The following is a 129,424-nucleotide window of genomic DNA, read 5'->3' on the forward strand; positions in this document are numbered from 1 at the left end:
ATCTTTGGAAGCTGCTGTGGCATGTGAGGAGAAATCCACCAACCCATCGGCTGGGCCCTCAATCAAAATTCTGTGTATTACTGGAAGGGGCATCTCAGGCACACCTTCTGTTAGAGCTGCACTTTATGACAGTAACTACCATGCTGGTTTCTACTGAAGCAGTTGATTCTATCGTTTGAAGTGATTCTCTCCTGCCACCTTTTGGGCAAAGAAGACACTGCCCCTGCAACAACACAGGCAGAAAAGCTCAAACTGGGTTTCTTGGTTAGGTGGGCGGAGCATATTGGCAATGGTGCCTCCTCGTGACTTGCAATTTACATGAAGAAGACAGAGAGGCAGCTGGGAGTAGGCAGTACCCATGAACCCCTGAACACTGTCTTGCGACTTGCACACAATTCTGAAATGAGGCGGGGGAAAGGAGGTGATTTCCCCATCAAGGGCCATTCCGGGAAATCAGCCACCCCGTGTCTCCCAGGTGAGTGTTTCAGGCCTATGAGCCACTACTATAAATCTCGCCTGATCGAGGGCTGTGCGAGCAAGTGTGCTTGAATCCAAGAGGCATGCTTCTCTGGCTCAAGAGCTAGCAGGCCCTTCAGTGCTTCTGGTCTGGAAGTCTAAGGTGCAAGGGTCCAGGACTTGCAGAGGGTTACAACTACCAGAAAGGGTCTGCTTTTCACATCAGTGCCCTAGTTCAGCTCACTGGCACAGGGCATCTTGACTACCTCTTTCCTTGCTAGAGACAAACAAAAAATCCTTGACAGAAAACATCAATTGCTATGGCACGCTTAGAGAGAGAGCCTCCAAATTGCCCTGCTTTCCTGAAAGACGCTTCAGAAGATGTTTCAAATGCCTCTGCAGCAGCAGTCTAGTTGGTGTAGGGGTATGATTCTCACTTCGGGTGTGAGAGGACCTTGGTTCAAATCCCAGACAAACCCTTACCTTTATAGGTTCAGTCTGTGTTTTAAACAGGAGTATTTCTGCTTTTCACTCTTGTAAGATGTCATGTTGCAATGCAATACATGCTTTATACCTGCGTTGAGACGGTTCAGCATCATGAAGGTATGCGAGATTTCTTTGCAACTGCTTTTCTGTGCTGGAGCAGCAGTGCTCATAGGAACATTAAATGCACAGTGCTTCTCCATGGTAATTTCGGGTCCAGTTCTGAAATCACCTCTTGGAATGAAAGTGATGCCAGTTCCTTTCTTCCAAGGCAAGAGATCGTGTTCCGGAAGGCTCAGCTTTGAGCGTCATGAATATTGGCCCTCAGTCCTTGCATCCCAGTCCAATGCAGAGCCACATAAAGCAAGCAGGTGTGTCTGTTTCCATAGTGTGGTGGTTCCAGTACAATGCATAGCCACATGAAGCAAACCGGCAAGTGTGTTTGTGTAGTGTAGTGGTTATCATGTACCCCTCACATGCAAAAGGTCCCTGGTTTGAAGCCAAGCAAAAACAGCAAGTCGCTGGGCTTTTTCCAAGTATTTGCATTTCCTGACTCAGCTGACAGGCAAGCTGAGATAAAAGAGACTGTGTCTATCCCTCACCATCGTGAGGTACTACGCTCCTGGGGCATCTGTCACAGCTCACCAAGAGGAGTTGCGCCAGCTTACGTCAGTCAGTTGCTCACTGTTTGACCTTTGCATTGAAGCCTGAGCCTACCGCATTCAAGCCAGCCAAGGAAGGAAGGTATGAGAGCGAAAATAGCTTTCCTGCCCTCACCAAGAACACACACCTTGAGCAAATAAGGTGCCAGACTTACAAGGCCCAATCGCCAACGGAGCATCACTTTTAGTGACGCCCCAGTGGCACTATGCTCTGCGCGGTATTTACAAGATGGCGTTCAGCCACTTTTTGTGGCTTAACACCACCTTGTAAATACGGCACCTTAGCATTCAGCGCTTTCCCTGGAAGGGGCGTGCAATGGGTGTTGCTGTGAGTGTGCCACAGCAACACCATAGCATTTTGATGCTGCTCCAGATTTAGGAGTTGTCGTAAATCTGCGTCAGCGCCAAAATCCAATGCCATCCCAGGGGTAATGTTTTAATTTCACCTTGTTTTTTCTCTTTCTATGTGTGCTGCATTATGCAGCACACATAGAAGTAAGAGCAAATCACCATTGAAGATTTTTCTTTTGGCCAGGAAGGAGTCCCTTCCTGCACAAAAACAATTTCCCCCTCAACGCAGTCATCCTTGTACCATGGTGCAAGAACGGCTGCGTTGGCGCTCAGCAGCTAATTTAGAGCTGGTGCAGGGGGAAGCACAGGGGTGCGCTGTATTCTACTAAATACGGCGCTTCCCTGCATTTTGAAAATGACGGAGCGTGGGGCTTGCAAATTTTGCACAGCGTCACGCTCAGTGATTTTCTTGTAAATCTGGGACAAAATGTCTAAAGGATAGAGGCTTTTTATGTCATGTTCGATGACGACCATGCAAATGACTCTAGTCATACTGCAGAAGAGAGCACCATGTGGCGTTTCTTGCTTTGGGATGTAGTCTCCCACTCTCTGCCACCAACCCTCGGAGCAGGGTGGGAGCCGTAGCACTTCTGTGCCCAGGCTTGTTGGTCTAGGGGTATGATTCTCACTTTGGGTGCCAGAGGTCCCGGGTTCAAATCCCGGACAAGCCCATTTTAGCGGAAAACAATCAAATCCTGCTCAAAATACACAACCCCTCAACATTTCTCATTCCACTCGAAGCATTGTTGCGCAAAACATATTTTTTGCCTCAGGCGAAAAATGGATTACAATGCCTTGGCTTCCTTCCTGCTTGCTCTCAGTGCGCCCTGTGTGATGATTTCACAGGCTTGCGTTCCTGGCATTTAGGCATCAGATATTTGTCTGTCTCTGCCCGCAGCTGTGACTTTTCAGGACGTCTGAGTGTATGCATGCTGGCTGACACCGCTGCAATTTTCACACTTACCCCTCGCATTCTGAGCAACTGCTGATCAAGTATAGAGGAAATCGGGCAAACATATGAGGGGAACTGTGCTCCATCAGTCAAGCTAGCAAGCTTGTTTCTGTAGTGTAGTGGTTATCACATTTGCCTCACACGCAAAAGGTTCCCGGTTCGACACTGGGCAGCAGTAGCTTTTGTGTTTGCTCACTAAAACCTCAGTCTCTCTCAATGCACACTTAGACAGAAATGACCTTTAAAAACTTGTGACCTGTGTAAAATGTGCTTTACTATTGCAGGACGATAAAAAGTTATCTGCATCCCTCGGTGGTCGTGCATGTGCCTTGTTTCTTGTTCTGTTTTTTTTTCTTTTTCTTGGCCATGTTATATTGTGGGGCCTTTAAAGCTGCGACTTTGATAGGAACATTGCAAGCGGCAGCATCAACAAGTGCAGACTGAAGAGTCAGACCTGCACAATGTTTTGGCTGTCAGGATGGCCGAGTGGTCTAAGGTGCCAAACTCAAGAGAGCTTGATCTTCAGTGAAGCTAAGTCTTCTGGTCTCTTCATGGAGGCGTGGGTTCAAATCCCACTCCTAACAGGTGTGTTTTCTTACCTTAAATCTTGCTCTGCTTGCACAGCCAGCTCCTCACACCACTATCTTTGGAAGCTGCTGTGGCATGTGAGGAGAAATCCACCAACCCATCGGCTGGGCCCTCAATCAAAATTCTGTGTATTACTGGAAGGGGCATCTCAGGCACACCTTCTGTTAGAGCTGCACTTTATGACAGTAACTACCATGCTGGTTTCTACTTAAGCAGTTGATTCTATCGTTTGAAGTGAGTCTCTCCTGCCACCTTTTGGGCAAAGAAGACACTGCCCCTGCAACAACACAGGCAGACAAGCTCAAACTGGGTTTCTTGGTTAGGTGGGCGGAGCATATTGGCAATGGTGCCTCCTCGTGACTTGCAATTTACATGAAGAAGACAGAGGGGCAGCTGGGAGTAGGCAGTACCCATGAACCCCTGAACACTGTCTTGCGACTTGCACACAATTCTGAAATGAGGCGGGGGAAAGGAGGTGATTTCCCCATCAAGGGCCATTCCGGGAAATCAGCCACCCCGCGTCTCCCAGGTGAGTGTTTCAGGCCTATGAGCCACTACTATAAATCTCGCCTGATCGAGCGCTGAGTGAGCAAGTGTGCTTGAATCCAAGAGGCATGCTTCTCTGGCTCAAGAGCTAGCAGGCCCTTCAGTGCTTCTGGTCTGGAAGTCTAAGGTGCAAGGGTCCAGGACTTGCAGAGGGTTACAACTACCAGAAAGGGTCTGCTTTTCACATCAGTGCCCTAGTTCAGCTCACTGGCACAGGGCATCTTGACTACCTCTTTCCTTGCTAGAGACAAACAAAAAATCCTTGACAGAAAACATCAATTGCTATGGCACGCTTAGAGAGAGAGCCTCTGTGGGAAAACAGGGCTGATTGCAGAGGCCCCCTAACTTTTTGCCCCCATTTTCCACTTTATGCTGGTGTTTTCCTGACTTTGATGGTGCCCTGGGTACTGCTAACCAGTCCCAGGGCCTGTGCTCTGAGTAAAATGGATATACAAATTAGGCTAATTATAATTGGCTAAGTTAACCTACCTATAAGTCCCTAGTATATGGTAGGGCATGTAGGTTTAGGGACCACAGCATAGGTGGTGCACACCTAGGTGCATTGCTGAGGTGCCCAGTGTCATTTTAAAAGCAAGCCTGCCTTGCTGGCTGCTTTTAAATTAAAGTTATATGCAAATTCGACTTTGGAATTAAAGGTACTTCCAAAGTCTTAAACTACCTTATTTTTACATATAAGTCACCCCTAAGGTGTGCCCTATGTGCCCCTAGGGCTGGGTGCCATGTAACTATAAGCAGGGACTTTATAAAAATAGATTTATAAGCCCTGGTGAGGTAAAAACAGCCACATTCGTTTTTCCCTCATTGAAGTAAATGGCCTTCATAGGCTAGAATGGGCAGACTTTATTTTAAATTTTAAAGTCTCCTTAAATGTTACATACCAAGAATTTGGTATCAAATTGATTGTTGTAATAAATCCCACAACTTCCAGTTGTTGGATTTAATATAACTTGTCCAGGTAAAAAGTTTAGACTTTACCTAAAAAGTTGCCAATTTCAGCTCTGCATTGTTTTTGCTGCTGTGCTCTGATTGGCCAGCCTGCAGCAGCTTCTGCCAGGCTGCCTTGATGAGGTGTGAAGTGGCCAGGCTTCACACAAAGGAATGTGCTTGGGGGAGAGAATCTCCCCTCAGCAGATGGTGAGGCAGGAAGGGGGAGGGCTGCCAAACTGGTCTTCAAAGGCAGAGAAGGACATTTGCAGCACCCAGCAACATCCCCACATCCTGCAACCCCAGACAACTAGGTGCCCCCTTGATTAGATTAGGAGAGGGCAGGAGAGGGGTGTGGTTATGATTTTTAGCCACACCAGTGGGTGGGCTCAGCCAGATGTAACCTCCAAAAATCAGATTCATCCATGTTGGATTTTTAGAGACTGTTGCCTTCTGGGATGGATTTTTGCCACACTTCCCAGGAAGTGGTCATCACAGGGGGACGACCCTGTCCCTGATTGGAGAACCAGGGCCCCCCTGCTTTTCACCCAGGAGCAAGGATAAAACTGGCAGACCTGCACCCACGCCTCAGATCCCCTCCAGAATTCAACAAGAAAGGAACTAAAGAAGAAGAAGGACTGCCCTGCTGGACCCCTGGCCTGCACCTGGACCCTGCACTCAGAAGGACTGCACCAGCTGCACACTTGGGCTTCACCACAAGAAGGACTTTGCCTGGCTTCAACTGGTTCAAGGAGGGACTCCCTGTTTGCTACAGGTGAAAAATTGCTAAACCAGAGTCCCCTGCACCAACTCCTGAAGAAAGCGACCAGCTGACCACTGTCCAGTGGCCAAAAAGGAGTTTGCGCCAGGTGCATTCTGGGAGTTGAAGTCCGCACCCCCCAAGGACCATCACAGAACTTCTGGACCCTTGGGGTGAGCTGTGGACCCCAAAAGAACCTTAAAAGAACATCTGGGTGAAGCCCCAGAAGTTTGGAAAAGATTTGAGAATTTTTGGAAAAAAGCTCCAGAGAGGGACCGACCCGCCGCGGAAATTCTAGCCGGCTTGCCTCAACCGCGACCCGGCCTGACTTCGTGGTTCGTCCCGGTAAAGAAAAACATCCAAAAAAGAGACTAAGTCCGAACGTAAAAAGTTGACCGGGACCTCCCAGCCATCGTATCCGAGAAGGGCTCCATGGACGTCGGATCAAGATCCAGGTTTACCCCGGTCGAAGGATTTTCATCTCGAAAAAACGACTAAGTCCGAAGGTAAAAGTCTCCACCGAGGAAACCCACATCGCGTATCCGGACAAGGGCTCCAGGAGGTCGGATTCAACTGGCAGGTTCGTCCCGGTGAAGAAAAACTTCAAAATAAAGACTAAGTCAGAAGGTAACTTTTTAACCGAGGCCTTCCGCGACCTGTAGCCGAGCAGGGCTCCGTCGCGGTCGGCCTGAAAGTTTGACTTTGCCCCGGTCGAGGTGCAACCAGATGACCCGATTGGCGCTTTTTGTTTCTAAGTGCTAGAAAAGTAATAATTCTTTAAAAATTCATATCTCCGGTTCCCCTGAACCGATTTTAATCGTTTTTGTGTCATTTTAAAGATAAAAATATAAACTATTTTTATAAATTGGTTTTGGATTTTTAAACTGTTTCCTGTGTTTTATTTAATTACTGTTTTGTGATATTTGAATGCTTTACACTTTGTCTCCTAAGTTAAGCCTTGACGCTCGTTGCCAAGCTACCAAGGGTTGAGCTGGGATTAATTTACTGAGACCTAACTGTACCTTTGTGGAGGTTAGTGGCTTGTTGCTAGGTGTAGGTACCTACCTGCCCTACCAATAACCCATTTTCCAACAAATGGCCCTGCTTTTCTGAAAGACGCTTCAGAAGATGTTTCAAATGCCTCTGCAGCAGCAGTCTAGTTGGTATAGGGGTTTGATTCTCGCTTCGGGTGTGAGAGGACCTTGGTTCAAATCCCAGACAAACCCTTCCCTTTATAGGTTCAGTCTGTGCTTTAAACCGGAGTATTTCTGCTTTTCACTCTTGTAAGATGTCATGTTGCAATGCAATACATGCTTTATACCTGCGTTGAGACGGTTCAGCATCATGAAGGTATGCGAGATTTCTTTGCAACTGCTTTTCTGTGCTGGAGCAGCAGTGCTCATAGGAACATTAAATGCACAGTGCTTCTCCATGGTAATTTCGGGTCCAGTTCTGAAATCACCTCTTGGAATGAAAGTGATGCCAGTTCCTTTCTTCCAAGGCAAGAGATCGTGTTCCGGAAGGCTCAGCTTTGAGCGTCATGAACATTGGCCCTCAGTCCTTGCATCCCAGTCCAATGCAGAGCCACATAAAGCAAGCAGGTGTGTCTGTTTCCATAGTGTGGTGGTTCCAGTACAATGCATAGCCACATGAAGCAAACCAACAAGTGTGTCTGTTTGTGTAGTGTAGTGGTTATCATGCGCACCTCACATGCAAAAGGTCCCTGGTTCGAAGCCAAGCAAAAACAGCAAGTCGCTGGGCTTTTTCCCAGTATTTGCATTTCCTGACTCAGCTGACAGGCAAGCTGAGATAAAAGAGACTGTGTCTATCCCTCACCATCGTGAGGTACTACGCTCCTGGGGCATCTGTCACAGCTCACCAAGAGGAGTTGCCCCAGCTTACGTCAGTCAGTTGCTCACTGTTTGACCTTTGCATTGAAGCCTGAGCCTACCGCATTCAAGCCAGCCAAGGAAGGAAGGTATGAGAGCGAAAATAGCTTTCCTGCCCTCACCAAGAACACACACCTTGAGCAAATAAGGTGCCAGACTTACAAGGCCCAATCGCCAACGGAGCATCACTTTTAGTGACGCCCCGGTGGCACTATGCACTGCGCGGTATTTACAAGATGGCGTTCAGCCACTTTTTGTGGCTTAACACCACCTTGTAAATACGGCACCGTAGCATTCAGCGCTTTCCCTGGAAGGGGCGTGCAATGGGTGTTGCTGTGAGTGTGCCACAGCAACACCATAGCATTTTGATGCTGCTCCAGATTTAGGAGTTGTCGTAAATCTGCGTCAGCGCCAAAATCCAACGCCATCCCAGGGGTATCTTTAGAGTGGCGCACTGAGGAGAAATGTTTTCATTTCTCCTCGTTTTTTCTCTTTCTATGTGTGCTGCATTCTGCAGCACACATAGAAGTAAGAGCAAATCACCATTGAAGATTTTTCTTTTGGCCAGGAAGGTGTCCCTTCTTGCACAAAAACAATTTCCACCTCAACGCAGTCATCCTTGTACCATGGTGCAAGAACGGCTGCGTTGGCGCTCAGCAGCTAATTTAGAGCTGGCGCAGGGGGAAGCACAGGGGTGCGCTGTATTCTACTAAATACGGCGCTTCCCTGCATTTTGAAAATGACGGAGCGTGGGGCTTGCAAATTTGGCACAGCGTCGCGCTCACTCATTTTCTTGTAAATCTGGGACAAAATGTCTAAAGGATAGAGGCTTTTTATGTCATGCTCGATGACGACCATGCAAATGACTCTAGTCATACTGCAGAAGAGAGCACCATGTGGCGTTTCTTGCTTTGGGATGTAGTCTCCCACTCTCTGCCACCAACCCTCGGAGCAGGGTGAGAGTCGTAGTGCTTCTGTGCCCAGGCTCGTTGGTCTAGGGGTGTGATTTTCACTTCGGGTGCGAGAGGTCCCGGTGTTCAAATCCCGGACGAGCCCATTTTAGTGGAAAACAATCAAATCCTGCTCAAAATACACAACCCCTCAACATTTCTCATTCCACTCGAAGCATTGTTGCGCAAAACATATTTTTTGCCTCAGGCGAAAAATGGATTACAATGCCTTGGCTTCCTTCCTGCTTGCTCTCAGTGCGCCCTGTGTGATGATTTCACAGGCTTGCGTTCCTGGCATTTAGGCATCAGATATTTGTCTGTCTCTGCCCGCAGCTGTGACTTTTCAGGACGTCTGAGTGTATGCATGCTGGCTGACACCGCTGCAATTTTCACACTTACCCCTCGCATTCTGAGCAACTGCTGATCAAGTATAGAGGAAATCGGGCAAACATATGAGGGGAACTGTGCTCCTTCAGTCAAGCCAGCAAGCTTGTTTCTGTAGCGTAGTGGTTATCACATTTGCCTCACACGCAAAAGGTCCCCGGTTCGACACTGGGCAGCAGTAGCTTTTGTGTTTGCTCACTAAAACCTCAGTCTCTCTCAATGCACACTTAGACAGAAATTACCTTTAAAAACTTGTGACCTGTGTAAAATGTGCTTTACTATTGCAGGACGATAAAAAGTTATCTGCATCCCTCGGTGGTCGTGCATGTGCCTTGTTTCTTGTTCTGTTTTTTTTTTTTACTTGGCCATGTTATATTGTGGGGCCTTTAAAGCTGTGACTTTGATAGGAACATTGCAAGCGGCAGCATCAACAAGTGCAGACTGAAGAGTCAGACCTGCACAATGTTTTGGCTGTCAGGATGGCCGAGTGGTCTAAGGTGCCAGACTCAAGAGAGCTTGATCTTCAGTGAAGCTGAGCCTTCTGGTCTCTTCATGGAGGCGTGGGTTCAAATCCCACTCCTAACAGGTGTGTTTTCTTACCTTAAAGCTTGTGCTGCTTGCACAGCCAGCTCCTCACACCACTATCTTTGGAAGCTGCTGTGGCATGTGAGGAGAAATCCACCAACCCATCGGTTGGGCTCTCAATCAAAATTCTGTGTATTACTGGAAGGGTCATCTCAGGCACACCTTCTGTTAGAGCTGCACTTTATGACAGTAACTACCATGCTGGTTTCTACTTAAGCAGTTGATTCTATCGTTTGAAGTGAGTCTCTCCTGCCACCTTTTGGGCAAAGAAGACACTGCCCCTGCAACAACACAGGCAGACAAGCTCAAACTGGGTTTCTTGGTTAGGTGGGCGGAGCAAATTGGCAATGGTGCCTCCTCGTGACTTGCAATTTACATGAAGAAGACAGAGAGGCAGCTGGGAGTAGGCAGTACCCATGAACCCCTGAACACTGTCTTGCGACTTGCACACAATTCTGAAATGAGGCGGGGGAAAGGAGGTGATTTCCCCATCAAGGGCCATTCCGGGAAATCAGCCACCCCGCGTCTCCCAGGTGAGTGTTTCAGGCCTATGAGCCACTACTATAAATCTCGCCTGATCGAGCCTGATCGAGTGCTGAGTGAGCAAGTGTGCTTGAATCCAAGAGGCATGCTTCTCTGGCTCAAGAGCTAGCAGGCCCTTCAGTGCTTCTGGTCTGGAAGTCTAAGGTGCAAGTGTCCAGGACTTGCAGAGGGTTACAACTACCAGAAAGGGTCTGCTTTTCACATCAGTGCCCTAGTTCAGCTCACTGGCACAGGGCATCTTGACTACCTCTTTCCTTGCTAGAGACAAACAAAAAATCCTTGACAGAAAACATCAATTGCTATGGCACGCTTAGAGAGAGAGCCTCCGAATGGCCCTGCTTTTCTGAAAGACGCTTCAGAAGATGTTTCAAATGCCTCTGCAGCAGCAGTCTAGTTGGTATAGAGGTATGATTCTCGCTTCGGGTGTGAGAGGACCTTGGTTCAAATCCCAGACAAACCCTTACCTTTATAGGTTCAGTCTGTGTTTTAAACAGGAGTATTTCTGCTTTTCACTCTTGTAAGATGTCATGTTGCAATGCAATACATGCTTTATACCTGCGTTGAGACGGTTCAGCATCATGAAGGTATGCGAGATTTCTTTGCAACTGCTTTTCTGTGCTGGAGCAGCAGTGCTCATAGGAACATTAAATGCACAGTGCTTCTCCATGGTAATTTCGGGTCCAGTTCTGAAATCACCTCTTGGAATGAAAGTGATACCAGTTCCTTTCTTCCAAGGCAAGAGATCGTGTTCCGGAAGGCTCAGCTTTGAGCGTCATGAACATTGGCCCTCAGTCCTTGCATCCCAGTCCAATGCAGAGCCACATAAAGCAAGCAGGTGTGTCTGTTTCCATAGTGTGGTGGTTCCAGTACAATGCATAGCCACATGAAGCAAACCGGCAAGTGTGTCTGTTTGTGTAGTGTAGTGGTTATCATGCGCACCTCACATGCAAAAGGTCCCTGGTTCGAAGCCAAGCAAAAACAGCAAGTCGCTGGACTTTTTCCCAGTATTTGCATTTCCTGACTCAGCTGACAGGCAAGCTGAGATAAAAGAGACTGTGTCTATCCCTCACCATTGTGAGGTACTACGCTCCTGGGGCATCTGTCACAGCTCACCAAGAGGAGTTGCGCCAGCTTACGTCAGTCAGTTGCTCACTGTTTGACCTTTGCATTGAATCCTGAGCCTACCGCATTCAAGCCAGCCAAGAAAGGAAGGTATGAGAGCGAAAATAGCTTTCCTGCCCTCACCAAGAACACACACCTTGAGCAAATAAGGTGCCAGACTTACAAGGCCCAATTGCCAACGGAGCATCACTTTTAGTGATGCCCCGGTGGCACTATGCACTGCGCGGTATTTACAAGATGGCGTTCAGCCACTTTGTGTGGCTTAACACCACCTTGTAAATACGGCACCGTAGCATTCAGCGCTTTCCCTGGAAGGGGCGTGCAATGGGTGTTGCTGTGAGTGTGCCACAGCAACACCATAGCATTTTGATGCTGCTCCAGATTTAGGAGTTGTCGTAAATCTGCGTCAGCGCCAAAATCCAACGCCATCCCAGGGGTATCGTTAGAGTGGCGCACTGAGGAGAAATGTTTTCATTTCTCCTCGTTTTTTCTCTTTCTATGTGTGCTGCATTCTGCAGCACAAATAGAAGTAAGAGCAAATCACCATTGAAGATTTTTCTTTTGGCCAGGAAGGTGTCCCTTCCTGCACAAAAACAATTTCCCCCTCAACGCAGTCATCCTTGTACCATGGTGCAAGAACGGCTGCGTTGGCGCTCAGCAGCTAATTTAGAGCTGGCGCAGGGGGAAGCACAGGGGTGCGCTGTATTCTACTAAATACGGCGCTTCCCTGCATTTTGAAAATGACGGAGCGTGGGGCTTGCAAATTTGGCACAGCGTCGCGCTCAGTCATTTTCTTGTAAATCTGGGACAAAATGTCTAAAGGATAGAGGCTTTTTATGTCATGTTCGATGACGACCATGCAAATGACTCTAGTCATACTGCAGAAGAGAGCACCATGTGGTGTTTCTTGCTTTGGGATGTAGTCTCCCACTCTCTTCCACCAACCCTCGGAGCAGGGTGGGAGCCGTAGCGCTTCTGTGCCCAGGCTCGTTGGTCTAGGGGTATGATTCTCGCTTCGGGTGCGAGAGGTCCCGGGTTCAAATCCCGGACGAGCCCATTTTAGCGGAAAACAATCAAATCCTGCTCAAAATACACAACCCCTCAACATTTCTCATTCCACTCGAAGCATTGTTGCGCAAAACATATTTTTTGCCTCAGGCGAAAAATGGATTACAATGCCTTAGCTTCCTTCCTGCTTGCTCTCAGTGCGCCCTGTGTGATGATTTCACAGGCTTGCGTTCCTGGCATTTAGGCATCAGATATTTGTCTGTCTCTGCCCGCAGCTGTGACTTTTCAGGACGTCTGAGTGTATGCATGCTGGCTGACACCGCTGCAATTTTCACACTTACCCCTCGCATTCTGAGCAACTGCTGATCAAGTATAGAGGAAATCGGGCAAACATATGAGGGGAACTGTGCTCCTTCAGTCAGGCCAGCAAGCTTGTTTCTGTAGAGTAGTGGTTATCACATTTGCCTCACACGCAAAAGGTCCCCGGTTTGACACTGGGCAGCAGTAGCTTTTGTGTTTGCTCACTAAAACCTCAGTCTCTCTCAATGCACACTTAGACAGAAATGACCTTTAAAAACTTGTGACCTGTGTAAAATGTGCTTTACTATTGCAGGACGATAAAAAGTTATCTGCATCCCTCGGTGGTCGTGCATGTGCCTTGTTTCTTGTTCTGTTTTTTTTTTTTCTTGGCCATGTTATATTGTGGGGCCTTTAAAGCTGTGACTTTGATAGGAACATTGCAAGCGGCAGCATCAACAAGTGCAGACTGAAGAGTCAGACCTGCACAATGTTTTGGCTGTCAGGATGGCCGAGTGGTGTAAGGTGCCAGACTCAAGAGAGCTTGATCTTCAGTGAAGTTGAGCCTTCTGGTCTCTTCATGGAGGCGTGGGTTCAAATCCCACTCCTAACAGGTGTGTTTTCTTACCTTAAATCTTGCTCTGCTTGCACAGCCAGCTCCTCACACCACTATCTTTGGAAGCTGCTGTGGCATGTGAGGAGAAATCCACCAACCCATCGGCTGGGCCCTCAATCAAAATTCTGGTAATTACTGGAAGGGGCATCTCAGGCACACCTTCTGTTAGAGCTGCACTTTATGACAGTAACTACCATGCTGGTTTCTACTTAAGCAGTTGATTCTATCGTTTGAAGTGAGTCTCTCCTGCCACCTTTTGGGCAAAGAAGACACTGCCCCTGCAACAACACAGGCAGACAAGCTCAAACTGGGTTTCTTGGTTAGGTGGGCGGAGCATATTGGCAATGGTGCCTCCTCGTGACTTGCAATTTACATGAAGAAGACAGAGAGGCAGCTGGGAGTAGGCAGTACCCATGAACCCCTGAACACTGTCTTGCGACTTGCACACAATTCTGAAATGAGGCGGGGGAAAGGAGGTGATTTCCCCATCAAGGGCCATTCCGGGAAATCAGCCACCCCGCGTCTCCCAGGTGAGTGTTTCAGGCCTCTGAGCCACTACTATAAATCGAGCCTGATCAAGCGCTGAGTGAGCAAGTGTGCTTGAATCCAAGAGGCATGCTTCTCTGGCTCAAGAGCTAGCAGGCCCTTCAGTGCTTCTGGTCTGGAAGTCTAAGGTGCAAGGGTCCAGGACTTGCAGAGGGTTACAACTACCAGAAAGGGTCTGCTTTTCACATCAGTGCCCTAGTTCAGCTCACTGGCACAGGGCATCTTGACTACCTCTTTCCTTGCTAGAGACAAACAAAAAATCCTTGACAGAAAACATCAATTGCTATGGCACGCTTAGAGAGAGAGCCTCCGAATGGCCCTGCTTTTCTGAAAGACGCTTCAGAAGATGTTTCAAATGCCTCTGCAGCAGCAGTCTAGTTGGTATAGAGGTATGATTCTCGCTTCGGGTGTGAGAGGACCTTGGTTCAAATCCCAGACAAACCCTTACCTTTATAGGTTCAGTCTGTTTTTTAAACAGGAGTATTTCTGCTTTTCACTCTTGTAAGATGTCATGTTGCAATGCAATACATGCTTTATACCTGCGTTGAGACGGTTCAGCATCATGAAGGTATGCGAGATTTCTTTGCAACTGCTTTTCTGTGCTGGAGCAGCAGTGCTCATAGGAACATTAAATGCACAGTGCTTCTCCATGGTAATTTCGGGTCCAGTTCTGAAATCACCTCTTGGAATGAAAGTGATGCCAGTTCCTTTCTTCCAAGGCAAGAGATCGTGTTCCGGAAGGCTCAGCTTTGAGCGTCATGAACATTGGCCCTCAGTCCTTGCATCCCAGTCCAATGCAGAGCCACATAAAGCAAGCAGGTGTGTCTGTTTCCATAGTGTGGTGGTTCCAGTACAATGCATAGCCACATGAAGCAAACCGGCAAGTGTGTCTGTTTGTGTAGTGTAGTGGTTATCATGCGCACCTCACATGCAAAAGGTCCCTGGTTCGAAGCCAAGCAAAAACAGCAAGTCGCTGGGATTTTTCCCAGTATTTGCATTTCCTGACTCAGCTGACAGGCAAGCTGAGATAAAAGAGACTGTGTCTATCCCTCACCATCGTGAGGTACTACGCTCCTGGGGCATCTGTCACAGCTCACCAAGAGGAGTTGCGCCAGCTTACGTCAGTCAGTTGCTCACTGTTTGACCTTTGCATTGAATCCTGAGCCTACCGCATTCAAGCCAGCCAAGAAAGGAAGGTATGAGAGCGAAAATAGCTTTCCTGCCCTCACCAAGAACACACACCTTGAGCAAATAAGGTGCCAGACTTACAAGGCCCAATTGCCAACGGAGCATCACTTTTAGTGATGCCCCGTTGGCACTATGCACTGCGCGGTATTTACAAGATGGCGTTCAGCCACTTTGTGTGGCTTAACACCACCTTGTAAATACGGCACCGTAGCATTCAGCGCTTTCCCTGGAAGGGGCGTGCAATGGGTGTTGCTGTGAGTGTGCCACAGCAACACCATAGCATTTTGATGCTGCTCCAGATTTAGGAGTTGTCGTAAATCTGCGTCAGCGCCAAAATCCAACGCCATCCCAGGGGTATCGTTAGAGTGGCGCACTGAGGAGAAATGTTTTCATTTCTCCTCGTTTTTTCTCTTTCTATGTGTGCTGCATTCTGCAGCACACATAGAAGTAAGAGCAAATCACCATTGAAGATTTTTCTTTTGGCCAGGAAGGTGTCCCTTCATGCACAAAAACAATTTCCCCCTCAACGCAGTCATCCTTGTACCATGGTGCAAGAACGGCTGCGTTGGCGCTCAGCAGCTAATTTAGAGCTGGCGCAGGGGGAAGCACAGGGGTGCGCTGTATTCTACTAAATACGGCGCTTCCCTGCATTTTGAAAATGACGGAGCGTGGGGCTTGCAAATTTGGCACAGCGTCGCGCTCAGTCATTTTCTTGTAAATCTGGGACAAAATGTCTAAAGGATAGAGGCTTTTTATGTCATGTTCGATGACGACCATGCAAATGACTCTAGTCATACTGCAGAAGAGAGCACCATGTGGCGTTTCTTGCTTTGGGATGTAGTCTCCCACTCTCTTCCACCAACCCTCGGAGCAGGGTGGGAGCCGTAGCGCTTCTGTGCCCAGGCTCGTTGGTCTAGGGGTATGATTCTCGCTTCGGGTGCAAGAGGTCCCAGGTTCAAATCCCGGACGAGCCCATTTTAGCGGAAAACAATCAAATCCTGCTCAAAATACACAACCCCTCAACATTTCTCATTCCACTCGAAGCATTGTTGCGCAAAACATATTTTTTGCCTCAGGCGAAAAATGGATTACAATGCCTTAGCTTCCTTCCTGCTTGCTCTCAGTGCGCCCTGTGTGATGATTTCACAGGCTTGCGTTCCTGGCATTTAGGCATCAGATATTTGTCTGTCTCTGCCCGCAGCTGTGACTTTTCAGGACGTCTGAGTGTATGCATGCTGGCTGACACCGCTGCAATTTTCACACTTACCCCTCGCATTCTGAGCAACTGCTGATCAAGTATAGAGGAAATCGGGCAAACATATGAGGGGAACTGTGCTCCTTCAGTCAAGCCCGCAAGCTTGTTTCTGTAGTGTAGTGGTTATCACATTTGCCTCACACGCAAAAGGTCCCCGGGTCGACACTGGGCAGCAGTAGCTTTTGTGTTTGCTCACTAAAACCTCAGTCTCTCTCAATGCACACTTAGACAGAAATGACCTTTAAAAACTTGTGACCTGTGTAAAATGTGCTTTACTATTGCAGGACGATAAAAAGTTATCTGCATCCCTCGGTGGTCGTGCATGTGCCTTGTTTCTTGTTCTGTTTTTTTTTTTTTCTTGGCCATGTTATATTGTGGGGCCTTTAAAGCTGTGACTTTGATAGGAACATTGCAAGCGGCAGCATCAACAAGTGCAGACTGAAGAGTCAGACCTGCACAATGTTTTGGCTGTCAGGATGGCCGAGTGGTCTAAGGTGCCAGACTCAAGAGAGCTTGATCTTCAGTGAAGCTGAGCCTTCTGGTCTCTTCATGGAGGCGTGGGTTCAAATCCCACTCCTAACAGGTGTGTTTTCTTACCTTAAATCTTGCTCTGCTTGCACAGCCAGCTCCTCACACCACTATCTTTGGAAGCTGCTGTGGCATGTGAGGAGAAATGCACCAACCCATCGGCTGGGCCCTCAATCAAAATTCTGGTAATTACTGGAAGGGGCATCTCAGGCACACCTTCTGTTAGAGCTGCACTTTATGACAGTAACTACCATGCTGGTTTCTACTTAAGCAGTTGATTCTATCGTTTGAAGTGAGTCTCTCCTGCCACCTTTTGGGCAAAGAAGACACTGCCCCTGCAACAACACAGGCAGACAAGCTCAAACTGGGTTTCTTGGTTAGGTGGGCGGAGCATATTGGCAATGGTGCCTCCTCGTGACTTGCAATTTACATGAAGAAGACAGAGAGGCAGCTGGGAGTAGGCAGTACCCATGAACCCCTGAACACTGTCTTGCGACTTGCACACAATTCTGAAATGAGGCGGGGGAAAGGAGGTGATTTCCCCATCAAGGGCCATTCCGGGAAATCAGCCACCCCGCGTCTCCCAGGTGAGTGTTTCAGGCCTCTGAGCCACTACTATAAATCGAGCCTGATCAAGCGCTGAGTGAGCAAGTGTGCTTGAATCCAAGAGGCATGCTTCTCTGGCTCAAGAGCTAGCAGGCCCTTCAGTGCTTCTGGTCTGGAAGTCTAAGGTGCAAGGGTCCAGGACTTGCAGAGGGTTACAACTACCAGAAAGGGTCTGCTTTTCACATCAGTGTCCTAGTTCAGCTCACTGGCACAGGGCATCTTGACTACCTCTTTCCTTGCTAGAGACAAACAAAAAATCCTTGACAGAAAACATCAATTCCTATGGCACGCTTAGAGAGAGAGCCTCCGAATGGCCCTGCTTTTCTGAAAGACGCTTCAGAAGATGTTTCAAATGCCTCTGCAGCAGCAGTCTAGTTGGTATAGGGGTATGATTCTCGCTTCGGGTGTGAGAGGACCTTGGTTCAAATCCCAGACAAACCCTTACCTGTATAGGTTCAGTCTGTGTTTTAAACAGGAGTATTTCTGCTTTTCACTCTTGTAAGATGTCATGTTGCAATGCAATACATGCTTTATACCTGCGTTGAGACGGTTCAGCATCATGAAGGTATGCGAGATTTCTTTGCAACTGCTTTTCTGTGCTGGAGCAGCAGTGCTCATAGGAACATTAAATGCACAGTGCTTCTCCATGGTAATTTCGGGTCCAGTTCTGAAATCACCTCTTGGAATGAAAGTGATGCCAGTTCCTTTCTTCCAAGGCAAGAGATCGTGTTCCGGAAGGCTCAGCTTTGAGCGTCATGAACATTGGCCCTCAGTCCTTGCATCCCAGTCCAATGCAGAGCCACATAAAGCAAGCAGGTGTGTCTGTTTCCATAGTGTGGTGGTTCCAGTACAATGCATAGACACATGAAGCAAACCGGCAAGTGTGTCTGTTTGTGTAGTGTAGTGGTTATCATGCGCACCTCACATGCAAAAGGTCCCTGGTTCGAAGCCAAGCAAAAACAGCAAGTCGCTGTGCTTTTTCCCAGTATTTGCATTTCCTGACTCAGCTGACAGGCAAGCTGAGATAAAAGAGACTGTGTCTATCCCTCACCATCGTGAGGTACTACGCTCCTGGGGCATCTGTCACAGCTCACCAAGAGGAGTTGCGCCAGCTTACGTCAGTCAGTTGCTCACTGTTTGACCTTTGCATTGAAGCCTGAGCCTACCGCATTCAAGCCAGCCAAGGAAGGAAGGTATGAGAGGGAAAATAGCTTTCCTGCCCTCACCAAGAACACACACCTTGAGCAAATAAGGTGCCAGACTTACAAGGCCCAATCGCCAACGGAGCATCACTTTTAGTGACGCCCCGGTGGCACTATGCACTGCGCGGTATTTACAAGATGGCGTTCAGCCACTTTTTGTGGCTCAACACCACCTTTTAAATACGGCACCTTAGCATTCAGCGCTTTCCCTGGAAGGGGCGTGCAATGGGTGTTGCTGTGAGTGTGCCACAGCAACACCATAGCATTTTGATGCTGCTCCAGATTTAGGAGTTGTCGTAAATCTGCGTCAGCGCCAAAATCCAACGCCATCCCAGGGGTATCGTTAGAGTGGCGCACTGAGGAGAAATGTTTTCATTTCTCCTCGTTTTTTCTCTTTCTATGTGTGCTGCATTCTGCAGCACACATAGAAGTAAGAGCAAATCACCATTGAAGATTTTTCTTTTGGCCAGGAAGGTGTCCCTTCCTGCACAAAAACAATTTCCCCCTCAACGCAGTCATCCTTGTACCATGGTGCAAGAACGGCTCTGTTGGCGCTCAGCAGCTAATTTAGAGCTGGCGCAGGGGGAAGCACAGGGGTGCGCTGTATTCTACTAAATACGGCGCTTCCCTGCATTTTGAAAATGACGGAGCGTGGGGCTTGCAAATTGGGCACAGCGTCGCGCTCAGTCATTTTCTTGTAAATCTGGGACAAAATGTCTAAAGGATAGAGGCTTTTTATGTCATGTTCGATGACGACCATGCAAATGACTCTAGTCACACTGCAGAAGAGAGCACCATGTGGCGTTTCTTGCTTTGGGATGTAGTCTCCCACTCTCTGCCACCAACCCTCGGAGCAGGGTGGGAGCTGTAGCGCTTCTGTGCCCAGGCTCGTTGGTCTAGGGGTATGATTCTCGCTTCGGGTGCGAGAGTTCCCGGGTTCAAATCCCGAACGAGCCCATTTTAGCGGAAAACAATCAAATCCTGCTCAAAATACACAACCCCTCAACATTTCTCATTCCACTCGAAGCATTGTTGAGCAAAACATATTTTTTGCCTCAGGCGAAAAATGGATTACAATGCCTTGGCTTCCTTCCTGCTTGCTCTCAGTGCGCCCTGTGTGATGATTTCACAGGCTTGCGTTCCTGGCATTTAGGCATCAGATATTTGTCTGTCTCTGCCCGCAGCTGTGACTTTTCAGGACGTCTGAGTGTATGCATGCTGGCTGACACCGCTGCAATTTTCACACTTACCCCTCGCATTCTGAGCAACTGCTGATCAAGTATAGAGGAAATCGGGCAAACATATGAGGGGAACTGTGCTACTTCAGTCAAGCCAGCAAGCTTGTTTCTGTAGTGTAGTGGTTATCACATTTGCCTCACACGCAAAAGGTCCCCGGTTCGACACTGGTCAGCAGTAGCTTTTGTGTTTGCTCACTAAAACCTCAGTCTCTCTCAATGCACACTTAGACAGAAATGACCTTTAAAAACTTGTGACCTGTGTAAAATGTGCTTTACTATTGCAGGACGATAAAAAGTTATCTGCATCCCTCGGTGGTCGTGCATGTGCCTTGTTTCTTGTTCTGTTTTTTTTTCTTTTTCTTGGCCATGTTATATTGTGGGGCCTTTAAAGCTGTGACTTTGATAGGAACATTGCAAGCGGCAGCATCAACAAGTGCAGACTGAAGAGTCAGACCTGCACAATGTTTTGGCTGTCAGGATGGCCGAGTGGTCTAAGGTGCCAGACTCAAGAGAGCTTGATCTTCAGTGAAGCTGAGCCTTCTGGTCTCTTCATGGAGGCGTGGGTTCAAATCCCACTCCTAACAGGTGTTTTTTCTTACCTTAAATCTTGTTCTGCTTGCACAGCCAGCTCCTCACACCACTATCTTTGGAAGCTGCTGTGGCATGTGAGGAGAAATCCACCAACCCATCGGCTGGGCCCTAAATCAAAATTCTGTGTATTACTGGAAGGGGCATCTCAGGCACACCTTCTGTTAGAGCTGCACTTTATGACAGTAACTACCATGCTGGTTTCTACTTAAGCAGTTGATTCTATTGTTTGAAGTGAGTCTCTCCTGCCACCTTTTGGGCAAAGAAGACACTGCCCCTGCAACAACACAGGCAGACAAGCTCAAACTGGGTTTCTTGGTTAGGTGGGCTGAGCATATTGGCAATGGTGCCTCCTCGTGACGTGCAATTTACATGAAGAAGACAGAGAGGCAGCTGGGAGTAGGCAGTACCCATGAACCCCTGAACACTGTCTTGCGACTTGCACACAATTCTGAAATGAGGCGGGGGAAAGGAGGTGATTTCCCCATCAAGGGCCATTCCGGGAAATCAGCCACCCCGCGTCTCCCAGGTGAGTGTTTCAGGCCTATGAGCCACTACTATCAATCTCACCTGATCGAGCGCTGAGTGAGCAAGTGTGCTTGAATCCAAGAGGCATGCTTCTCTGGCTCAAGAGCTAGCAGGCCCTTCAGTGCTTCTGGTCTGGAAGTCTAAGGTGCAAGGGTCCAGGACTTGCAGAGGGTTACAACTACCAGAAAGGGTCTGCTTTTCACATCAGTGCCCTAGTTCAGCTCACTGGCACAGGGCATCCTGACTACCTCTTTCCTTGCTAGAGACAAACAAAAAATCCTTGACAGAAAACATCAATTGCTATGGCACGCTTAGAGAGAGAGCCTCCGAATGGCCCTGCTTTTCTGAAAGACGCTTCAGAAGATGTTTCAAATGCCTCTGCAGCAGCAGTCTAGTTGGTATAGGGGTATGATTCTCGCTTCGGGTGTGAGAGGCCCTTGGTTCAAATCCCAGACAAACCCTTACCTTTATAGGTTCAGTCTGTGTTTTAAACAGGAGTATTTCTGCTTTTCACTCTTGTAAGATGTCATGTTGCAATGCAATACATGCTTTATACCTGCGTTGAGACGGTTCAGCATCATGAAGGTATGCAAGATTTCTTTGCAACTGCTTTTCTGTGCTGGAGCAGCAGTGCTCATAGGAACATTAAATGCACAGTGCTTCTCCATGGTAATTTCGGGTCCAGTTCTGAAATCACCTCTTGGAATGAAAGTGATGCCAGTTCCTTTCTTCCAAGGCAAGAGATCGTGTTCCGGAAGGCTCAGCTTTGAGCATCATGAACATTGGCCCTCAGTCCTTGCATCCCAGTCCAATGCAGAGCCACATAAAGCAAGCAGGTGTGTCTGTTTCCATAGTGTGGTGGTTCCAGTACAATGCATAGCCACATGAAGCAAACCGGCAAGTGTGTCTGTTTGTGTAGTGTAGTGGTTATCATGCGCACCTCACATGCAAAAGGTCCCTGGTTCGAAGCCAAGCAAATACAGCAAGTCGCTGGGCTTTTTCCCAGTATTTGCATTTCCTGACTCAGCTGACAGGCAAGCTGAGATAAAAGAGACTGTGTCTATCCCTCACCATCGTGAGGTACTACGCTCCTGGGGCATCTGTCACAGCTCACCAAGAGGAGTTGCGCCAGCTTACGTCAGTCAGTTGCTCACTGTTTGACTTTTGCATTGAAGCCTGAGCCTACTGCATTCAAGCCAGCCAAGGAAGGAAGGTATGAGAGCGAAAATAGCTTTCCTGCCCTCACCAAGAACACACACCTTGAGCAAATAAGGTGCCAGACTTACAAGGCCCAATCGCCAATGGAGCATCACTTTTAGTGACGCCCCGGTGGCACTATGCACTGCGCGGTATTTACAAGATGGCGTTCAGCCACATTTTGTGGCTTAACACCACCTTGTAAATACAGCACCTTAGCATTCAGCGCTTTCCCTGGAAGGGGCGTGCAATGGGTGTTGCTGCGAGTGTGCCACAGCAACACCATCGCATTTTGATGCTGCTCCAGATTTAGGAGTTGTCGTAAATCTGCGTCAGCGACAAAATCCAACGCCATCCCAGGGGTATCGTTAGAGTGGCGCACTGAGGAGAAATGTTTTCATTTCTCCTTGTTTTTTCTCTTTCTATGTGTGCTGCATTCTGCAGCACACATAGAAGTAAGAGCAAATCACCATTGAAGATTTTTCTTTTGGCCAGGAAGGTGTCCCTTCCTGCACAAAAACAATTTCCCCCTCAACGCAGTCATCCTTGTACCATGGTGCAAGAACGGCTGCGTTGGCGCTCAGCAGCTAATTTACAGCTGGCGCAGGGGGAAGCACAGGGGTGCGCTGTATTCTACTAAATACGGCGCTTCCCTGCATTTTGAAAATGACGGAGCGTGGGGCTTGCAAATTTGGCACAGCGTCGCGCTCAGTCATTTTCTTGTAAATCTGGGACAAAATGTCTAAAGGATAAAGGCTTTTTATGTCATGTTCGATGACGACCATGCAAATGACTCTAGTCATACTGCAGAAGAGAGCACCATGTGGCGTTTCTTGCTTTGGGATGTAGTCTCCCACTCTCTGCCACCAACCCTCGGAGCAAGGTGGGAGCCGTAGCGCTTCTGTGCCCAGGCTCGTTGGTCTAGGGGTATGATTCTCGATTCGGGTGCGAGAGGTCCCGGGTTCAAATCCCGGACGAGCCCATTTTAGCGGAAAACAATCAAATCCTGCTCAAAATACACAACCCCTCAACATTTCTCATTCCACTCGAAGCATTGTTGCGCAAAACATATTTTTTGCCTCAGGCGAAAAATGGATTACAATGCCTTGGCTTCCTTCCTGCTTGCTCTTAGTGCGCCCTGTGTGATGATTTCACAGGCTTGCGTTCCTGGCATTTAGGCATCAGATATTTGTCTGTCTCTGCCCGCAGCTGTGACTTTTCAGGACGTCTGAGTGTATGCATGCTGGCTGACACCGCTGCAATTTTCACACTTACCCCTCGCATTCTGAGCAACTGCTGATCAAGTATAGAGGAAATCGGGCAAACATATGAGGGGAACTGTGCTCCTTCAGTCAAGCCAGCAAGCTTGTTTCTGTAGTGTAGTGGTTATCACATTTGCCTCACACGCAAAAGGTCCCCGGTTCGACACTGGGCAGCAGTAGCTTTTGTGTTTGCTCACTAAAACCTCAGTCTCTCTCAATGCACACTTAGACAGAAATGACCTTTAAAAACTTGTGACCTGTGTAAAATGTGCTTTACTATTGCAGGACGATAAAAAGTTATCTGCATCCCTTGGTGGTCGTGCATGTGCCTTGTTTCTTGTTCTGTTTTTTTTTTTTTCTTGGCCATGTTATATTGTGGGGCCTTTAAAGCTGTGACTTTGATAGGAACATTGCAAGTGGCAGCATCAACAAGTGCAGACTGAAGAGTCAGACCTGCACAATGTTTTGGCTGTCAGGATGGCCGAGTGGTCTAAGGTGTCAGACTCAAGGGAGCTTGATCTTCAGTGAAGCTGAGCCTTCTGGTCTCTTCATGGAGGTGTGGGTTCAAATCCCACTCCTAACAGGTGTGCTTTCTTACCTTAAATCTTGCTCTGCTTGCACAGCCAGCTCCTCACACCACTATCTTTGGAAGCTGCTGTGGCATGTGAGGAGAAATCCACCAACCCATCGGCTGGGCCCTCAATCAAAATTCTGTGTATTACTGGAAGGGGCATCTCAGGCACACCTTCTGTTAGAGCTGCACTTTATGACAGTAACTACCATGCTGGTTTCTACTTAAGCAGTTGATTCTATCGTTTGAAGTGAGTCTCTCCTGCCACCTTTTGGGCAAAGAAGACACTGCCCCTGCAACAACACAGGCAGACAAGCTCAAACTGGGTTTCTTGGTTAGGTGGGCGGAGCATATTGGCAATGGTGCCTCCTCGTGACTTGCAATTTACATGAAGAAGACAGAGAGGCAGCTGGGAGTAGGCAGTACCCATGAACCCCTGAACACTGTCTTGCGACTTGCACACAATTCTGAAATGAGGCGGGGGAAAGGAGGTGATTTCCCCATCAAGGGCCATTCTGGGAAATCAGCCACCCCGCGTCTCCCAGGTGAGTGTTTCAGGCCTATGAGCCACTACTATAAATCTCGCCTGATCGAACCTGATCGAGCGCTGAGCGAGCAAGTGTGCTTGAATCCAAGAGGCATGCTTCTCTGGCTCAAGAGCTAGCAGGCCCTTCAGTGCTTCTGGTCTGGAAGTCTAAGGTGCAAGGGTCCAGGACTTGCAGAGGGTTACAGCTACCAGAAAGGGTCTGCTTTTCACATCAGTGCCCTAGTTCAGCTCACTGGCACAGGGCATCTTGACTACCTCTTTCCTTGCTAGAGACAAACAAAAAATCCTTGACAGAAAACATCAATTGCTATGGCACGCTTAGAGAGAGAGCCTCCAAATGGCCCTGCTTTCCTGAAAGACGCTTCAGAAGATGTTTCAAATGCCTCTGCAGCAGCAGTCTAGTTGGTGTAGGGGTATGATTCTCGCTTCGGGTGTGAGAGGACCTTGGTTCAAATCCCAGACAAACCCTTACCTTTATAGGTTCAGTCTGTGTTTTAAACAGGAGTATTTCTGCTTTTCACTCTTGTAAGATGTCATGTTGCAATGCAATACATGCTTTATACCTGCGTTGAGACGGTTCAGCATCATGAAGGTATGCGAGATTTCTTTGCAACTGCTTTTCTGTGCTGGAGCAGCAGTGCTCATAGGAACATTAAATGCACAGTGCTTCTCCATGGTAATTTCGGGTCCAGTTCTGAAATCACCTCTTGGAATGAAAGTGATGCCAGTTCCTTTCTTCCAAGGCAAGAGATCGTGTTCCGGAAGGCTCAGCTTTGAGCGTCATGAACATTGGCCCTCAGTCCTTGCATCCCAGTCCAATGCAGAGCCACATAAAGCAAGCAGGTGTGTCTGTTTCCATAGTGTGGTGGTTCCAGTACAATGCATAGCCACATGAAGCAAACCGGCAAGTGTGTCTGTTTGTGTAGTGTAGTGGTTTTCATGCGCACCTCACATGCAAAAGGTCCCTGATTCGAAGCCAAGCAAAAACAGCAAGTCGCTGGGCTTTTTCCCAGTATTTGCATTTCCTGACTCAGCTGACAGGCAAGCTGAGATAAAAGAGACTGTGTCTATCCCTTACCATCGTGAGGTACTACGCTCCTGGGGCATCTGTCACAGCTCACCAAGAGGAGTTGCGCCAGCTTACGTCAGTCAGTTGTGATAGAGCGTTCCGTACTAATAAATTACCTGTATTTGGACGCTCTTGGGTCGATGAATCTTTTGACCAAGTGGGGCTCTCTTCACCCAAGATTAGTCAATTTAATCTAATCAATAATCAATAACGAACATAAGCAATGCCCTGATCAACATAACACTTCACAATTAATCCAGAAAACATTTCGGCGAACCATGACCTTTCGGCCATGAATAACCACACCAGTTCATTCAAAGTTAATGAATTTATTTCCCTATATTAACAAAGCTAGCACAATATAAATGTGTCTCAACACCAAATGATATGTAAATGAACATTAATAGCTGTCCATAACGGCGGAAAAGATGCAATCTATGCAGCATTTGAATAACAATGCATTCGATAATAGCAATGCAAACCACTAAAACTATAATCTGTAATGAGCTAATTGCATACATTAGTCAGCATAACAAGGTCTCAAATTGCATCGTGCAACAAATGAATCCTCATCTAACCTCAAATTAGCATCTGCATGTGGGACTTCATGCAAAAACAATTTAGCAACATTGATTTGGAAAACTCCTAACTAGGGCTCTTATCAAAAATCAGCAGTTGGTTACCTAAAAAGAAACACAATGCAATTGTACATTTTCCTTTCATATTTACCAAATTCAATCAGCATTCAAGGAAGTCTTCGTCTCACAGGTACCGGTTTCGATCTGCATGGGAAGGGGCAAAGGGGGCAGGGTGGACGGGGCAATTGCCTCACAGCGGCAGGATAAAAGGACAAAACTACTACTTTATGCAAAGGGGCAGATCAAAGTTAAAGTCTCTAGGGCGAGAATTACTTAAAGTCTCTTTCTCTCGATTAGAGAAAGCATCAAAGTCTCATTCAAAATGGCGTCGAACATCAATTGGCATCGTAGAAGATGGCAAAATGACGAGGTCGGCAAGATGGGCCATAATGGCTGCAATTGAATGGCTAATTTCCGATGGCTAATGGCTGCTTTCTTCTTGTGCACCGGGTTTAAATAAACAACAGTTCAAGTCCAGTAGGGTCTTCCATTGGAGGGTTCATAGGTTGGCTTCAAATTGTCCAATCAAAAACAACAATTCACAAGCTTCTACCTAGGCATACATTATCCTTGGAGTCGGGAACGTAAGTTGCAACATATTATACCAATTAACTCACTTTCAGAGCTTCCATTGTCTGCACCTGCAGATTGACCTTGGAGCAAAGAAGAAGATGCCAGGCTGGCACGAAACCTTAAAGATAAGCATGTGAACCGATCTCACTGGAAAAGTACAGCTTCAAGCAGGAATATACGTTTTATTAGCACATTAGAAAAACACGAGCATCTAAACCGTGAGACAAGGCAACTAGGCCGAAGCCTCCACTAAAGTTATGCTAAGTTAAAACATTTCAAACAAGCAAATCATGGCACACGTTTACGGTTATGTCAGATTAGTACAATTCTAATACATCACGTTATATAAAGCACGCTTATAAATGTTGGCGAACTACTCTGAGGGTACATTTGTCCCCGTACAATCTTTATTAGTTCGGTTAAAGTCACACTTGATTATTGCGGCACTACGTTTATGCGCTAATAAATGTAAAACCTTCATTTCTGCGTCATCAATCCCTCCTCTGATGACTATTTGTCATCACACAAAACTATTCCCACACATTTTATTCCATTAAAATTCTGTCATTTCTCTTTGCCTTTTAGTTCCCCTTGTTCTTGCCTTGTATTCTTCTGCCATTCTTTTAATCATTTTCTCTTCCTTCCTTCTCTTAATTCTTGCCATGATCATTAGTATTCCCTTCTTTATTCCCCAAATCCCAAAGAAGCAAATTAGTACTATTAGTATTCCCTGTATTATTTTTAGTAATATTCCATTCCAAATGCCACCAAGCCAATTTCCCACTGAAGCAACTCCCTTTCCAACCTTCTCCCAAACTCCTGGTTCTTTCAATTCCTTCAAGTCTGCACTCTCTTTTGTTAGATTTGCAAGCATTGTTTTAATCTTCACACTGTTGTCTGGTATATACGTGCAACAGTGACGCGCACCAAGCATTTTGCAAACGCCGCCATCCTTTGCTAAAAGAATGTGTAGGGCAAGCCTGTTTTGAAGAGTCATAGCTCTTTCTGCTGCAAGTTCAGCATCCATCAGGATTATAGCACCTGAAAACTTTGTCAACATGTTATCCACTATAGTAGACAACTTTCTTATTTTGATGGAATTCAACACAACTCCCAATGAAGGAATCATGGCTCCAAATATATCTCCTACCACAGCAGCTGCGGTCTCTCTTTTCTGGATACGATGAGATCCAGTCGTCTTTGGAATCACCGATAGGTCATCCAGTTGATAAACCTTTGGGAACACTGTACCCAAATAACATCTCCCCCACCATCCCTTTGGAAGACGATAATAGGCATTATGCCCACAAATGTAATATACACCAGGTATGACAGGGTCAAGTCCGTTCAGCATGAATGTCCATTTGGCCTTAAAGATAAACGTATGTTTACATTCACTCGCTCCCACGAAAATGTTATCATAATAAGATTCACCACGATATATACAAAATTTCCCTACATGCCAAGCGTCTAAAGCTATTTTTCCTTGTGTTTTTATTTCGGCAAAAGCATAATTATCTACTGAAGTCCTCTTACTTAGCTCTTTTTCTAATTTCGCATTCATTTGTGCCCTTCTATCATCTGTGCGATCTAAAAAGCTTATTTCTACTGCAGAGAGCGAGCAGGTAAGGTTTTCCCTATGAGCGTGAGCTGTTTCAAAAGGTTGCATTGGCTCGAAAAATTCCCTCATTATTTTAGCATCCCAATCTTTAGCAATCTGGCTTAGTTGCGTTATTATAGGAACATATGCAAAGGTAACATCATAATTTGAATAAAAATACTGTATGTTAGTTTGACCATAAAATCTAGAAGTTACTAAACTACATGTAATCCCATATGTAAGAGGCATGTGGTGATAAGTCACCCCTTCCGTTACCGATGTCGGTATCTGTGTACACACATAACAATCTTTCGCATCCATAGTCTCAACATATTCTGTTAGTAGGCGATAGAAAACATTATACGAAAGTTCCTTCTTATCATGCAAGTGTCTCTCATCTAATTCTAGTCTTTTCAATGCGGTTAGTTCAGTGACAATAACAGGAGCAGAAGTAGAAGCATCAATTTTCTCATTCTCACCCTTACCACGCGTTGCAAGCACTATTGCCATTATTATTAGTACACATGCAGTTATCAAGCCTATACACGCATATTTACAATATTTCACTCTACTGTTTTGTGTAGCGTACTTAGTCATGATCTGTATAGAATCAGAGAGCTAGAAGCACTTATAAAGAAACGATTTAGCAATTAGTTACAAAGCTGAACGAGCGCAATGTTCACACAGTTTTCTTCAGGAGCCCAGTCACTTATCGGTTAGCAGCATTTGTCTCAATTCGGCAATAACTCAGTCTTTTATCAGTAAGCAACGTTGTCTCAAATCGGGTTTAAGAGTCAATCAGGTTATCAAAGTCTTATCAAGTTAGCAAATGTCTCATCCGGTTTAGCAATGTCTCAGCTGGTTGTATCACGTTAGATTATAGCAAGCAATGTCATTTATCACCCTTTCAATCAATAGTGTCCATAAAACTTTTCTTTTCTATTGGTATCTCTTCTTCTTCGTTCTCGAGGCTAAGAGATACAAATTCGTCGGTCCAATCGTCATTGACTACATATGCCCATTCTGGACCGGAATATCTCCTGTTTGGTATCCTTTTCCTTTTCAATTTTGCATCTCTCTTCGATTCTGCCTCACTGGTACTTTCCTCTTTGGCCAAGTCTTTTTCTTCACTTGATGTTGGTACCACGACAGACACTTCCTTTCTTTTCTCTTTCACTCTTGGCCCTTCACTGTCATTCAACGTTTCTCTAGTTCTTAGTTTTACTGGTGATATATTTGGTCTTCTCTTTGCACTGTGTCCACTTGATGGACCTGCGATCTCTTCTGAGGAAGTTTGAACAGTTTCGTTCTGTTCTGCCTTGTCCCCTCCTTCTGGGGAGTCAATCAGGTTTTTCTTTTCTTTTTCTGTACCGTCTGCTTCTGGGAAAGCCCTCCTCTGATCAGGCTCTCCTGCTTCTTCACCTCTTTCGAGCCCTTTGTCACCGTTACTTTCTTCAGGCTCTTTGTTACCTTCAGCTGCTTCAGGCTCTTTGTTACCTTCAGCTGCTTCAGGCTCTTTGCTACCTTCAGCTGCTTCGTCGCTGTCTGAGGTTTCTCCTTGGTCTTCCCCAAGTGAATCGGTTGTTTCGTCCTCACAGAATATTTCTCTCTCTTCTATTTCTGCCTGTTCGCTTCTAGTTCTGTTTTGCTCTGTCTCAGCGCTTGGCACTTTGTTATCAGGTACTGGCAGTTTCAGCGCTTCAACTTCCTCATCTGTGGGACACAACACCTTCTTTGTATGACTGGCGTGAATCCAGTTGGGAACTCCCGCACACTTCACAGCGGTAGTGGTCGTCAGGATCACTTGGAAAGGGCCTTTCCAACGGGGTTCCAGACACGACTTCCTCACGTGCTTCTTTATCACGACCCAGTCACCTGCTTTCAGTGTGTGTCCTGGACCTTGGATCGGTGACAAGGTGGTTGCTTCCACCTGGTGAGAGAAAGAGCGAACCACGTCAGCCAGACCTTTGCAGTAGTCTAACACCATATCATCTGTAATATTCAAAAGCGCGTTTGCGGGAACTGCAGGAAGTCTCATGGCCCTGCCCATGAGAATTTCGTGCGGGGACAATCCAGTCTTTCTGTCAGGGGTGTTTCTCATTGACATTAACACCAAAGGCAATGCGTCAGGCCATTTCAAATTTGTCGATGCACATATTTTCGCCATTCTTGATTTCAGTGTACCATTCATCTGTTCCACCAGTCCTGAGGCTTCAGGGCGATAGCTACAATGCAGTTTTTGCTCAATGTTCAGCGCTGCGCAAAGTAACTTTATCACCTCGTTATTGAAGTGACTTCCTCTATCTGATTCTAAAGAGATCGGGAATCCGAAACGTGGTATCAACTCCCTCAACAATAGTTTTGCAACTGTAAGGCTGTCATTTCTACGTGTGGGGTATGCTTCAATCCAGTGACTAAAAATGCACACAATCACCAACACATACTTCAGACCCCCATGCACAGGCATCTCAATAAAGTCCATCTGCATTCTGCTGAACGGGCCACCCGCCCTGCCAATGTGGCTCACGTTCACAACCGTTCCCTTGCCTGGGTTCATCTGCTGACAAATGACACAACGATGGCAAACTGCTTCTGCAACTTGACGGAATCTGGGGTTAAACCAATCAGTTTTGAACAATCTTATCATGGCATCTCTCCCTAGGTGAGCCTGCCCATGATAGAACCGCGCTAGCTGCGATAAGAGACTATTTGGTAAAACAAATTTTCCCTCATTTGAAACCCATAACTCATCTGGTCTCCTTGTACATTGTGACTTAATCCAGGAAGCTCTTTCATCCTCCCTGACGCTATTCTGTAATGCTTTTAGTTCATCCATTGTATCCACGACCTTCAAGGCAAATGCTTCAGCTGGTTCGAGTTCTGGTTCACTTATCAAATTCCATTCATCCCTGAGCAATATAAAGTTCAAGGCACAAAATCTTGCGACTTGATCCGCATATGCATTTCCCAGAGAAACATAGTCCTGTCCTTTTGTATGAGCACTACACTTTACCACTGCAATTTCGGCTGGCATCTGAATGGCATGTAACAATTCCCTTATTCTCTCCCCGTTTTTCACTGGGGACCCTGAAGAGGTCAGGAAACCTCTCTGTGACCATAGTTGCCCAAAGTCGTGCACAATTCCAAACCCGTACTGACTGTCAGTGTAAATGGTAACCTTCATCAATGTAGACAGTTGGCATGCTCTTGTAAGGGCTACAAGCTCTGCTACTTGTGCGGAATAGACTCCTTGAAGCCAGGATGCTTCCAAGACACCTGTTACAGTACATACAGCATATCCTGCTTTCAAAATTCCCAACCCATCTCTTAGACATGAACCATCAACAAAAATAATATGGTCATTTTCATCAAGCTTAGTATCCCTAATATCAGGTCGGGGTTTTGTGCAAAATTCAGTCACCTGAAGGCAGTCGTGCTCGACGTCTTCAGCGTTCTCAATTTCAGCATTTTCACCGGGAAGCAAGGTTGCTGGATTCAACGTAGTGCACCTTTTTAGCTGCACATTCGGTGAGCCCAGAATTATTGTTTCATACCTTGTGAGTCTTGCTCCAGTCATGTGTTGCGTTCGGGAGCGGGTCAAAAGTATCTCAACTGAGTGAGGGACCATGACTGTTAATGGGTGTCCCATCACTATTCCTTCACTCTGAGTGAGGCTGATACCAACTGCTGCTACGGCGCGCAAACACCCTGGCAGTGCTGCTGCGACCGGATCCAAAGTAGCTGAAAAATACGCTACTGGTCTGTTTATGCCACCATGGGCTTGGGTCAAGACAGACAAAGAACATGCATCACGTTCATGACAAAACAATGTGAAAGGCTTTGTGTAATCAGGCATACCTAAAGCTGGAGCCCTGCACATGCATTCTTTCAATTCAATAAAAGCATCCATCTCATCTCCTTTCAGCTCAATTTCATCCAAGTCATCCTTCTGGGTCAGTTTCAGTAAAGGCTTTGCTAGAGTTGAAAAGTTGGGAATCCACTGGCGACAGTAGCTCACCATCCCCAAAAACTTCCTCACCTCCCTCCTCGTCTTTGTTGGACTCATTTGAAGTACACTTGTTATTCTTTCCTTCATTATTCTCTGTGACCCTTTCTCTATTTGATGACCCAAGTATTTTACTTTCTTCTGACAGAACTGCAACTTTGAAGGAGACACCTTGTGTCCATTCCTTCCCAAATGGTTCAGTAGAGCAATGGTGTCGGCTTTGCAGCCACTTTCTGTCTTAGATGCAATCAGTAAGTCATCGATATACTGTACTAGGGTTGACTCGAATGGCAATTCTAACGCTTCCAAGTCTTTCTTTAGAATCTGATTGAAAATTGACGGTGACTCCGAAAACCCTTGAGGAATTCGACACCAACTGTAAACTCTGTCTAAGAATTTGAAACAAAAGAGAAATTGGCTGTCCTCATGAAGAGGCACCGAAAAGAATGCTTGTGACAAGTCAATGACTGAGAACCACTCGGCATCGCAAGGGACTTGAAACATTATCACAGCTGGATTCGGTACTACAGGGCAGCATTTAATTATGATGTCATTTATTTTCCTCAAGTCCTGCACGATTCGGACCTTTCCACTCGGCTTTATTAGTCCCATGATTGGTGAATTACATGGACTGCTTAACACTTCTTTCAGTACTCCCTGTTTTACAAACTCGTCAATGAGTTGGGCGACTTTCATGAGGGTGTCTTGTGCCATGTGGTATTGTGGGGTCTGGGGAAAGGTTACATTGGGTTTTACGGTCACTTTCACTGGTTCCACTCCTTTCACCAATCCCACCTCTTTTCCTGTCACATCCCACACTTCCTTTCCGACTGTTTCCCGTAATTCAGCTGGAATATCTTCTTCAGTTATCATCGGAAAAAGGTTAATCAGAGGATATTCTTCATCGACAGTTTCCATCTCATCCCCTTCTACACTGTCCTCTTCTTCCCCATCACTGCTCATCTGAATTCTAATTCCATCGTTCGAACACATAATCGAACATCCCAATTTGCACAATAGGTCTCTCCCTAACAGTGCTATCGGGCTTGAGTCACATACCACAAATTTATGTAACCCTTGATAGTTACCAATTCTGACTTGTACTGGATCTGTGATTGAGTTCGTCAGGTGCCTGTTTGCTACTCCCACTACTTGAACTGTTCTCCCTGAGAGTGGCAAATTTGGTACTTCAATGCTCCTAACAGTTGAACGTGTGGCTCCTGTGTCAACCAAGAATGAAACACGATGACCCATAACTCTTCCCTCCACATATGGACCCTTTTGATCAACTTCCAAGGATGCTGCAAGCACACAATTTCCCTCCTCATCTGAACTTTCACTCTCCCATACATTGTTTATTCCATTCTCACTGTTTAATGGGAACTGTTGTACGGTGCCATTTGTATTCATCACCTGACCCGAGACCTGTGGAGGAACCATCACTTGCTGCTGACTCACTGGTGCCAAAGGTATTTGCATTTGCTGATTAGGTACCATGGGAAACTGCTGTTGCATTGGCTGCATTTGCGTCATCTGCATACGGGGCATCTGCATCTGCTGCGGCTGCATGGGCTGTAATCCCTGCAGCTGATTTATGGTCTGAAAATTTGGGTTTGGACCTCTCATTTTCGGTCCCCTCATTGTCTGGAATGCATTGACATCATTGTTTTGCTGACCAACACCTGCACCTTCCTGCATCACCATCGGGCACTCGCGTTTCCAATGCCCGACGATTCCGCACACGTGACACGGCATCACCCTTTTCATTGCCTGCACACCATTCGGAATTGCAACAGTGTTCAAATCCGGACCATTACTCCCAAAGCCTCCTCTGCCTCTGCCTCTTGCCTGTGGCTGAAACACCATATTTCCCTGCGGCTGCGGTATCTGCTGTTGGAACCCTTGCAACCCTTGCAGACCTGTCTGAGCTGCTTCAAGTTGCATCACCATCACTTTCTCTTTCAACCTTTTCTGTTTCACTTCAATTTCGTCGCTACAGTAATTCGCATAATTCAACACCTCATCAATAGGTTTCGACTGCCAACAAATCAAATGCGTCTTTATCATCTGACTTATCTCTGGTCTCAGCCCTTCCACAAATCTAAACACAAAATGAAGCATGTCCTTCGCCTCTATTGTTTCCGTGCCACTGTAGTTCTTGAACGCCTTCAACAACCTCTCATAGTAACCATGAATCGACTCTTTAGCCTCTTGGGCAGTTCGATCAATCTTCTGCCAATCCACATTTTTCGCGGCAACCTTCGTCTTCAAATGCTCAATCACCTTATAGTACAAGCTCATTACCATAGGTGACGGTGCACCCGTATCCCTGTCTCTCTCTGGTTCACTTGTCGGCCAACCTACAGCCCTTTTGCAGTCTTCCCACAAATCTACCGGAACCACAATCTCAAAGAGGGTGTTCAGGTCTTCCCAAAGACATTTTGCAAGCTTCACAAACCTATCAGTCTGTTGATACCGTTCAATCGGTTTCTCTCTCAGTTTGGGAAAATAATCCGTAAAAGACTGAATGTCGCTTCTGTGCCACGGTACATGTATTAATTTTCCCCCTGCTGTCTCCCTCATTGGTAACATGGTTATTGCATCACTACTCTGCGGTCTTTTCTCCTTATGCTCTGGGACACTGTCTTTCCTCTTTTCCTTTTTCTTTGCCCATCTGCTTTCCCATTTGTCTAAGCACCTCCACACTTGTGCACTCTGCAGCAATTCTCTAAGGTGCGTTTTCATGCCTGCTGACCTCATGTGTTCAAAGTCTGTGGTCCCGAAATCCAATCTATAGCTCCTGCTCAAGTGTTTTGTCTTGTCTATCTCAACCCCGTTTTTGTCAGCTATTTCTTGCAACCTTCTATGTACCTTGTTCACTTCTCTCGTAATCCTAGGACATAGATACCTCAGCTCTTCTTCCGAGTAGGACTCTAACCTATTCAAACCAATAGTCCCTTCCACCAATTCTTCTGCTTCCATGTTCAACCTGACCTTATTCAGATAGTCTTCTCCCTTCCCACTGGCTGAGCTTTGTGTGGAATTCAGACTGTTGAACCACTGTGTCAGCTGTTGCGCATTCAACCCCATCAGTGTAGCATTCACATCGACTGCCATTGATGGTTGCGGCAACCTTTCAGTGTTCGATGATAGCGGTATCATCAGTGGGGGACTCGACCTCACCACTGTTGACTGAGCACATATGGGACTAAACTCCATCAAGGACCCAGATCCAGTTGGCAGAGCTGCTATCGGAGTTGTCTCTGGAGTGTTTTCTATGCACCTCCTTTCCGTCCCACTCTGCACCATTGATCCTTGACCGCTCATACCTGAGTTAGGCTGAATGTACAAAGGTACCGGTGGACCTACAGTAATGGGTAGGGATATCGCATCTGGGTTCTGTCCATTCCCCATGTTCTGAGGCATGTTCATTCCCACACTATGGGTCATCATTGCCGGCATGCCCATCTGACTCCCCGTCATCTGAGCATGTGCGGTTCCCCCCTGCATCTGCTTTTGAGGCATCAAAAACTGGGTTGATTCAGCTTGTGCCAATGTTGGGTTGCGACCATTCTGTACTCCCATTACGGTTGGATCTAGAATCATTCCCGTACTGTTGTCACTGCTGTAGTACCTTGAGACCTGCGGCTGATAATTTTCTGCTGTTTTCAATATAGGCACATCTGGATATATTCTCCTAACCTGCGGTATCTGCGGGGTGAACAGTAAACTCGGGTCCTTAGATCCCGATGGCGTTTCTGAACTCGGAGTTTCATTATTCTGTACCGGTGCCGGAGGGGCAGAACTGGTACTTGGACCTTGTCCACTCTCTGCATAAGGTGGTGGACGGTCGTTCAGCAATTGCATGATGAACTCCTCATCCTCTGACTCTTCTTCTCTCCTTAACTTTTCCTCGTCCTCTCTATCTTTGAAACACCTCCTGTTTGTCTTACAGGTAGCTTTCTTGCCTGTCGCCTCTTCTTCCTTAGCAATTGCGGGAAACAATTTTATCCCCTGCAATATATCTGACCTCCACACCTTCTGTGCATTATCCCACCTAGCGTCCGCTAGTGCCTTTTCTACCTTTCTTATCCTGGTCTCGAACTTCTTTTGCTGTTGCTGTCTAGCCATTAGTTCCCAAATCACTAGAGCCTCAAACTGTGCTGGCCTTGGAGGTACCTTCATGTCATACATCGCAAATCTCAAATTCTCTAGGATCCTTATATTGAATGTCCCATGGATCGGGAACGCTACGCTCCCATGTTTCTCTGTCAGCTTGTGCCATTGCTTTAGCCAAAGGCACGGAGCTACCCCCTTTTCCTCCATTACAATGTAAGCTGGTGTACCTTCGGGTGGCGTCTCCTCTCCTACGCTTGCTTTAATGTAAGACCCCCCCTTCATCGCACTCTTTAATGCTTTAAAAAATTTCATTTTCTCGTCTTTTATTTCACAAAGTTTGTAATCAATAAGTGACTTTAATTCCCGGAATACTCTTCGCTTGCCTTTCCCCTTCCAATCGAGCCCCACGGACTGCGTCCAATCCGTGCGCGGCCCTTCTTTGCAACCAACCTATCCCAGCGTGGCTCCTAGTGACGTCACACTCACACACACTGCGGCTGACAAAGCCTCGAGGCTTGTCCTCCTTCACTCCGCTCCTCTCGTAACAACTTCTGGCATGTATCGCGAGCAACCAAATAATAATAAAACAGATCTGTCGGTTTACTACAGGAAGGGTAACACAATCGCTTCAGGACCTTAGGGATTTTTCACTAGCCTCTGCAGTTATTCCATCTTTCTCGGTCCCCACTTTCGCAAGCAAATCCTGACCCGCAGACTCTGCTCTCAACTTGTCAATGATCTATTCTAGTGCACTTAGAATTTGTCAAAGCCCGAAGTCGAAGTTTTCTTTCACTCCCTTAACACACGTACCGACTCGTTGACCACGCCCGGTCAACCTATTAAACCGACCAGACCACAACATAAAACAAGTGTCTCATACACTTTTCAACATACTCCGGAGTCTCTTGACCTCGCAGGGCCCGTCTCAACAACAACAACCACGTGGACCTTTTTCTGCACAAAGCGCCACATGCACATGAAGTTCGACGACTTCCCTACTCTCACACTCGGAGTCGCACCTCCGCTATTCTCTAAAATCCTCGCAACCTTTTCAAACAATCTGCGGCAATAAGCTGTGCAAGCGCAAAACCCTGACTTCACTCATACCGTCACTAGTACCGCCAACGCCGATTTCACACCTCCATTCTCTCCATTCGCAAGCTCCGAGATCCCGGGAAAGTCGCGGGGGGCTTAGGGCATCATCATTCTCTCAATCTGTTTTACCCAAGAAAAATCTAATTCAACACCATATACCTCTCGAGTGGGGTCTCAAAGAGCGCAACCGTTACCTCTCGAGCGGGGTCCCAAAGGGCGAAACCGTTACCTCTCGAGTGGGGTCCCAAAGGGCGAAACCATTACCTCTCGAGTGGGGTCCCAAAAGTCGAAACCATTACCTCTCGAGTGGGGTCCCAAAGGGCGAAACCGTCCTCTGCTACCATCTACTGATAGAGCGTTCCGTACTAATAAATTACCTGTATTTGGACGCTCTTGGGTCAATGAATCTTTTTACCAAGTGGGGCTCTCTTCACCCGAGATTAGTCAATTTAATCTAATCAATAATCAATAACGAACATAAGCAATGCCCTGATCAACATAACACTTCACAATTAATCCAGAAAACATTTCGGCGAACCATGACCTTTCGGCCATGAATAACCACACCAGTTCATTCAAAGTTAATGAATTTATTTCCCTATATTAACAAAGCTAGCACAATATAAATGTGTCTCAACACCAAATGATATATGTAAATGAACATTAATAGCTGTCCATAACGGCGGAAAAGATGCAATCTATGCAGCATTTGAATAACAATGCATTCGATAATAGCAACGCAAACCGCTAAAACTAAAATCTGTAATGAGCTAATTGCATACATTAGTCAGCATAACAAGGTCTCAAATTGCATCGTGCAACAAATGAATCCTCATCTAACCTCAAATTAGCATCTGCATGTGGGACTTCATGCAAAAACAATTTAGCAACATTGATTTGGAAAACTCCTAACTAGGGCTCTTATCAAAAATCAGCAGTTGGTTACCTAAAAAAAAACACAATGCAATTGTACATTTTCCTTTCATATTTACCAAATTCAATCAGCATTCAAGGAAGTCTTCGTCTCACAGGTACCGGTTTCGATCTGCATGGGACGGGGCAAAGGGGGCAGGGTGTACGGGGCAATTGCCTCACAGCGGCAAGATAAAAGGACAAAACTACTACTTTATGCAAAGGGGCAGATCAAAGTTAAAGTCTCTAGGGCGAGAATTACTTAAAGTCTCTTTCTCTCGATTAGAGAAAGCATCAAAGTCTCATTCAAAATGGCGTCGAACATCAATTGGCATCGAAGAAGATGGCAAAATGACGAGGTCGGCAAGATGGGCCATAATGGCTGAAATGGAATGGCTAATGTCCGATGGCTAATGGCTAATGGCTGCTTTCTTCTTGTGCACCGGGTTTAAATAAACAACAGTTCAAGTCCAGTAGGGTCTTCCATTGGAGGGTTCATAGGTTGGCTTCAAATTGTCCAATCAAAAACAACAATTCACAAGCTTCTACCTAGGCATACATTATCCTTGGAGTCGGGAACGTAAGTTGCAACATATTTTACCAATTAACTCACTTTCAGAGCTTCCATTGTCTGCACCTGCAGATTGACCTTGGAGCAAAGAAGAAGATGCCAGGCTGGCACGAAACCTTAAAGATAAGCATGTGAACCGATCTCACTGGAAAAGTACAGCTTCAAGCAGGAATACACGTTTTATTAGCACATTAGAAAAACACGAGCATCTAAACCGTGAGACAAGGCAACTAGGCCGAAGCCTCCACTAAAGTTATGCTAAGTTAAAACATTTCAAACAAGCAAATCATGGCACACGTTTACGGTTATGTCAGATTAGTACAATTCTAATACATCACGTTATATAAAGCACGCTTATAAATGTTGGCGAACTACTCTGAGGGCACATTTGTCCCCGTACAATCTTTATTAGTTCGGTTAAAGTCACACTTGATTATTGCGGCACTACGTTTATGCGCTAATAAATGTAAAACCTTCATTTCTGCGTCATCAGTTGCTCACTGTTTGACCTTTGCATTGAAGCCTGAGCCTACCGCATTCAAGCCAGCCAAGGAAGGAAGGTATGAGAGCGAAAATAGCTTTCCTGCCCTCACCAAGAACACACACCTTGAGCAAATAAGGTGCCAGACTTACAAGGCCCAATCGCCAACGGAGCATCACTTTTAGTGATGCCCCGGTGGCACTATGCACTGCGCGGTATTTACAAGATGGCGTTCAGCCACTTTTTGTGGCTTAACACCACCTTGTAAATACGGCACCTTAGCATTCAGCGCTTTCCCTGGAAGGGGCGTGCAATGGGTGTTGCTGTGAGTGTGCCACAGCAACACCATAGCATTTTGATGCTGCTCCAGATTTAGGAGTTGTCGTAAATCTGCGTCAGCACCAAAATCCAACGCCATCCCAGGGGTATCGTTAGAGTGGCGCACTGAGGAGAAATGTTTTCATTTCTCCTCGTTTTTTCTCTTTCTATGTGTGCTGCATTCTGCAGCACACATAGAAGTAAGAGCAAATCACCATTGAAGATTTTTCTTTGGGCCAGGAAGGTATCCCTTCCTGCACAAAAACAATTTCCCCCTCAACGCAGTCATCCTTGTACCATGGTGCAAGAACGGCTGCGTTGGCGCTCAGCAGCTAATTTTGAGCTGGCGCAGGGGGAAGCACAGGGGTGCGCTGTATTCTACTAAATACGGCGCTTCCCTGCATTTTGAAAATGACGGAGCGTGGGGCTTGCAAATTTGGCACAGCGTCGCGCTCAGTCATTTTCTTGTAAATCTGGGACAAAATGTCTAAAGGATAGAGGCTTTTTATGTCATGTTTGATGACGACCATGCAAATGACTCTAGTCATACTGCAGAAGAGAGCACCATGTGGTGTTTCTTGCTTTGGGATGTAGTCTCCCACTCTCTGCCACCAACGCTCGGAGCAGGGTGGGAGCCGTAGTACTTCTGTGCCCAGGCTCGTTGGTCTAGGGGTATGATTCTCGCTTCGGGTGTGAGAGGTCCCGGGTTCAAATCCCGGACGAGCCCATTTTAGCGGAAAACAATCAAATCCTGCTCAAAATACACAACCCCTCAACATTTCTCATTCCACTCGAAGCATTGTTGCGCAAAACATATTTTTTGCCTCAGGCGAAAAATGGATTACAATGCCTTGGCTTCCTTCCTGCTTGCTCTCAGTGCGCCCTGTGTGATGATTTCACAGGCTTGCGTTCCTGGCATTTAGGCATCAGATATTTGTCTGTCTCTGCCCGCAGCTGTGACTTTTCAAGACGTCTGAGTGTATGCATGCTGGCTGACACCGCTGCAATTTTCACACTTACCCCTCGCATTCTGAGCAACTGCTGATCAAGTATAGAGGAAATCGGGCAAACATATGAGGGGAACTGTGCTCCTTCAGTCAAGCCAGCAAGCTTGTTTCTGTAGTGTAGTGGTTATCACATTTGCCTCACACGCAAAAGGTCCCCGGTTCGACACTGGGCAGCAGTAGCTTTTGTGTTTGCTCACTAAAACCTCAGTCTCTCTCAATGCACACTTAGACAGAAATGACCTTTAAAAACTTGTGACCTGTGTAAAATGTGCTTTACTATTGCAGGACGATAAAAAGTTATCTGCATCCCTCGGTGGTCGTGCATGTGCCTTGTTTCTTGTTCTGTTTTTTTCTTCTTTTTTTGGCCATGTTATATTGTGGGGCCTTTAAAGCTGTGACTTTGATAGGAACATTGCAAGCGGCAGCATCAACAAGTGCAGACTGAAGAGTCAGACCTGCACAAAGTTTTGGCTGTCAGGATGGCCGAGTGGTCTAAGGTGCCAGACTCAAGAGAGCTTGATCTTCAGTGAAGCTGAGCCTTCTGGTCTCTTCATGGAGCCGTGGGTTCAAATCCCACTCCTAACAGGTGTGTTTTTTTACCTTAAATCTTGCTCTGCTTGCACAGCCAGCTCCTCACACCACTATCTTTGGAAGCTGCTGTGGCATGTGAGGAGAAATCCACCAACCCATCGGCTGGGCCCTCAATCAAAATTCTGTGTATTACTGGAAGGGGCATCTCAGGCACACCTTCTGTTAGAGCTGCACTTTATGACAGTAACTACCATGCTGGTTTCTACTTAAGCAGTTGATTCTATCGTTTGAAGTGAGTCTCTCCTGCCACCTTTTGGGCAAAGAAGACACTGCCCCTGCAACAACACAGGCAGACAAGCTCAAACTGGGTTTCTTGGTTAGGTGGGCGGAGCATATTGGCAATGGTGCCTCCTCGTGACTTGCAATTTACATGAAGAAGACAGAGAGGCAGCTGGGAGTAGGCAGTACCCATGAACCCCTGAACACTGTCTTGCGACTTGCACACATTTCTGAAATGAGGCGGGGAAAGGAGGTGATTTCCCCATCAAGGGCCATTCCGGGAAATCAGCCACCCGCGTCTCCCAGGTGAGTGTTTCAGGCCTATGAGCCACTACTATAAATCTCGCCTGATCGAGCCCTGAGCAAGCAAGTGTGCTTGAATCCAAGAGGCATGCTTCTCTGGCTCAAGAGCTAGCAGGCCCTTCAGTGCTTCTGGTCTGGAAGTCTAAGATGCAAGGGTCCAGGACTTGCAGAGGGTTACAACTACCAGAAAGGGTCTGCTTTTCACATCAGTGCCCTAGTTCAGCTCACTGGCACAGGGCATCTTGACTGCCTCTTTCCTTGCTAGAGACAAACAAAAAATCCTTGACAGAAAACATCAATTGCTATGGCACGCTTAGAGAGAGAGCCTCCAAATGGCCCTGCTTTTCTGAAAGACGCTTCAGAAGATGTTTCAAATGCCTCTGCAGCAGCAGTCTAGTTGGTATAGGGGTATGATTCTCGCTTCGGGTGTGAGAGGACCTTGGTTCAAATCCCAGACAAACCCTTACCTTTATAGGTTCAGTCTGTGTTTTAAACAGGAGTATTTCTGCTTTTCACTCTTGTAAGATGTCATGTTGCAATGCAATACATGCTTTATACCTGCGTTGAGACGGTTCAGCATCATGAAGGTATGCGAGATTTCTTTGCAACTGCTTTTCTGTGCTGGAGCAGCAGTGCTCATAGGAACATTAAATGCACAGTGCTTCTCCATGGTAATTTCGGGTCCAGTTCTGAAATCACCTCTTGGAATGAAAGTGATGCCAGTTCCTTTCTTCCAAGGCAAGAGATCGTGTTCCGGAAGGCTCAGCTTTGAGCGTCATGAACATTGGCACTCAGTCCTTGCATCCCAGTCCAATGCAGAGCCACATAAAGCAAGCAGGTGTGTCTGTTTCCATAGTGTGGTGGTTCCAGTACAATGCATAGCCACATGAAGCAAGCTGGCAAGTTTGTCTGTTTGTGTAGTGTAGTGGTTATCATGCGCACCTCACATGCAAAAGGTCCCTGGTTCGAAGCCAAGCAAATACAGCAAGTCGCTGGGCTTTTTCCCAGTATTTGCATTTCCTGACTCAGCTGACAGGCAGGCTGAGATAAAAGAGACTGTGTCTATCCCTCACCATCGTGAGGTACTACGCTCCTGGGGCATCTGTCACAGCTCACCAAGAGGAGTTGCGCCAGCTTACGTCAGTCAGTTGCTCACTGTTTGACCTTTGCATTGAAGCCTGAGCCTACCGCATTCAAGCCAGCCAAGGAAGGAAGGTATGAGAGCGAAAATAGCTTTCCTGCCCTCACCAAGAACACACATCTTGAGCAAATAAGGTGCCAGACTTACAAGGCCCAATCGCCAACGGAGCTTCACTTTTAGTGACGCCCCGGTGGCACTATGCACTGCGCGGTATTTACAAGATGGCGTTCAGCCACTTTTTGTGGCTTAACACCATCCTGTAAATACGGCACCTTAGCATTCAGCGCTTTCCCTGGAAGGGGCGTGCAATGGGTGTTGCTGTGAGTGTGCCACAGCAACACCATAGCATTTTGATGCTGCTCCAGATTTAGGAGTTGTCGTAAATCTGCGTCAGCGCCAAAATCCAACGCCATCCCAGGGGTATCGTTAGAGTGGCGCACTGAGGAGAAATGTTTTCATTTCTCATCGTTTTTTCTCTTTCTATGTGTGCTGCATTCTGCAGCACACATAGAAGTAAGAACAAATCACCATTGAAGATTTTTCTTTTGGCCAGGAAGGTGTCCCTTCCTGCACAAAAACAATTTCCCCCTCAACGCAGTCATCCTTGTACCATGGTGCAAGAACGGCTGCGTTGGCGCTCAGCAGCTAATTTAGAGCTGGCGCAGGGGGAAGCACAGGGGTGCGCTGTATTCTACTAAATACGGCGCTTCCCTGCATTTTGAAAATGACGGAGCGAGGGGCTTGCAAATTTGGCACAGCGTCGCGCTCAGTCATTTTCTTGTAAATCTGGGACAAAATGTCTAAAGGATAGAGGCTTTTTATGTCATGTTCGATGACGACCATGCAAATGACTCTAGTCATACTGCAGATGAGAGCACCATGTGGCGTTTCTTGCTTTGGGATGTAGTCTCCCACTCTCTGCCACCAACCCTCGTAGCAGGGTGGGAGCCGTAGCGCTTCTGTGCCCCGGCTCGTTGGTCTAGGGGTATGATTCTCGCTTTGGGTGCGAGAGGTCCCGGGTTCAAATCCCGGACGAGCCAATTTTAGCGGAAAACAATCAAATCCTGCTCAAAATACACAACCCCGCAACATTTCTCATTCCACTCGAAGCATTGTTGCGCAAAACATATTTTTTGCCTCAGGCGAAAAATGGATTACAATGTCTTGGCTTCCTTCCTGCTTGCTCTCAGTGCGCCCTGTGTAATAATTTCACAGGCTTGCGTTCCTGGCATTTAGGCATCAGATATTTGTCTGTCTCTGCCCGCAGCTGTGACTTTTCAGGACGTCTGAGTGTATGCATGCTGGCTGACACCGCTGCAATTTTCACACTTACCCCTCGCATTCTGAGAAACTGCTGATCAAGTATAGAGGAAATCAGGCAAACATATGAGGGGAACTGTGCTCCTTCAGTCAAGCCAGCAAGCTTGTTTCTGTAGTGTAGTGGTTATCACATTTGCCTCACAAGCAAAAGGTCCCTTGTTCGACACTGGGCAGCAGTAGCTTTTGTGTTTGCTCACTAAAACCTCAGTCTCTCTCAATGCACACTTAGACAGAAATGACCTTTAAAAACTTGTGACCTGTGTAAAATGTGCTTTACTATTGCAGGACGATAAAAAGTTATCTGTATCCCTCGGTGGTCGTGCATGTGCCTTGTTTCTTGTTCTGTTTTTTTTTTTTTCTTGGCCATGTTATATTGTGGGGCCTTTAAAGCTGTGACTTTGATAGGAACATTGCAAGCGGCAGCATCAACAAGTGCAGACTGAAGAGTCAGACCTGCATACTGTTTTGGCTGTCAGGATGGCCGAGTGGTCGAAGGTGCCAGACTCAAGAGAGCTTGATCTTCAGTGAAGCTGAGCCTTCTGGTCTCTTCATGGATGCGTGGGTTCAAATCCCACTCCTAACAGGTGTGTTTTCTTCCCTTAAATCTTGCTCTGCTTGCAGAGCCAGCTCCTCACACCACTATCTTTGGAAGCTGCTGTGGCATGTGAGGAAAAATCCACCAACCCATCGGCTGGGCCCTCAATCAAAATTCTGTGTATTACGGGAAGGGGCATCTCAGGCACACCTTCTGTTAGAGCTGCACTTTATGACAGTAACTACCATGCTGGTTTCTACTTAAGCAGTTGATTCTATCGTTTGAAGTGAGTCTCTCCTGCCACCTTTTGGGCAAAGAAGACACTGACCTTGCAACAACACAGGGAGACAAGCTCAAACTGGGTTTCTTGGTTAGGTGGGCGGAGCATATTGGCAATGGTGCTTCCTCGTGACTTGCAATTTACATGAAGAAGACAGAGAGGCAGCTGGGAGTAGGCAGTACCCATGAACCCCTGAACACTGTCTTGCGACTTGCACACAATTCTGAAATGAGGCGGGGGAAAGGAGGTGATTTCCCCATCAAGGGCCATTCCGGGAAATCAGCCACCCCGCGTCTCCCAGGTGAGTGTTTCAGGCCTATGAGCCACTACTATAAATCTTGCCTGATCGAGCGCTGAGCGAGCAAGTGTGCTTGAATCCAAGAGGCATGCTTCTTTGGCTCAAGAGCTAGCAGGCCCTTCAGTGCTTCTGGTCTGGAAGTCTAAGGTGCAAGGGTCCCGGACTTGCAGAGGGTTACAACTACAAGAAAGGGTCTGCTTTTCACATCAGTGCCCTAGTTCAGCTCACTGGCACAGGGCATCTTGACTACCTCTTTCCTTGCTAGAGACAAACTAAAAATCCTTGACAGAAAACATCAATTGCTATGGCACGCTTAGAGAGAGAGCCTCCGAATGGCCCTGCTTTTCTGAAAGACGCTTCAGAAGATGTTTCAAATGCCTCTGCAGCAGCAGTCTAGTTGGTATAGGGGTATGATTCTCGCTTCGGGTGTGAGAGGACCTTGGTTCAAATCTCAGACAAACCCTTACCTTTATAGGTTCAGTCTGTGTTTTAAACAGGAGTATTTCTGCTTTTCACTCTTGTAAGTTGTCATGTTGCAATGCAATACATGCTTTATACCTGCGTTGAGACGGTTCAGCATCATGAAGGTATGCGATATTTCTTTGCAACTGCTTTTCTGTGCTGGAGCAGCAGTGCTCATAGGAACATTAAATGCACAGTGCTTCTCCATGGTAATTTCGGGTCCAGTTCTGAAATCACCTCTTGGAATGAAAGTGATGCCAGTTCCTTTCTTTCAAGGCAAGAGATCGTGTTCCGGAAGGCTCAGCTTTGAGCGTCATGAACATTGGCCCTCAGTCCTTGCATCCCAGTCCAATGCAGAGCCACATAAAGCAAGCAGGTGTGTCTGTTTCCATAGTGTGGTGGTTCCAGTACAATGCATAGCCACATGAAGCAAGCCGGCAAATGTGTCTGTTTGTGTAGTGTAGTGGTTATCATGTGCACCTCACATGCGAAAGGTCCCTGGTTCGAAACCAAGCAAAAACAGCAAGTCGCTGGGCTTTTTCCCAGTATTTGCATTTCCTGACTCAGCTGACAGGCAAGCTGAGATAAAAGAGACTGTGTCTATCCCTCACCATCGTGAGGTACTACGCTCCTGGGGCATCTGTCACATCTCACCAAGAGGAGTTGCGCCAGCTCACGTCAGTCAGTTGCTCACTGTTTGACCTTTGCATTGAAGCCTGAGCCTACTGCATTCAAGCCAGCCAAGGAAGGAAGGTATGAGAGCGAAAATAGCTTTCCTGCCCTCACCAAGAACACACACCTTGAGCAAATAAGGTGCCAGACTTACAAGGCCCAATCGCCAACGGAGCATCACTTTTAGTGACGCCCCGGTGGCACTATGCACTGCGCGGTATTTACAAGATGGCGTTCAGCCACTTTTTGTGGCTTAACACCACCTTGTAAATACGGCACATTAGCATTCAGCGCTTTCCCTGGAAGGGGCGTGCAATGGGTGTTGCTGTGAGTGTGCCACAGCAACACCATAGCATTTTGATGCTGCTCCAGATTTAGGAGTTGTCGTAAATCTGCGTCAGCGCCAAAATCCAACGCCATCCCAGGGGTATCGTTAGAGTGGCGCACTGAGGAGAAAGGTTTTCATTTCTCCTCGTTTTTTCTCTTTCTATGTGTGCTGCATTCTGCAGCACACATAGAAGTAAGAGCAAATCACCATTGAAGATTTTTCTTTTGGCCAGGAAGGTGTCCCTTCCTGCACAAAAACAATTTCCCCCTCAACGCAGTCATCCTTGTACCCTGGTGCAAGAACGGCTGCGTTGGCGCTCAGCAACTAATTTAGAGCTGGCACAGGGGGAAGCAAAGGGGTGCGCTGTATTCTACTAAATACGGCGCTTCCCTGCATTTTGAAAATGACGGAGCGTGGGGCTTGCAAATTTGGCACAGCGTCGCGCTCAGTCATTTTCTTGTACATCTGGGACAAAATGTCTAAAGGATAGAGGCTTTTTATGTCATGTTCGATGACGACCATGCAAATGACTCTAGTCATACTGCAGAAGAGAGCACCATGTGGCGTTTCTTGCTTTGGGATGTAGTCTCCCACTCTCTGCCACCAACCCTCGGAGCAGGGTGGGAGCCGTAGCGCTTCTGTGCACAGGCTTGTTGGTCTAGGGGTATGATTCTCGCTTCGGGTGCGAGAGGTCCCGGGTTCAAATCCCAGACGAGCCCATTTTAGCGGAAAACAATCAAATCCTGCTCAAAATACACAACCCCTCAACATTTCTCATTCCACTCGAAGCATTGTTGCGCAAAACATATTTTTTGCCTCAGGCGAAAAATGGATTACAATGCCTTGGCTTCCTTCCTGCTTGCTCTCAGTGCGCCCTGTGTGATGATTTCACAGGCTTGCGTTCCTGGCATTTAGGCATCAGATATTTGTCTGTCTCTGCCCGCAGCTGTGACTTTTCAGGACGTCTGAGTGTATGCATGCTGGCTGACACCGGTGCAATTTTCACACTTACCCCTCGCATTCTGAGCAACTGCTGATCAAGTATAGAGGAAATCGGGCAAACATATGAGGGGAACTGTGCTCCTTCAGTCATGCCAGCAAGCTTGTTTCTGTAGTGTGGTGGTTATCACATTTGCCTCACACGCAAAAGGTCCCCGGTTGGACACTGGGCAGCAGTAGCTTTTGTGTTTGCTCACTAAAACCTCAGTCTCTCTCAATGCACACTTTGACAGAAATGACCTTTAAAAACTTGTGACCTGTGTAAAATGTGCTTTACTATTGCAGGACGATAAAAAGTTATCTGCATCCCTCGGTGGTCGTGCATGTGCCTTGTTTCTTGTTCTGTTTTTTTTTTTTTTCTTGGCCATGTTATATTGTGGGGCCTTTAAAGCTGTGACTTTGATAGGAACATTGCAAGCGGCAGCATCAACAAGTGCAGACTGAAGAGTCAGACCTGCATAATGTTTCGGCTGTCAGGATGGCCGAGTGGTCTAAGGTGCCAGACTCAAGAGAGCTTGATCTTCAGTGAAGCTGAGCCTTCTGGTTTCTTCATGGAGGCGTGGGTTCAAATCCCACTCCTAACAGGTGTGTTTTCTTCCCTTAAATCTTGCTCTGCTTGCACAGCCAGCTCCTCACACCACTATCTTTGGAAGCTGCTGTGGCATGTGAGGAGAAATCCACCATCCCATCAGCTGGGCCCTCAATCAAAATTCTGTGTATTACTGGAAGGGGCATCTCAGGCACACCTTCTGTTAGAGCTGCACTTTATGACAGTAACTACCATGCTGGTTTCTACTTAAGCAGTTGATTCTATAGTTTGAAGTGAGTCTCTCCTGCCACCTTTTGGGCAAAGAAGACACTGCCCCTGCAACAACACAGGCAGACAAGCTCAAACTGGGTTTCTTGGTTAGGTGGGCGGAGCATATTGGCAATGGTGCCTCCTCGTGACTTGCAATTTACATGAAGAAGACAGAGAGGCAGCTGGGAGTAGGCAGTACCCATGAACCCCTGAACACTGTCTTGCGACTTGCACACAATTCTGAAATGAGGCGGGGGAAAGGAGGTGATTTCCCCATCAAGGGCCATTCCGGGAAATCAGCCACCCCGCGTCTCCCAGGTGAGTGTTTCAGGCCTATGAGCCACTACTATAAATCTCGCCTGATCAAGCCTGATCGAGCGCTGAGCGAGCAAGTGTGCTTGAATCCAAGAGGCATGCTTCTCTGGCTCAAGAGCTAGCAGGCCCTTCAGTGCTTCTGGTCTGGAAGTCTAAGGTGCAAGGGTCCAGGACTTGCAGAGGGTTACAACTACCAGAAAGGGTCTGCTTTTCACATCAGTGCCCTAGTTCAGCTCACTGGCACAGGGCATCTTGACTACCTCTTTCCTTGCTAGAGACAAACAAAAAATCCTTGACAGAAAACATCAATTGCTATGGCACGCTTAGAGAGAGAGCCTCCGAATGGCCCTGCTTTTCTGAAAGACGCTTCAGAAGATGTTTCAAATGCCTCTGCAGCAGCAGTCTAGTTGGTATAGGGGTATGATTCTCGCTTCGGGTGTGAGAGGACCTTGGTTCAAATCCCAGACAAACCCTTACCTTTATAGGTTCAGTCTGTGTTTTAAACAGGAGTATTTCTGCTTTTCACTCTTGTAAGTTGTCATGTTGCAATGCAATACATGCTTTATACCTGCGTTGAGACGGTTCAGCATCATGAAGGTATGCAAGATTTCTTTGCAACTGCTTTTCTGTGCTGGAGCAGCAGTGCTCATAGGAACATTAAATGCACAGTGCTTCTCCATGGTAATTTCGAGTCCAGTTCTGAAATCACCTCTTGGAATGAAAGTGATGCCAGTTCCTTTCTTCCAAGGCAAGAGATCGTGTTCCGGAAGGCTCAACTTTGAGCGTCATGAACATTGGCCCTCAGTCCTTGCATCCCAGTCCAATGCAGAGCCACATAAAGCAAGCAGGTGTGTCTGTTTCCATAGTGTGGTGGTTCCAGTACAATGCATAGCCACATGAAGCAAGCCGGCAAGTGTGTCTGTTTGTGTAGTGGTTATCATGCGCACCTCACATGCGAAAGGTCCCTGGTTCGAAGCCAAGCAAAAACAGCAAGTTGCTGGGCTTTTTCCCAGTATTTGCATTTCCTGACTCAGCTGAAAGGCAAGCTGAGATAAAAGAGACTGTGTCTATCCCTCACCATTATGAGGTACTACGCTCCTGGGGCATCTGTCACAGCTCACCAAGAGGAGTTGCGCCAGTTTATGTCAGTCAGTTGCTCACTGTTTGACCTTTGCATTGAAGCCTGAGCCTACCGCATTCAAGCCAGCCAAGGAAGGAAGGTATGAGAGCGAAAAAAGCTTTCCTGCCCTGACCAAGAACACACACCTTGAGCAAATAAGATGCCAGACTTACAAGGCCCAATCGCCAACGGAGCATCACTTTCAGTGACGCCCCGGTGGCACTATGCACTGCGCGGTATTTACAAGATGGCGTTCAGCCACTTTTTGTGGCTTAACACCACCTTGTAAATACGGCACCTTAGCACGCAGCGCTTTCCCTGGAAGGGGCGTGCAATGGGTGTTGCTGTGAGTGTGCCACAGCAACACCATAGCATTTTGATGCTGCTCCAGATGTAGGAGTTGTCGTAAATCTGCGTCAGCGCCAAAATCCAACGCCATCCCAGGGGTATCGTTAGAGTGGCGCACTGAGGAGAAATGTTTTCATTTCTCCTCGTTTTTTCTCTTTCTATGTGTGCTGCATTCTGCAGCACACATAGAAGTAAGAGCAAATCACCATTGAAGATTTTTCTTTTGGCCAGGAAGGTGTCCCTTCCTGCACAAAAACAATTTCCCCCTCAACGCAGTCATCCTTGTACCATGGTGCAAGAACGGCTGCGTTGGCACTCAGCAGCTAATTTAGAGCTGGCGCAGGGGGAAGCACAGGGGTGCGCTGTATTCTACTAAATACGGCGCTTCCCTGCATTTTGAAAATGACGGAGCGTGGGGCTTGCAAATTTGGCACAGCGTCGCGCTCAGTCATTTTCTTGTAAATCTGGGACAAAATGTCTAAAGGATAGAGGCTTTTTATGTCATGTTCGATGACGACCATGCAAATGACTCTAGTCATACTGAAGAAGAGAGCACCATGTGGCGTTTCTTGCTTTGGGATGTAGTCTCCCACTCTCTGCCACCAACCCTCGGAGCAGGGTGGGAGCCATATCGCTGCTGTGCCCAGGCTCGTTGGTCTAGGGGTATGATTCTTGCTTCGGGTGCAAGAGGTCCCGGGTTCAAATCCCGGACGAGCCCATTTTAGCGGAAAACAATCAAATCCTGCTCAAAATACACAACCCCTCAACATTTCTCATTCCACTCGAAGCATTGTTGCGCAAAACATATTTTTTGCCTCAGGCGAAAAATGGATTACAATGCCTTGGCTTCCTTCCTGCTTGCTCTCAGTGCGCCCTGTGTGATGATTTCACAGGCTTGCGTTCCTGGCATTTAGGCATCAGATATTTGTCTGTCTCTGCCCGCAGCTGTGACTTTTCAGGACGTCTGAGTGTATGCATGCTGGCTGACACCGCTGCAATTTTCACACTTACCCCTCGCATTCTGAGCAACTGCTGATCAAGTATAGAGGAAATCGGGCAAACATATGAGGGGAACTGTGCTCCTTCAGTCAAGCCAGCAAGCTTGTTTCTGTAGTGTAGTGGTTATCACATTTGCCTCACACGCAAAAGATCCCCGGTTCGACACTGGACAGCAGTAGCTTTTGTGTTTGCTCACTAAAACCTCAGTCTCTCTCAATGCACACTTAGACAGAAATGACCTTTAAAAACTTGTGACCTGTGTAAAATGTGCTTTACTATTGCAGGACGATAAAAAGTTATCTGCATCCCTCGGTGGTCGTGCATGTGCCTTGTTTCTTGTTCTGTTTTTTTTTTTTTTCTTGGCCATGTTATATTGTGGGGCCTTTAAAGCTGTGACTTTGATAGGAACATTGCAAGCGGCAGCATCAACAAGTGCAGACTGAAGAGTCAGACCTGCATAATGTTTTGGCTGTCAGGATGGCCGAGTGGTCTAAGGTGCCAGACTCAAGAGAGCTTGATCTTCAGTGAAGCTGAGCCTTCTGGTTTCTTCATTGAGGCGTGGGTTCAAATCCCACTCCTAACAGGTGTGTTTTCTTCCCTTAAATCTTGCTCTGCTTGCACAGCCAGCTCCTCACACCACTATCTTTGGAAGCTGCTGTGGCATGTGAGGAGAAATCCACAAACCCATCGGCTGGGCCCTCAATCAAAATTCTGTGTATTACTGGAAGGGGCATCTCAGGCACACCTTCTGTTAGAGCTGCACTTTATGACAGTAACTACCATGCTGGTTTCTACTTAAGCAGTTGATTCTATTGTTTGAAGTGAGTCTCTCCTGCCACCTTTTGGGCAAAGAAGACACTGCCCCTGCAACAACACAGGCAGACAAGCTCAAACTGGGTTTCTTGGTTAGGTGGGCGGAGCATATTGGCAACGTGCCTCCTCGTGACTTGCAATTTACATGAAGAAGACAGAGAGGCAGCTGGGAGTAGGCAGTACCCATGAACCCCTGAACACTGTCTTGCGACTTGCACACAATTCTGAAATGAGGCGGGGGAAAGGAGGTGATTTCCCCATCAAGGGCCATTCCGGGAAATCAGCCACCCCGCGTCTCCCAGGTGAGTGTTTCAGGCCTATGAGCCACTACTATAAATCTCGCCTGATCTCGCCTGAGCGAGCAAGTGTGCTTGAATCCAAGAGGCATGCTTCTCTGGCTCAAGAGCTAGCAGGCCCTTCAGTGCTTCTGGTCTGGAAGTCTAAGGTGCAAGGGTCCAGGACTTGCAGAGGGTTACAACTACCAGAAAGGGTCTGCTTTTCACATCAGTGCCCTAGTTCAGCTCACTGGCACAGGGCATCTTGACTACCTCTTTCCTTGCTAGAGACAAACAAAAAATCCTTGACAGAAAACATCAATTGCTATGGCACGCTTAGAGAGAGAGCCTCCGAATGGCCCTGCTTTTCTGAAAGACGCTTCAGAAGATGCTTCAAATGCCTCTGCAGCAGCAGTCTAGTTGGTATAGGGGTATGATTCTCGCTTCGGGTGTGAGAGGACCTTGGTTCAAATCCCAGACAAACCCTTACCTTTATAGGTTCAGTTTGTGTTTTAAACAGGAGTATTTCTGCTTTTCACTCTTGTAAGTTGTCATGTTGCAATGCAATACATGCTTTATACCTGCGTTGAGACGGTTCAGCATCATGAAGGTATGCAAGATTTCTTTGCAACTGCTTTTCTGTGCTGGAGCAGCAGTGCTCATAGGAACATTAAATGCACAGTGCTTCTCCATGGTAATTTCGGGTCCAGTTCTGAAATCACCTCTTGGAATGAAAGTGATGCCAGTTCCTTTCTTCCAAGGCAAGAGATCGTGTTCCGGAAGGCTCAGCTTTGAGCGTCATGAACATTGGCCCTCAGTCCCTGCATCCCAGTCCAATGCAGAGCCACATAAAGCAAGCAGGTGTGTCTGTTTCCATAGTGTGGTGGTTCCAGTACAATGCATAGCCACATGAAGCAAGCCGGCAAGTGTGTCTGTTTGTGTAGTGTAGTGGTTATCATGCGCACCTCACATGCGAAAGGTCCCTGGTTCGAAACCAAGCAAAAACAGCAAGTCACTGGGCTTTTTCCCAGTATTTGCATTTCCTGACTCAGCTGACAGGCAAGCTGAGATAAAAGAGACTGTGTCTATCCCTCACCATCGTGAGGTACTACGCTCCTGGGGCATCTGTCACAGCTCACCAAGAGGAGTTGCGCAGCTTACGTCAGTCAGTTGCTCACTGTTTGACCTTTGCATTGAAGCCTGAGCCTACTGCATTCAAGCCAGCCAAGGAAGGAAGGTATGAGAGCGAAAAAAGCTTTCCTGCCCTCACCAAGAACACACACCTTGAGCAAATAAGGTGCCAGACTTACAAGGCCCAATCGCCAACGGAGCATCACTTTTAGTGAAGCCCCGGTGGCACTATGCACTGCGCGGTATTTACAAGATGGCGTTCAGCCACTTTTTGTGGCTTAACACCACCTTGTAAATACGGCACCTTAGCACGCAGCACTTTCCCTGGAAGGGGCGTGCAATGGGTGTTGCTGTGAGTGTGCCACAGCAACACCATAGCATTTTGATGCTGCTCCAGATTTAGGAGTTGTCGTAAATCTGCGTCAGCGCCAAAATCCAACGCCATCCCGGGGGTATCGTTAGAGTGGCGCACTGAGGAGAAATGTTTTCATTTCTCCTCGTTTTTTCTCTTTCTATGTGTGCTGCATTCTGCAGCACACATAGAAGTAAGAGCAAATCACCATTGAAGATTTTTCTTTTGGCCAGGAAGGTGTCCCTTCTTGCACAAAAACAATTTCCCCCTCAACGCAGTCATCCTTGTTCCATGGTGCAAGAACGGCTGCGTTGGCGCTCAGCAGCTAATTTAGAGCTGGCGCAGGGGGAAGCATAGGGGTGCGCTGTATTCTACTAAATACGGCGCTTCCCTGCATTTTGAAAATGACGGAGCGTGGGGCTTGCAAATTTGGCACAGCGTCGCGCTCAGTCATTTTCTTGTAAATCTGGGACAAAATGTGTAAAGGATAGAGGCTTTTTATGTCATGTTCGATGACGACCATGCAAATGACTCTAGTCATACTGCAGAAGAGAGCACCATGTGGCGTTTCGTGCTTTGGGATGTAGTGTCCCACTCTCTGCCACCAACCCTCGGAGCAGGGTGGGAGCCGTAGCGCTTCTGTGCCCAGGCTCGTTGGTCTAGGGGTATGATTCTCGCTTCGGGTGCGAGATGTCCCGGGTTCAAATCCAGGACGAGGCCATTTTAGCGGAAAACAATCAAATCCTGCTCAAAATACACAACCCCTCAACATTTCTCATTCCACTCGAAGCATTGTTGCGCAAAACATATTTTTTGCCTCAGGCGAAAAATGGATTACAATGCCTTGGCTTCCTTCCTGCTTTCTCTCAGTGCGCCCTGTGTGATGATTTCACAGGCTTGCGTTCCTGGCATTTAGGCATCAGATATTTGTCTGTCTCTGCCCGCAGCTGTGACTTTTCAGGACGTCTGAGTGTATGCATGCTGGCTGACACCGCTGCAATTTTCACACTTACCCCTCGCATTCTGAGCAACTGCTGATCAAGTATAGAGGAAATCGGGCAAACATATGAGGGGAACTGTGCTCCTTCAGTCAAGCCCGCAAGCTTGTTTCTGTAGTGTAGTGGTTATCACATTTGCCTCACACGCAAAAGGTCCCCGGGTCGACACTGGGCAGCAGTAGCTTTTGTGTTTGCTCACTAAAACCTCAGTCTCTCTCAATGCACACTTAGACAGAAATGACCTTTAAAAACTTGTGACCTGTGTAAAATGTGCTTTACTATTGCAGGATGATAAAAAGTTTTCTGCATCCCTCGGTGGTCGTGCATGTGCCTTGTTTCTTGTTCTGTTTTTTTTTTTTTCTTGGCCATGTTATATTGTGGGGCCTTTAAAGCTATGACTTTGATAGGAACATTGCAAGCGGCAGCATCAACAAGTGCAGACTGAAGAGTCAGACCTGCACAATGTTTTGGCTGTCAGGATGGCCGAGTGGTCTAAGGTGCCAGACTCAAGAGAGCTTGATCTTCAGTGAAGCTGAGCCTTCTGGTCTCTTCATGGAGGTGTGGGTTCAAATCCCACTCCTAACAGGTGTGTTTTCTTCCCTTAAATCTTGCTCTGCTTGCACAGCCAGCTCCTCACACCACTATCTTTGGAAGCTGCTGTGGCATGTGAGGAGAAATCCACCAACCCATCGGCTGGGCCCTCAATCAAAATTCTGTGTATTACTGGAAGGGGCATCTCAGGCACACCTTCTGTTAGAGCTGCACTTTATGACAGTAACTACCATGCTGGTTTCTACTTAAGCAGTTGATTCTATCGTTTGAAGTGAGTCTCTCCTGCCACCTTTTGGGCAAAGAAGACACTGCCCCTGCAACAACACAGGCAGACAAGCTCAAACTGGGTTTCTTGGTTAGGTGGGCGGAGCATATTGGCAATGGTGCCTCCTCGTGACTTGCAATTTACATGAAGAAGACAGAGAGGCAGCTGGGAGTAGGCAGTACCCATGAACCCCTGAACACTGTCTTGCGACTTGCACACAATTCTGAAATGAGGCGGGGGAAAGGAGGTGATTTCCCCATCAAGGGCCATTCCGGGAAATCAGCCACCCCGCGTCTCCCAGGTGAGTGTTTCAGGACTATGAGCCACTACTATAAATCTCGCCTGATCGAGCAAGTGTGCTTGAATCCAAGAGGCATGCTTCTCTGGCTCAAGAGCTAGCAGGCCCTTCACTGCTTCTGGTCTGAAAGTCTAAGTTGCAAGCGTCCAGGACTTGCAGAGGGTTACAACTACCAGAAAGGGTCTGCTTTTCACATCAGTGCCCTAGTTCAGCTCACTGGCACAGGGCATCTTGACTACCTCTTTCCTTGCTAGAGACAAACAAAAAATCCTTGACAGAAAACATCAATTGCTTTGGCACGTTTAGAGAGAGAGCCTCCGAATGGCCCTGCTTTTCTGAAAGACGCTTCAGAAGATGTTTCAAATGCCTCTGCAGCAGCTGTCTAGTTGGTATAGGGGTATGATTCTCGCTTCGGGTGTGAGAGGACCTTGGTTCAAATCCCAGACAAACCCTTACCTTTATAGGTTCAGTCTGTGTTTTAAACAGGAGTATTTCTGCTTTTCACTCTTGTAAGATGTCATGTTGCAATGCAATACATGCTTTATACCTGCGTTGAGACGGTTCAGCATCATGAAGGTATGCAAGATTTCTTTGCAACTGCTTTTCTGTGCTGGAGCAGCAGTGCTCATAGGAACATTAAATGCACAGTACTTCTCCATGGTAATTTCGGGTCCAGTTCTGAAATCACCTCTTGGAATGAAAGTGATGCCAGTTCCTTTCTTCCAAGGCAAGAGATCGTGTTCCGGAAGGCTCAGCTTTGAGCGTCATGAACATTAGCCCTCAGTCCTTGCATCCCAGTCCAATGCAGAGCCACATAAAGCAAGCAGGTGTGTCTGTTTCCATAGTGTGGTGGTTCCAGTACAATGCATAGCCACATGAAGCAAGCCGGCAAGTGTGTCTGTTTGTGTAGTGTAGTGGTTATCATGCGCACCTCACATGCAAAAGGTCCCTGGTTCGAAGCCAAGCAAATTCAGCAAGTCGCTGGGCTTTTTCCCAGTATTTGCATTTCCTGACTCAGCTGACAGGCAAGCTGAGATAAAAGAGACTGTGTCTATCCCTCACCATCGTGAGGTACTACGCTCCTGGGGCATCTGTCACAGCTCACCAAGAGGAGTTGCGCCAGCTTACGTCAGTCAGTTGCTCACTGTTTGACCTTTGCATTGAAGCCTCAGCCTACCGCATTCAAGCCAGCCAAGGAAGGAAGGTATGAGAGCGAAAATAGCTTTCCTGCCCTCACCAAGAACACACACCTTGAGCAAATAAGGTGCCAGACTTACAAGGCCCAATTGCCAACGGAGCATCACTTTTAGTGACGCCCCGGTGGCACTATGCACTGCGCGGTATTTACAAGATGGCGTTCAGCCACTTTTTGTGGCTTATCACCACCTTGTAAATACGGCACCTTAGCATTCAGCGCTTTTTCCTGGAAGGGGCGTGCAATGGGTGTTGCTGTGAGTGTGCCACAGCAACACCATAGCATTTTAATGCTGCTCCAGATTTAGGAGTTGTCGTAAATCTGAGTCAGCGCCAAAATCCAACGCCATCCCAGGGGTATCGTTAGAGTGGCGCACTGAGGAGAAATGTTTTCATTTCTCCTCGTTTTTTCTCTTTCTATGTGTGCTGCATTCTGCAGCACACATAGAAGTAAAAGCAAATCACCATTGAAGATTTTTCTTTTGGCCAGGAAGGTGTCCCTTCCTGCACAAAAACAATTTCCCCCTCAACGCAGTCATCCTTGTACCATGGTGCAAGAACGGCTGCGTTGGCGCTCAGCAGCTAATTTAGAGCTGGCGCAGGGGGAAGCACAGGTGTGCGCTGTATTCTACTAAATACGGCGCTTCCCTGCATTTTGAAAATGACGGAGCGTGGGGCTTGCAAATTTGGCACAGCGTCGCGCTCAGTCATTTTCTTGTAAATCTGGGACAAAATGTCTAAAGGATAGAGGCTTTTTATGTCATGTTCGATGACGACCATGCAAATGACTCTAGTCATACTGCAGAAGAGAGCACCATGTGGCGTTTCTTGCTTTGGGATGTAGTCTCCCACTCTCTGCCACCAACCCTCGGAGCAGGGTGGGAGCAGTAGCGCTTCTGTCCCCAGGCTCGTTGGTCTAGGGGTATGATTCTCGCTTCAGGTGCGAGAGGTCCCAGGTTCAAATCCCGGACGAGCCCATTTTAGCGGAAAACAATCAAATCCTGCTCAAAATACACAACCCCTCAATATCTCTCATTCCACTCGAAGCATTGTTGCGCAAAACATATTTTTTGCCTCAGGCGAAAAATGGATTACAATGCCTTGGCTTCCTTCCTGCTTGCTCTCAGTGCTCCCTGTGTGATGATTTCACAGGCTTGCGTTCCTGGCATTTAGGCATCAGATATTTGTCTGTCTCTGCCCGCAGCTGTGACTTTTCAGGACGCCTGAGTGTATGCATGCTGGCTGACACCGCTGCAATTTTCACACTTACCCCTCGCATTCTGAGCAACTGCTGATCAAGTATAGAGGAAATCGAGCAAACATATGAGAGGAACTGTGCTCCTTCAGTCAAGCCAGCAAGCTTGTTTCTGTAGTGTAGTGGTTATCACATTTGCCTCACACGCAAAAGGTCCCCGGTTCGACACTGGGCAGCAGTAGCTTTTGTGTTTGCTCACTAAAACCTCAGTCTCTCTCAATGCACACTTAGACAGAAATGACCTTTAAAAACTTGTGACCTGTGTAAAATGTGCTTTACTATTGCAGGACGATAAAAAGTTATCTGCATCCCTCGGTGGTCGTGCATGTGCCTTGTTTCTTGTTGTTTTTTTTTCTTTTTCTTGGCCATGTTATATTGTGGGGCCTTTAAAGCTGTGACTTTGATAGGAACATTGCAAGCAGCAGCATCAACAAGTGCAGACTGAAGAGTCAGACCTGGACAATGTTTTGGCTGTCAGGATGGCCGAGTGGTCTAAAGTGCCAGACTCAAGAGAGCTTGATCTTTAGTGAAACTGAGCCTTCTGGTCTCTTCATGGAGGCGTGGGTTCAAATCCCACTCCTAACAGGTGTGTTTTCTTCCCTTAAATCTTGCTCTGCTTGCACAGCCAGCTCCTCACACCACTATCTTTGGAAGCTGCTGTGGCATGTGAGGAGAAATCCACCAACCCATCAGCTGGGCCCTCAATCAAAATTCTGTGTATTACTGGAAGGGGCATCTCAGGCACACCTTCTGTTAGAGCTGCACTTTATGACAGTAACTGCCATGCTGGTTTCTACTTAAGCAGTTGATTCTATCGTTTGAAGTGAGTCTCTCTTGCCACCTTTTGGGCAAAGAAGACACTGCCCCTGCAACAACACAGGAAGACAAGCTCAAACTGGGTTTCTTGGTTAGGTGGGCGGAGCATATTGGCAATGGTGCCTCCACGTGACTTGCAATTTACATGAAGAAGACAGAGAGGCAGCTGGGAGTAGGCAGTACCCATGAACCCCTGAACACTGTCTTGCGACTTGCACACAATTCTGAAATGAGGCGGGGGAAAGGAGGTGATTTCCCCATCAAGGGCCATTCCGGGAAATCAGCCACCCCGCGTCTCCCAGGTGAGTGTTTCAGGCCTATGAGCCACTACTATAAATCTCGCCTGATCGAGCAAGTGTGCTTGAATCCAAGAGGCATGCTTCTCTGGCTCAAGAGCTAGCAGGCCCTTCAGTGCTTCTGGTCTGGAGGTCTAAGGTGCAAGGGTCCAGGACTTGCAGAGGGTTACAACTACCAGAAAGGGTCTGCTTTTCACATCAGTGCCCTAGTTCAGCTCACTGGCACAGGGCATCTTGACTACCTCTTTCCTTGTTAGAGACAAACAAAAAATCCTTGACAGAAAACATCAATTGCTATGGCACGCTTAGAGAGAGAGACTCTGAATGGCCCTGCTTTTCTGAAAGACGCTTCAGAAGATGTTTCAAATGCCTCTGCAGCAGCAGTCTAGTTGGTATAGGGGTAAGATTCTCGCTTCGGGTGTGAGAGGGCCTTGGTTCAAATCCCAGACAAACCCTTACCTTTATAGGTTCAGTCTGTGTTTTAAACAGGAGTATTTCTGCTTTTCACTCTTGTAAGATGTCATGTTGCAATGCAATACATGCTTTATACCTGCGTTGAGACGGTTCAGCATCATGAAGGTATGCGAGATTTCTTTGCAACTGCTTTTCTGTGCTGGAGTAGCAGTGCTCATAGGAACATTAAATGCACAGTGCTTCTCCATGGTAATTTCGGGTCCAGTTCTGAAATCACCTCTTGGAATGAAAGTGATGCCAGTTCCTTTCTTCCAAGGCAAGAGATCGTGTTCCGGAAGGCTCAGCTTTGAGCGTCATGAACATTAGCCCTCAGTCCTTGCATCCCAGTCCAATGCAGAGCCACATAAAGCAAGCAGGTGTGTCTGTTTCCATAGTGTGGTGGTTCCAGTACAATGCATAGCCACATGAAGCAAGCTGGCAAGTGTGTCTGTTTGTGTAGTGTAGTGGTTATCATGCGCACCTCACATGCAAAAGGTCCCTGGTTCGAAGCCAAGCAAATACAGCAAGTCGCTGGGCTTTTTCCCAGTATTTGCATTTCCTGACTCAGCTGACAGGCAAGCTGAGATAAAAGAAACTGTGTCTATCCCTCACCATCGTGAGGTACTACGCTCCTGGGGCATCTGTCACAGCTCACCAAGAGGAGTTGCGCCAGCTTACGTCAGTCAGTTGCTCACTGTTTGACCTTTGCATTGAAGCCTGAGCCTACCGCATTCAAGCCAGCCAAGGAAGGAAGGTATGAGAGCGAAAATAGCTTTCCTGCCCTCTCCAAGAACACACACCTTGAGCAAATAAGGTGCCAGACTTACAAGGCCCAATTGCCAACGGAGCATCACTTTTAGTGACGCCCCGGTGGCACTATGCACTGCGCGGTATTTACAAGATGGCGTTCAGCCACTTTTTGTGGCTTAACACCACCTTGTAAATACGGCACCTTAGCATTCAGCGCTTTCCCTGGAAGGGGCGTGCAATGGGTGTTGCTGTGAGTGTGCCACAGCAACACCATAGCATTTTAATGCTGCTCCAGATTTAGGAGTTGTCGTAAATCTGCGTCAGCGCCAAAATCCAACGCCATCCCAGGGGTATCGTTAGAGTGGCGCACTGAGGAGAAATGTTTTCATTTCTCCTTGTTTTTTCTCTTTCTATGTGTGCTGCATTCTGCAGCACACATAGAAGTAAGTGCAAATCACCATTGAAGATTTTTCTTTTGGCCAGGAAGGTGTCCCTTCCTGCACAAAAACAATTTCCCCCTCAACGCAGTCATCCTTGTACCATGGTGCAAGAACGGCTGCGTTGGCGATCAGCAGCTAATTTAGAGCTGGCGCAGGGGGAAGCACAGGGGTGCGCTGTATTCTACTAAATACGGCGCTTCCCTGCATTTTGAAAATGACGGAGCGTGGGGCTTGCAAATTTGGCACAGCGTCGCGCTCAGTCATTTTCTTGTAAATCTGATACAAAATGTCTAAAGGATAGAGGCTTTTTATGTCATGTTCGATGACGACCATGCAAATGACTCTAGTCATACTGCAGAAGAGAGCACCATGTGTCGTTTCTTGCTTTGGGATGTAGTCTCCCACTCTCTGCCACCAACCCTCGGAGCAGGGTGGGAGCCGTAGCGCTTCTGTCCCCAGGCTCGTTGGTCTAAGGGTGTGATTCTCGCTTCGGGTGTGAGAGGTCCCGGGTTCAAATCCCGGACGAGCCCATTTTAGCGGAAAACAATCAAATCCTGCTCAAAATACACAACCCCTCAACATTTCTCATTCCACTCGAAGCATTGTTGCGCAAAACATATTTTTTGCCTCAGGCGAAAAATGGATTACAATGCCTTGGCTTCCTTCCTGCTTGCTCTCAATGCACCCTGTGTGATGATTTCACAGGCTTGCGTTCCTGGCATTTAGGCATCAGATATTTGTCTGTCTCTGCCCGCAGCTGTGACTTTTCAGGACGTCTGAGTGTATGCATGCTGGCTGACACCGCTGCAATTTTCACACTTACCCCTCGCATTCTGAGCAACTGCTGATCAAGTATAGAGGAAATCGGGCAAACATATGAGAGGAACTGTGCTCCTTCAGTCAAGCCAGCAAGCTTGTTTCTGTAGTGTAGTGGTTATCACATTTGCCTCACATGCAAAAGGTCCCCGGTTCGACACTGGGCAGCAGTAGCTTTTGTGTTTGCTCACTAAAACCTCAGTCTCTCTCAATGCACACTTAGACAGAAATGACCTTTAAAAACTTGTGACCTGTGTAAAATGTGCTTTACTATTGCAGGACGATAAAAAGTTATCTGCATCCCTCGGTGGTCGTGCATGTGCCTTGTTTCTTGTTCTTTTTTTTTTTTTTTTCTTGGCCATGTTATATTGTGGGGCCTTTAAAGCTGTGACTTTGATAGGAACATTGCAAGCGGCAGCATCAACAAGTGCAGACTGAAGAGTCAGACCTGCACAATGTTTTGGCTGTCAGGATGGCCGAGTGGTCTAAGGTGCCAGACTCAAGAGAGCTTGATCTTCAGTGAAGCTGAGCCTTCTGGTCTCTTCATGGAGGCGTGGGTTCAAATCCCACTCCTAACAGGTGTGTTTTCTCACCTTAAATCTTGCTCTGCTTGCACAGCCAGCTCCTCACACCACTATCTTTGGAAGCTGCTGTGGCATGTGAGGAGAAATCCACCAACCCATCGGCTGGGCCCTCAATCAAAATTCTGTGTATTACTGGAAGGGGCATCTCAGGCACACCTTCTGTTAGAGCTGCACTTTATGACAGTAACTACCATGCTGGTTTCTACTTAAGCAGTTGATTCTATCGTTTGAAGTGAGTCTCTCCTGCCACCTTTTGGGCAAAGAAGACACTGCCCCTGCAACAACACAGGCAGACAAGCTCAAACTGGGTTTCTTGGTTAGGTGGGCGGAGCATATTGGCAATGGTGCCTCCTCGTGACTTGCAATTTACATGAAGAAGACAGAGAGGCAGCTGGGAGTAGGCAGTACCCATGAACCCCTGAACACTGTCTTGCGACTTGCACACAATTCTGAAATGAGGCGGGGGAAAGGAGGTGATTTCCCCATCAAGGGCCATTCCGGGAAATCAGCCACCCCGCGTCTCCCAGGTGAGTGTTTCAGGCCTATGAGCCACTACTATAAATCTCGCCTGATCGAGCGCTGAGCGAGCAAGTGTGCTTGAATCCAAGAGGCATGCTTCTCTGGCTCAAGAGCTAGCAGGCCCTTCAGTGCTTCTGGTCTGAAAGTCTAAGTTGCAAGGGTCCAGGACTTGCAGAGGGTTACAACTACCAGAAAGGGTCTGCTTTTCACATCAGTGCCCTAGTTCAGCTCACTGACACAGGGCATCTTGACTACCTCTTTCCTTGCTAGAGAGAAACAAAAAATCCTTGACAGAAAACATCAATTGCTATGGCACGCTTAGAGAGAGAGCCTCCGAATGGCCCTGCTTTTCTGAAAGACGCTTCAGAAGATGTTTCAAATGCCTCTGCAGCAGCAGTCTAGTTGGTATAGGGGTATGATTCTCGCTTCGGGTGTGAGAGGACCTTGCTTCAAATCCCAGACAAACCCTTAACTTTATAGGTTCAGTCTGTGTTTTAAACAGGAGTATTTCTGCTTTTCACTCTTGTAAGATGTCATGTTGCAATGCAATACATGCTTTATACCTGCGTTGAGACGGTTCAGCATCATGAAGGTATGCGAGATTTCTTTGCAACTGCTTTTCTGTGCTGGAGCAGCAGTGCTCATAGGAACATTAAATGCACAGTGCTTCTCCATGGTAATTTCGGGTCCAGTTCTGAAATCACCTCTTGGAATGAAAGTGATGCCAGTTCCTTTCTTCCAAGGCAAGAGATCGTGTTCCGGAAGGCTCAGCTTTGAGCGTCATGAACATTAGCCCTCAGTCCTTGCATCCCAGTCCAATGCAGAGCCACATAAAGCAAGCAGGTGTGTCTGTTTCCATAGTGTGGTGGTTCCAGTACAATGCATAGCCACATGAAGCAAGCCGGCAAGTGTGTCTGTTTGTGTAGTGTAGTGGTTATCATGCGCACCTCACATGTAAAAGGTCCCTGGTTCGAAGCCAAGCAAATACAGCAAGTCGCTGGGCTTTTTCCCAGCATTTGCATTTCCTGACTCAGCTGACAGGCAAGCTGAGATAAAAGAGACTGTGTCTATCCCTCACCATCGTGAGGTACTATGCTCCTGGGGCATCTGTCACAGCTCACCAAGAGGAGTTGCGCCAGCTTACGTCAGTCAGTTGCTCACTGTTTGACCTTTGCATTGAAGCCTGACCCTACCGCATTCAAGCCAGCCAAGGAAGGAAGGTATGAGAGCGAAAATAGCTTTCCTGCCCTCACCAAGAACATACACCTTGAGCAAATAAGGTGCCAGACTTACAAGGCCCAATCGCCAATGAAGCATCACTTTTAGTGACGCCCCGGTGGCACTATGCACTGCGCGGTATTTACAAGATGGCGTTCAGCCACTTTTTGTGGCTTAACACCACCTTGTAAATACGGCACCTTAGCATTCAGCGCTTTCCCTGGAAGGGGTGTGCAATGGGTGTTGCTGTGAGTGTGCCACAGCAACACCATAGCATTTTAATGCTGCTCCAGATTTAGGAGTTGTCGTAAATCTGCGTGTGCTGCTTTACTCTTCAGAATATCAAAACTATGCACTTCAGGATATTTTAAGGCACAATGTAAAGCAATCACTCTCAAACACCTTCGTAAGTAGAATAATCAAGTTTATTTAAGGGGCAAGTTCTCAGCTAGCAAAACTAAACCACACTAATATATATATATATACATCAGGAGAATAACATGAGAATAATGATAAAGATATAAGCACTCTGTGAATAATTGCAAGAGTAAGTGCATATAATACGAGCACACACAATATACCTCAATGCTCAATAGCATGAAAATGACTGCAAGAGTAAGTGCATATTACGCGCGCACACACAATATACTTCAATGCTCAATAGCATGAAAATGACTGCAAGAATAAGTACACATTACGCGCGCACACACAATACACTTAATAAATTGAAAAGCTTCACCGAAAAGAGCGTCTGCATCCCTCCGCCGTACACAAAGCTGGGGAACCCAAATCAGCTGACACAGGGAGCCTCTGTTCGGGACAATCAGTCCTCCTGGCGTTGCGTCCAACCCAGAAGAGAGTTCCTAAACCAGCCCATCCAGGCCCCCAACTTTTATAGTATTTACTAACGCCCAGGAGTCTTTTCTAGAAAAAGACCCCCTCCTTTACAAATTGTGCAATCGGCGGTACCTTGTTCACCCTTCGAGACGTCTCCTCAGAACGGGCCAAGTTCCCAGGAGAGGACTCCAAGGTGAAGCTTGCATTCCTCCTTGTGTACAGGCGCATCCCCCTGTTGTTCTAACTGATAGCTCGTGGAATGTAAATAGCGCCCTTCGTACCAGGCAGATGGAGCGAAGTTGAGCAGAAAAACACCCCACCCTTCAGCTTGCCGAAGCTTGTGGAAAAACACAGAACAGTGCCTTACGCACCGAACCAGACTCGACAAAATGGAGTCGTGAACCAAAATGGAAGCGAAGGCCAATGAAAGCAGAGGCCAATGGTCCACACTCTGCACCACTGTTTACCTTGCACGTAGTGCTGCTGCATGCACGTAGTGTATGTAGCAATACATCTCCACCCTTGGACCATTTGGCCAACTTACAACTAAGTATATCCTATAAGCTGAAATGGCAATGCTCTTGGGCGAAACTGAGATAGAAGATTAGGCACACACTGAATACAACAACATAATGAAATTAAAATAACTGTTATGATAATGATTACACCAAAGATATAACGCAGTTGGCCTAAATTAGGCAGCCATCCAAAAGCCCAATCCCACCACCCCTTGTCAACATCCTGCTGCACCCCCTTCACCAACTTATGCAGGACCTCTATGTGGGAGTTGATTGATATGGAGTGGTCGGATAAATTGAAGCAACATAATCCTTCAAAATCACTGCAGCCATGGTTGTGTTTAAGCAGTAAATAATCAATAGCAGCGCGATTCTGCAAAGCAGCTCTTCTAATTCCCTGTACATCTAATAACAGCTCAGCTAAGGCAGCTGATGTATAGTTAATATTCTTGACTACTAAACATGCAAGTTTATTAATAACTCTGGTATTATATACTGCAAGTCCTGGCACCCCTACGATAGAACTAGCTAAACTAACATATTCTGTTTTGGACAGCAATGAAATTTCAGAATCACAGTCCGTAGGTAATTGAATAGTGTCTCTGGTATAGCGAGGGTGTAGAGCAGTATCCATGGGAAACATGAGAAAGCCTAAGCGTGACCAGGCACAAGGCCCTCCGGTTAGATTGGCTGGAATATAAGTAAAAGAAAGATTACCACAAGAAAAGAGCCAACCTTTAGGCAACTTAACATTTTGAATGTGGCTGGCAGCAGGCACCACATGTTGGCAAAACATTGAATTATTTACATTCAAACAGGTTAGGTCAGTCCGTGAGTGGCACAACGTCCGTTGTGCAGCAGTTAAGTTTGTGTCTCTTTTCTCCAATTTGAGCTGAGCACATTTACCTATTTTCATAGGATCACAGGTCAATGAATAACACACATGCCCATTTGAGATGTTAAACGTGAGTATAGATGTCATGTTCCTCCACAACCGCCTGCCCACCTCCGGGCAATGACAGCAGTACTCATAGAGTGACAGATGGGAGCGAACGTCACTCACATCCACCATTCCATCCTGGTTTGTATTGTTAAAGATGTGTAATAATACAGCAGCAGGAGTGGGCACTGCCACTAGACAAGTGGTAATCAAATCTTGAACGCTTTGCATGTTACTCATACAGAAGTGAGATATATTCAGCACTTCCTGCGCTAGATGAATCCAAACATTGTTCGGTTGATGCAGCAGCGTTGGCATCTGCGGCTGACGGTTGAATGTTTGGGCTATGAGCCCCTCCCGCTCCCCGGTGGAGTCTCCCGAACGGGCTCCATACACCACACTCATGGCACAGGCACTCCACAGGATGATCTGAAAAGAACAAAGGACAAACACGTATTATCATTCTCGCAGATAGCATTTGTCAGCTGGAACATGTTCCCATTTGTCTTGACCAGGTCGCATAACTACCAGGACATTGTCTGGTCCAGTGGCGATGACATCAGCGGGTTGAGGAGGGTTATTTGGGGATTCAATCCACACTTTGGCCCCTGGGTTCTTGTCAGTAGATCCGAACCCTCCTTTGCCTCTCACAGTGAGAAGAGCTGGGGCGCTCCCCTTCTTAACAACACCTCCATAAACCGGCATAATGACAATTTGGGCTACGCGATCACCAGGTTGCACCACTAGGTCTGTGTCACCACTGTTCAAGAGAATGACTTTCAACTCGCCTTGGTAGTCTGCATCTATCACGCCTCCTAAAACTTGGATGCCCCTCAAGGCAAGCCCAGATCGAGGGGCGATCAGACCGTAATGCTCAGGGGGAATCTGAATTCCCACCCCAGTTTCAATCAGAGTGATGTCTCTAGGTTTCAATCGATGCATGTGTAAAGCATGTAAGTCAAGTCCTGCAGATTCTGGTGTAGCTCGATATGGGGCCAAAGCTCCTGGAGCTGTTTCCCAATACACAATGGTATTGCTCGTTGTAAACGGATTAATCTGTAAAGCAGGTGTGAGCATTCTCATGAGAGGTGTCTCAGCATTTGTAAGGGGTCGGTTGTTCAAAATTTGCAAAGCATCATACAAATTATCCCTCCACCCCTTCAGTGTCCCATCATTCAGTTTACGCAATTGTTCTTTCAGCAACCCATTCATTCTCTCAATCAGTCCCGCTGCTTGTGGGTAGTAAGGTATGTGAAAAATCCACTCAATATTGCGTTGTGCACAATAGTCCTGCACTAGTCTGCCCTTGAAGTGGCTGGCGTTATCACTTTGAATCTGGAGTGGCACTCCATAGTACAGAATCAACAGATCTAGTGTTTTCAGGGTGCTCTGTTGAGTTGCGCGCTTGCAGGGAAAGGCTATGAGATAACCAGAGTAAGTGTCTACCACGGTGCAGGCATACTGACACCCTCTGCTCACTGGCATTGGTCCAATGTAATCAATCTGCCAAATCTGTCCTGGCAATTTACCTCTACCTAGCTGGCCTCTCACCACCTGTGGGACCGGTCTGTGCTGTGCATGCTGACAAATGAGACATTCAATGATCGCTGTTTTAATCAAATCTAGGGGAAGATGCATCCCTCTAATCTCAGCCCACCTGTGAGTAGCCTTTTCTCCAAGATGTCCGCATTTCTGGTGTGCCCATTTAGCCATTCCCACCAAATCAGAACTCTGCGCCTCCACTTCAGCCTCTTGAATCTTGGCTCGATCGTCTGCAAGACAATTGAACCATCGGTCTAATGAATCAGTTGGACAGTGAGCGTCCACATGATAGACAGTCACGGTGCTTTGAGGTAACATTTCCCAGATCTCCTGCCATAACTCCTTCCCCCATACCTCTTTGTTATGGATTTTGTACTGATGTGCATGCCACGTGGGAAGCCAAGTGGCTAACCCATTGGCGGTAGACCAGGAATCTGTATAAATGTGACATTTTCCGGGTAGCTCCTGTTTTAAAGCCTGATACACGGCATAAAGCTCTGCATACTGGCTACTTTTTCCCTGTCCTGTAGTTGTCAAAAGCTTCTTGATAACAGGATTATAGGACACTGCCTTCCAGTGCCTTTTCGCTCCAACATATTTTGCTGAACCATCTGTGAACCACACATGTTTTTTGTCATCTGCAGACAAGTCTGCGAACGGCTGGCCCCACCCTACTGGGGATTCACACACTGAAGGTACATCACGCAACATTTCGGAATTCTGCGCTACCTGCTCATGCAAAACGGCGGTCCCTTTTGGACCCGCTCGTGCCCTGTCCTGGACATACCATTTCCATTTTATAATGCTGGCTTCTTGCGCATGTCCAATTCTATGAGTTTTTGGGGAACTCATCACCCACTGCATGATGGGAATTTCAGGCCTTAAAATCACATTGTGTCCCAGTGTAATTTGCTCAGTATCAACCAGGGCCCAATAGCAGGCCAGCAGCTGCTTCTCAAAGGGAGTATACCGCTCTCCTGCCTCAGGTAACTTCTTTGTCCAAAATCCCAGGGGCACCCTCTTTCTTCCTTGTTTTTGCCATAAACTCCAATTGGCATACTGCCCGTGGACTGTCACATTCAATTCAATGTCTCCCTCTCGAATCGGCCACAAATCCAAAGCATGCTGAATGGCGTCTTTCGCCAATTCAAACGCGCGCTGCTCCTGCTCTCCCCATTCAAACGCATTTTTCGTTCGTGTAACTTTGTACAATGGGGCCAAAATCTGAGACAAATGGGGTATATGTTGTCTCCAATACCCGAATAGTCCTATAAAACTCTGGGCTTCCTTCCGATTTCGCGGTACTGCGAATTCCTTAATCTTTTGTTTCACTTTTGGCAACACTTCTCTGTGTCCCTGATTCCACTGAATGCCCAAAAATTTCACGCTCTGAGACGGTCCCTGCACTTTCTCGGGGTTAATCTCCCACCCTTGATTCTGCAAATGTTCCACCACCCTGTCTAGCTGAATTTGCACCTGTTCTTGCGTCTCTCCCTGCATCATCACGTCATCTATATAGTGGGAAATTTGTACTCCAGGAACCACTGGTACTTCATCCAAATGCTCTGCCACCAGCCGGTGGCAGATAGTGGGGCTATGTAAATACCCCATGGGTAATCTACAGAAGGTGTACTGACGCCCCGCCCATTGGAATGCCAGCTGAGGCTGGCTCTCAGTAGCTATTGGTATCGTAAAGAAGGCATTGGCAATGTCAATGGTTGCATACCAAGTCCCACTGTGTTTCTGTATGTTCTCAATCAAGGTAATGGTGTCTGGGACCGCTGCAGTCAGAGGAGGTGTATGTTTATTCAATTGGCGATAATCAATGCAAATCCTCCAACTGTTATCACTTTTACGAACAGGCCAGAGGGCATTATTCCACGCAGTGGTGATGGGAACTATTACCCCGGCCTCTAGTAAATCATGTATAGTCTGGCTAATCTCCTCATGTCCTCCCGGTATTCTGTACTGTTTCATTTGAATCACTTTAGTAGCTTGGGGAAGTGTTACCGGAGGAATCTTCAACAGCCCCACCCTTGCGGCGGCTATTGATATAAATCTTTTGGAACCAAATTGATAACATCCATCTTCCAAATGTAGGGTCATCCCTTTCAAAATGTCAATTCCAATAATGTATTCGGGAATGGGCACAATCAGGACAGTGTATTCTCTCTTTGGAAGTGCCCCTATTTTCATGGGAACCACTATCTGCACTGCCGGGGTTTCTTTTCCGCCCAATCCCGTAATGGTAAAGTACTGTCCCCTGAATTTTCTTGGATTGCCATGAATCAAGGTGGCCTCCGCTCCGGTGTCAACGAGGGCTCGAACTTTTTGAACATTTCCACGTTTCCAATAAATTTCTACTTTGACATGAGGTCTGTTATCTTTGCGAGCCCATCCCTGCACCGGAGTTTGGCCTGTTTCCTAATCTATTTTCACTCTGCGCACATCAGAGTCTGCCCAAGTCAAATCTGGATACAGTTTGCGGTAATTCTCAGGGAACTCCTCCTCCCTGTCTCTGCTTCGCAACCTCTCTGAGCTTACCAGCTCCCTCTCCCACTCTCTTCCTCGAGTTTTCCCAGAACCTGTCAGTTCCCGGTCTCTCTCCCTGCTCCGGGTTCCCTCTGCGCTTCGGTGCTCTTCCTCCCAATTTCCGTCCTCTGGGGATCTCTCTCTACTGTGGGGTTTTCTCCCTCTCTCCCCCTTTTCACTCTCACGCTCCTCCCCTCCTGCTTTTCTCTGGTTCACCACCTTGTTATCCTTCTTGTTCCCTTTCCTACTCCCCTCTTTTTTATCCAAACCGCGTTTGCGGTACATTTCCCACATGTCCTTGGTGCTTATCCCATCAATTTCATTCCTGGTCACCCCATCTCGCATCAAGGCCTGAAACATGTCTCGCCTTGTCACCCTGTTGTTATCAGTACGATTCTCAGACCGTGAATTCCTCTCTGGCTTAGCCCATTCTCCTAAATCACTTAACTCACGCACCGCTTCTACCACCTGAGACAATGGGTTACCTGTCTGATTAATTAACAAAGTCATGATGACATGCTTATATGCAGGAGGAGCAGCCCTAATCAGCCGGTTTCGCACAGACACACTTAAAATTCCATTCATCAAATCATGGGCATTACCCATAAAGATAGCTGTTTTCATCCCTTCTTCCTTCAATCTCTGTACTGCATCTCTCAAAGTATACCAAGGTTTATCATTAGGCGGCCAGTCTGACTCTGTCGGATACTTCTGAGCACACCCTTGCGCCGCTAGCTCTAACAAATTGGTCATGGGACCATTCCCTGGATAGGTTCTAAACTCATTTTGAATAACCGGGTCTGTACTTAACATACAAAGCCTCGGGGCGTCGCCGTGATCCAATTGGACCCCCTGGCCCCCCATATCGTGCACCCGCACCAACCACGTAAGCAATGTTTCCCCAGACCTCTGTCGAAATCTGTCTATCACATCACTTAGTTCTTGCTGTGTATAATCCTCCAGGGCATCCAACATCACCCCTCCAGGATTAGCTGGGCTATGCTGTAACTTTCGCCGATATATGGGCTGCGCACGGACAACATTCCTGCGCTCTGTCTTCTCCTGTCTAACATCTTGGCAGTCATCGCCCCCGGACCCATCTGAAAAATCAGATGTATCCCAGATGTTTCCATCCCAAAATTCAGGGTCAAAGGCTAATCCTGCCTGAGAGATAGCTAAATGCACCTTCTTTTTATTAACTTTCCCTCTTCGTTTCTTGTGTTTATATTTAGCTACGCTAACAGCCGTTCTCTCTGCAACCAGTTGGTACATTTCCAACTTATCACTTAATAATTTATTTTGACAAGCTAGCATGGTAGAGGAATTTCGGGCTTCCACTAACTCCTTCTCCAGCTGCTCGTGATCTTTTTGTAACTGTAAACATTTTTCATACAACTTTCGGTACGCAGAAAGCAAGATCCAGCCTCGCCTCCCCAACGCACAAACCTCCCTTCCCTTGTCAATCGAAACTTTCCGTAAACAAATGAGAAGATCTTCAGGTTCCACATTTAACATACACGCATTCCAATTTTCACACAAACCAGCACAACGTGACCATTCCTGAGCTAATAGTTTATACGGAGCGATTTCCCACCCCGGTATCTCTATGTCTGGATTTGCTACCTGAGAACCTGCTTTTGAGCTCGCTTTGATCTTATTAAGCATTTTCCCTTTTTTTTTTTTTTGAATCCTGCAAACGACTACGCCAATTTGTGCTGCTTTACTCTTCAGAATATCAAAACTATGCACTTCAGGATATTTTAAGGCACAATGTAAAGCAATCACTCTCAAACACCTTCGTAAGTAGAATAATCAAGTTTATTTAAGGGGCAAGTTCTCAGCTAGCAAAACTAAACCACACTAATATATATATATATACATCAGGAGAATAACATGAGAATAATGATAAAGATATAAGCACTCTGTGAATAATTGCAAGAGTAAGTGCATATAATACGAGCACACACAATATACCTCAATGCTCAATAGCATGAAAATGACTGCAAGAGTAAGTGCATATTACGCGCGCACACACAATATACTTCAATGCTCAATAGCATGAAAATGACTGCAAGAATAAGTACACATTACGCGCGCACACACAATACACTTAATAAATTGAAAAGCTTCACCGAAAAGAGCGTCTGCATCCCTCCGCCGTACACAAAGCTGGGGAACCCAAATCAGCTGACACAGGGAGCCTCTGTTCGGGACAATCAGTCCTCCTGGCGTTGCGTCCAACCCAGAAGAGAGTTCCTAAACCAGCCCATCCAGGCCCCCAACTTTTATAGTATTTACTAACGCCCAGGAGTCTTTTCTAGAAAAAGACCCCCTCCTTTACAAATTGTGCAATCGGCGGTACCTTGTTCACCCTTCGAGACGTCTCCTCAGAACGGGCCAAGTTCCCAGGAGAGGACTCCAAGGTGAAGCTTGCATTCCTCCTTGTGTACAGGCGCATCCCCCTGTTGTTCTAACTGATAGCTCGTGGAATGTAAATAGCGCCCTTCGTACCAGGCAGATGGAGCGAAGTTGAGCAGAAAAACACCCCACCCTTCAGCTTGCCGAAGCTTGTGGAAAAACACAGAACAGTGCCTTACGCACCGAACCAGACTCGACAAAATGGAGTCGTGAACCAAAATGGAAGCGAAGGCCAATGAAAGCAGAGGCCAATGGTCCACACTCTGCACCACTGTTTACCTTGCACGTAGTGCTGCCGCATGCACGTAGTGTATGTAGCAATACACTGCGTCAGCGCCAAAATCCAACGCCATCCCAGGGGTATCGTTAGAGTGGCGCACTGAGGAGAAATGTTTTCATTTCTCCTCGTTTTTTCTCTTTCTATGTGTACTGCATTCTGCAGCACACATAGAAGTAAGAGCAAATCACCATTGAAGATTTTTCTTTTGGCCAGGAAGGTGTCCCTTCCTGCACAAAAACAATTTCCCCCTCAACGCAGTCATCCTTGTACCATGGTGCAAGAACGGCTGCGTTGGCGCTCAGCAGCTAATTTAGAGCTGGCGCAGGGGGAAGCACAGGGGTGCGCTGTATTCTACTAAATACGGCGCTTCCCTGCATTTTGAAAATGACGGAGCGTGGGGCTTGCAAATTTGGCACAGCGTCGCGCTCAGTCATTTTCTTGTACATCTGGGACAAAATGTGTAAAGGATAGAGGCTTTTTATGTCATGTTCGATGACGACCATGCAAATGACTCTAGTCATACTGCAGAAGAGAGCACCATGTGGCGTTTCTTGCTTTGGGATGTAGTCTCCCACTCTCTGCCACCAACCCTCGGAGCAGGGTGGGAGCCGTAGCACTTCTGTCCCCAGGCTCGTTATTCTAGGGGTATGATTCTCGCTTCGGGTGCGAGAGGTCCCGGGTTCAAATCCCGGACGAGCCCATTTTAGCGGAAAACAATCAAATCCTGCTCAAAATACACAACCCCTCAACATTTCTCATTCCACTCGAAGCATTGTTGCGCAAAACATATTTTTTGCCTCAGGCGAAAAATGGATTACAATGTCTTGGCTTCCTTCCTGCTTGCTCTCACTGCGCCCTGTGTGATGATTTCACAGGCTTGCGTTCCTGGCATTTAGGCATCAGATATTTGTCTGTCTCTGCCCGCAGCTGTGACTTTTCAGGACGTCTGAGTGTATGCATGCTGGCTGACACCGCTGCAATTTTCACACTTACCCCTCGCATTCTGAGCAACTGCTGATCAAGTATAGAGGAAATCGGGCAAACATATGAGAGGAACTGTGCTCCTTCAGTCAAGCCAGCAAGCTTGTTTCTGTAGTGTAGTGGTTATCACATTTGCCTCACACGCAAAAGGTCCCCGGTTCGACACTGGGCAGCAGTAGCTTTTGTGTTTGCTCACTAAAACCTCAGTCTCTCTCAATGCACACTTAGACAGAAATGACCTTTAAAAACTTGTGACCTGTGTAAAATGTGCTTTACTATTGCAGGACGATAAAAAGTTATCTGCATCCCTCGGTGGTCGTGCATGTGCCTTGTTTCTTGTTCTGTTTTTTTTTTTTTCTTGGCCATGTTATATTGTGGGGCCTTTAAAGCTGTGACTTTGATAGGAACATTGCAAGCGGCAGCATCAACAAGTGCAGACTGAAGAGTCAGACCTGCACAATGTTTTGGCTGTCAGGATGGCCGAGTGGTCTAAGGTGCCAGACTCAAGAGAGCTTGATCTTCAGTGAAGCTGAGCCTTCTGGTCTCTTCATGGAGGCGTGGGTTCCAATCCCACTCCTAACAGGTGTGTTTTCTTCCCTTAAATCTTGCTCTGCTTGCACAGCCAGCTCCTCACACCACTATCTTTGGAAGCTGCTGTGGCATGTGAGGAGAAATCCACCAACCCATCGGCTGGGCCCTCAATCAAAATTCTGTGTATTACTGGAAGGGGCATCTCAGGCACACCTTCTGTTAGAGCTGCACTTTATGACAGTACCTACCATGCTGGTTTCTACTTAAGCAGTTGATTCTATCGTTTGAAGTGAGTCTCTCCTGCCACCTTTTGGGCAAAGAAGACACTGCCCCTACAACAACACAGGCAGACAAGCTCAAACTGGGTTTCTTGGTTAGGTGGGTGGAGTATATTGGCAATGGTGCCTCCTCGTGACTTGCAATTTACATGAAGAAGACAGAGAGGCAGCTGGGAGTAGGCAGTACCCATGAACCCCTGAACACTGTCTTGCGACTTGCACACAATTCTGAAATGAGGCGGGGGAAAGGAGGTGATTTCCCCATCAAGGGCCATTCCGGGAAATCAGCCACCCCGCGTCTCCCAGGTGAGTGTTTCAGGCCTATGAGCCACTACTATAAATCTCGCCTGATCGAGCGCTGAGCGAGCAAGTGTGCTTGAATCCAAGAGGCATGCTTCTCTGGCTCAAGAGCTAGCAGGCCCTTCAGTGCTTCTGGTCTGAAAGTCTAAGTTGCAAGGATCCAGGACTTGCAGAGGGTTACAACTACCAGAAAGGGTCTGCTTTTCACATCAGTGCCCTAGTTCAGCTCACTGGCACAGGGCATCTTGACTACCTCTTTCCTTGCTAGAGACAAACAAAAAATCCTTGACAGAAAACATCAATTGCTATGGCACGCTTAGAGAGAGAGCCTCTGAATGGCCCTGCTTTTCTGAAAGACGCTTCAGAAGATGTTTCAAATGCCTCTGCAGCAGCAGTCTAGTTGGTATAGGGGTATGATTCTCGCTTCGGGTGTGAGAGGGCCTTGGTTCAAATCCCAGACAAACCCTTACCTTTATAGGTTCAGTCTGTGTTTTAAACAGGAGTATTTCTGCTTTTCACTCTTGTAAGATGTCATGTTGCAATGCAATACATGCTTTATACCTGCGTTGAGACGGTTCAGCATCATGAAGGTATGCGAGATTTCTTTGCAACTGCTTTTCTGTGCTGGAGTAGCAGTGCTCATAGGAACATTAAATGCACAGTGCTTCTCCATGGTAATTTCGGGTCCAGTTCTGAAATCACCTCTTGGAATGAAAGTGATGCCAGTTCCTTTCTTCCAAGGCAAGAGATCGTGTTCCGGAAGGCTCAGCTTTGAGCGTCATGAACATTAGCCCTCAGTCCTTGCATCCCAGTCCAATGCAGAGCCACATAAAGCAAGTAGGTGTGTCTGTTTCCATAGTGTGGTGGTTCCAGTACAATGCATAGCCACATGAAGCAAGCCGGCAAGTGTGTCTGTTTGTGTAGTGTAGTGGTTATCGTGCGCACCTCATATGCAAAAGGTCCCTGGTTCAAAGCCAAGCAAATACAGCAAGTCGCTGGGCTTTTTCCCAGTATTTGCATTTCCTGACTCAGCTGACAGGCAAGCTGAGATAAAAGAGACTGTGTCTATCCCTCACCATTGTGAGGTACTATGCTCCTGGGGCATCTGTCACAGCTCACCAAGAGGAGTTGCGCCAGCTTACGTCAGTCAGTTGCTCACTGTTTGACCTTTGCATTGAAGCCTGAGCCTACCGCATTCAAGCCAGCCAAGGAAGGAAGGTATGAGAGCGAAAATAGCTTTCCTGCCCTCACCAAGAACACACACCTTGAGCAAATAAGGTGCCAGACTTACAAGGCCCAATCGCCAACGGAGCATCACTTTTAGTGACGCCCCGGTGGCACTATGCACTGCGCGGTATTTACAAGATGGCGTTCAGCCACTTTTTGTGGCTTAACACCACCTTGTAAATACGGCACCTTAGCATTCAGCGCTTTCCCTGGAAGGGGCGTGCAATGGGTGTTGCTGTGAGTGTGCCACAGCAACACCATAGCATTTTAATGCTGCTCCAGATTTAGGAGTTGTCGTAAATCTGCGTCAGCGCCAAAATCCAACGCCATCCCAGGGGTATCGTTAGAGTGGCGCACTGAGGAGAAATGTTTTCATTTCTCCTCGTTTTTTCTCTTTCAATGTGTGCTGAATTCTGCAGCACACATAGAAGTAAGAGCAAATCACCATTGAAGATTTTTCTTTTGGCCAGGAAGGTGTCCCTTCCTGCACAAAAACAATTTCCCTCTCAACTCAGTCATCCTTGTACCATGGTGCAAGAACGGCTGCGTTGGCGCTCAGCAGCTAATTTAGAGCTGGCGGAGGGGGAAGCACAGGGGTGCGCTGTATTCTACTAAATACGGCGCTTCCCTGCATTTTGAAAATGACGGAGCGTGGGGCTTGCAAATTTGGCACAGCGCCGCGCTCAGTCATTTTCTTGTAAATCTGGGACAAAATGTCTAAAGGATAGAGGCTTTTTATGTCATGTTCGATGACGACCATGCAAATGACTCTAGTCATACTGCAGAAGAGAGCACCATGTGGCGTTTCTTGCTTTGGGATGTAGTCTCCCACTCTCTGCCACCAACCCTCGGAGCAGGGTGAGAGCCGTAGCGCTTCTGTGCCCAGGCTCGTTGGTCTAGGGGTATGATTCTCGCTTCGGGTGCGAGAGGTCCCGGGTTCAAATCCCGGACGAGCCCATTTTAGCGGAAAACAATCAAATCCTGCTCAAAATACACAACCCCTCAACATTTCTCATTCCACTCGAAGCATTGTTGCGCAAAACATATTTTTTGCCTCAGGCGAAAAATGGATTACAATGCTTTGGCTTCCTTCCTGCTTGCTCTCAGTGCGCCCTGTGTGATGATTTCACAGGCTTGCGTTCCTGGCATTTAGGCATCAGATATTTGTCTGTCTCTGCCCGCAGCTGTGACTTTTCAGGACGTCTGAGTGTATGCATGCTGGCTGACACCGCTGCAATTTTCACACTTACCCCTCGCATTCTGAGTAACTGCTGATCAAGTATAGAGGAAATCGGGCAAACATATGAGGGGAACTGTGCTCCTTCAGTCAAGCCAACAAGCTTGTTTCTGTAGTGTAGTGGTTATCACATTTGCCTCACACGCAAAAGGTCCCCGGTTCGACACTGGGCAGCAGTAGCTTTTGTGTTTGCTCACTAAAACCTCAGTCTCTCTCAATGCACACTTAGACAGAAATGACCTTTAAAAACTTGTGACCTGTGTAAAATGTGCTTTACTATTGCAGGACGATAAAAAGTTATCTGCATCCCTCGGTGGTCGTGCATGTGCCTTGTTTCTTGTTCTGTTTTTTTTTTTTTTCTTGGCCATGTTATATTGTGGGGCCTTTAAAGCTGTGACTTTGATAGGAACATTGCAAGCGGCAGCATCAACAAGTGCAGACTGAAGAGTCAGACCTGCACAATGTTTTGGCTGTCAGGATGGCCGAGTGGTCTAAGGTGCCAGACTCAAGAGAGCTTGATCTTCAGTGAAGCTGAGCCTTCTGGTCTCTTCATGGAGGCGTGGTTTCAAATCCCACTCCTAACAGGTGTGTTTTCTTCCCTTAAATCTTGCTCTGCTTGCACAGCCAGCTCCTCACACCACTATCTTTGGAAGCTGCTGTGGCATGTGAGGAGAAATCCACCAACCCATCGGCTGGGCCCTCAATCAAAATTCTGTGTATTACTGGAAGGGGCATCTCAGGCACACCTTCTGTTAGAGCTGCACTTTATGACAGTAACTACCATGCTGGTTTCTACTTAAGCAGTTGATTCTATCGTTTGAAGTGAGTCTCTCCTGCCACCTTTTGGGCAAAGAAGACACTGCCCCTGCAACAACACAGGCAGACAAGCTCAAACTGGGTTTCTTGGTTAGGTGGGCGGAGCATATTGGCAATGGTGCCTCCTCGTGACTTGCAATTTACATGAAGAAGACAGAGAGGCAGCTGGGAGTAGGCAGTACCCATGAACCCCTGAACACTGTCTTGCGACTTGCACACAATTCTGAAATGAGGCGGGGGAAAGGAGGTGATTTCCCCATCAAGGGCCATTCCGGGAAATCAGCCACCCCGCGTCTCCCAGGTGAATGCTTCAGGCCTATGAGCCACTACTATAAATCTCACCTGATCGAGCAAGTGTGCTTGAATCCAAGAGGCATGCTTCTCTGGCTCAAGAGCTAGCAGGCCCTTCAGTGCTTCTGGTCTGAAAGTCTAAGTTGCAAGCGTCCAGGACTTGCAGAGGGTTACAACTACCAGAAAGGGTCTGCTTTTCACATCAGTGCCCTAGTTCAGCTCACTGCCACAGGGCATCTTGACTACCTCTTTCCTTGCTAGAGACAAACAAAAAATCCTTGACAGAAAACATCAATTGCTTTGGCACGCTTAGAGAGAGAGCCTCCGAATGGCCCTGCTTTTCTGAAAGACGCTTCAGAAGATGTTTCAAATGCCTCTGCAGCAGCTGTCTAGTTGGTATAGGGGTATGATTCTCGCTTCGGGTGTGAGAGGACCTTGGTTCAAATCCCAGACAAACCCTTACCTTTATAGGTTCAGTCTGTGTTTTAAACAGGAGTATTTCTGCTTTTCACTCTTGTAAGATGTCATGTTGCAATGCAATACATGCTTTATACCTGCGTTGAGACGGTTCAGCATCATGAAGGTATGCAAGATTTCTTTGCAACTGCTTTGCTGTGCTGGAGCAGCAGTGCTCATAGGAACATTAAATGCACAGTACTTCTCCATGATAATTTCGGGTCCAGTTCTGAAATCACCTCTTGGAATGAAAGTGATGCCAGTTCCTTTCTTCCAAGGCAAGAAATCGTGTTCCGGAAGGCTCAGCTTTGAGCGTCATGAACATTAGCCCTCAGTCCTTGCATCCCAGTCCAATGCAGAGCCACATAAAGCAAGCAGGTGTGTCTGTTTCCATAGTGTGGTGGTTCCAGTACAATGCATAGCCACATGAAGCAAGCCGGCAAGTGTGTCTGTTTGTGTAGTGTAGTGGTTATCATGCGCACCTCACATGCAAAAGGTCCCTGGTTCGAAGCCAAGCAAATTCAGCAAGTCGCTGGGCTTTTTCCCAGTATTTGCATTTCCTGACTCAGCTGACAGGCAAGCTGAGATAAAAGAGACTGTGTCTATCCCTCACCATCGTGAGGTACTACGCTCCTGGGGCATCTGTCACAGCTCACCAAGAGGAGTTGCGCCAGCTTACGTCAGTCAGTTGCTCACTGTTTGACCTTTGCATTGAAGCCTGAGCCTACCGCATTCAAGCCAGCCAAGGAAGGAAGGTATGAGAGCGAAAATAGCTTTCCTGCCCTCACCAAGAACACACACCTTGAGCAAATAAGGTGCCAAACTTACAAGGCCCAATTGCCAACGGAGCATCACTTTTAGTGACGCCCCGGTGGCACTATGCACTGCGCGGTATTTACAAGATGGAGTTCAGCCACTTTTTGTGGCTTAACACCACCTTGTAAATACGGCACCTTAGCATTCAGCGCTTTCCCTGGAAGGGGCGTGCAATGGGTGTTGCTGTGAGTGTGCCACAGCAACACCATAGCATTTTAATGCTGCTCCAGATTTAGGAGTTGTCGTAAATCTGCGTCAGCGCCAAAATCCAACGCCATCCCAGGGGTATCGTTAGAGTGGCGCACTGAGGAGAAATGTTTTCATTTCTCCTCGTTTTTTCTCTTTCTATGTGTGCTGCATTCTGCAGCACACATAGAAGTAAGAGCAAATCACCATTGAAGATTTTTCTTTTGGCCAGGAAGGTGTCCCTTCCTGCACAAAAACAATTTCCCCCTCAACGCAGTCATCCTTGTACCATGGTGCAAGAACGGCTGCGTTGGCGCTCAGCAGCTAATTTAGAGCTGGCGCAGGGGGAAGCACAGGTGTGCGCTGTATTCTACTAAATACGGCGCTTCCCTGCATTTTGAAAATGACGGAGCGTGGGGCTTGCAAATTTGGCACAGCGTCGCGCTCAGTCATTTTCTTGTAAATCTGGGACAAAATGTCTAAAGGATAGAGGCTTTTTATGTCATGTTCGATGACGACCATGCAAATGACTCTAGTCATACTGCAGAAGAGAGCACCATGTGGCATTTCTTGCTTTGGGATGTAGTCTCCCACTCTCTGCCACCAACCCTCGGAGCAGGGTGGGAGCCGTAGCGCTTCTGTCCCCAGGCTCGTTGGTCTACGGGTATGATTCTCGCTTCGGGTGCGAGAGGTCCCGGCTTCAAATCCCGGACGAGCCCATTTTAGCGGAAAACAATCAAATCCTGCTCAAAATACACAACCCCTCAACATCTCTCATTCCACTCGAAGCATTGTTGCGCAAAACATATTTTTTGCCTCAGGCGAAAAATGGATTACAATGCCTTGGCTTCCTTCCTGCTTGCTCTCAGTGCTCCCTGTGTGATGATTTCACAGGCTTGCGTTCCTGGCATTTAGGCATCAGATATTTGTCTGTCTCTGCCCGCAGCTGTGACTTTTCAGGACGTCTGAGTGTATGCATGCTGGCTGACACCGCTGCAATTTTCACACTTACCCCTCGCATTCTGAGCAACTGCTGATCAAGTATAGAGGAAATCGGGCAAACATATGAGAGGAACTGTGCTCCTTCAGTCAAGCCAACAAGCTTGTTTCTGTAGTGTAGTGGTTATCACATTTGCCTCACACGCAAAAGGTCCCCGGTTTGACACTGGGCAGCAGTAGCTTTTGTGTTTGCTCACTAAAACCTCAGTCTCTCTCAATGCACACTTAGACAGAAATGACCTTTAAAAACTTGTGACCTGTGTAAAATGTGCTTTACTATTGCAGGACGATAAAAAGTTATCTGCATCCCTCGGTGGTCGTGCATGTGCCTTGTTTCTTGTTCTGTTTTTTTTTTTTTTCTTGGCCATGTTATATTGTGGGGCCTTTAAAGCTGTGACTTTGATAGGAACATTGCAAGCAGCAGCATCAACAAGTGCAGACTGAAGAGTCAGACCTGCACAATGTTTTGGCTGTCAGGATGGCCGAGTTTTCTAAGGTGCCAGACTCAAGAGAGCTTGATCTTCAGAGAAGCTGAGCCTTCTGGTCTCTTCATGGAGGCGTGGGTTCAAATCCCACTCCTAACAGGTGTGTTTTCTTCCCTTAAATCTTGCTCTGCTTGCACAGCCAGCTCCTCACACCACTATCTTTGGAAGCTGCTGTGGCATGTGAGGAGAAATCCACCAACCCATCGGCTGGGCCCTCAATCAAAATTCTGTGTATTACTGGAAGGGGCATCTCAGGCACACCTTCTGTTAGAGCTGCACTTTATGACAGTAACTACCATGCTGGTTTCTACTTAAGCAGTTGATTCTATCGTTTGAAGTGAGTCTCTCCTGCCACCTTTTGGGCAAAGAAGACACTGCCCCTGCAACAACACAGGCAGACAAGCTCAAACTGGGTTTCTTGGTTAGGTGGGCGGAGCATATTGGCAATGGTGCCTCCTCGTGACTTGCAATTTACATGAAGAAGACAGAGAGGCAGCTGGGAGTAGGCAGTACCCATGAACCCCTGAACACTGTCTTGCGACTTGCACACAATTCTGAAATGAGGCTGGGGAAAGGAGGTGATTTCCCCATCAAGGGACATTCCGGGAAATCAGCCACCCCGCGTCTCCCAGGTGAGTGTTTCAGGCCTATGAGCCACTACTATAAATCTCGCCTGATCGAGCGCTGAGCGAGCAAGTGTGCTTGAATCTAAGAGGCATGCTTCTCTGGCTCAAGAGCTAGCAGGCCCTTCAGTGCTTCTGGTCTGAAAGTTTAAGTTGCAAGGGTCCAGGACTTGCAGAGGGTTACAACTACCAGAAAGGGTCTGCTTTTCACATCAGTGCCCTAGTTCAGCTCACTGACACAGGGGATCTTGACTACCTCTTTCCTTGCTAGAGAGAAACAAAAAATCCTTGACAGAAAACATCAATTGCTATGGCACGCTTAGAGAGAGAGCCTCCGAATGGCCCTGCTTTTCTGAAAGACGCTTCAGAAGATGTTTCAAATGCCTCTGCAGCAGCAGTCTAGTTGGTATAGGGGTATGATTCTCGCTTCGGGTGTGAGAGGACCTTGGTTCAAATCCCAGACAAACCCTTACCTTTATAGTTTCAGTCTGTGTTTTAAACAGGAGTATTTCTGCTTTTCACTCTTGTAAGATGTCATGTTGCAATGCAATACATGCTTTATACCTGCGTTGAGACGGTTCAGCATCATGAAGGTATGCGAGATTTCTTTGCAACTGCTTTTCTGTGCTGGAGCAGCAGTGCTCATAGGAACATTAAATGCACAGTGCTTCTCCATGGTAATTTCGGGTCCATTTCTGAAATCACCTCTTGGAATGAAAGTGATGCCAGTTCCTTTCTTCCAAGGCAAGAGATCGTGTTCCGGAAGGCTCAGCTTTGAGCGTCATGAACATTAGCCCTCAGTCCTTGCATCCCAGTCCAATGCAGAGCCACATAAAGCAAGCAGGTGTGTCTGTTTCCATAGTGTGGTGGTTCCAGTACAATGCATAGCCACATGAAGCAAGCCGGCAAGTGTGTCTGTTTGTGTAGTGTAGTGGTTATCATGCGCACCTCACATGTAAAAGGTCCCTGGTTCGAAGCCAAGCAAATACAGCAAGTCGCTGGGCTTTTTCCCAGCATTTGCATTTCCTGACTCAGCTGACAGGCAAGCTGAGATAAAAGAGACTGTGTCTATCCCTCACCATCGTGAGGTACTACGCTCCTGGGGCATCTGTCACAGCTCACCAAGAGGAGTTGCGCCAGCTTACGTCAGTCAGTTGCTCACTGTTTGACCTTTGCATTGAAGCCTGAGCCTACCGCATTCAAGCCAGCCAAGGAAGGAAGGTATGAGAGCGAATATAGCTTTCCTGCCCTCACCAAGAACACACACCTTGAGCAAATAAGGTGCCAGACTTACAAGGCCCAATCGCCAACGGAGCATCACTTTTAGTGACGCCCCGATGGCACTATGCACTGCGCGGTATTTACAAGATGGCGTTCAGCCACTTTTTGTGGCTTAACACCACCTTGTAAATACGGCACCTTAGCATTCAGCGCTTTCCCTGGAAGGGGCGTGCAATGGGTGTTGCTGTGAGTGTGCCACAGCAACACCATAGCATTTTAATGCTGCTCCAGATTTAGGAGTTGTCGTAAATCTGCGTCAGCGCCAAAATCCAACGCCATCCCAGGGGTATCGTTAGAGTGGCGCACTGAGGAGAAATGTTTTCATTTCTCCTCGTTTTTTCTCTTTCTATGTGTGCTGAATTCTGCAGCACACATAGAAGTAAGAGCAAATCACCATTGAAGATTTTTCTTTTGGCCAGGAAGGTGTCCCTTCCTGCACAAAAACAATTTCCCCCTCAACGCAGTCATCCTTGTACCATGGTGCAAGAACGGCTGCGTTGGCGCTCAGCAGCTAATTTAGAGCTGGCGCAGGGGGAAGCACAGGGGTGCCCTGTATTCTACTAAATACGGCGCTTCCCTGCATTTTGAAAATGACGGAGCGTGGGGCTTGCAAATTTGGCACAGCGTCGCGCTCAGTCATTTTCTTGTACATCTGGGACAAAATGTGTAAAGGATAGAGGCTTTTTATGTCATGTTCGATGACGACCATGCAAATGACTCTAGTCATACTGCAGAAGAGAGCACCATGTGGCGTTTCTTGCTTTGGGATGTAGTCTCCCACTCTCTGCCACCAACCCTCGGAGCAGGGTGGAGCCGTAGCACTTCTGTCCCCAGGCTCGTTATTCTAGTGGTATGATTCTCGCTTCGGGTGCGAGAGGTCCCGGGTTCAAATCCCGGACGAGCCCATTTTAGCGGAAAACAATCAAATCCTGCTCAAAATACACAACCCCTCAACATTTCTCATTCCACTCGAAGCATTGTTGCGCAAAACATATTTTTTGCCTCAGGCGAAAAATGGATTACAATGCCTTGGCTTCCTTCCTGCTTGCTCTCAGTGCGCCCTGTGTGATGATTTCACAGGCTTGCGTTCCTGGCATTTAGGCATCAGATATTTGTCTGTCTCTGCCCGCAGCTGTGACTTTTCAGGACGTCTGAGTGTATGCATGCTGGCTGACACCGCTGCAATTTTCACACTTACCCCTCGCATTCTGAGCAACTGCTGATCAAGTATAGAGGAAATCGGGCAAACATATGAGAGGAACTGTGCTCCTTCAGTCAAGCCAGCAAGCTTGTTTCTGTAGTGTAGTGGTTATCACATTTGCCTCACACGCAAAAGGTCCCCGGTTCGACACTGGGCAGCAGTAGCTTTTGTGTTTGCTCACTAAAACCTCAGTCTCTCTCAATGCACACTTAGACAGAAATGACCTTTAAAAACTTGTGACCTGTGTAAAATGTGCTTTACTATTGCAGGACGATAAAAAGTTATCTGCATCCCTCGGTGGTCGTGCATGTGCCTTGTTTCTTGTTCTGTTTTTTTTTTTTTCTTGGCCATGTTATATTGTGGGGCCTTTAAAGCTGTGACTTTGATAGGAACATTGCAAGCGGCAGCATCAACAAGTGCAGACTGAAGAGTCAGACCTGCACAATGTTTTGGCTGTCAGGATGGCCGAGTGGTCTAAGGTGCCAGACTCAAGAGAGCTTGATCTTCAGTGAAGCTGAGCCTTCTGGTCTCTTCATGGAGGCGTGGTTTCAAATCCCACTCTTAACAGGTGTGTTTTCTTCCCTTAAATCTTGCTCTGCTTGCACAGCCAGCTCCTCACACCACTATCTTTGGAAGCTGCTGTGGCATGTGAGGAGAAATCCACCAACCCATCGGCTGGGCCCTCAATCAAAATTCTGTGTATTACTGGAAGGGGCATCTCAGGCACACCTTCTGTTAGAGCTGCACTTTATGACAGTAACTACCATGCTGGTTTCTACTTAAGCAGTTGATTCTATCGTTTGAAGTGAGTCTCTCCTGCCACCTTTTGGGCAAAGAAGACACTGCCCCTGCAACAACACAGGCAGACAAGCTCAAACTGGGTTTCTTGGTTAGGTGGGCGGAGCATATTGGCAATGGTGCCTCCTCGTGACTTGCAATTTACATGAAGAAGACAGAGAGGCAGCTGGGAGTAGGCAGTACCCATGAACCCCTGAACACTGTCTTGCGACTTGCACACAATTCTGAAATGAGGCGGGGGAAAGGAGGTGATTTCCCCATCAAGGGCCATTCCGGGAAATCAGCCACCCCGCGTCTCCCAGGTGAGTGTTTCAGGCCTATGAGCCACTACTATAAATCTTGCCTGATCGAGCGCTGAGCGAGCAAGTGTGCTTGAATCCAAGAGGCATGCTTCTCTGGCTCAAGAGCTAGCAGGCCCTTCAGTGCTTCTGGTCTGGAAGTCTAAGGTGCAAGGGTCCAGGACTTGCAGAGGGTTACAACTACCAGAAAGGGTCTGCTTTTCACGTCAGTGCCCTAGTTCAGTTCACTGGCAGAGGGCATCTTGACTACCTCTTTCCTTGCTAGAGACAAACAAAAAATCCTTGACAGAAAACATCAATTGCTATGGCACGCTTAGAGAGAGAGCCTCCGAATGGCCCTGCTTTTCTTAAAGACGCTTCAGAAGATGTTTCAAATGCCTCTGCAGCAGCAGTCTATTTGGTATAGGGGTATGATTCTCGCTTCGGGTGTGAGAGGACCTTGGTTCAAATCCCAGACAAACCCTTACCTTTATAGGTTTAGTCTGTGTTTTAAACAGGAGTATTTCTGCTTTTCACTCTTGTAAGATGTCATGTTGCAATGCAATACATGCTTTATACCTGCGTTGAGACGGTTCAGCATCATGAAGGTATGCGAGATTTCTTTGCAACTGCTTTTCTGTGCTGGAGCAGCAGTGCTCATAGGAACATTAAATGCACAGTGCTTCTCCATGGTAATTTCGGGTCCAGTTCTGAAATCACCTCTTGGAATGAAAGTGATGCCAGTTCCTTTCTTCCAAGGCAAGAGATCGTGTTCCGGAAGGCTCAGCTTTGAGCGTCATGAACATTAGCCCTCAGTCCTTGCATCCCAGTCCAATGCAGAGCCACATAAAGCAAGTAGGTGTGTCTGTTTCCATAGTGTGGTGGTTCCAGTACAATGCATAGCCACATGAAGCAAGCCGGCAAGTGTGTCTGTTTGTGTAGTGTAGTGGTTATCATGCGCACCTCACATGCAAAAGGTCCCTGGTTCCAAGCCAAGCAAATACTGCAAGTCGCTGGGCTTTTTCCCAGTATTTGCATTTCCTGACTCAGCTGACAGGCAAGCTGAGATAAAAGAGACTGTGTCTATCCCTCACCATTGTGAGGTACTACGCTCCTGGAGCATCTGTCACAGCTCACCAAGAGGAGTTGCGCCAGCTTACGTCAGTCAGTTGCTCACTGTTTGACCTTTGCATTGAAGCCTGAGCCTACCGCATTCAAGCCAGCCAAGGAAGGAAGGTATGAGAGCGAAAATAGCTTTCCTGCCCTCACCAAGAACACACACCTTGAGCAAATAAGGTGCCAGACTTACAAGGCCCAATCGCCAACGGAGCATCACTTTTAGTGACGCCCCGGTGGCACTATGCACTGCGCGGTATTTACAAGATGGCGTTCAGCCACTTTTTGTGCCTTAACACCACCTTGTAAATACGGCACCTTAGCATTCAGCGCTTTCCCTGGAAGGGGCTTGCAATGGGTGTTGCTGTGAGTGTGCCACAGCAACACCATAGCATTTTTTTTTTTTTTTTTTTTTAGGATTGAAGTAATTGCTTTTTTTTTTATTTATTTTTTAAAGTTTCAAAAGTTTTATTAAGAATATACAAGGCGGTACATACAGCATATAAACAAACTGTTTAGCTTTCAAAACATTGTTTTTGTTCGTTTACCACAATTATTTCCATTGTAAGAATATATACATGTACTGTCAGGTAAGTAAAAATTCCCGGTTGCATAGTTGAGTTGTGTACCCTTATTTTGAAGAAGAGTGGAAAACAGGTGGGGGGGGTGGTAAGGGGAGGGGGAGCGAGGATAGGGTTGTGTAGGAGGGGTTGGTCTTGGTATAGGGGAGAGACAAAATAGTCATATGAAATGGGGAGGGGGAGAGAAGGGAAAGAAAGAGGGAGAAAGAGGAAGGGTAATCACGGGGGAGTGTAGAATGAAGAGACTCGAGGTAGGCAGGGGGTCTTTGTATCCTGAGACTAGCTTGTTCAGGCCTAAGAGTAGATCGTTCTGTACTTCTCCGTCTGTAGCAAGTTATTATCTAGGGGTAGATGATATGTATGATAGATATGGTAAGGTCGGTTAGAGAGTGTCTACGTCTTATATGAGTTGATTTCTCAGTCCTTGTTTGTGTTAGGAAGCGACTTGTATTACTATGTTGGGTAGTTCAGGGTCTCGGGCATGTGACAAAATTAGAGGCCTGTGGATTGATAGAGAGAGAGAAAAAAGAGAGAGAGAAGAGAGGATAGCGTAGCTAGGGAGAGAGAGAGGGGGCAGTAGGAGATTAAATGTGTTTCCGGAGTCTAGGATTCTCAGAGGGTGATTGGTAATTAATATTCCCTAATCATTGATCATTGAACATTGATCATCCGTTGGTCATCCACCAGCCGTTTCATGGTCTCTTCAAGAATGGGCGCCAGACCTCCTCAAATTGTTCTGCTTGGTCCTGTAGGTTATAAATCACTCGTTCATGGGTAGCCGTTTGATACATGGCCGTCATCCATTCCATGGGTGTGGGGGCAATGCTAGATCTCCAGTGCCGGAGTATGCATATTTTGGCCGTGGCTAGCGCCGTGTGGATTAATCGTTTATGTGCCCGCGATAGGGAGGGATACGGGCGAATTTCATGTAGGATGATAAATGCTGGTGGGGCGGTTTTGGTATCTGTATGAAGTCCAATAAGGCGAGGCGTACCGCGTCCCATAGTGACTGTACCGTGGGGCAGTGGCATAAAATATGAAGTTGATCGCAATATGGCTCTGTGCATCTCCAACAGTTTGCGTGAGGTATCAGCCCTGCCCTGAAGAGTTTAACGGGGGTCCAGTACCATCCCTGAAGGATTTTAAATAGGCAAAATTTCAGGCGTGCTTCACGTACGCCTCTGTCGAGGGCTTCTAGTATGTCTGGCCATTCTTCGTCCGTGTAGGTTATCTCTAGTATGTCCTGCCACTTTAAGCGTAGTCGTTCAAGTAAAGGCTGAGAGTAAAGGTGGTTACTTAATTCGGCATAGAGGCCAGCCAAGACGCCTTTTTGTCGGCCCCATTTCTGAAGATAGGTGACGATGGGTGAGGTTTTGAGCAGCGACGGGGGGGTTCCTAATGTTCTCCGCATACAGTGTTTGAGCTGTAGATATCGCCACTCCTGGTTACTTTGGATACCGAATTCTTCCTGGAGGGAGGCGAATGTGCGGAAGCTATCTCCATCTATTATGTGAGATATATTGTGGATACCTGCCTCGGACCATTGGGGCCATCTGAGAATAGTCCCTCCTATTTTAATGCTTTTATTCCCTGCTATGGGAGCCTGAGTATGCAGGGAGGGGTGTACTCCTAGTAGTCGATGGGCTCTGCACCACGCTGTGTTTGTAGCCTTGAGGATGGGGTTAGTTAAGGGAACGTGGTCGGCGTATGTTCCTCCCATCTCCGTATACTGTCCATATAGGAGTTTCTCTGTGATCACCCATTGCGGTGGATCTCCTATATCCGGAAGCGTATATATTAGCTGTGAGAGTTGTAGGGCCAGAGAGTATTGTTCTACCGAGGGTAGTCCTAATCCTCAGTAGAGCCGTTGTGCCAGTATTATTGCAGGTTTCAGTCTTGGGCGTGAAGAGCCCCAGACGAAGGCCCTTATGGATGCGTCTATTAATCGGAGTGAGGAAAGAGGTATCTGTAGGGGAAGCATGCCTAACACGTATGTGAAGCGTGGTAAGGTGACCATTCTGACCGCCTGTGTCCTGCCCCACATGGACAGGCCTAGTAGGGACCATTTGGCTAAGTCTTGTTTCATTTTAGATATAAGGGGGTCTATGTTGTCCCTGACCATATGTTCTAGACCTCTGTTAATAAACGTTCCTAAATATTTAAGGCGGGTCGGGGTCCATTTGAATTGAAGGCCATGTATCGCTGCCCTCGTCGTTATGCGGGATAATGGGAGTGCCTCACTTTTATCCCAGTTTACCCGATATCCGGATAGGGATGCAAAGTCTTCTATAGTGGAAAGTAATGCTGGGAGCGAGGTTTCTAGATCGGACATTGTTAACAGAATGTCGTCTGCGTAGAGATATATTTTGGATATGCCCCCGGTGATATGGATCCCTTTTATTTGGTGAGAATTTGGTATGGTGGCAGCTAGGGGTTCCATGGCCAATAAAAATAGAAGTGGCGACAAAGGGCATCCCTGGCGTGTGCCCCTTCCGATAGGGAATGGGTCTGACATGATGCCCCCACAGTTAACCTGTGCTGTGGGGTGGTCATATAATAAACGTACTTTAGAGATAAATTGTTCCCCCAGGCCAAAATGCTTCATGGTTGTGAATAGGTAGGGCCACTCAATGCGGTCGAATGCTTTCTTCGCGTCTAGGGACAGGGCTAGGGCTTCGTCAGGTAATTGTATGGATTCTAACAGTGTATGGCAAAGAGTTCGCATATGATTTCTGGAGGTACGGCCTGGTACAAATCCAACTTGGGTATTGTGAATCAATGATGGTATCACCTTGAGGAGCCGCGCTGCTAGAACACTGGCTAGGAGTTTGACATCCCCATTCAAAAGGGAGATAGGACGGTAACTGCCGCAAAGAAGGGGGTCTCTCCCTGGCTTAGGCAAGATGACAATCGTGGCTTTATTGGATAGAGCGCCCAGGGAGCCTTCTTGACATGCTTCCGTCAGTGCTTCATGTACTGCGGTTATTGCCTCCTCCCCAGCCCATTTATAGAATTCCGCAGGGAATCCATCCTCTCCTGGTGATTTATGGTAGGGGAGGCTTGTTATAACTTGGGTTATCTCTTCTTTGCTTATGTTACCGTCCAAGAGGGCCCTGCCTGCCTCAGACAGACGGGGTAGATTGGCCGCGGCAAGAAATGTCTCCATTTGTGTTTGATTTGTTGTTGTTTCAGGAGTGTACAAATGTCGGTAGTACTTGGCGAACTTGTTTACAATGTCTTGTGGGCGAGTTAGCACTGCTCCTGAAGAAGATGTTATGGCCGCAATGGCAGAGGGTGCCTCTCTTTGTCGGAGCTGCGCCGCTAGGAGGCAACCTGCTTTTTCCCCTTGTAATGGCGGCCTCGCAATTTTTGCAGTGCGTATTCCGCCTGAGATGTATAGAGTTCATTGTGTGCCATGCGGGCCTGTTCTAAGGCGTGTCGCAGCCTAGGGGATGGTTGGGCGGTATATTGTTTAGTGAGGTCCTGTATCGTGGTCTCTAAGGTGGTTTGGCGGGCTATTCTGTCTTTGTTGGCCAGTGCTGAATCTCGCATCATATTCCCTCTTAGGGTTGCTTTTGCTGCCGCCCTTAGGATCCTTTTTGAGGATACAGTGCCTGAATTCTCGGCCATGTATGTGGTTACATGAGCTTTTAATTGTTCCTTCCCTTGTGGAGAGCGATATCTGTGTACAGCCAGTCGCCATGGTTTACGACCAGAGAAGGAGAGTCCCACCTGGATCCGGATTAGTATTGGGGAGTGATCTGAGAGCCCGCTGTCTAGGATACAGGTGTCTTGTATATGAGGGATTACAGTGTGTGATACTAAGAAATAATCCAGACGCGATTGGGTGCCATGGACGGTGGATAAGAAAGTATATTCTTTATCTTTCGGGTGTTGTATTCTCCAGCAGTCCACCAGACCGACGTCAGTGGTCAGGTCTGTCAGAAGCGCTCTGTTGTGATTGTTACATACATCGACAGGGCCTGTCCTATCCATTATGGCGTCTTGGACGAGATTCCAGTCTCCCCCAATTATGTATCGAGTAGTTCCGATTTCTGTCAGGAGGCGATTTAGCTGTAGAAGGAATGGGCGTTTTGGGCCGGTTGGTGCGTAAACGGATCCCACGCATAAAACAGTGTCCCCTAGTTTTAATTTAGCAAATATATACCTTCCTTCCGTATCATTCCAGGTTTTAATGATAGTGACCGGGAGGGATTTACGCACTAGTATCGCCACTCCACATTTGCGGGGTCCGTTACTTCCAGATTCCTGACTCGTTGAACGGCAGCTGAAGGCAACCCTCCCTACCCAATCCCGTTTAAGTTTACTGGATTCCAGAGTGTCAAGGTGAGTCTCTTGAATCAGAGCTATATCTGTTTTTTTGGATTGAAGATAGGACAGTATCTTTTTCCGCTTAACATAGCTCGTCATGCCGTGTACATTCCAAGAGAGTATGCGTAATGGTCGCGTCGCTTGAGGGTGGGGCTTCGACATATTGGATAATTGTGAGTAAGTAAGTTAGCACCCTCGATCCGGGGTTGGTGTTGGTGGGGGGGGGGAGGGAGGGTGGGAGATATTGACTTAGTAGTTAGAGTGGGAGTTGTGTTTCGATATGATACGGTGTTTTATTTTATTTTGTTTTATACAGGGGTTAGTAGCTGGTGGAGGCCAAGGGAATCCTCTGGAGAAGAAAGAGAAGAGAGAGGAGAGGGTGAAGGAAGAGAGGTAATGTAAGTAGGACGAGAGCCAGATGGAGGGGAAATATGAGGGAAAAAGAAGGCAAGGAGAAATGAGAGGGAGAAGAAAAGATGGAGAAGGGGGGGAAGGGATGGATGCGTGTGCTGAAGTTGAGATTGAGAGTATAGCAAGAGAGCGTGCAATTTGGGGGAAGAAGTGGAGAAGGGTAGGGATGAGGGAGGTTAGGAGTCCAACCTCCTTCGTTCGTTAGGTCTGTAAACGGCGGGACCCATTTCTCTCGGAGCTCTCGTGCCGTCAGGCGGTCTCGATCGGGGGGGGCGAAGGGGGGAAACAGCAGACAGCCAGTCATCGATATGTCGGTGATAAGGAGCGGTGGGGGGGGGGCACACAGCAGTGCTTATGTTTATGTATCGGGAAGTGGGTCTGTTCATCGGTGGTTAGTGGCTAGTGTATTAGTTATATAACTAAAGTGTATATTGGCAGAAGTAATGATCGGTTAATAACTATAGTACCTGAGCGGCGCTGGAGAGGAGGAAGGGGGGTGTCAGGTGTTGATGGGGTATGGTGTTTAGGATGTTGTGCCTAGTACTTGATGTTGTATGATATCGTAGGGTGTTTAGGAGTTCATAAGATAGGGTCGTAAATTAAAGTAGGGACTGGGCAGACAGAAAGACCGAGACCGGCTGGCGAGGGGAGGGGGGGGCAGGGCAGAGGAGGGGGGGGAGAGAGCTCAAACAGAGTATTATAGTTCTCGCGTATGCATGGGTACATAAAGATACCAATATACAGTATAATATAATACTTCCTGAGCATTTCTTTTCAACTATAACACTGCCTCGTCTCGTCTCGCCTTACAACTGTTCAATGACATATTAGGTTGATCGACATAACATATCCTGGCATCTTATCACATTATCATGTTAGGAGCCATTATGCCAAACGTCTCTCTATTAATCGTAGGATAGGTAATGAGTGTAGCTGAGCCCCGGGTTACGCGAGGATAGTGCGTTTCTCATCCTATTACTAGCTCCTTGCCGTGTATTATTACATCATAATACTGACCTACTAAGGTCTTAATTGGTATGTGCTAACATCATAGTCGTTCTGTTGTTGATGATAATTTAAGATAGTAATAATGATTAGGATGGGGGTAGGTACGAACATCTGGGGAAAAGAATAGCTAATAGTTTATAATTTACATTGTGATGTTATAATGTGGTGTGGAGTGGCAGTGTAGAATGTCATAATATTTCGCTTTGTTATGCGTTATTATGTTGTATTATGTCCTCGTGTTCTATTTTTTTTTTTTTTTTCCCCAGTTTCTTATTGTAGAATAAGGTAAAGTCAAGTAGTGGGAGCTTTGATATGTTTCAGGTTATATCGTATTGTGTGTCCCTGTATTGGAATTAATTTATCTTTGCGTGGTCTAGTCCCATCCCTTGGGGTGATAATGGGGGCTAAACGGTTCTAATGTCGGCGCTGGTCGAGTGTGGTGTGTATTAAGAAAGTTTCACATACTTTGTTGTTTACTACCATGAGATACTTTGTAGTGTGTGGAATGTAAGGTAAGTTCCATGACAGTTAATTAGTGTTTATTTTTTGTTATCTGTTTAATGCCCCTGTTACCTTGTTACCTTGTTATAGGGTTATAGGGTCGGGACCGGGCCCTTATTCAACATACGGTGAGTTGGTGGGGTCTGATCCCTGTTCTAGTAATCATCATCTGTTGTGTACTGAGGGCAAATAACGATTTACTGGTAGTTTCCATTATAGGGTCTCGGCTCTAGTCATAAAGAGCATAGATTTTTCATGTATCTGGTTTTAACATTGATACTAGCAGTCTTAGACAATTACAATAGTAATACACATATGATCTGGAAAGGTACTCATCCTTCCGCGGAGTCTATAGTTGTTATTTTCGACTCTCTGGCGATAGTCCCATAAGTCGTCTTGTCGCGTTACCTTCTCAAGAAGACCCAGTTGTAGGCTTTAAAGGAGAGCGGGATTTGTCTCTTTCCGATAATTGGGTGTGGGTTACTACTGCGTGTAAAATCTGACCCCTGTCATCATATGATCTAGTTAGTCTCTCCATGTCTCTACCTCTATGACTGGCTCCGGTGTCGTGTAGAGCCGTCTTCACCTTTTCTATTCCCGAGTGGGGGGTTTCGGCCCTATCACTGCCTCCTACAATGTCATGCTCACTGTCTGTGTTGTAAGAGTCCATAGGCTGGGATTGGAAAGAGTCAAGGAAGAGTCTCAATTCGTCGGGGTTATAAAAGTCCTTGGATACTCCATTTTTTGTAACCCACATTCTTGCATGGTCAAAGAGACCGTATTTCATCTCTAGTTTGCGAAGCCGGGGTCGTAGGGCTAGGAAAGCCTTTCTACGTTCGTTGGTTTCATTGGAGTAATCGGCGGTTATTCGGATCTCGTGCTGGTCTATTCGGAAAGGGCATGGTTGCGTGCTACTTGGAGTATTTGTCGGGTTTGATTATGCCGCAGCAAGCATGCGATGATTGGGCGGGGCCTTGAGGAGTTGTCAGAGCGTTTTGGGCCCATCCTGTGTGCCCGTTGGAATTCTAGCGGCGGGTCAAAGTCCAATGAAATCATTTTTGGAAGAGTGGAGGTCAGAAAAGTCTGCATATCCGAGCCTTCTTCGTTTTCCGGGATCCCAAGTATGCGGATATTGTCTCTCCGGCTCCTGTCCTCCATGTCCGTTAGTTTGCTCCTAAGGTAGATGAAGTCTTGTTCTCGCACCTGAGACGTGTTGATCTGCGTCTCTAGTGATCCCATGCGTTGTTCTAGCCCTGTCACTCTAGATTGAAAGCCGGCAATGTCAGATCGCATGGATTTGGTTTCTAGTGTCAATGAAGTTATAGAGGCGTCCATCCCCTCTATGCGGCGGCTGACGGTGGTGATCTCTTGTAGTATCCTGTCCATAGTCGTGGATTGATCTTTATCAGGCATTGTGGTGGACTCGTTTAAAGGTGGCGATGTTTGAGGGTTTATCTTCGTGGGGGTTAGGCGTTTGTGTTGTAGCGCTTCTGAGAATAATAGTTGTCGTGCAGGCTTGCTGACAGGTTTATGGTTCGGTTTGTTGCCGGGCATCGCCTCAATTGTCTACAGAGTCTGACCACGTGGGGCCCGAGATTCCCTCCGTAGATTCCGATAAGGATATAGATGTTCGGTGGCTTACACTGGTGTCAGTCCACTCCCTTCTCCTGTATCTCTGTTCTCTTGGCTCCCTCTGGCTCTCCTCATCTCCGGTGCCCCCCTAGTCGCTCACCCCTCTCGTCCCCTCGCCTCCACGTGCCTCCCGTCGTGCCCCTCTGCCCTCCTCAGTATTAGTTGTCTGGACGGGGGGGAGAAAGTTTATTATCTCAGCGGGAGGGTTTTTGTTGTCCCTCTGTGATGGAAAAGAGGGGAGAGGTCGTGCCTCTGCCTCCGGCGATGCCGTTCTTATTTTGAAGAGATTCGATCCTACCTCTCTTTGGGTTTCTCTCCCGGCTGTCGAAGGGGCCGCACCCCTTTGCTGCGTCTTCCCGTCTCCCCGTGGGGGGGGGGAAGGTCCACGGGTGTTTGTTGGCGTTGTACGGAGATGGATGCGGGTCGTCACGGCTCCCGCAGTCCCTGCGGCCTGTTCAGCTTGCTCCTTGCCGCTACGGGCACGCCGTACGCGGTCTTCCGAAGACGCGACTCCGCCCCTTTCTCCAGGCCTTATCGGCCTGGGGCGAGTCGCGAGTTTCCTGCCTTGCGTCCCGCTCCTACGGGGTCCCCGGACATGGTTCCGTGTCGCCGCTGTTGTAGGGGTGGAGGGGCACCGAACCCGGTGTGTTGTCCGGCTGTCTTCTCGCCCCCGTCGCCCCTCCGGGACCGCCTCGGCGCGGAGCTCTCGCTCTAAGCGGCCATCTTGTTTCGTGGCCCGGCCACGCCCCCAACACCATAGCATTTTAATGCTGCTCCAGATTTAGGAGTTGTCGTAAATCTGCGTCAGCGCCAAAATCCAACGCCATCCCAGGGGTATCGTTAGAGTGGCGCACTGAGGAGAAATGTTTTCATTTCTCCTCGTTTTTTCTCTTTCAATGTGTGCTGCATTCTGCAGCACACATAGAAGTATGAGCAAATCACCATTGAAGATTTTTCTTTTGGCCAGGAAGGTGTCCCTTCCTGCACAAAAACAATTTCCCCCTCAACGCAGTCATCCTTGTACCATGGTGCAAGGACGGCTGCGTTGGCGCTCAGCAGCTAATTTAGAGCTGGCGGATGGGGAAGCACAGGGGTGCGCTGTATTCTACTAAATACGGCGCTTCCCTGCATTTTGAAAATGACGGAGCGTGGGGCTTGCAAATTTGGCACAGCGCCGCGCTCAGTCATTTTCTTGTAAATCTGGGACAAAATGTCTAAAGGATAGAGGCTTTTTATGTCATGTTCGATGACGACCATGCAAATGACTCTAGTCATACTGCAGAAGAGAGCACCATGTGGCGTTTCTTGCTTTGGGATGTAGTCTCCCACTCTCTGCCACCAACCCTCGGAGCAGGGTGGGAGCCGTAGCGCTTCTGTGCCCAGGCTCGTTGGTCTAGGGGTATGATTCTCGCTTCGGGGGCGAGAGGTCCCGGGTTCAAATCCCGGACGAGCCCATTTTAGCGGAAAACAATCAAATCCTGCTCAAAATACACAACCCCTCAACATTTCTCATTCCACTCGAAGCATTGTTGCGCAAAACATATTTTTTGCCTCAGGCGAAAAATTGATTACAATTGTTTGGCTTCCTTCCTGCTTGCTCTCAGTGCGCCCTGTGTGATCATTTCACAGGCTTGCGTTCCTGGCATTTAGGCATCAGATATTTGTCTGTCTCTTCCCGCAGCTGTGACTTTTCAGGACGTCTGAGTGTATGCATGCTGGCTGACACCGCTGCAATTTTCACACTTACCCCTCGCATTCTGAGCAACTGCTGATCAAGTATTGAGGAAATCGGGCAAACATATGAGGGGAACTGTGCTCCTTCAGTCAAGCCAACAAGCTTGTTTCTGTAGTGTACTGGTTATCACATTTGCCTCACACGCAAAAGGTCCCCGGTTCGACACTGGGCAGCAGTAGCTTTTGTGTTTGCTCACTAAAACCTGAGTCCCTCTCAATTCACACTTAGAAAGAAATGACCTTTAAAAACTTGTGACCTGTGTAAAATGTGCTTTACTATTGCAGGACGATAAAAAGTTATCTGCATCCCTCGGTGGTCGTGCATGTGCCTTGTTTCTTGTTCTGTTTTATTTTTTTTCTTGGCCATGTTATATTGTGGGGCCTTTAAAGCTGTGACTTTGATAGGAACATTGCAAGCGGCAGCATCAACAAGTGCAGACTGAAGAGTCAGACCTGCACAATGTTTTGGCTGTCAGGATGGCCGAGTGGTCTAAGGTGCCAGACTCAAGAGAGCTTGATCTTCAGTGAAGCTGAGCCTTCTGGTCTCTTCATGGAGGCGTGGTTTCAAATCCCACTCCTAACAGGTGTGTTTTCTTCCCTTAAATCTTGCTCTGCTTGCACAGCCAGCTCCTCACACCACTATCTTTGGAAGCTGCTGTGGCATGTGAGGAGAAATCCACCAACCCATCGGCTGGGCCCTCAATCAAAATTCTGTGTATTACTGGAAGGGGCATCTCAGGCACACCTTCTGTTAGAGCTGCACTTTATGACAGTAACTACCATGCTGGTTTCTACTTAAGCAGTTGATTCTATCGTTTGAAGTGAGTCTCTCCTGCCACCTTTTGGGCAAAGAAGACACTGCCCCAGCAACAACACAGGCAGACAAGCTCAAACTGGGGGGCATATTTATACTCCGTTTGCGCCGAATAAGCGTCGTTTTTTTCGACGCAAATTCGGCGCAAAACTAACGCCATATTTATACTTTGGCGTTAGACGCGTCTAGCGCCAAAGTAGGAGTAAAGAGCGTAATTTTTTTGCGTGAACGCCTTCCTTGCGTTAATGAGATGCAAGGTAGGCGTTCCCGTCCAAAAAAATGTCTGCGACGCAAATGCGTCGTATTTATACTCCCGGGCAAAAATCACGCCCGGGAGTGGTCGGGTCAAAAAACCCTGCATTTGCGCCTCTTTTTAACGCCTGGGTCAGGGCAGGCGTTAAGGGACCTGTGGGCTCAAAATGAGCCCACAGCTGCCCTCCCATGCCCCCTGGGACCCCCCCTGCCACCCTTGCCCACCCCAGGAGGACACCCAAGGATGGAGGGACCCACCCCAGGGACATTCAGGTAAGTTCAGGTAAGTATACATTTTTTTTTTTTATATTTTTTTTTTGGCATAGGGGGGCCTGATTTGTGCCCCCCTACATGCCACAATGCCCAATGACCATGCCCAGGGGACATAAGTCCCCTGGGCATGGCCATTGGGCAAGGGGGCATGACTCCTGTCTTTACTAAGACAGGAGTCATTTCAATGGCGTCTGGGCGTCGTTAAAAATGGCGCAAATCGAGTGGAGGCGATTTTTTGCGTCAACCTGACTTGCACCATTTTTAAGACGCCCTAGCGTCATTTTTCCCAACGCCGGCGCTGCCTGGTGTACGTGTTTTTTTTCCACGCACACCAGGCAGCGCCGGTCTGCTTGCGCCGGCTAACGCCATTCAATAAATACGGCGCCCGCATGGCGCTTCAGAATGACGTTAGCCGGCGCAAAATTTTTTGACGCTAAACTGCGTTAGCGCAGTTTAGCGTCAAAAAGTATAAATACGGGCCTGGGTTTCTTGGTTAGGTGGGCGGAGCATATTGGCAATGGTGCCTCCTCGTGACTTGCAATTTACATGAAGAAGACAGAGAGGCAGCTGGGAGTAGGCAGTACCCATGAACCCCTGAACACTGTCTTGCGACTTGCACACAATTCTGAAATGAGGAGGGGGAAAGGAGGTGATTTCCCCATCAAGGGCCATTCCGGGAAATCAGCCACCCCGCGTCTCCCAGGTGAGTGTTTCAGGCCTATGAGCCACTACTATAAATCTCGCCTGATCGAGCGCTGAGCGAGCAAGTGTGCTTGAATCCAAGAGGCATGCTTCATTGGCTCAAGAGCTAGCAGGCCCTTCAGTGCTTCTGGTCTGAAAGTCTAAGTTGCAAGGGTCCAGGACTTGCAGAGGGTTACAACTACCAGAAAGGGTCTGCTTTTCACATCAGTGCCCTAGTTCAGCTCACTGGCACAGGGCATCTTGACTACCTCTTTCCTTGCTAGAGACAAACAAAAAATCCTTGACAGAAAACATCAATTGCTATGGCACGCTTAGAGAGAGAGCCTCCGAATGGCCCTGCTTTTCTGAAAGACGCTTCAGAAGATGTTTCAAATGCCTCTGCAGCAGCAGTCTAGTTGGTATAGGGGTATGATTCTTGCTTCGGGTGTGAGAGGACCTTGGTTCAAATCCCAGACAAACCCTTACCTTTATAGGTTCAGTCTGTGTTTTAAACAGGAGTATTTCTGCTTTTCACTCTTGTAAGATGTCATGTTGCAATGCAATACATGCTTTATACATGCGTTGAGACGGTTCAGCATCATGAAGGTATGTGAGATTTCTTTGCAACTGCTTTTCTGTGCTGGAGCAGCAGTGCTCATAGGAACATTAAACGCACAGTGCTTCTCCATGGTAATTTCGGGTCCAGTTCTGAAATCACCTCTTGGAATGAAAGTGATGCCAGTTCCTTTCTTCCAAGGCAAGAGATCGTGTTCCGGAAGGCTCAGCTTTGAGCGTCATGAACATTGGCCCTCAGTCCTTGCATCCCAGTCCAATGCAGAGCCACATAAAGCAAGCAGGTGTGTCTGTTTCCATAGTGTGGTGGTTCCAGTACAATGCATAGCCACATGAAGCAAGCCGGCAAGTGTGTCTGTTTGTGTAGTGTAGTGGTTATCATGCGCACCTCACATGCAAAAGGTCCCTGGTTCGAAGCCAAGCAAATACAGCAAGTCGCTGGGCTTTTTCCCAGTATTTGCATTTCCTGACTCAGCTGACAGGCAAGCTGAGATAAAAGAGACTGTGTCTATCCCTCACCATCGTGAGGTACTACGCTCCTGGGGCATCTGTCACAGCTGACCAAGAGGAGTTGCGCCAGCTTACGTCAGTCAGTTGCTCACTGTTTGACCTTTGCATTGAAGCCTGAGCCTACCGCATTCAAGCCAGCCAAGGAAGGAAGGTATGAGAGCGAAAATAGCTTTCCTGCCCTCACCAAGAACACACACCTTGAGCAAATAAGGTGCCAGACTTACAAGGCCCAATCGCCAACGGAGCATCACTTTTAGTGACGCCCCGGTGGCACTATGCACTGCGCGGTATTTACAAGATGGCGTTCAGCCACTTTTTGTGGCTTAACACCATCTTGTAAATACGGCACCTTAGCATTCAGCGCTTTCCCTGGAAGGGGCGTGCAATGGGTGTTGCTGTGAGTGTGCCACAGCAACACTATAGCATTTTAATGCTGCTCCAGATTTAGGAGTTGTCGTAAATCTGCGTCAGCGCCAAAATCCAACGCCATCCCAGGGGTATCGTTAGAGTGGCGCACTGAGGAGAAATGTTTTCATTTCTCCTCGTTTTTTCTCTTTCTATGTGTGCTGCATTCTGCAGCACACATAGAAGTAAGAGCAAATCACCATTGAAGATTTTTCTTTTGGCCAGGAAGGTGTCCCTTCCTGCACAAAAACAATTTCCCCTTCAACGCAGTCATCCTTGTACCATGGTGCAAGAACGGCTGCGTTGGCGCTCAGCAGCTAATTTAGAGCTGGCGCAGGGGGAAGCACAGGGGTGCGCTGTATTCTACTAAATACGGCGCTTCCCTGCATTTTGAAAATGACGGAGCGTGGGGCTTGCAAATTTGGCACAGCGTCGCGCTCAGTCATTTTCTTGTAAATCTGGGACAAAATGTCTAAAGGATAGAGGCTTTTTATGTCATGTTCGATGACGACCATGCAAATGACTCTAGTCATACTGCAGAAGAGAGCACCATGTGGCGTTTCTTGCTTTGGGATGTAGTCTCCCACTCTCTGCCACCAACCCTCGGAGCAGGGTGGGAGCCGTAGCGTTTCTGTCCCCAGGCTGGTTGGTCTAGGGGTATGATTCTCGCTTTGGGTGCGAGAGGTCCCGGGTTCAAATCCCGGACGAGCCCATTTTAGCGGAAAACAATCAAATCCTGCTCAAAATACACAACCCCTCAACATTTCTCATTCCACTCGAAGCATTGTTGCGCAAAACATATTTTTTGCCTCAGGCGAAAAATGGATTACAATGCCTTGGCTTCCTTCCTGCTTGCTCTCAGTGCGCCCTGTGTGATGATTTCACAGGCTTGCGTTCCTGGCATTTAGGCATCAGATATTTGTCTGTCTCTGCCCGCAGCTGTGACTTTTCAGGACGTCTGAGTGTATGCATGCTGGCTGACACCGCTGCAATTTTCACACTTACCCCTCGCATTCTGAGCAACTGCTGATCAAGAATAGAGGAAATCGGGCAAACATATGAGAGGAACTGTGCTCCTTCAGTCAAGCCAGCAAGCTTGTTTCTGTAGTGTAGTGGTTATCACATTTGCCTCACACGCAAAAGGTCCCCGTTTCGACACTGGGCAGCAGTAGCTTTTGTGTTTGCTCACTAAAACCTCAGTCTCTCTCAATGCACACTTAGACAGAAATTACCTTTAAAAACTTGTGACCTGTGTAAAATGTGTTTTACTATTGCAGGACGATAAAAAGTTATCTGCATCCCTCGGTGGTCGTGCATGTGCCTTGTTTCTTGTTCTGTTTTTTTTTTTTTTCTTGGCCATGTTATATTGTGGGGCCTTTAAAGCTGTGACTTTGATAGGAACATTGCAAGCGGCAGCATCAACAAGTGCAGACTGAAGAGTCAGACCTGCACAATGTTTTGGCTGTCAGGATGGCCGAGTGGTCTAAGGTGCCAGACTCAAAAGAGCTTGATCTTCAGTGAAGCTGAGCCTTCTGGTCTCTTCATGGAGGCGTGGGTTCAAATCCCACTCCTAACAGGTGTGTTTTCTTACCTTAAATCTTGCTCTGCTTGCACAGCCAGCTCCTCACACCACTATCTTTGGAAGCTGCTGTGGCATGTGAGGAGAAATCCACCAACCCATCGGCTGGGCCCTCAATCAAAATTCTTTGTATTACTGGAAGGGGCATCTCAGGCACACCTTCTGTTAGAGCTGCACTTTATGACAGTAACTACCATGCTGGTTTCTACTTAAGCAGTTGATTCTATCGTTTGAAGTGAGTCTCTCCTGCCACCTTTTGGGTAAAGAAGACACTGCCCCTGCAACAACACAGGCAGACAAGCTCAAACTGGGTTTCTTGGTTAGGTGGGCGGAGCATATTGGCAATGGTGCCTCCTCGTGACTTGCAATTTACATGAAGAAGACAGCTGGGAGTAGGCAGTACCCATGAACCCCTGAACACTGTCTTGCGACTTGCACACAATTCTGAAATGAGGCGGGGGAAAGGAGGTGATTTCCCCATCAAGGGCCATTCCGGGAAATCAGCCACCCCGCGTCTCCCAGGTGAGTGTTTCAGGCCTATGAGCCAGTACTATAAATCTCGCCTGATCGAGCCTGATCGAGCGAGCAAGTGTGCTTGAATCCAAGAGGCATGCTTCTCTGGCTCAAGAGCTAGCAGGCCCTTCAGTGCTTCTGGTCTGAAATTCTAAGTTGCAAGGGTCCAGGACTTGCAGAGGGTTACAACTACCAGAAAGGGTCTGCTTTTCACATCAGTGCCCTAGTTCAGCTCACTGGCACAGGGCATCTTGACTACCTCTTTCCTTGCTAGAGACAAACAAAAAATCCTTGACAGAAAAAATCAATTGCTATGGCACGCTTAGAGAGAGAGCCTCCGAATGGCCCTGCTTTTCTGAAAGACGCTTCAGAAGATGTTTCAAATGCCTCTGCAGCAGAAGTCTAGTTGGTATAGGGGTATGATTCTCGCTTCGGGTGTGAGAGGACCTTGGTTCAAATCCCAGACAAACCCTTACCTTTATAGGTTCAGTCTGTGTTTTAAACAGGAGTATTTCTGCTTTTCACTCTTGTAAGATGTCATGTTGCAATGCAATACATGCTTTATACCTGCGTTGAGACGGTTCAGCATCATGAAGGTATGCGAGATTTCTTTGCAACTGCTTTTCTGTGCTGGAGCAGCAGTGCTCATAGGAACATTAAATGCACAGTGCTTCTCCATGGTAATTTCGGGTCCAGTTCTGAAATCACCTCTTGGAATGAAAGTGATGCCAGTTCCTTTCTTCCAAGGCAAGAGATCGTGTTCCGGAAGGCTCAGCTTTGAGCGTCATGAACATTGGCCCTCAGTCCTTGCATCCCAGTCCAATGCAAAGCCACATAAAGCAAGCAGGTGTGTCTGTTTCCATAGTGTGGTGGTTCCAGTACAATGCATAGCCACATGAAGCAAGCCGGCAAGTGTGTCTGTTTGTGTAGTGTAGTGGTTATCATGCGCACCTCACATGCAAAAGGTCCCTGGTTCGAAGCCAAGCAAATACAGCAAGTTGCTGGGCTTTTTCCCAGTATTTGCATTTCCTGACTCAGCTGACAGGCAAGCTGAGATAAAAGAGACTGTGTCTATCCCTCACCATCGTGAGGTACTACGCTCCTGGGGCATCTGTCACAGCTCACCAAGAGGAGTTGCGCCAGCTTACGTCAGTCAGTTGCTCACTGTTTGACCTTTGCATTGAAGCCTGAGCCTACCGCATTCAAGCCAGCCAAGGAAGGAAGGTATGAGAGCGAAAATAGCTTTCCTGCCCTCACCAAGAACACACACCTTGAGCAAATAAGGTGCCAGACTTACAAGGCCCAATCGCCAACGGAGCATCACTTTTAGTGACGCCCCGGTGGCACTATGCACTGCGCGGTATTTACAAGATGGCGTTCAGCCACTTTTTGTGGCTTAACACCATCTTGTAAATACGGCACCTTAGCATTCAGCGCTTTCCCTGGAAGGGGCGTGCAATGGGTGTTGCTGTGAGTGTGCCACAGCAACACCATAGCATTTTAATGCTGCTCCAGATTTAGGAGTTGTCGTAAATCTGCGTCAGCGCCAAAATCCAACGCCATCCCAGGGGTATCGTTAGAGTGGCGCACTGAGGAGAAATGTTTTCATTTCTCCTCGTTTTTTCTCTTTCTATGTGTGCTGCATTCTGCAGCACACATAGAAGTAAGAGCAAATCACCATTGAAGATTTTTCTTTTGGCCAGGAAGGTGTCCCTTCCTGCACAAAAACAATTTCCCCCTCAACGCAGTCATCCTTGTACCATGGTGCAAGAACGGCTACGTTGGCGCTCAGCTGCTAATTTAGAGCTGGCGCAGGGGGAAGCACAGGGGTGCGCTGTATTCTACTAAATACGGCGCTTCCCTGCATTTTGAAAATGACGGAGCGTGGGGCTTGCAAATTTGGCACAGCGTCGCGCTCAGTCATTTTCTTGTAAATCTGGGACAAAATGTCTAAAGGATAGAGGCTTTTTATGTCATGTTCGATGACGACCATGCAAATGACTCTAGTCATACTGCAGAAGAGAGCAGCATCTGGCGTTTCTTGCTTTGGGATGTAGTCTCCCACTCTCTGCCACCAACCCTCGGAGCAGGGTGGGAGCCGTAGCGTTTCTGTCCCCAGGCTGGTTGGTCTAGGGGTATGATTCTCGCTTTGGGTGCGAGAGGTCCCACGTTTAAATCCCGGACGAGCCCATTTTAGCGGAAAACAATCAAATCCTGCTCAAAATACACAACCCCTCAACATTTCTCATTCCACTCGAAGCATTGTTGCGCAAAACATATTTTTTGCCTCAGGCGAAAAATGGATTACAATGCCTTGGCTTCCTTCCTGCTTGCTCTCAGTGCGTCCTGTGTGAAGATTTCACAGGCTTGCGTTCCTGGCATTTAGGCATCAGATATTTGTCTGTCTCTGCCCGCAGCTGTGACTTTTCAGGACGTCTGAGTGTATGCATGCTGGCTGACACCGCTGCAATTTTCACACTTACCCCTCGCATTCTGAGCAACTGCTGATCAAGTATAGAGGAAATCGGGCAAACATATGAGAGGAACTCTGCTCCTTCAGTCAAGCCAGCAAGCTTGTTTCTGTAGTGTAGTGGTTATCACATTTGCCTCACACGCAAAAGGTCCCCGGTTCGACACTGGGTAGCAGTAGCTTTTGTGTTTGCTCACTAAAACCTCAGTCTCTCTCAATGCACACTTAGACAGAAATGACCTTTAAAAACTTGTGACCTGTGTAAAATGTGCTTTACTATTGCAGGACGATAAAAAGTTATCTGCATCCCTCGGTGGTCGTGCATGTGCCTTGTTTCTTGTTCTGTTATTTTTTTTTTTCTTGGCCATGTTATATTGTGGGGCCTTTAAAGCTGTGACTTTGATAGGAACATTGCAAGCGGCAGCATCAACAAGTGCAGACTGAAGAGTCAGACCTGCACAATGTTTTGGCTGTCAGGATGGCCGAGTGGTCTAAGGTGCCAGACTCAAGAAAACTTGATCTTTAGTGAAGCTGAGCCTTCTGGTCTCTTCATGGAGGCGTGGGTTCAAATCCCACTCTCAACAGGTGTGTTTTCTTCCCTTAAATCTTGCTCTGCTTGCACAGCCAGCTCCTCACACCACTATCTTTGGAAGCTGCTGTGGCATGTGAGGAGAAATCCACCAACCCATCGGCTGGGCCCTCAATCAAAATTCTGTGTATTACTGGAAGGGGCATCTCAGGCACACCTTCTGTTAGAGCTGCACTTTATGACAGTAACTACCATGCTGGTTTCTACTTAAGCAGTTGATTCTATCGTTTGAAGTGAGTCTCTCCTGCCACCTTTTGGGCAAAGAAGACACTGCCCCTGCAACAACACAGGCAGACAAGCTCAAACTGGGGGGCATATTTATACTCCGTTTGCACCGAATAAGCGTCGTTTTTTTCGACGCAAATTCGGCGCAAAACTAACGCCATATTTATACTTTGGCGTTAGACGCGTCTAGCGCCAAAGTAGGAGTAAAGAGCGTCATTTTTTTGCGTGAACGCCTTCCTTGCGTTAATGAGATGCAAGGTAGGCGTTCCCGTCCCAAAAAATGTCTGCGACGCAAATGCGTCGTATTTATACTCCCGGGCAAAAATCACGCCCGGGAGTGGTCGGGTCAAAAAACCCCGCATTTGCGCCTCTTTTTAACGCCTGGGTCAGGGCAGGTGTTAAGGGACCTGTGGGCTCAAAATGAGCCCACAGCTGCCCTCCCATGCCCCCAGGGACCCCCCCTGCCACCCTTGCCCACCCCAGGAGGACACCCAAGGATGTAGGGACCCACCCCAGGGACATTCAGGTAAGTTCAGGTAAGTATAACATTTTTTTTTTTTATATTTTTTTTTTGGCATAGGGGGGCCTGATTTGTGCCCCCCTACATGCCACAATGCCCAATGACCATGCCCAGGGGACATAAGTCCCCTGGGCATGGCCATTGGGCAAGGGGGCATGACTCCTGTCTTTACTAAGACAGGAGTCATTTCAATGGCGTCTGGGCGTCGTTAAAAATGGCGCAAATCGAGTGGAGGCGATTTTTTGCGTCAACCTGACTTGCACCATTTTTAAGACGCCCTAGCGCCATTTTTCCCAACGCCGGCGCTGCCTGGTGTACGTGGTTTTTTTCCACGCACACCAGGCAGCGCCGGTCTGCTTGCGCCGGCTAACGCCATTCAATAAATACGGCGCCCGCATGGCGCTTCAGAATGACGTTAGCCGGCGCAAAATTTTTGACGCTAAACTGCGTTAGCGCAGTTTAGCGTCAAAAAGTATAAATACGGGCCTGGGTTTCTTGGTTAGGTGGGCGGAGCATATTGGCAATGGTGCCTCCTCGTGACTTGCAATTTACATGAAGAAGACAGAGAGGCAGCTGGGAGTAGGCAGTACCCATGAACCCCTGAATACTGTCTTGCGACTTGCACACAATTCTGAAATGAGGCGGGGGAAAGGAGGTGATTTCACCATCAAGGGCCATTCCGGGAAATCAGCCACCCCGCGTCTCCCAGGTGAGTGTTTCAGGCCTATGAGCCACTACTATAAATCTCGCCTGATCGAGCCTGATTGAGCGCTGAGCGAGCAAGTGTGCTTGAATTCAAGAGGCATGCTTCTCTGGCTCAAGAGCTAGCAGGCCCTTCAGTGCTTCTGGTCTGAAATTCTAAGTTGCAAGGGTCCAGGACTTGCAGAGGGTTACAACTACAAGAAAGGGTCTGCTTTTCACATCACTGCCCTAGTTCAGCTCACTGGCACAGGGCATCTTGACTACCTCTTTCCTTGCTAGAGACAAACAAAAAATCCTTGACAGAAAACATCAATTGCTATGGCACGCTTGGAGAGAGAGCCTCTGAATGGCCCTGCTTTTCTGAAAGACGCTTCAGAAGATGTTTCAAATGCCTCTGCAGCAGCAGTCTAGTTGGTATAGGGGTATGATTCTTGCTTCGGGTGTGAGAGGACCTTGGTTCAAATCCCAGACAAACCCTTACCTTTATAGGTTCAGTCTGTGTTTTAAACAGGAGTATTTCTGCTTTTCACTCTTGTAAGATGTCATGTTGCAATGCAATACATGCTTTATACCTGCGTTGAGACGGTTCAGCATCATGAAGGTATGCGAGATTTCTTTGCAACTGCTTTTCTGTGCTGGAGCAGCAGTGCTCATAGGAACATTAAATGCACAGTGCTTCTCCATGGTAATTTCGGGTCCAGTTCTGAAATCACCTCTTGGAATTAAAGTGATGCCAGTTCCTTTCTTCCAAGGCAAGAGATCGTGTTCCGGAAGGCTCAGCTTTGAGCGTCATGAACATTGGCCCTCAGTCCTTGCATCCCAGTCCAATGCAAAGCCACATAAAGCAAGCAGGTGTGTCTGTTTCCATAGTGTGGTGGTTCCAGTACAATGCATAGCCACATGAAGCAAGCCGGCAAGTGTGTCTGTTTGTGTAGTGTAGTGGTTATCATGCGCACCTCACATGCAAAAGGTCCCTGGTTCGAAGCCAAGCAAATACAGCAAGTCGCTGGGCTTTTTCCCAGTATTTGCATTTCCTGACTCAGCTGACAGGCAAGCTGAGATAAAAGAGACTGTGTCTATCCCTCACCATCGTGAGGTACTACGCTCCTGGGGCATCTGTCACAGCTCACCAAGAGGAGTTGCGCCAGGTTACGTCAGTCAGTTGCTCACTGTTTGACCTTTGCATTGAAGCCTGAGCCTACTGCATTCAAGCCAGCCAAGGAAGGAAGGTATGAGAGCGAAAATAGCTTTCCTGCCCTCACCAAGAACACACACCTTGAGCAAATAAGGTGCCAGACTTACAAGGCCCAATCGCCAACGGAGCATCACTTTTAGTGACGCCCCGGTGGCACTATGCACTGCGCGGTATTTACAAGATGGCGTTCAGCCACTTTTTGTGGCTAAACACCATCTTGTAAATACGGCACCTTAGCATTCAGCGCTTTCCCTGGAAGGGGCGTGCAATGGGTGTTGCTGTGAGTGTGCCACAGCAACACCATAGCATTTTAATGCTGCTCCAGATTTAGGAGTTGTCGTAAATCTGCGTCAGCGCCAAAATCCAACGCCATCCCAGGGGTATCGTTAGAGTGGCGCACTGAGGAGAAATGTTTTCATTTCTCCTCCTTTTTTCTCTTTCTATGTGTGCTGCATTCTGCAGCACACATAGAAGTAAGAGCAAATCACCATTGAAGATTTTTCTTTTGGCCAGGAAGGTGTCCCTTCCTGCACAAAAACAATTTCCCCTTCAACGCAGTCATCCTTGTACCATGGTGCAAGAACGGCTGCGTTGGCGCTCAGCAGCTAATTTAGAGCTGGCGCAGGGGGAAGCACAGGGGTGCGCTGTATTCTACTAAATACGGCGCTTCCCTGCATTTTGAAAATGACGGAGCGTGGGGCTTGCAAATTTGGCAGAGCGTCGCGCTCAGTAATTTTCTTGTAAATCTGGGACAAAATGTCTAAAGGATAGAGGCTTTTTATGTCATGTTCGATGACGACCATGCAAATGACTCTAGTCATACTGCAGAAGAGAGCACCATGTGGCGTTTCTTGCTTTGGGATGTAGTCTCCCACTCTCTGCCACCAACCCTCGGAGCAGGGTGGGATCCGTAGCGCTTCTGTGCCCCGGCTCGTTGGTCTAGGGGTATGATTCTCGCTTCGGGTGCGAGAGGTCCCGGGTTCAGATCCCGGACGAGCCCATTTTAGCGGAAAACAATCAAATCCTGCTCAAAATACACAACCCCTCAACATTTCTCATTCAACTCGAAGCATTGTTGCGCAAAACATATTTTTTGCCTCAGGCGAAAAATGGATTACAATGCTTTGGCTTCCTTCCTGCTTGCTCTCAGTGCGCCCTGTGTGATGATTTCACAGGCTTGCGTTCCTGGCATTTAGGCATCAGATATTTGTCTGTCTCTGCCCGCAGCTGTGACTTTTCAGGACGTCTGAGTGTATGCATGCTGGCTGACACCGCTGCAATTTTCACACTTACCCCTCGCATTCTGAGCAACTGCTGATCAAGTATAGAGGAAATCGGGCAAACATATGAGAGGAACTGTGCTCCTTCAGTCAAGCCAGCAAGCTTGTTTCTGTAGTGTAGTGGTTATCACATTTGCCTCACACGCAAAAGGTCCCCGTTTCGACACCTTGCAGCAGTAGCTTTTGTGTTTGCTCACTAAAACCTCAGTCTCTCTCAATGCACACTTAGACAGAAATTACCTTTAAAAACTTGTGACCTGTGTAAAATGTGTTTTACTATTGCAGGACGATAAAAAGTTATCTGCATCCCTCGGTGGTCGTGCATGTGCCTTGTTTCTTGTTCTGTTTTTTTTCTTTTTTCTTGGCCATGTTATATTGTGGGGCCTTTAAAGCTGTGACTTTGATAGGAACATTGCAAGCGGCAGCATCAACAAGTGCAGACTGAAGAGTCAGACCTGCACAATGTTTTGGCTGTCAGGATGGCCGAGTTGTCTAAGGTGTCAGACTCAAGAGAGCTTGATCTTCAGTGAAGCTGAGCCTTCTGGTCTCTTCATGGAGGCGTGGGTTCAAATCCCACTCCTAACAGGTGTGTTTTCTTACCTTAAATCTTGCTCTGCTTGCACAGCCAGCTCCTCACACCACTATCTTTGGAAGCTGCTGTGGCATGTGAGGAGAAATCCACCAACCCATCGGCTGGGCCCTCAATCAAAAATCTGGTAATTACTGGAAGGGGCATCTCAGGCACACCTTCTGTTAGAGCTGCACTTTATGACAGTAACTACCATGCTGGTTTCTACTTAAGCAGTTGATTCTATCGTTTGAAGTGAGTCTCTCCTGCCACCTTTTGGGCAAAGAAGACACTGCCCCTGCAACAACACAGGCAGACAAGCTCAAACTGGGTTTCTTGGTTAGGTGGGCGGAGCATATTGGCAATGGTGCCTCCTCGTGACTTGCAATTTACATGAAGAAGACAGAGAGGCAGCTGGGAGTAGGCAGTACCCATGAACCCCTGAACACTGTCTTGCAAATTGCACACAATTCTGAAATGAGGCGGGGGAAAGGAGGTGATTTCCCCATCAAGGGCCATTCCGGGAAATCAGCCACCCCGCGTCTCCCAGGTGAGTGTTACAGGCCTATGAGCCACTACTATAAATCTTGCCTGATCGAGCGCTGAGCGAGCAAGTGTGCTTGAATCCAAGAGGCATGCTTCTCTGGCTCAAGAGCTAGCAGGCCCTTCAGTGCTTCTGGTCTGAAAGTCTAAATTGCAAGGGTCCAGGACTTGCAGAGGGTTACAACTACCAGAAAGGGTCTGTTTTTCACATCAGTACCCTAGTTCAGCGCACTGGCACAGGGCATCTTGACTACCTCTTTCCTTGCTAGAGACAAACAAAAAATCCTTGACAGAAAACATCAATTGCTATGGCACGCTTAGAGAGAGAGCCTCCGAATGGCCCTGCTTTTCTGAAAGACGCTTCAGAAGATGTTTCAAATGCCTCTGCAGCAGCAGTCTAGTTGGTACAGGGGTATGATTCTCGCTTCGGGTGTGAGAGGACCTTGGTTCAAATCCCAGACAAACCCTTACCTTTATAGGTTCAGTCTGTGTTTTAAACAGGAGTATTTCTGCTTTTCACTCTTGTAAGATGTCATGTTGCAATGCAATACATGCTTTATACCTGCGTTGAGACGGTTCAGCATCATGAAGGTATGCGAGATTTCTTTGCAACTGCTTTTCTGTGCTGGAGCAGCTGTGCTCATAGGAACATTAAATGCACAGTTCTTCTCCATGGTAATTTCGGGTCCAGTTCTGAAATCACCTCTTGGAATGAAAGTGATGCCAGTTCCTTTCTTCCAAGGCAAGAGATCGTGTTCCGGAAGGCTCAGCTTTGAGCGTCATGAACATTGGCCCTCAGTCCTTGCATCCCAGTCCAATGCAGAGCCACATAAAGCAAGCAGGTGTGTCTCTTTCCATAGTGTGGTGGTTCCAGTACAATGCATAGCCACATGAAGCAAACCAGCAAGTGTGTCTGCTTGTGTAGTGTAGTGGTTATAATGCGCACCTCACATGCAGAAGGTCCCTGGTTCGAAGCCAAGCAAAAACAGCAAGTCGCTGGGCTTTTTCCCAGTATTTGCATTTCCTGACTCAGCTGACAGGCAAGCTGAGATAAAAGAGACTGTGTCTATCCCTCACCATCGTGAGGTACTACGCTCCTGGGGCATCTGTCACAGCTCACCAAGAGGAGTTGCGCCAGCTTAGGTCAGTCAGTTGCTCACTGTTTGACCTTTGCATTGAAGCCTGAGCCTACCGCATTCAAGCCAGCCAAGGAAGGAAGGTATGAGAGCGAAAATAGCTTTCCTGCCCTCACCAAGAACACACACCTTGAGCAAATAAGGTGCCAGACTTACAAGGCCCAATCTCCAACGGAGCATCACTTTTAGTGACGCCCCGGTGGCACTATGCACTGCGCGGTATTTACAAGATGGCGTTCAGCCACTTTTTGTGGCTTAACACCACCTTGTAAATACGGCACCTTAGCATTCAGCACTTTCCCTGGAAGGGGCGTGCAATGGGTGTTGCTGTGAGTGTGCCACAGCAACACCATAGCATTTTGATGCTGCTCCAGATTTAGGAGTTGTCGTAAATCTGCGTCAGTGCCAAAATACAACGCCATCCCAGGGGTATCGTTAGAGTGGCGCACTGAGGAGAAATGTTTTCATTTCTGCAGCAAACATAGAAGTAAGAGCAAATCACCATTGAAGATTTTTCTTTTGGCCAGGAAGGTGTCCCTTCCTGCACAAAAACAATTTCCCCCTCAACGCAGTCATCCTTGTACCATGGTGCAAGAACGGCTGCGTTGGCGCTCAGCAGCTAATTTAGAGCTGGCGCAGGGGGAAGCACAGGGGTGCGCTGTATTCTACTAAATACGATGCTTCCCTGCATTTTGAAAATGACGGAGCGTGGGGCTTGCAAATTTGGCACAGCGTAGCGCTCAGTCATTTTCTTGTAAATCTGGGACAAAATGTCTAAAGGATAGAGGCTTTTTATGTCATGTTCGATGACGACCATGCAAATGACTCTAGTCATACTGCAGAAGAGAGCACCATGTGGCGTTTCTTGCTTTGGGATGTAGTCTCCCACTCTCTGCCACCAACCCTCGGAGCAGGGTGGGATCCGTAGCGCTTCTGTGCCCCGGCTCGTTGGTCTAGGGGTATGATTCTTGCTTCGGGTGCGAGAGGTCCCGGGTTCAGATCCCGGACGAGCCCATTTTAGCGGAAAACAATCAAATCCTGCTCAAAATACACAACCCCTCAACATTTCTCATTCCACTCGAAGCATTGTTGCGCAAAACATATTTTTTGCCTCAGGCGAAAAATGGATTACAATGCCTTGGCTTCCTTCCTGCTTGCTCTCAGTGCGCCCTGTGTGATGATTTCACAGGCTTGCGTTCCTGGCATTTAGGCATCAGATATTTGTCTGTCTCTGCCCGCAGCTGTGACTTTTCAGGACGTCTGAGTGTATGCATGCTGGCTGACACCGCTGCAATTTTCACACTTACCCCTCGCATTCTGAGCAACTGCTGATCAAGTATAGAGGAAATCGGGCAAACATATGAGGGGAACTGTGCTCCTTCAGTCAAGCCAGCAAGCTTGTTTCTGTAGTGTAGTGGTTATCACATTTGCCTCACACGCAAAAGGTCCCCGGTTCGACACTGGGCAGCAGTAGCTTTTGTGTTTGCTCACTAAAACCTCAGTCTCTCTCAATGCACACTTAGACAGAAATGACATTTAAAAACTTGTGACCTGTGTAAAATGTGCTTTACTATTGCAGGACGATAAAAAGTTATCTGCATCCCTCGGTGGTCGTGCATGAGCCTTGTTTCTTGTTCTGTTTTTTTTTTTTTTCTTGGCCATGTTATATTGTGGGGCCTTTAAAGCTGTGACTTAGATAGGAACATTGCAAGCGGCAGCATCAACAAGTGCAGACTGAAGAGTCAGACCTGCACAATGTATTAGCTGTCAGGATGGCCGAGTGGTCTAAGGTGCCAGACTCAAGAGAGCTTGATCTTCAGTGAAGCTGAGCCTTCTGGTCTCTTCATGGAGGCGTGGGTTCAAATCCCACTCCTAACAGGTGTGTTTTCTTACCTTAAATCTTGCTCTGCTTGCACAGCCAGCTCCTCACACCACTATCTTTGGAAGCTGCTGTGGCATGTGAGGAGAAATCCACCAACCCATCGGCTGGGCCCTCAATCAAAATTCTGTGTATTACTGGAAGGGGCATCTCAGGCACACCTTCTGTTAGAGCTGCACTTTATGACAGTAACTACCATGCTGGTTTCTACTTAAGCAGTTGATTCTATCGTTTGAAGTGAGTCTCTCCTGCCACCTTTTGGGCAAAGAAGACACTGCCCCTGCAACAACACAGGCAGACAAGCTCAAACTGGGTTTCTTGGTTAGGCTTGCGGAGCATATTGGCAATGGTGCCTCCTCGTGACTTGCAATTTACATGAAGAAGACAGAGAGGCAGCTGGGAGTAGGCAGTACCCATGAACCCCTGAACACTGTCTTGCGACTTGCACACAATTCTGAAATGAGGCGGGGGAAAGGAGGTGATTTCCCCATCAAGGGCCATTCCGGGAAATCAGCCACCCCGCGTCTCCCAGGTGAGTGTTTCAGGCCTATGAGCCACTACTATAAATCTCGCCTGATCGAGCGCTGAGCGAGCAAGTGTGCTTGAATCCAAGAGGCATGCTTCTCTGGCTCAAGAGCTAGCAGGCCCTTCAGTGCTTCTGGTCTGGAAGTCTAAGGTGCAAGGGTCCAGGACTTGCAGAGGGTTACAACTATCAGAAAGGGTCTGCTTTTCACATCAGTGCCCTAGTTCAGCTCACTGGCACAGGGCATCTTGACTACCTCTTTCCTTGCTAGAGACAAACAAAAAATCCTTGACAGAAAACATCAATTGCTATGGCACGCTTAGAGAGAGAGCCTCCAAATGGCCCTGCTTTCCTGAAAGATGCTTCAGAAGATGTTTCAAATGCCTCTGCGGCAGCAGTCTAGTTGGTGTAGGGGTATGATTCTCGCTTCGGGTGTGAGACGACATTGGTTCAAATCCCTGACAAACCCTTACCTTTATAGGTTCAGTCTGTGTTTTAAACAGGAGTATTTCTGCTTTTCACTCTTGTAAGATGTCATGTTGCAATGCAATACATGCTTTATACCTGCGTTGAGACGGTTCAGCATCATGAAGGTATGCGAGATTTCTTTGCAACTGCTTTTCTGTGCTGGAGCAGCAGTGCTCATAGGAACATTAAATGCACAGTGCTTCTCCATGGTAATTTCGGGTCCAGTTCTGAAATCACCTCTTGGAATGAAAGTGATGCCAGTTCCTTTCTTCCAAGGCAAGAGATCGTGTTCCGGAAGGCTCAGCTTTGAGCGTCATGAACATTGGCCCTCAGTCCTTGCATCCCAGTCCAATGCAGAGCCACATAAAGCAAGCAGGTGTGTCTGTTTCCATAGTGTGGTGGTTCCAGTACAATGCATAGCCACATGAAGCAAACCGGCAAGTGTGTCTGTTTGTGTAGTGTAGTGGTTATCATGCGCACCTCACATGCAAAAGGTCCCTGGTTCAAAGCCAAGCAAAAACAGCAAGTCGCTGGTCTTTTTCCCAGTATTTGCATTTCCTGACTCAGCTGACAGGCAAGCTGAGATAAAAGAGACTGTGTCTATCCCTCACCATCGTGAGGTACTACGCTCCTGGGGCATCTGTCAGAGCTCACCAAGAGGAGTTGCGCCAGCTTACGTCAGTCAGTTGCTCACTGTTTGACCTTTGCATTGAAGCCTGAGCCTACCGCATTCAAGCCAGCCAAGGAAGGAAGGTATGAGAGCGAAAATACCTTTCCTGCCCTCACCAAGAACACACACCTTGAGCAAATAAGGTGCCAGACTTACAAGGCCCAATCGCCAACGGAGCATCACTTTTAGTGACGCCCCGGTGGCACTATGCACTGCGCGGTATTTACAAGATGGCGTTCAGCCACTTTTTGTGGCTTAACACCACCTTGTAAATACGGCACCTTAGCATTCAGCGCTTTCCCTGGAATGGGCGTACAATGGGTGTTGCTGTGAGTGTGCCACAGCAACACCATAGCATTTTGATGCTGCTCCATATTTAGGAGTTGTCGTAAATCTGTGTCAGCGCCAAAATCCAACGCCATCCCAGGGGTATCGTTAGAGTGGCGCACTGAGGAGAAATGTTTTCATTTCTCCTCGTTTTTTCTCTTTCTATGTGTGCTGCATTCTGCAGCACACATAGAAGTAAGAGCAAATCACCATTGAAGATTTTTCTTTTGGCCAGGAAGGTGTCCCTTCCTGCACAAAAACAATTTCCCCCTCAACGCAGTCATCCTTGTACCATGGTGCAAGAACGGCTGCGTTGGCGCTCAGCATCTAATTTAGAGCTGGCGCAGGGGGAAGCACAGGGGTGCGCTGTATTCTACTAAATACGGCACTTCCCTGCATTTTGAAAATGACGGAGCGTAGGGCTTGCAAATTTGGCACAGCGTCGCGCTCAGTCATTTTCTTGTAAATCTGGGACAAAATGTCTAAAGGATAGAGGCTTTTTATGTCATGTTCGATGACGACCATGCAAATGACTCTAGTCATACTGCAGAAGAGAGCACAATGTGGCGTTTCTTGCTTTGGGATGTAGTCTCCCACTCTCTGCCACCAACCCTCGGAGCAGGGTTTGAGCCGTAGTGCTTCTGTGCCCAGGCTCGTTGGTCTAGGGGTATGATTCTCGCTTTGGGTGCGAGAGGTCCCTGGTTCAAATCCCCAACGAGCCCATTTTAGCGGAAAACAATCAAATCCTGCTCAAAATACTCAACCCCTCAACATTTCTCATTCCACTCGAAGCATTGTTGCGCAAAACATATTTTTTGCCTCAGGCGAAAAATGGATTACAATGCCTTGGCTTCCTTCCTGCTTGCTCTCAGTGCGCCCTGTGTGATGATTTCACAGGCTTGCGTTCCTGGCATTTAGGCATCAGATATTTGTCTGTCTCTGCCCGCAGCTGTGACTTTTCAGGACGTCTGAGTGTATGCATGCTGGCTGACACCGCTGCAATTTTCACACTTACCCCTCGCATTCTGAGCAACTGCTGATCAAGTATAGAGGAAATCGGGCAAACATATGAGGGGAACTGTGCTCCTTCAGTCAAGCCAGCAAGCTTGTTTCTGTAGTCTAGTGGTTATCACATTTGCCTCACACGCAAAAGGTCCCCGGTTCGACACTGGGCAGCAGTAGCTTTTGTGTTTGCTCACTAAAACCTCAGTCTCTCTCAACGCACACTTAGACAGAAATTACCTTTAAAAACTTGTGACCTGTGTAAAATGTGCTTTACTATTGCAGGACGATAAAAAGTTATCTGCATCCCTCGGTGGTCGTGCATGTGCCTTGTTTCTTGTTCTGTTTTTTTTTTTTTTCTTGGCCATGTTATATTGTGGGGCCTTTAAAGCTGTGACTTTGATAGGAACATTGCAAGCGGCAGCATCAACAAGTGCAGACTGATGAGTCAGACCTGCACAATGTTTTGGCTGTCAGGATGGCCGAGTGGTCTAAGGTGCCAGACTCAAGAGAGCTTGATCTTCAGTGAAGCTGAGCCTTCTGGTCTCTTCATGGAGGCGTGGGTTCAAATCCCACTCCTAAGAGGTGTGTTTTCTTCCCTTAAATCTTGCTCTGCTTGCACAGCCAGCTCCTCACACCACTATCTTTGGAAGCTGCTGTGGCATGTGAGGAGAAATCCACCAACCCATCGGCTGGCCCCTCAATCAAAATTCTGTGTATTACTGGAAGGGGCATCTCAGGCACACCTTCTGTTAGAGCTGCACTTTATGACAGTAACTACCATGCTGGTTTCTACTTAAGCAGTTGATTCTATCGTTTGAAGTGAGTCTCTCCTGCCACCTTTTGGGCAAAGAAGACACTGCCCCTGCAACAACACAGGCAGACAAGCTCAAACTGGGTTTCTTGGTTAGGTGGGCGGAGCATATATTGCAATGTTGCCTCCTCGTGACTTGCAATTTACATGAAGAAGACAGAGAGGCAGCTGGGAGTAGGCAGTACCCATGAACCCCTGAACACTGTCTTGCGACTTGCACACAATTCTGAAATGAGGCGGGGGAAAGGAGGTGATTTCCCCATCAAGGGCCATTCTGGGAAATCAGCCACCCCGCGTCTCCCAGGTGAGTGTTTCAGGCCTATGAGCCACTACTATAAATCTCGCCTGATTGAGCGCTGAGCAAGCAAGTGTGCTTGAATCCAAGAGGCATGCTTCTCTGGCTCAAGAGCTAGCAGGCCCTTCAGTGCTTCTGGTCTGGAAGTCTAAGGTGCAAGGGTCCAGGACTTGCAGAGGGTTACAACTACCAGAAAGGGTCTGCTTTTCACATCAGTGCCCTAGTTCAGCTCACTGGCACAGGGCATCTTGACTACCTCTTTCCTTGCTAGAGACCAACAAAAAATCCTTGACAGAAAACATCAATTGCTATGGCACGCTTAGAGAGAGAGCCTCCAAATGGCCCTGCTTTCCTGAAAGACGCTTCAGAAGATGTTTCAAATGCCTCTGCAGCAGCAGTCTAGTTGGTGTAGGGGTATGATTCTCGCTTCGGGTGTGAGAGGACCTTGGTTCAAATCCCAGACAAACCCTTACCTTTATAGTTTCAGTCTGTGTTTTAAACATGAGTATTTCTGCCTTTCACTCTTGTAAGATGTCATGTTGCAATGCAATACATGCTTTATACCTGCGTTGAGACGGTTCAGCATCATGAAGGTATGCGAGATTTCTTTGCAACTGCTTTTCTGTGCTGGAGCAGCAGTGCTCATAGGAACATTAAATGCACAGTGCTTCTCCATGGTAATTTCGGGTCCAGTTCTGAAATCACCTCTTGGAATGAAAGTGATGCCAGTTCCTTTCTTCCAAGGCAAGAGATCGTGTTCCGGAAGGCTCAGCTTTGAGCGTCATGAACATTGGCCCTCAGTCCTTGCATCCCAGTCCAATGCAGAGCCACATAAAACAAGCAGGTGTGTCTGTTTCCATAGAGTGGTGGTTCCAGTACAATGCATAGCCACATGAAGCAAACCGGCAAGTGTGTCTGTTTGTGTAGTGTAGTGGTTATCATGCGCACCTCACATGCAAAAGGTCCCTGGTTCGAAGCCAAGCAAAAACAGCAAGTCGCTGGGCTTTTTCCCAGTATTTGCAGTTCCTGACTCAGCTGACAGGCAAGCTGAGATAAAAGAGACTGTGTCTATCCCTCACCATCGTGAGGTACTACGCTCCTGGGGCATCTGTCACAGCTCACCAAGAGGAGTTGCGCCAGCTTACGTCAGTCAGTTGTGATAGAGCGTTCCGTACTAATAAATTACCTGTATTTTTAAACGCTCTTGGGTCGATGAATCTTTTGACCAAGTGGGGCTCTCTTCACCCGAGATTAGTCAATTTAATCTAATCAATAATCAATAACGAACATAAGCAATGCCCTGATCAACATAACACTTCACAATTAATCCAGAAAACATTTCGGCGAACCATGACCTTTCGGCCATGAATAACCACACCAGTTCATTCAAAGTTAATGAATTTATTTCCCTATATTAACAAAGCTAGCACAATATAAATGTGTCTCAACACCAAATGATATATGTAAATGAACATTAATAGCTGTCCATAACGGCGGAAAAGATGCAATCTATGCAGCATTTGAATAACAATGCATTCGATAATAGCAACGCAAACCACTAAAACTATAATCTGTAATGAGCTAATTGCATACATTAGTCAGCATAACAAGGTCTCAAATTGCATCGTGCAACAAATGAATCCTCATCTAACCTCAAATTAGCATCTGCATGTGGGACTTCATGCAAAAACAATTTAGCAACATTGATTTGGAAAACTCCTAACTAGGGCTCTTATCAAAAATCAGCAGTTGGTTACCTAAAAAGAAACACAATGCAATTGTACATTTTCCTTTCATATTTACCAAATTCAATCAGCATTCAAGGAAGTCTTCGTCTCACAGGTACCGGTTTCGATCTGCATGGGACGGGGCAAAGGGGGCAGGGTGGACGGGGCAATTGCCTCACAGCGGCAAGATAAAAGGACAAAACTACTACTTTATGCAAAGGGGCAGATCAAAGTTAAAGTCTCTAGGGCGAGAATTACTTAAAGTCTCTTTCTCTCGATTAGAGAAAGCATCAAAGTCTCATTCAAAATGGCGTCGAACATCAATTGGCATCGTAGAAGATGGCAAAATGACGAGGTCGGCAAGATGGGCCATAATGGCTGCAATGGAATGGCTAATGTCCGATGGCTAATGGCTAATGGCTGCTTTCTTCTTGTGCACCGGGTTTAAATAAACAACAGTTCAAGTCCAGTAGGGTCTTCCATTGGAGGGTTCATAGGTTGGCTTCAAATTGTCCAATCAAAAACAACAATTCACAAGCTTCTACCTAGGCATACATTATCCTTGGAGTCGGGAACGTAAGTTGCAACATATTTTACCAATTAACTCACTTTCAGAGCTTCCATTGTCTGCACCTGCAGATTGACCTTGGAGCAAAGAAGAAGATGCCAGGCTGGCACGAAACCTTAAAGATAAGCATGTGAACCGATCTCACTGGAAAAGTACAGCTTCAAGCAGGAATACACGTTTTATTAGCACATTAGAAAAACACGAGCATCTAAACCGTGAGACAAGGCAACTAGGCCGAAGCCTCCACTAAAGTTATGCTAAGTTAAAACATTTCAAACAAGCAAATCATGGCACACGTTTACGGTTATGCCAGATTAGTACAATTCTAATACATCACTTTATATAAAGCACGCTTATAAATGTTGGCGAACTACTCTGAGGGCACATTTGTCCCCGTACAATCATTATTAGTTCGGTTAAAGTCACACTTGATTATTGCGGCACTACGTTTATGCGCTAATAAATGTAAAACCTTCATTTCTGCGTCATCAATCCCTCCTCTGATGACTATTTGTCATCACACAAAACTATTCCCACAAATTTTATTCCATTAAAATTCTGTCAGTTCTCTTTGCCTTTTATTTCCCCTTGTTCTTGCCTTGTATTCTTCTGCCATTCTTTTCATCATTTTCTCTTCCTTCCTTCTCTTAATTCTTGCCATGATCATTAGTATTCCCTTCTTTATTCCCCAAATCCCAAAGATGCAAATTAGTACTATTAGTATTCCCTGTATTATTTTTAGTAATATTCCATTCCAAATGCCACCAAGCCAATTTCCCACTGAAGCAACTCCCTTTCCAACCTTCTCCCAAACTCCTGGTTCTTTCAATTCCTTCAAGTCTGCACTCTCTTTTGTTAGATTTGCAAGCATTGTTTTAATCTTCACACTGTTGTCTGGTATATACGTGCAACAGTGACGCGCACCAAGCATTTTGCAAACGCCGCCATCCTTTGCAAAAAGAATGTCTAGGGCAAGCCTGTTTTGAAGAGTCATAGCTCTTTCTGCTGCAAGTTCAGCATCCATCAGGATTATAGCACCTGAAAACTTTGTCAACATGTTATCCACTATAGTAGACAACTTTCTTATTTTGATGGAATTCAACACAACTCCCAATGAAGGAATCATGGCTCCAAATATATCTCCTACCACAGCAGCTGCGGTCTCTCTTTTCTGGATACGATGAGATCCAGTCGTCTTTGGAATCACCGATAGGTCATCCAGTTGATAAACCTTTGGGAACACTGTACCCAAATAACATCTCCCCCACCATCCCTTTGGAAGACGATAATAGGCATTATGCCCACAAATGTAATATACACCAGGTATGACAGGGTCAAGTCCGTTCAGCATGAATGTCCATTTGGCCTTAAAGATAAACGTATGTTTACATTCACTCGCTCCCACGAAAATGTTATCATAATAAGATTCACCACGATATATACAAAATTTCCCTACATGCCAAGCGTCTAAAGCTATTTTTCCTTGTGTTTTTATTGCGGCAAAAGCATAATTATCTCCTGAAGTCCTCTTACTTAGCTCTTTTTCTAATTTCGCATTCATTTGTGCCCTTCTATCATCTGTGCGATCTAAAAAGCTTATTTCTACTGCAGAGAGCGTGAGCTGTTTCAAAAGGTTGCATTGGCTCGAAAAATTCCCTCATTATTTTAGCATCCCAATCTTTAGCAATCTGGCTTAGTTGCGTTATTATAGGAACATATGCAAAGGTAACATCATAATTTGAATAAAAATACTGTATGTTAGTTTGACCATAAAATCTAGAAGTTACTAAACTACATGTAATCCCATATGTAAGAGGCATGTGGTGATAAGTCACCCCTTCCGTTACCGATGTCGGTATCTGTGTACACACATAACAATCTTTCGCATCCATAGTCTCAACATATTCTGTTAGTAGGCGATAGAAAACATTATACGAAAGTTCCTTCTTATCATGCAAGTGTATCTCATCTAATTCTAGTCTTTTCAATGCGGTTAGTTCAGTGACAATAACAGGAGCAGAAGTAGAAGCATCAATTTTCTCATTCTCACCCTTACCACGCGTTGCAAGCACTATTGCCATTATTATTAGTACACATGCAGTTATCAAGCCTATACACGCATATTTACAATATTTCACTCTACTGTTTTGTGTAGCGTACTTAGTCATGATCTGTATAGAATCAGAGAGCTAGAAGCACTTATAAAGAAACGATTTAGCAATTAGTTACAAAGCTGAACGAGCGCAATGTTCACACAGTTTTCTTCAGGAGCCCAGTCACTTATCGGTTAGCAGCATTTGTCTCAATTCGGCAATAACTCAGTCTTTTATCAGTTAGCAACGTTGTCTCAAATCGGGTTTAAGAGTCAATCAGGTTATCAAAGTCTTATCAAGTTAGCAAATGTCTCATCCGGTTTAGCAATGTCTCAGCTGGTTGTATCACGTTAGATTATAGCAAGCAATGTCATTTATCACCCTTTCAATCAATAGTGTCCATAAAACTTTTCTTTTCTATTGGTATCTCTTCTTCTTCGTTCTCGAGGCTAAGAGATACAAATTCGTCGGTCCAATCGTCATTGACTACATATGCCCATTCTGGACCGGAATATCTCCTGTTTGGTATCCTTTTCCTTTTCAATTTTGCATCTCTCTTCGATTCTGCCTCACTGGTACTTTCCTCTTTGGCCAAGTCTTTTTCTTCACTTGATGTTGGTACCACGACAGACACTTCCTTTCTTTTCTCTTTCACTCTTGGCCCTTCACTGTCGTTCAACGTTTCTCTAGTTCTTAGTTTTACTGGTGATATATTTGGTCTTCTCTTTGCACTGTGTCCACTTGATGGACCTGCGATCTCTTCTAAGGAAGTTTGAACAGTTTCGTTCTGTTCTGCCTTGTCCCCTCCTTCTGGGGAGTCAATCAGGTTTTTCTTTTCTTTTTCTGTACCGTCTGCTTCTGGGAAAGCCCTCCTCTGATCAGGCTCTCCTGCTTCTTCACCTCTTTCGAGCCCTTTGTCACCGTTACTTTCTTCAGGCTCTTTGTTACCTTCAGCTGCTTCAGGCTCTTTGTTACCTTCAGCTGCTTCAGGCTCTTTGCTACCTTCAGCTGCTTCGTCGCTGTCTGAGGTTTCTCCTTGGTCTTCCCCAAGTGAATCGGTTGTTTCGTCCTCAGAGAATATTTCTCTCTCTTCTATTTCTGCCTGTTCGCTTCTAGTTCTGTTTTGCTCTGTCTCAGCGCTCGGCACTTTGTTATCAGGTACTGGCAGTTTCAGTGCTTCAACTTCCTCATCTGTGGGACACAACACCTTCTTTGTATGACTGGCGTGAATCCAGTTGGGAACTCCCGCACACTTCACAGCGGTAGTGGTCGTCAGGATCACTTGGAAAGGGCCTTTCCAACGGGGTTCCAGACACGACTTCCTCACGTGCTTCTTTATCACGACCCAGTCACCTGCTTTCAGTGTGTGTCCTGGACCTTGGATCGGTGACAAGGTGGTTGCTTCCACCTGGTTAGAGAAAGAGCGAACCACGTCAGCCAGACCTTTGCAGTAGTCTAACACCATATCATCTGTAATATTCAAAAGCGCGTTTGCGGGAACTGCAGGAAGTCTCATGGCCCTGCCCATGAGAATTTCGTGCGGGGACAATCCAGTCTTTCTGTCAGGGGTGTTTCTCATTGACATTAACACCAAAGGCAATGCGTCAGGCCATTTCAAATTTGTCGATGCACATATTTTCGCCATTCTTGATTTCAGTGTACCATTCATCTGTTCCACCAGTCCTGAGGCTTCAGGGCGATAGCTACAATGCAGTTTTTGCTCAATGTTCAGCGCTGCGCAAAGTAACTTTATCACCTCGTTATTGAAGTGACTTCCTCTATCTGATTCTAAAGAGATCGGGAATCCGAAACGTGGTATCAACTCCCTCAACAATAGTTTTGCAACTGTAAGGCTGTCATTTCTACGTGTGGGGTATGCTTCAATCCAGTGACTAAAAATGCACACAATAACCAACACATACTTCAGACCCCCATGCACCGGCATCTCAATAAAGTCCATCTGCATTCTGCTGAACGGGCCACCCGCCCTGCCAATGTGGCTCACGTTCACAACCGTTCCCTTGCCTGGGTTCATCTGCTGACAAATGACACAACGATGGCAAACTGCTTCTGCAACTTGACGGAATCTGGGGTTAAACCAATCAGTTTTGAACAATCTTATCATGGCATCTCTCCCTAGGTGAGCCTGCCCATGATAGAACCGCGCTAGCTGCGATAAGAGACTATTTGGTAAAACAAATTTTCCCTCATTTGAAACCCATAACTCATCTGGTCTCCTTGTACATTGTGACTTAATCCAGGAAGCTCTTTCATCCTCCCTGACGCTATTCTGTAATGCTTTTAGTTCATCCATTGTATCCACGACCTTCAAGGCAAATGCTTCAGCTGGTTCGAGTTCTGGTTCACTTATCAAATTCCATTCATCCCTGAGCAATATACAGTTCAAGGCACAAAATCTTGCGACTTGATCCGCATATGTATTTCCCAGAGAAACATAGTCCTGTCCTTTTGTATGAGCACTACACTTTACCACTGCAATTTCGGCTGGCATCTGAATGGCGTGTAACAATTCCCTTATTCTCTCCCCGTTTTTCACTGGGGACCCTGAAGAGGTCAGGAAACCTCTCTGTGACCATAGTTGCCCAAAGTCGTGCACAATTCCAAACCCGTACTGACTGTCAGTGTAAATGGTAACCTTCATCAATGTAGACAGTTGGCATGCTCTTGTAAGGGCTACAAGCTCTGCTACTTGTGCGGAATAGACTCCTTGAAGCCAGGATGCTTCCAAGACACCTGTTACAGTACATACAGCATATCCTGCTTTCAAAATTCCCAACCCATCTCTTAGACATGAACCATCAACAAAAATAATATGGTCATTTTCATCAAGCTTAGTATCCCTAATATCAGGTCGGGGTTTTGTGCAAAATTCAGTCACCTGAAGGCAGTCGTGCTCGACGTCTTCAGCGTTCTCAATTTCAGCATTTTCACCGGGAAGCAAGGTTGCTGGATTCAACGTAGTGCACCTTTTCAGCTGCACATTCGGTGAGCCCAGAATTATTGTTTCATACCTTGTGAGTCTTGCTCCAGTCATGTGTTCCTTTCGGGAGCGGGTCAAAAGTATCTCAACTGAGTGAGGGACCATGACTGTTAATGGGTGTCCCATCACTATTCCTTCACTCTGAGTGAGGCTGATACCAACTGCTGCTACGGCGCGCAAACACCCTGGCAGTGCTGCTGCGACCGGATCCAAAGTAGCTGAAAAATACGCTACTGGTCTGTTTATGCCACCATGGGCTTGGGTCAAGACAGACAAAGAACATGCATCACGTTCATGACAAAACAATGTGAAAGGCTTTGTGTAATCAGGCATACCTAAAGCTGGAGCCCTGCACATGCATTCTTTCAATTCAATAAAAGCATCCATCTCATCTCCTTTCAGCTCAATTTCATCCAAGGCATCCTTCTGGGTCAGTTTCAGTAAAGGCTTTGCTAGAGTTGAAAAGTTGGGAATCCACTGGCGACAGTAGCTCACCATCCCCAAAAACTTCCTCACCTCCCTCCTCGTCTTTGGTGGACTCATTTGAAGTACTCTTGTTATTCTTTCCTTCATTATTCTCCGTGACCCTTTCTCTATTTGATGACCCAAGTATTTTACTTTCTTCTGACAGAACTGCAACTTTGAAGGAGACACCTTGTGTCCATTCCTTCCCAAATGGTTCAGTAGAGCAATGGTGTCGGCTGTGCAGCCACTTTCTGTCTTAGATGCAATCAGTAAGTCATCGATGTACTGTACTAGGGTTGACTCGAATGGCAATTCTAACGCTTCCAAGTCTTTCTTTAGAATCTGATTGAAAATTGACGGTGACTCCGAAAACCCTTGAGGAATTCGACACCAACTGTAAACTCTGTCTAAGAATTTGAAACAAAAGAGAAATTGGCTGTCCTCATGAAGAGGCACCGAAAAGAATGCTTGTGACAAGTCAATGACTGAGAACCACTCGGCATCGCAAGGGACTTGAAACATTATCACAGCTGGATTCGGTACTACAGGGCAGCATTTAATTATGATGTCATTTATTTTCCTCAAGTCCTGCACGATTCGGACCTTTCCACTCGGCTTTATTAGTCCCATGATTGGTGAATTACATGGACTGCTTAACACTTCTTTCAGTACTCCCTGTTTTACAAACTCGTCAATGAGTTGGGCGACTTTCATGAGGGTGTCTTGTGCCATGTGGTATTGTGGGGTCTGGGGAAAGGTTACATTGGGTTTTACGGTCACTTTCACTGGTTCCACTCCTTTCACCAATCCCACCTCTTTTCCTGTCACATCCCACACTTCCTTTCCGACTGTTTCCCGTAATTCAGCTGGAATATCTTCTTCAGTTATCATCGGAAAAAGGTTAATCAGAGGATATTCTTCATCGACAGTTTCCATCTCATCCCCTTCTACACTGTCCTCTTCTTCCCCATCACTGCTCGTCTGAATTCTAATTCCATCGTTCGAACACATAATCGAACATCCCAATTTGCACAATAGGTCTCTCCCTAACAGTGCTATCGGGCTTGAGTCACATACCACAAATTTATGTAACCCTTGATAGTTACCAATTCTGACTTGTACTGGATCTGTGATTGGGTTCGTCAGGTGCCTGTTTGCTACTCCCACTACTTGAACTGTTCTCCCTGAGAGTGGCAAATTTGGTACTTCAATGCTCCTAACAGTTGAACGTGTGGCTCCTGTGTCAACCAAGAATGAAACACGATGACCCATAACTCTTCCCTCCACATATGGACCCTTTTGATCAACTTCCAAGGAAGCTGCAAGCACACAATTTCCCTCCTCATCTGAACTTTCACTCTCCCATACATTGTTTATTCCATTCTCACTGTTTAATGGGAACTGTTGTACGGTGCCATTTGTATTCATCACCTGACCCGAGACCTGTGGAGGAACCATCACTTGCTGCTGACTCACTGGTGCCAAAGGTATTTGCATTTGCTGATTAGGTACCATGGGAAACTGCTGTTGCATTGGCTGCATTTGCGTCATCTGCATACGGGGCATCTGCATCTGCTGCGGCTGCATGGGCTGTAATCCCTGCAGCTGATTTATGGTCTGAAAATTTGGGTTTGGACCTCTCATTTTCGGTCCCCTCATTGTCTGGAATGCATTGACATCATTGTTTTGCTGACCAACACCTGCACCTTCCTGCATCACCATCGGGCACTCGCGTTTCCAATGCCCGACGATTCCGCACACGTGACACGGCATCACCCTTTTCATTGCCTGCACACCATTCGGAATTGCAACAGTGTTCAAATCCGGACCATTACTCCCAAAGCCTCCTCTGCCTCTGCCTCTTGCCTGTGGCTGAAACACCATATTTCCCTGCGGCTGCGGTATCTGCTGTTGGAACCCTTGCAACCCTTGCAGACCTGTCTGAGCTGCTTTAAGTTGCATCACCATCACTTTCTCTTTCAACCTTTTCTGTTTCACTTCAATTTCGTCGCTACAGTATTTCGCATAATTCAACACCTCATCAATAGGTTTCGACTGCCAACAAATCAAATGCGTCTTTATCATCTGACTTATCTCTGGTCTCAGCCCTTCCACAAATCTAAACACAAAATGAAGCATGTCCTTCGCCTCTATTGTTTCCGTGCCACTGTAGTTCTTGAACGCCTTCAACAACCTCTCATAGTAACCATGAATCGACTCTTTAGCCTCTTGGGCAGTTCGATCAATCTTCTGCCAATCCACATTTTTCGCGGCAACCTTCGTCTTCAAATGCTCAATCACCTTATAGTACAAGCTCATTACCATAGGTGACGGTGCACCCGTATCCCTGTCTCTCTCTGGTTCACTTGTCGGCCAACCTACAGCCCTTTTGCAGTCTTCCCACAAATCTGCCGGAACCACAATCTCAAAGAGGGTGTTCAGGTCTTCCCAAAGACATTTTGCAAGCTTCACAAACCTATCAGTCTGTTGATACCATTCAATCGGTTTCTCTCTCAGTTTGGGAAAATAATCCGTAAAAGACTGAATGTCGCTTCTGTGCCACGGTACATGTATTAATTTTCCCCCTGCTGTCTCCCTCATTGGTAACATGGTTATTGCATCACTACTCTGCGGTCTTTTCTCCTTATGCTCTGGGACACTGTCTTTCCTCTTTTCCTTTTTCTTTGCCCATCTGCTTTCCCATTTGTCTAAGCACCTCCACACTTGTGCACTCTGCAGCAATTCTCTAAGGTGCGTTTTCATGCCTGCTGACCTCATGTGTTCAAAGTCTGTGGTCCCGAAATCCAATCTATAGCTCCTGCTCAAGTGTTTTGTCTTGTCTATCTCAACCCCGTTTTTGTCAGCTATTTCTTGCAACCTTCTATGTACCTTGTTCACTTCTCTCGTAATCCTAGGACATAGATACCTCAGCTCTTCTTCCGAGTTGGACTCTAACCTATTCAAACCCATAGTCCCTTCCACCAATTCTTCTGCTTCCATGTTCAACCTGACCTTATTCAGATAGTCTTCTCCCTTCCCACTGGCTGAGCTTTGTGTGGAAT

General features: G+C 47.2%; 16 non-coding genes across 16 annotated transcripts; all 16 read left to right on the forward strand.

Annotated features, from left to right (window-relative positions):
- Window positions 1-12,200: 12,200 nt before the first annotated feature.
- TRNAP-CGG (transfer RNA proline (anticodon CGG)) lies at window positions 12,201-12,272 on the forward strand. Its single transcript has one exon. It is a non-coding gene; the product is annotated as a tRNA-Pro (tRNA).
- A 3,501-nt stretch (window positions 12,273-15,773) lies between these two features.
- Window positions 15,774-15,845, forward strand: TRNAP-CGG (transfer RNA proline (anticodon CGG)). The gene has a single exon. It is a non-coding gene; the product is annotated as a tRNA-Pro (tRNA).
- A 3,502-nt stretch (window positions 15,846-19,347) lies between these two features.
- TRNAP-CGG (transfer RNA proline (anticodon CGG)) lies at window positions 19,348-19,419 on the forward strand. The gene has a single exon. It is a non-coding gene; the product is annotated as a tRNA-Pro (tRNA).
- A 3,504-nt stretch (window positions 19,420-22,923) lies between these two features.
- TRNAP-CGG (transfer RNA proline (anticodon CGG)) lies at window positions 22,924-22,995 on the forward strand. The gene has a single exon. It is a non-coding gene; the product is annotated as a tRNA-Pro (tRNA).
- A 17,435-nt stretch (window positions 22,996-40,430) lies between these two features.
- Window positions 40,431-40,502, forward strand: TRNAP-CGG (transfer RNA proline (anticodon CGG)). The gene has a single exon. It is a non-coding gene; the product is annotated as a tRNA-Pro (tRNA).
- Window positions 40,503-44,004: 3,502 nt separating this feature from the next.
- Window positions 44,005-44,076, forward strand: TRNAP-UGG (transfer RNA proline (anticodon UGG)). The gene has a single exon. It is a non-coding gene; the product is annotated as a tRNA-Pro (tRNA).
- A 3,502-nt stretch (window positions 44,077-47,578) lies between these two features.
- TRNAP-CGG (transfer RNA proline (anticodon CGG)) lies at window positions 47,579-47,650 on the forward strand. The gene has a single exon. It is a non-coding gene; the product is annotated as a tRNA-Pro (tRNA).
- Window positions 47,651-51,158: 3,508 nt separating this feature from the next.
- TRNAP-CGG (transfer RNA proline (anticodon CGG)) lies at window positions 51,159-51,230 on the forward strand. The gene has a single exon. It is a non-coding gene; the product is annotated as a tRNA-Pro (tRNA).
- Window positions 51,231-61,857: 10,627 nt separating this feature from the next.
- TRNAP-CGG (transfer RNA proline (anticodon CGG)) lies at window positions 61,858-61,929 on the forward strand. Its single transcript has one exon. It is a non-coding gene; the product is annotated as a tRNA-Pro (tRNA).
- Window positions 61,930-74,231: 12,302 nt separating this feature from the next.
- Window positions 74,232-74,303, forward strand: TRNAP-CGG (transfer RNA proline (anticodon CGG)). The gene has a single exon. It is a non-coding gene; the product is annotated as a tRNA-Pro (tRNA).
- A 3,502-nt stretch (window positions 74,304-77,805) lies between these two features.
- Window positions 77,806-77,877, forward strand: TRNAP-CGG (transfer RNA proline (anticodon CGG)). The gene has a single exon. It is a non-coding gene; the product is annotated as a tRNA-Pro (tRNA).
- A 7,066-nt stretch (window positions 77,878-84,943) lies between these two features.
- TRNAP-CGG (transfer RNA proline (anticodon CGG)) lies at window positions 84,944-85,015 on the forward strand. Its single transcript has one exon. It is a non-coding gene; the product is annotated as a tRNA-Pro (tRNA).
- Window positions 85,016-97,350: 12,335 nt separating this feature from the next.
- TRNAP-CGG (transfer RNA proline (anticodon CGG)) lies at window positions 97,351-97,422 on the forward strand. The gene has a single exon. It is a non-coding gene; the product is annotated as a tRNA-Pro (tRNA).
- A 4,428-nt stretch (window positions 97,423-101,850) lies between these two features.
- TRNAP-UGG (transfer RNA proline (anticodon UGG)) lies at window positions 101,851-101,922 on the forward strand. Its single transcript has one exon. It is a non-coding gene; the product is annotated as a tRNA-Pro (tRNA).
- An 8,009-nt stretch (window positions 101,923-109,931) lies between these two features.
- Window positions 109,932-110,003, forward strand: TRNAP-CGG (transfer RNA proline (anticodon CGG)). Its single transcript has one exon. It is a non-coding gene; the product is annotated as a tRNA-Pro (tRNA).
- Window positions 110,004-113,472: 3,469 nt separating this feature from the next.
- Window positions 113,473-113,544, forward strand: TRNAP-CGG (transfer RNA proline (anticodon CGG)). Its single transcript has one exon. It is a non-coding gene; the product is annotated as a tRNA-Pro (tRNA).
- The last annotated feature ends 15,880 nt before the right edge of the window (window positions 113,545-129,424 follow it).

This window comes from Pleurodeles waltl, unplaced genomic scaffold, assembly GCF_031143425.1.
Source record: "Pleurodeles waltl isolate 20211129_DDA unplaced genomic scaffold, aPleWal1.hap1.20221129 scaffold_91, whole genome shotgun sequence".
Lineage (NCBI taxonomy): Eukaryota > Metazoa > Chordata > Amphibia > Caudata > Salamandridae > Pleurodeles > Pleurodeles waltl.